This window comes from Phyllobates terribilis, unplaced genomic scaffold, assembly GCF_046119375.1.
Source record: "Phyllobates terribilis strain yellow unplaced genomic scaffold, ASM4611937v1 Scaffold_37__1_contigs__length_12642776, whole genome shotgun sequence".
NCBI classification, from domain to species: domain Eukaryota; kingdom Metazoa; phylum Chordata; class Amphibia; order Anura; family Dendrobatidae; genus Phyllobates; species Phyllobates terribilis.
The window spans coordinates 11,491,968-11,636,146 of record NW_027362797.1 but is presented as its reverse complement, the minus strand read 5'-3'; positions in this window follow the sequence as shown (position 1 = coordinate 11,636,146).

Sequence of the window (144,179 nt, the reverse complement as noted above, 5' to 3'; positions counted from 1 at the left end):
AAAGGACCTCCCACCTGCTCTCAGACGTAATATCTCTATCACTGTGGCAACCAGACCCCTGGGGTGTCACACTGGCAAACCTGATTAGGGGACCCTTCCTTGCTTCCAGGCATGGCATCACCCTCTGTGAGGGAGCCAATGCCACTGTGGCAACCGGACTCCTGGGGTGCCACACATCTATATGTGATTACAATATGGGGGGCTCTATATGTTATTATATTATGGGGGGCTCTATATGTGATTACACTGTAGGAGAGACTCTATATGTGATGTGACAAAGTCACTTGCAGAGTGCTGGAGGGGAGATATGTTTCACTGAGCCTATTAGTTTCAGTGATGTGAAACCTGGAAGTCTTCTCCTGCATGTTATGTGCTGAGAGGATTAATCAGCCATATTTAAATGGGCCATTTTTTTTGGTGAACGACTATAGAGCAGGTGGGAGGTCGTTCACCATATCTCCACCCCAGGGTGTGGTCTGGGGTTTAAATGTTCGACCTGTTGAGGCATTCAGTTCAGTAAGTCTGGGGATGCTAATGTGTCACCCTGGCCTGGATGCCACAAAATGTAATAAAGCTGTGTCTGAGAGCAAGGGGGAGGTTCTCTAGTCAAGGGAACATTAGCATGCAGTACCTCCTGTCTCAGGCCAGTAGGGGGAGCTGGCTGCCCCTATAAAAGCTGGTGCTGGGGGCAGGGTTAGGGAGAGCTGGACGACCTGTCTCAGGATTCAGGTCCCAGAGCAGAGAGGGACAGCTGTATTGCACCTAAGAGGAAGTGTGGCAGTAGGAGAGCCACAAGCCAGAGACAAGAGGCGAAGTGAGCCTGTCTTGGCAGATAACGGACTTAATTTACCAGACTTTGGTGTCTGAGGCTGGGAGGATTCCACATCCTCCAGCAGAGAACCAGTCCGCAGGGGACTGTATATTCCTTGGCCTAAGAAGCCTGGAGGCCCTGCCACAACAGAAGGGACCAGCAAAGCCGTACAAGGCTGGGAGCAGAAAGGAACCCACGTTGCAGGCCATACAGGCGAGAATACACGGAAAGCTCGGAAACGTGGGCTATTACCCTATAAGGAGGAGATAGCCAGAAGGAGCACAGAAAGCACGGTAGGCATACACCCTCACCCTGACCAGGGCCAATTTCCCTGTTGCTCTCAGACATCCAGGTCCCCTCTTAGCTGGGACTGTTTGTGGGTCAATTTACCTGTTCTAGTAAAGACCCTGGACTGCAACCTGTTGTCTGCGTGCTCCTTGCTCCTCCAGCACTATCAGCACTGGGACTCTCACTACCATCACTCCCAACATCCACTACACTGTCCTGGGGCCGCACTCTTCCCGTGGGGAGTCACACCATCTCAGCTGCATACATCATCAGCCCCAGCGGTCTGCCTTGCAGCGGCGGTTCCTAATGACCGCAAATCCACGGGTGGCGTAGTCGGACATAATCAACAGCACATAACGGACTACCACTGGCCTGACCACCCTGAGCCACGGAACCGGGTTGCCACTACTACTCCCATCGTTCCCCTACTGCCCGGATCCGAGTGCCCCACAGCCCAGGGGGCGAGTCACTAACTCCAGACATGATTGTGTCGAGCTGACCAGAACCATGTGGAGTTGCTAAACTCTGGGCAGGTGAACCCCTGCTAACACAAGGACTGTGTTTTGCATGACCACTTTTGCTTTGTTTGCTTTCCTATTTTGACCAAAGGGCCGTGATTATTTTTATGGACTCAATGTTGGTTTATGCCGCATTTTAATAAACCAACAAGAGATTTAAAGAGACAGCTTACCTGTGTCTACCTCCATGTGCAGCTAAGTGAGCGATCTACCACAGTGATGATACTACAGGAGGGGCCTCAATATAAATTTATGCAAAAAAAGTGTGATGAGCCTATAGAACGGCGGTCATGTGACCACAAGTTTTAGATATGCATACTCCTGGCCACAATCTGACTAGATGGGCTCTGCCTTGCTCAATGCAAGTGTATTGAGTGAGGACAGAAACAGTCTAGTTGGATTGTGGCTAGTGACTTTTACATACATCACAAAGTCACGGAAAATATTTATTGTAAATATGTTTTTGCCGCCTTTCCAATGACCAATTTTCCCTAATTGAATTCCTTCAAGAGTTTTATAACGCCCTGTATTTCAAGTGTTTAATGCAATTTTTAACAACCAATTTTGGTAGCAGTTTTTATTTTGTCACTTTTTGACCCCAAACCTCCCAAAAGCTGCGTATATAGACATTGTAATATTCTGCTTTGTTGTGTTTTATATAATTGTCCAGTGTTTTAAGCAGAAAACTGTGAAAATGTCAATGAAAGCACAATAGAAAAAAAACATGATAAAAATACTCTGTGTAAAATCAGACCCTCAGCGCTATAGGCACTCTGCGGGGGGAGGTTTCCATACAGAATTCATTCTAGGGGGCGATTTCTTCCTAATATGACGTGCTGCAAATTTTCTCACAGATTTTGTATAAATCTGTATTCATGTTTTTCACGTAGAGAAAAAAAAAAGACGCTTGACGCAGCCTCTCAGTATGAGCTGCTGTATTATGGATCGATACAACATAGATTCATACCACACTGGATTCACATTTTCATTGCCAGCTACTGAACTGTTATTGGTAACCCTGCCAAATGAGATCTTGCTTTATAGTGGGAAATTCTGTTTTGTGCTAATATTGTTTAACTTTCTAAAATAATGTCCCTTTTACTGAAGTAAAACAACACTGAGCTGTAGTGGAAAATATTGAGAATGCATGACCTATTCTTCCTCATTTTTCCCTTTACCCTTATGACTAGTGTTGAGCAAATTTGTTTGGCGAATGTTCGAAAGTTTCAAATTTGGCACAAATATGGCACATTCGGATTTGTGACTGCAAAGGCAAGCAATTTTTCTTAAAATCGGAAAAGTTTGATGAATTTGCGCGGGACCGCAAATACAGAGCAACCACGGCGTTTTGAACAGTTTTGTTAGCATAGTGCAAGTGTATGATGAGCAGTGACATGTGCCAGGTGAGTGTGGGGGCTGTGGAGAGCTTAGATCAGGTCAGATCAGTGGCGCAATGTTTTTTTTCTTTTTCTGTAGGCGGTAACTTTAACTGAGGAAAGCGCGGCCAGCCAATCATAGCGCAGGAAGCATCAACACTGTCCAGACATAAGGGCTTCTACAATTGGCTGCAGAAATCACATGTCCTCTCAATATAAAAAGCGTCCATGTTCCCTCAACGCCATTATGTCCATGTCACTGCTGGAGACAGACGCAGCTCAGTGTTCTCCTGTGTAATGAGAGATATTAGCTAGATAGATGGGCGCTTGTGTGGTAGTCAGATAGTGTAGATAATTCCTGGCCTGTGTACCTCTGCAACCGCTGGTGCAGCATATTTTTGGTGTTCTTGTGCAAGTACTGAGATTCTGACAGAAACAGAGGGCCCATGCCATACAATAGTGCTGTGCACCGCTGGTATAGAGCTCCATGTCTCACTATACCTTGAATGTTTTTTTGCGCTTGCTAATGTGATGAAGCAAGCGCAGTGCACCTTTTCATTTAGTGGGGTGGAAATTGTGCTCTGCACAGTCTGCAGAGCTTCTTATTGCAGAGCACTAAATCTGTTTTTTTTTCTGTTGCTATTGTGATATTGAAAGCTGTGTGCACTAAAGTTTTTTCTAGTGGCAGATACTATTTTAGTGGCGTTGAACTTCAGTTGGTTTCAGAGTAAAAAAATGCATTTTTTCTCTTGCTACGCCCAGTCCAAAAAATATTTTTTCCTGTGCCAAAAGTCATACAGTGCTATAAACCAGCTACTTCGTCAGTGGTGGTCAAATTCAGCTTGTACGCAGAGTCAAACCTATATATATTTTTGGTTGGCAGGCAGAGTCCACCAAAGGTTTTTTTATTGTGGCAAAGTTGATCCAGTCTACTAAAAGGCAGATCCTATTTCAGTGGCGTTGAACTTGTCCTGGTTTCACAGTAAAAAAATAAAAACTTCTCTTACTAGGCCCAGTCCAAAAATATTCCTGTGCCAAAAGTCATACAGAGCTATAAGCAAGCTACTACATCAGTGGCGGTCAAAGTCAGCTGGACGCAGAGCTTATGCAGAGTAACCCAAAAAGTATTTTTTGTTCCGAGTAAAGTGGTACAGCTGGCTAAATCTGAGTTTGAAATATTTTGGAGCATATATTCTATGTGATACTGGCCTCATCCACATTCCAAAAAAAATTTCTTCTGTTCCTAAAGTAATACAGCAGGGGACATCTCAGTTTGAAATTGTTTGGAAAATATCTCGTAGGTTTTTTCGGCCTCATGCACACTAACAAATCTCCTTTGTTGTTTAGTAACGTTATATGGCAGGCCATATCTTACCTTGTCATTTAGTGTCGCTGAAACTCAGATGTGTGCTGAGCTATTTCACAGAAAAAAACTTATTTTTCTTTAGTTAATTGCGTGCTCCTACCACTGTATCTGACCAACATGAGTGTGAAAAAGAGAGGGCGTGGTGGAAGGGGGAATAAGCTTAGTGTTCAACGTGTACGTGGGGTACGTGATAATGTTAGTGAAAGCACTAGTGAACCAACACAAACAGGTCCTATCCAAAGACAACTGACAACTTATGTTAGTGGGTGGCCTACTGCACTCCCTCCCTTTGGCAGCCGCACAGCGATACGCCTTGTTGATAAGGCTCAGAAAGAGCAGGTGCTCCAGTGGATGGCAAGCTCTGCTTCCAGTGCCCTCTCCTCATCTTCCTCCACCTCAACATCACACGCAGTACAGTCCATAGAGGTGGCACCCCAATTACCCATGCATCCCCCCGCGTCACAACTGGCCAACTGCCCAACTGACTGTAGCCAACCACAGATGGGCGACTCTGTAGAACTCTTCACCCATTCTATACCATGGGCATCAGAAGTGTACTCCAAACAGTCACAAAGTCAAGGGGAGGAAAGCATCTGCACCGATGCCCCAAATTTTTTTTACTTGGATTCGGGGCAGGACGAAGTAGGGTCCGAGCAGGTTTCTGACCCTCATCACCAGACGTTAACCATAGGGGAGGGAGGTGATCCCAATGAAACTCAGATACCTGTGGCTTATGCGGACTGTACTGTGCTGTCAGGGCAACAAGAAGAGAGGGGTCACTCTGAGGGCAAGGAATGGGTTAACACATTGGATGATGATGAGGTTGAAGATCCTACTTGATGTGAACCCAAAGTCGCGCAGCCGAGTAGCTCATCTGAGGAGGTGGAGGAGGAAGACGAGGAGGTTACATTTCACCGTACAGCGCAGACACGGAGTGATGCAAACTCGAGGAGAACTGCATCCTTAGCCACAATCGTGGCTGTGGCCAGCAGTCAGCAGTCACTGCAAAGGATGAGCCAACTCACGTTATCTGCAATCTTTGCAATAAAAAACTTAGTAGAGGGAAAAATGCAATAATTTGACTACTACATGCATGAACGTTCACATACTCAAACAACATTCTTTACGCTGGGAATCTTACCGCGCTGAAATGCGGGCCAGAGCACCTCAACAACCATCAGCTGCCCCATCAAACGCATACACTGCTTCTTCCTCCTCATCTGTTACCGTGCCAAATATTGTCACGCAGGTCTCCCATCGCAGAACCTCCGGTTCTTTACCCGCTCCAGTCAGGCTGAGTGACAGCCCGTCAGCTGTAACAGAAACGGACACGCCTGCTGTGTTTCTTTCACCGAGCACATTGCATGTTTCTCAATCCACCGTAACATCTGCACCTCACGCTCCACCAGTTTTTCCGGTTCACCATACTCCGCCCTCTCTCAGCACCTTAGCCAGCCCTCGGTCCCGCAATTGTGGTCATGTAAAAGATTGTTTCATCCTACGCATGACAAAGCTAAGAGGTTGAACTACACCATCTCCAAACTGTTAGCCACGGAAATGCTGCCTTTCCGCCTGGTAGATACAGACGGTTTCTGAAAACTGATGGCCATCACAGTCCCCCAGTACCAGTTGCCCAGTCACCATTACTTCTCTAAGAAAGCTGACAACATAACCCATTCCTTTTCTAAATCTACATGTGCCAGGGTGAATTTCACCACAGATACCTGAACGAGTAAGCATTGCCAAGGTGTTTACATCTCGCTGACTGGGCACTGGGTGACTCTGGAGGCTGTGGGGGCAGGCGGGAAGGGGCTGCTCCACAAATCTTGTAATCCCCTTATCTTGTAGAAGAAACCTCTGTATTTCCCACTTTCTCCGCTGCTTCTGCGTCCTCCACCTCCTCTAGGGCCTCCACCTGTGCACTCAACCTCTGCCTTAATGAGACACGCATTCCAAGGGTGCAGAGCGAATACACGCCACCTCCGTACTGCGCAATCAGGGCTCACAGTTATCAGGCAGTCTTCAAATTAATATACCTTGGAGATCGCAGTCATGCAGGTGAAGAGTTGTGGGCAGCTCACCAGGCTCAGTTTGAGCAATGGCTGTCTACACTGAACCTAGAGCCAGGGAAGGCCGTATGCGATAACGGTGCGAACCCGTTAGTGGCCCAAGGCCGAGGCAAGCTCACACAAGTGCCTTGCATGGCTCACATCCTCAACCTGGTGTTACAGCGATTTCTCCGCCACTATCCTGGCCTGGATGAGCTGCGTCACAAAGTACAGAAGCTGTGCGCTCACTTCCGCTGTTCGCACCCCTCATGTCATCGACTTGCATTGATACAGAGGTCTTTGTCCCTGCCAGTTAACAGGTTGATCTTTGATGTGCCGATGTGGTGGAATTCTACTCTGTACATGTTGCAGCGACTGTGCCTGCAGCATCGAGCTCTGACGCAGTATGTCATGACGTATAGCTTGGGGCAACGCAGTATGAACTTAGGGCATATCACGTTTACGGAGTGGGAACAGATTAAGGACCTCTGCACCTTTCTGCACGGTTTGGAAATAACTACTAAACTGGTTAGCTCTGACGATGCCATCATCAGCATCACTATTCCGGTCATATACATACTGGAGCAATCTTTGAATAACCTGCGGCAGGAGGTGGTGGCCCCAGAAGAAGAGGAAGATGCGGAAGGCATACCAATGTCTCGAATTTCCAGACTGTCATCACACAGGCGGATGCCAAGTGACGGTGGATTACAGCAATCGAGGGGGTTTGGTGATACCAGGCAAACTGTAAGTGAAGGTGCAAGAGCTGAGGAACTAATGGAGGAGGAAGAGGTGATGGGCAAGTAGCTGTCAGAGGATGAAGAGGATAATCATCCCCTCTCGCTTGAAGGTGGTTGGCAGGAGGGGACGGAGGAAACAAACATCAGTGTCACACAACCCACAATACAGCCTGGCTTTGGACCTCCAGGAAGAGCCAGACATATGAGTGCCTTCTTGATGCAACATGATCCCGAATAGTTAGGATTTGAAATAATGCTGACTACTGGGTTGCCACTCTGTTAGATCCACGTTATAAGAGTCAATTTTGCCAGATGCTTCCCACCCTGGAAAGGGCCCCGCTTATGTTGGAGTATCGAAACAAGCTTTTAAGCAACCTTAATAAAGGTTTTCCCCAAGGTAACAGTTGGGCACACAGTGTGCATCACAGCTGTAGTTTTTCAACCTCCGGCACGTCAGTTCGTCAACACCAAAACATTAGCAGCAGCAGCAGAGTAAGTGGCAGAAGCAATTTTTGGGAGTCCTTTCACACATTTTTTGCTCCAGCTCAGGCGCCAGCACAACAGAGTACAAGTCTGACACGTAGTGAACGACTGGAGAGGATGGTGCAGGAGTATCTATAGTTCAATATCAATACCATCAGGGAGGGCTTGGACCCTTTTCCATTTTGGTCTTCAAAAATGGATGAATGGCCTGAGCTCGCCTCTCATGCCTTGGAGGTCTTATCATGCCCGGCAGCCAGTGTTCTCTCTGAACATGTCTTCAGCGCTGCTGGTAGCGTCTTGATGGATAAGAGCACCCAGCTGTCCCCTGAATGTGTAGACCGCCTAACTTTCATCAAGATGAACAAGTTATGAATCTCCAAGGACTTTTGCACCCCAATTGCAGACTGTACAGAGTAGGCGATGTTGTCATTTTGAGTGTGCTACATTGATCTCTTGAAATTGCAGCCTGGGATATGGCTTCTGTGTCTGTTCTTGCTGCTGCTGCAGGTCTTAAGGCCCTAATTTTGGGCAATGTGGAGAATTCTGATTGTGTCTCCATCCATTGGGTTGGCTGTAGTAGGACAGGTTTGGGTCTGCGTTAAACTACTTGTAGTCTGATGACATTGATGCCACTTTGGTGGTGTTATGCCCTCATTTAGGGCAATGTGAACACTCCTGGTTAGGTCTCCATCTCCTGGGTTGGCTGTACTGGAACATGTGTGGGTCTTATTTACACTATTTCTACTGTAGTGAAATTGATGAGACATTGCAAGTGTCTGCCACAAATTTTTTGAAATGTGGAGAATCATGATTGGGTCTCCATCTATTGGGTTGGCTGTAGAGGAACTGATTTTGGCCTCCTTTGCAATACTTATACTCTAGTGAAATTGATGCCACTTCGGTGGTGTTTGTTACGCCTTCATTTAGGGCAATGTGAACACTCCTGGTTAAGTATCCATCTCTTGGGTTGTCTGTACAGGAAGAGTTGTGGGTCTCATTCACACTATTTCTACTATAGTGAAATTGATTACACTTTGCTGGCCTCTGCCACTAATTTTTGGAAATGTGGGGAATCCTGAATGGGTCTCCATCCATTGGGTTGACTGTAGTGGAAGAGGTTTGGTCTCCATGCATTTCTATAGTTATACTGTAGTGAAATTGAGCATTTGGTGCAGATATTATTCTCCCCAAACGGGTACGTAAATGTAATAAACTCTAAATTGATTTTCAATAAACAACCATCAGCTGCCCCATCAAACACCTCTGCTGCTTCTTCCTCCTCCTCTGTTACCATGCCAATTGGTGTCACGCAGGTGTCCAACAGAACCAGTTGTATACCCGCTGCAGCTAGGCTGAGTGACAACCCGTCAGCTGTAAGTGAAGCAGACATGCCTGCTGTGTTTGTTTCTCTGATCACACCACACGTTTCTCAATCCACCATAACATCTTCGCCTGCACCTCACTCACAGTCTATCGGTTTGTCCGTTTCACCGTACTCTGCCCTCTCTCAGCACTGCAGCCAGCCCTCAATCCCCCTGTTGTGGTCACGTAAAAGATTGTTTCATCCTACACATGAAAAAGCTAAGAGGTTGAACTCCACCATCTCCAATCTGTTGGCCACGGAAATGGTGGTCTTAGGCCCTATTTTTTAAAATGTAAACACTTCTGATTGAGTCTGCATCTCTTGGGTTGGCTGTAGTAGGACAGGTATGAGTCTGTGTTAAACTACTTGTAGTCTGATGACATTGATGACACTTCGGTGGTGTTAGGCCCTCATTTAGGGCAATGTGAACACTCCTGGTTAGGTCTCCGTCTCCTGGGTTGGCTGTACTGGAAGAGGTGTGGGTTTTATTTACACTATTTGTACAGTAGTGAAATAAGTGATCTGCCACAAATTTTTTTAAATGTGGGGAATCCTGATTGGGTCTTCATCTATTGGGTTGGCTGTAGTGGAACGTTCCTGTTCTGCAGTCTAAGTTGTGTAATGTTGCGTACCAGTCCTTGCTACACTCCTGATGCAGACTCTGCCTGCAGCACTCCTGATACAGACTCTGCCTGCTGCACTCCCAATACAGACTCTGCCTGCTGCACTCCTGATACAGACTCTGCCTGCTGTACTCTGCTACAGACTCTGCCTGCTGCACTCCTGATACAGACTCTGCCTGCTGCACTCCTGATGCAGACTCTGCCTGCTGCACTCCTGTTACAGACTCTGCCTGCTGCACTCTGATAGAGACTCTGCCTGCTGTACTCTGCTACAGACTCTGCCTGCTGCACTCCTGATACAGACTCTGCCTGCTGCACTCCTGATACAGACTCGGCCTGCTGCACTCCTGATACAGACTCTGCCTGCTGCACTCCTGATACAGACTCTGCCTGCTGCGCTCTGTTACAGACTCTGCCTGCTGCACTCCTGATACAGACTCCGCCTGCTGCATTCCTGATATAGACTCTGCCTGCTGCACTCTGATACAGACTCTACCTGTGTAAAGGACATACTCATGCTAGAGCAACTCCATTTTGTCTGCTTGCTTTAAAATCATGTTATTATCACTCCTTGCATAACATACTTCTTTCTTTCTCTTCCCATGGTACTTTCTCACACTAACTTTTTATCTCAAGAACATTTTGTCAGACTCCCGCTCCTGTTATCTAACTAGTTTAGGCCAGGATTGACCTTGTAAAATTTCCATAGTGCTTCGAACTAACGATGATAATATGATCATATATGTGTTTCCGTAATAATTATACTAACATTGGTTAGCCTATAGTACTGTAGTATGGCTGCAGAGTTGATTGGCTATTAAAATACTCAAAACAATATGAAATGCTAAGCAAAATAAACGGGATCAGAGATTCTTTGAATCCTCCCAATACAGAACATTGTTTCCGTTTGGTTATCTGTGGATTGCAATCAACATAATAATTTGACACTCACTTGGTCAACCGTGAAGGGTTATTGTCCTCCCTCAACAGCTGGAGCCCTGACTCGGATCCCTAACCAGGGACGCCCCTCCACTTCTGGACGTCCACAAAGAGAGACCTGCTTTCAGCCTCCCCCACTGGAATTGGGACTAATCATCCCCCACAAAAAGCCAGGGTAAGTGCACAAGTTCTTTACTAGTGACACTGACCGTTTGGCATGGTTTCCACGTGGTGTGTGGTTGTTTACAGTATCTTCGGATATATCTTGGTTGGATATAGTCAAAGGTGAGACTATAAGGGGTGTAGTCCCATTAGGGGTCTGATATTATTTACTTTCAAAGCAGTATCACCTCGGATTGACAAGTGAATATTGTGTGAATCTTTCTCAACTTCTGACAAAAATCCTTAGGAGACTGAACACTGTTAGGTTCGGTCGCGGCAGGTGATCGAAGATTGGGTAGGGCACGCACCCAGATATATGTATATCTAGTGTCCGGAGAGCTGCAGGCAAGAGCTCTCCTTCTTTCCCCTAAACCGTTTGGGGTAAACCTGTTCGGGGCGGGTGATCGAAGATTGGGTAGGACACTCACACAGATATACATATATCTAGTGTCTGGAGAACTGCGGACGAGAGTTCTCCTCCTTTCATCTGGCCATTCGAGACTCCCCGACGGGAAGGGGTGAAATAAAGTCAGTGAAACAGCAGCTGAGGTCTGGACTCGTGCTGTGCACAAATTAAGGATATTTTTGTCAGTTGTAGTGATTAATCAATGTTTCCGTGGAGCAGAAAGAATTTGTCTCCCCTGGAGGAGGGAGAGGGAGAGAAAGAGAGAGACAGGAGGGAAGAGAGAGAGACAGGAGGGAGAGGATGTGATGAATATCATGGTCAGTTGAGAGGGGAAAAGATCTTTTAAGAATGCACCAAAAGTGTTTAAGGTGTTAAATTTTCCTGTGGAGGGGAGGCTTCAGCCTGTGTTGTGGGATGAAGGCATCCGGCAGCAAAGGGGTAGATTAGTTGACTGTGGATTGTTGGAAGACGCTGAGAAGTTCAGGAAAGTCGCACATGAGATTTGTGATGAAGGATATGTAGAAATAGCGGAGGAGATGAAGCCTGGTTATTTCAATTACTTTTATGTCAAGAGAGTATCAACCAGTCCCTCCAATCACAAAGCTACGCTCCACACAGCAGAAAGTCTCTAAAGAAGAACGCCAGTCGTGGAAGGAGGCGGGTGCTAAATTGATAGATGGGCTATGGAAGAAGGAACAACTGTACTGTTTGCCTCGACTCCTGTATCCAGCCGTTGCGGCCTAGGCCCATGGACCGGTACATCGAGGGAAGAATCAAGCTTTGCTACTGGTACAGAAACTCTATTGGGCTCCAGGAATTTCCACCGTGTTAAGTGCACAGAACAAAGGTTGCACAATATGCCAAACCTGCAACCCATGTAGATTACAGAATGTACCGACAAAACACCTTGCCAAACCAGAGTATCCGTTCCAACGATTGCACATCACTCTCCCTAAAGCAGGATGATATGAATACTGCTTAGTGGTAGTGGATATGTTTTCCAGTTAGCCAGAAGCATTCGCCGTTCCAAACATGACTGCCAAGACTACCGCCAAGAAGCTGGTCTCTGAAGTTGTTAGCCTTTTCCTCATGTGTATATCAAGAAATACTTACCATGATCGGATCAACAGTGGCGCTGCATACTCCTTACCATCCACAGTCAAGCGGCAAGGTGGAGAGATTGAATGGCACACTGAAAAGGCAGTTAACCAAAATGATGCAGGAGACTACGGCCCAGTGGCCTGAGCTCCTTCCCATTGTACTATATCACATACGCACCACCCCCATAGGGAAACAGAAACTGTCACCCTATGAGATATTATTTAGGTCACAACCAGCTATAGCTTGATTTACCCCACAACAATTATCAGAAGAAACATATTATGTTGTGCAATATGTGATTCAGCTTGCCAAAGCCTTAACTAACACCCATGCGTTAGTATCATCTTCTATTCCAGATCCAGCTGATGCAGAAGGTTGTCATATCCTTAATCCCGGAGATTATGTGTATGTGAAGAAGCATGTTCGGAAACACGGACTAGAACCATTGTATGACAGACCATACCAAGTGCTCCTGACAACCGCAACAGCAGTAAAACATGAATTTTCTGAATATAAGTCTAGTGATCCAACATGTGGTAATCCAGAAGTTGGATATTGTAGCCCCCTGGGACAAATGCCTTCATGGTGTATGCTATCAAATAACACAGTTTTTATCGATTTGGTACATAAGTTAGTATTACAGCACTCTGCTTTATGGGATCTACCATCAGCCAAATATTGGGTCTGTGGGAATAATGCGTATAAATGGCTCCCAGTCGGAGTAGGGGGGACTTGTACGTTGGCCCGGCTAACTCCAGCCACTTATCTTATTCCCCATAGTAAAGTAGATATGAGAGCCATCCCTCTTCATACCATCTATAAACGTGCCAAAGACAACACCCCACGCCCATCAGGAAGACCTCATTTAGTACAAATGGGTATACCCAATAAGATAGTCAGTACTGTCTTCCTCTACCCTATGGTAACACAAATGTGGGACAAATTAGTGGAAGTCACTGATTACTTAGATGATCAGATTTGGAATATTTTGGAAGTAATTAATACTACTGTTGCAGTGCAGAATCAACTTATTATAGTGGCCAATCAACATACTTTAGTGCTGGACTATTAGACAGCAGCTCAAGGAGGGATGTGTCAGGTTATAGGCCCAGCCTGTTGTCACTATATTGACCCCGACTCTACCATACGGTTAAAGACTAAAATGGAAGACATTAGGAAACTCAGGGAAGAATATAACAAACATAACGAATTGACCAAAGACCATTGGTGGTCTGATACATTTTCCTTTTTAAATCCTGCTAATTGGTTTAAAGGGATTGGTGGGTGGATTTCTGGAATATTACAAGGAGTGTTGCATATTGCTGCTTGCATCTTGTTAATATATGTCTTACTAAAACTAGTCTTTTATTGTATCCCATTTTGCATGAAGAAAACCTGCCAGTCATCAGAGAGCAAGGAGGACGCTGTAAACCGACATCCAGTGCTACTGTACACGGACCTCCCAGATGTAACCAGCATTGAGGACCTGAACGACAAGGGAATGATGACCTTTAGATGACCTTTCCCCGCATGCCCCGACCAACCTCACGTCTGAAGATCAGAGCTTTATGATTATGTCAACAAACAAGGGGGGATGGACATGCCGCGACAGCCTCGATTGGTAACAAGGGCACTAAGTGAGTGAAGACCAATGTAACTCAGGCTCAAAGCATGACCCTGGGATAGCACCTCTGTTGTTGATAATAACATAATTTTTAGGGGGGAATGAAAAGGACATATTGATACTCATGCTAGAGCAACTACATTTTGTCTGCTTGCTTTAAAATCATGTTATTATCACTCATTGCATAACATACTTCTTTCTTTCTCTTCCCATGGAACTTTCCCACACTAACTTTTTCTCACAAGAACATTTTATATTTTGTCAGACACTCCGCTCCTGTTATCTAACTAGTTTAGGCCCAGATTGACCTTGTACAATTTCCATAGTGCTTCGAACTAACGATGATAATATGACCAAATATGTGTTTCCGTAATAATTGTACTAACATTGGTTAGCCTATAGTACTGTAGTAAAATATTCAAAACAATATAAAATGCTAAGCAAAATAAACGGGATCAGAGATTCTTTGAATCCTCCCAATACTGAACATTGTTTCCGTTTTGTTTTCTGGGGATTGCAATCAACATAATAATTTGACACTCACTTGGTCAACCGTGAAGGGTTATTGCCCTCCCTCAACACCTGCTGCATTTTGATACAGACTCTGCCTGCTGCACTCCTGATACAGACTCTGCCTGCTGTACATCTGATACAGACTCTGCCTGCTACACTCCTGATACAGACTCTGTATGGAGCAATATATGGGGCCCATAATACTGTACAGAGCAATATACGGGGCCCATTATTCTGTAAAGAGCATTATATGGGGTCCATTATTCTGTATGAAGCATTATGGGGGGCCAGCATTCTGTTTGGAGCATTATATGGGGGCCAGTATTCCATCTGGAGCATTATATGGGTCCATTATTCTGTATGGAGCAATATATGGGGGCCCATAATACTGTACGGAGCAATATATGGGGCCCATTATTCTGTATAGAGCATTATATAGGGTCCATTATACTATATGGAGCCTTATATGGGGTCCATAATACTGTATGGAGGACTATGTGGTGCCCATAATACTGTATGGAGGACTATACTGTCTTGGAGTAATACGTGTGAGTATGATTTTTTATTTTTATGCAGAGGATGCCTATAAAATAAAATATATACAGTGGGGAAAATAAGTATTTGATACACTGATGATTTTGCAAGTTTTCCCACCTACAGAGCATGGAGAGGTCTGTAATTTTTATCGTAGGTAAACTCATCATAAATGCTGTAATTTTAATGTTGGGGAGCAGGAAAGAATAAAAAGCTGGACTGTGGAGTTAGTATCAGAAGAAGGTACCGATTCCAGCTGCATGAAGAAAAATGTAAAAACGTCTATATTGTTAATATTGTATAATATAAATTATTTTCATGTATAAATTGCTGAATATTTACTCTTATTTGTTGCAGTACATTTTTTATTCGTAATTATTATAGATGGAAGTTTGGCTTACTGACCCCACAGCCCTAGTTTAAAGGCTTTTTCCCAGAAGTGAATTCATATGACTGGAGTACAGTATGTCTTATTAGGTGGATATGGGGAATGTGGCTGCTGCGAACCCCAGGATGTACAGCACAGGAACTGCTTTGTGGCGCCCCTGAGGGTTCGACCGCCACAGGGATGCTGCACTTCTTTAATGGAGTGTAGTGTCCCTCCTCTGAGGTAAGAACAGTGTCATGGTCGGGACCCAACCTTAGCATCCAACACCATATTTCTCCACCAGAGGGGGCTAGTATGCACTAGGTGCTGCCCTCCTGGTTACAGGGATACTGGTGAACCAAGAGTTAGGGGAACCAGTTAGTGGGTGAGGGTGGAGGACTTACAATTTAGTGACATCTTAAAATTCATATTTAATAAAAAGCCATCTTGGTTCGTGGTCTTTTCGCTGGACCTGGGAATCTAGTCTTTCGCTGGTCCTGGTAGTCCGGTCTTTGACGGTCCTGGTTAGTCATCTTGCCTGGCTGTCATGTACTGTGATCTCCTACCCTGAAAGTGGATCCTGTGTGGACCTGTAGCTCCACAGCAAATGGATCCCAGGGAGGATGCAGACGGAGCGGTATACGCCACCTGTCCTCGCCAACCTAATATATTCAGTGGGAGTCCGGCTGCAAGAGGGGTACCGGCCCCCGACACCCAACCTTGCTACTCCATGTCCTGGTCAGGATCCCACCGGGTATCGGAAGGAGCGGAGCTGCCACCCGTGCCCTTTTTCTGAGAGGAGTTCAGAGGGAGACCCGGCCTATCTACACACACAGACAGGAAAGGATACGGTCTGTAGTTCAGGAACACTCTGGTGCGGGGTCCTGATTGAATGCTGGACTTGCTCGGAGGTAGTAGGACCCCCGTCCCTGGTGACCGCAGGACTCCGCGGGGAGCAGGGAGTCACCTTCCTTCTGCCATCTCTAATGTGAGTAAAGCCTTGGAAGTTCACCCCTACGGCCTCCGGACTGTTTATTCTGCGCTACACCGCACGACGCGGCACCCGTACTCCTCTACTACTACCCCTGTCATCCTGTCTCTCTGCCCTGAGGCCTTGCTCCGCCTGTGGGGAGTAGTAATAACTTTGGGCCGCCATAACACCATGCCTCAGCGGACTGCTGGTGGCCTTCACCAGGTGCCACAGGTGGCGTAGTCGGAATCAGCCACTCAACCCGGATAAGCCCACACCATCCTTTTAATTGTGACGGCCCTGAGCATGGGTCGGGTCCGGGCCACGGCTGCACCCCATCTCTCCATCATGGGACCCAACTCTGAGTCCCCCATCTCCCAGGGTAAAGAAAAGGGCTTTCGAGTAGAGGCGTCACAGCTTCCTATGGATAACACTTAAGTAAAGCCACATTTAGGTATAAGGGTTCAAGTGTCTTGAAAATCTAGGGATCAGAACATGTTTTTCCTTGGATTGACTGTCATTCATAGATGTAACAGGATCACTCGTCCTCTCCTCCACTTTTGGCCAAGGTTTATAGGGTAAATCTAAGACATGAAACGGATATTCTCCTGTTTGTAACCCCTCGCACTAGACATATATAACGTATCGTACTGATATGCCATGAATGTCAGTAATATTCCATTAAATACAAATGAACATTATTCAATTTGATTTTTTTTTAATTAAGAATATCATGGAAGAATGATGAGATGTTTTTGGAGGGGCCTTCTTCTTCTGCAGATGTTCCTTGCTGGTCAGAAGGCCACAGGCAGATGGTACAAATCCTTCCATAGAGGTGCAGCTTTGATGGTGGACATGCTGCACCCTCTTCAGGGTGCTAGACGTGGGGTCTTTCTGCTCTCGAGATGTTTATGCTGCCCCGCTGACAGGCTGCAAATATACAGCTTTCTCTGATGGAATGAGCAGCCCTGGATAATCCTCGCCGGCAGGATGATATCAGCCGACGGAAGATAGAACCTATGAGAGGAGACATAACTAATGTAAGTAATGGCACTCCATATTAGAGGATACTACGGTGGTGTCACTGTGGCAGGACGGTAGAGGAGTCTTATCCTTACAGAGGTGCGGGGTCATTGTCAGTCATTGTGCAGGTGACAATCCCACCACTGACAGAGAACATCTGCTCCACATGACTTCTTCTCACTGACTGACATCACACAACATGGAGCTTGTGGTCACACTTACCTCTTCTACTTCTCCCCTCTTCTACTTTTTCTGCTTCTTGTTGTTTTCTCAATGCAGATTTTCTTCTCCCCTGAACTGGAAGTTCTAATCAAGAATCAAGAAAAAGATGTAGATTATAAACACCTAAAAGATTAGCTTTGTATCTTTATAGAGGTATCTTATTCTTGTATCCTGTAGTCCTCGTAATTTATTATTGCACCATAATAGAGAGAATATGTCATATATACATAACATAATCTGAGGGTCTGAGAAATAGATTGCCCTGTGAACTGATTAATATAAAACCTGATATGTGTTGTCAGTTTTTATATTAATCAGATCACAAGGCAATCTATTTCTCAGACCCTTAGATTATGTTATGTATACGATATGACATATTCTTTCTATTATGGTGCAAAAATAACAGACGCCTTATTACCATCACATTACTTGCAGGATGCCACAGTGTTGCCTTATAATCAGTGTAACATTAAGGACATAAGGAGGATCAGTATAGGCTCATATGGAGCCATGGGTACAGTATTCAATATCAGTTTGGCAGAAGACTGAATGGCTCCTTATAACTTAATGCATTATATAAAAGAGTGAGTTTTTTACACAATGAAGTGCTGGACTGTACTTTGTTTTATAGGTAGTAATTTTCTGAGCCTTTATGTGCACGTTCACATTACACTTTTTGATCTGAGGCTGTAATAGGATGGCCAATAGACCTGTACATACCTGACAATGGGGATGACTGGCTGTCTTTGGCAGTGAAACGCTGCTTGTCACCATCAGATTCAGGAGAGGAAGATTCTTTCTGCCTGTTTGGTAGAAGAGAAAAATATAAATTACAAGTGAAAACAATACAAAAGGGAAGAACATCTGTGTGCAAGGCCTGTTAGGACGTTTGGATAACATGGAGGGGATGCAATGCTCAGGACTCCCGGCAAGAATGGAGAATCACTAGTAATGTTAGCCTGTAATGATCTGGAAATGAATGGCTGGTCTCAATGATCACCTTTTATCACCAGCATTCTCACAAGCCAGAACCACGGTGATGAGCAATCAAGGGGTCATGGATCCTGGATTTAGTATTGAGTTACATTTGTCTTGCATTTGGTGTTCTGAACATACATCTGACTTGAACCCCATAATAGTAATTTACTCACATGTCTGAATGTTTTGCGTTTTCTGGGGAATACCCTGGAGGTGACTTGGGTTCTTCATTGTTCATCATTTTGGTATTGATGGAACAGAGCTAAAGCATGGAGAAAAATAAAATATATGTATAGTTCTAAACTTTATCTTAGTTATAGGTTTTATTGATCTTTTGGGTCACATACTTACTTTAGAAAGCCTATGAGAAGATGATAGAAACTTTTGGATTTCTGGCCAGTCATTGTCCTCACTTGAGTCTTCCTCATCTAAATCACTATGTTGGTATCTGCTACGTCGAGCTGCAAAGTACAAGTGTTATTAGAGATTACTAGTTACAGACAGTCACCAGGTTATAATAATTATGGAGACTGATTGTCGCATAAAATGAAAGACAAGACAAACAGCAGCTTTCTGAAGATAACGTCTCATTCTACTTACTGTCAAAGTAGCGGGTGTCCTCATCTGACTTAATATGAGGAATGAACTGTGGCTTCTTACTTAGAAGATTGTTAAAGTCCAAGTTTTCCAGAAATGGATGCATCTTGATCTCATTTGCTCCTCCTAGAAAATAAAAGACAATAGAAAGATATACAGACATTGTCAGGGAGATGGTTCCATATCTGTACATTTTATGTTAAGCTGAACTGAAGATGTAACAGAGCCAAAGTGAAGGGAATATAGTGAAAGTCATAGCATGAAGAATGGAGAATGCACAAGCTGGTAGAGTAGAGCACTTCAGTGCTGATCCTCATGGATGTAATAATTTTTCTTGTCACAGAGGTGTAATAAGTTATTATTAATACTTTTATATACATTACCTGTCCCAAGTCTATATGCTGGATCTTTTCTGAGCAGCTCAGTGATGATATCTTGAGCATCGGGTGAAGGAGCAGAATTATTAAATTTCCAAGTTATGTCATCTGTTATATAAAAAGCAAATATTACAGAAAATGAAACCTCTTCATTTACTTTATTAAAAATAAAATCTTTTGCCTTAACACAAGTAACTAATCCACAGAACCAACCTAATCAAAAAACAATGACATCACATATCATTCAGATATTTTTACTTACCCCATAAAATACGGCTCAAAGTCTCGTATTGGGAACGCCCACGAAATGGTACACGTCCTACAAGAAATTTATGTAGGATGATTCCAATTGACCACCAGTCAGCTGGCCTTCCATAGCCTTCCTGTAAAAGCACTTCTGGAGCTGTGGAACTATAGGTGCCACAAGTCTGGAAACCAACAGAGGAATGAGATGATGATCAGTGAAAATAATTGTGACCAATAGCATTAGTGGAAATGTTTTCTAAATGAGAAAATATCAGAGAAGGAGAAATATATGAGATCAGTAAAGAAAAAGTTGGTGCCTACCTCATTATCACAGAACTCTCTGGTGATGTCCTCAGTTGGAGCCTTGTAGATGTTTGATGTTGGTCTCATGAGGCAGAGTTTGGACAGCCCAAAATCGGTGACTTTAATATGACCGGTTGATGTTACCAGGAGACTGTGAAAAAAAGGATGGTATAAGCCCCAAATAATAACCCATAGACTTTATGACAATTTCTGACTTTTTCGTATTTACTGTACATCAAGGGTCACTTACTTTGAAGGCTTCAGGTCTCTGTGCATTACACCGTAGCTATGCAGGTATTCAACAGCTAAAACTGTTTCTGCGATGTACATACGGGCCAAGGGGACAGGTAAACGCCCACAGTGTTTCAAGAGAGTGTCACAGTCTCCTCCTACAGAAGAAAGAAAATATGACAGGAGAGGGTTTGTTACAATGGGTTTAATCTGCAGGTTAATAGCATTCTGAAGGTACCAGCCACCGCACTGACTGCCCGGCTGTCCCGGCTGACGACTGGTTTTTACCTTTCCCCTTTTCAATGAGATGTGTTCTTACACAGTCTGATATTGTGAGAAATAATGGGACACGGCCAGACTGCTGGTACACTCGAATTATACTGACAATTTATAACATTAAGGCTGAATTCACACATCTGTGTGTCACGGTCTGAGTCCAACCATCATCCAGGGACTGGCAGCCGGTATATTGACCCGAAATTAACAAGCGCATAAGCAAATATGTAAAGTTCAGGTCAGGAGACCAATGGCCGGTCTGTGAATAATGGTCTGTACTCAGACCGTGACACACAAACGTATGAATTCAGCCTTATTCCGACATTTCTAGGAGGGATCACAGAGGAACTTCACAATTGTTAATTGGAGTACCAGTATTTACTATATTCTGCCCATGAATTTGTCTGATCAGTGATGTATTTTTTAGCATAGTCTGCAGTGTTATAATAGTCTGCAGTGTTATAATAGTCTGCAGCCGTCTGTGTTGAAGCGGTGTCTATTCACCATATAGTGTAAGTACAACTATGCGCTTTTTTTCTTACATATAGCTATCCACTCTCCTCTCATGGTTAGATATTAACATCAACAAGATTCTATTATACCATGCTGACAGATTGCTGACACCTCTATGAATTATATATTTATTTAGCTTATTAATTGTAAGATACATAGTATAGCTTATACTTTTTGGCCGTAGTAGTGTCCCTTTGTTGTAGGAGTTACCTTCTTATTTTTAACTATGGATTCCATGTGACTAATACAGATTCATGTTTTTATATTGGACATTGTGTCATTGCACTTGTTTTGCAGCTTTTGCACATTTGTGGTTTTGCTTTATATACTGTATAATGTAGAGCGTATACTATATACTGCAGAGTGACCCTATACAGAAAGGCAGAGCCGGGCTTCATCTACAAGCCTCTTATTACTTTCTCTATGAAATGCTCATCTATACAAACTCTTATAATAGAGTCAAATCCTCCTTTTAGCCATAGTAGAGATTTCTGCCACGCTCAGTGAGGACGTACGCCGGAGACTTCACAGAGATAATAATTTTTTGGGCATCTTGGTAACAGATAGGTGCTAGAGATAAGCAGATCCGGGCTGGATATAGATATGATAGATATGACCTACCTGCTACATACTCCATGACCATACACAGATGATGGGTAGTTGGAAAGGAGCAGAACATGGAGGCCACAAAGGGACAATCAGAGAATGTTAGGATGTCCCTCTCTAGAAAGGCACGTTCCAGGCTTATTGGATCTCTCAAGTTCCGCTTGTCCAGTTTCTTCATAGCGAATGTCTGGTTTGTGTCTTTGTGGCGCACTAAGTGGATGGTCCTGGAGAGGAGGAAAATCCATGATTCATAATGAATTCTTACTAACGTTCTGTTTATAGACATCTTCAAATGATCTCCTGTACTAATGGTTAATACTAGATGTACGGCCAACACTAGAAATCCATGAAATAACATTACATAAATGATCATCTATGGGAGATCCTCATCCATGCCACATCCTGAATGACCTGAATAGTGACAATTAGACGTGGATTGTAGAGATGAGCAAATAAATTTGAGTGGAATAGAATTCTACTTAAATTTTACAAAGATCCGCATTCGCCAAAATGGCGATTTTCTTTTTGTAATTTGCTTCCTCACGCAATGAGCAAAATGGCAGGCGTTGGCCACTATTTTCTAAACCTTAAAAGACCATCAAAATGTTAAAAAATAAACAAATTCTTACACTCATCTCTCCAGTCCTTCCAACTCAACCGACTGGACTTTGCTGCATCCTCAAATCTCTTCTGTAAGTGCTGACATCCAAACGTCTCTCAGGCTGGGTTGGATCATTCAGCATCGAAGATGTCCTGGAGAATTCTGTGCAAGTGCATGAAGGATCACATCATGACGCTGTGACCCTTCATGTGCTTGTATAGAACCCTCCTGGACCTCCTCAAAGCCAGAAGTTCTGGCCTGGACTGAGCTGCGGTGTTCTGATGATGCGGTGAGAATTGGACAAGTGACGGTGAGGAGTGAAGGGATTGGAGAGTTGAGTGGTAAGGTAAGTAAGTGTATTTTTCATTTTTTACATTTATTAGGCTCTGGGGTCAGGAGAGATCCAGAGCGTAATAAGGAATAATACATTTGCATAGAATAACTTCTCCATAAATCGGATGAAAGTCTGCGTGATCAGGCGAATTTGAATTTTGCCAGATCCGCTCAATTCTAGTGGACAGTGATGTGGACTCGTATAATTTCTCTGTGGTAACATTGTACTGGCAGGGCACAGAGACTGAGGCATCGCCATAAGGAGCCCTAGGAAATGTATATTATCCCAAACTATAGGCTCACCCAAAAGCTCCACTGCTGATCAGTTTGATCGGTTTGTAGTCAGTCTTGCAAGGATTTCTCCCCACATTCAATGATCCGTTCAAGGCCTAGAAATAATAAGAAATTATGTTAAGACATAGAAGCTCCAGATGCAGGAACGTCTCCCTTCTATATTATGTCCCTGCTGATTACAGTGCAGCACATGTAGAAGACGTGATGCAAGTCTGACCCTCTGCAGACACTATTATATTATAAGGGGAAACCCTTCATGCATACATATATATATATATATATATATATATATACATATATATATATATATATGCGTATGGCAGGGGAGGATAAGGGACAACACAAAGGAGAGAGCAGGAATAATAACATCACACACAATAGGTCTGATCTGCCTAAGAGCAGAGATATCCCATTGTCATCTGGGGTGTAATATTATATGTGTAATTCATTTCCCGTTATCTGATGATATACAGACTTCTCTGATACTTACACTGGCAGATTCGTGGATCTCTGGTGTCTCACATTTTCCATCAGTAATTGCCGGCACAGTTATTTCTAAAATAATGATAAAATAATGAAGAGATGTCATTTATCAGTCTGTATCAGTACTTAATATACAACACATCCATATAATGAAGGAAATGACAAGACCTCTGTAAATGATATAAAACTAGGTATAAGGTATTCTGTACATACTGTATACATGTATGGCACATCCATAGATAGATATACTGCACCATAAATGTGCGACTGTTCAGGATCTGATTAATTCTTGAACAATTACATAATTGGGGAACTATGAGCCACCTTGTACATTTTGGAGCTGAGAAGAGCACAGAGGAGAGAAGCAGAATTCCATGAGCCCTCTCCATTATAGTCTATACAGAGGATAAAGAATAAATCTACATATTCTCTGTGGTTCTCTATAATATCTCGATATTTGAATGTAAAATATTAGATGATCGGCTTACCTTCCATCAGATCATTTTCTACCTCTAGCTGACTAATATTAAAGTCAGGCATATTCACGTTTTGCCCCTCTTCGGAGTCACCTTCTGATGTTTCCTGATGGTTAGAATATGTACAATTAGTATAACATTTCACAAATACTAAATTACTGTATACACAAAGCAGGAAGGACTAAACCTGGATTTACTGGATAATTTCAATATTGAGAGGACTATTCACAGCCGCCCCATCTAGTAAATCCACATTAATAAATAAGGGACTTGTATCTACAACTGTTCTCTAATAACTTCTATTATCAGAACAGCAGCATTTACCAGAAGAAAATTGTGATGATCGAGCAAAACAGATACAGAATACAAACTCCGTATCGCTGAGTACAGACTGTCATCACAGATGATGGAGCCACAGGAACAGGCTGTCATAATATCCTGTGCCTGGCTGGAGATGACAGGGAGGCCTCTAACATCATAAATCTGACCTTCTGCTATATGACTGGTAATCTGGAGAAGATCAGACAACAAGGACATGTGATATAGAAGACGATGGATCCTTACCAGGTGCTCCGGTGAGCGGGCCGGACTCTTCAGTATACACAGGACATTTTGGGCCAGTTGTTTAAAAAAGGCCAATTCTCCACTTTGGGATTTTTCTTCAGCCTATCAAAATGCAAATATATAGAAAAGGAAAATAATGAGGGAAAGTGCAGAATCTAGGAGGCCATTTATGTCACCATTTTGCTCCTATCTGCAGCTATAATTACTACATAGCTGGATATTTGGTATAGAAACCTATCAGATACCCCATGCCCTGTAAACCCGCCGTATTCAGCCATGTGTGATAGAACCCCCTTCCCTAACTAGCCTCATGTAACATAAATTCGGTTAAATAAATTCTTTTAAAAACATTTATAAGCTCTGCTTTCCCTATGCTAATGAGGGTTTTGACTAGTTGATGGCTTGTTAGTTCCCCAGACTAGTCACCCCTCTTCCATGCTCGTGCAAATTATGTTATCACGTCCAAAGGGATATCATAGAAGAGAGCTGACTAGACTGGGGAACTAACGCTCCATCAGCTAGTCAAAACCCTCATTAGCATAGGGAAAGTGGAGGTTATAAATACTTTTTTTAAATAATTAATTTACCCGAATTATGCTACACAGAGCTGGTTAGGGAGGGGTTTTTATCACACATGGCTGAATACTGCAGGTTTACAGGGCATGGGGGACCTGACAGGTTCCCTTTAAATAAACTTGTATTCAATTATTATTAAATACACAATTATTAAATACAATATTAGATACACGGGGTATCACTGTTACACTAGGGCTATATACACTTGTATAAGCAGTGGTGGTGAAATATGATGTCATAATAGCAGTGATGCCGTGATGGAATGTTGTGATGGAATCTTAACAGAGTATCTCAACTTAAAAGAACGTTGCCTAGCAATAGTTAAGGTGACAACTCCATATTCTAAGTATTAGAACCAGATGCTGGAATGTAAGAAAGAGCTATGGGTACTTTTCTCTTCTGATCAGTGAGGGTATTTTTATGCTCTAAGGTAAATTATTAATATCTACTATACACAGTAAAAATCATAATTACGTATTTATGATATTTCTGAGAAATCTAGATTCAGGTTCTAAAAGAAGTATCTTTTCTAAGATATCAGGGCTGGACTGGGAATGAAATCAAGCCCTGGCATTTGTATCAATCCTGTCCAAGCTACACTTTTACACCCACTGGGGATCTCTGTTACAAATATAACCCTGCCTGACATAGGAGAGAATCTAAATTGTATTACTATTAATCATACTACTATATAGGGGTGACCATCTAAGCCTCTTTATACTAATAGTAATGATAACAATAATAATAATAACAATAACATTTGATCCTGCTAATAATAATAACAACAATAATAATAATAAATTGTGCAGATTGTCTGCTATTTACCTGTTCTACTAATGTCTTGATGTTCTGCTGTAAATGCTCAAGATATTCAAATGTAATGCGACCTTGGTGATATTTGGTCAGGCAGTCCCTTACCAACTCCATAACCAGCCGGTAAGTGAAGCTGAGGACGCCATCGGGTAGTGGTAGCACAATGTCAGGGGTATAGGTGGTAAGAATCCCCTGGAGTAGTGCCAACTCCTGAAATTTGTCTGGAAGAATTCCAGACATTTCAATCAAATCCAAGCGCAATCAGTATATCACTAGTAAATAGCTAAACACTGAAAACAATGACACCGGGGTATCACTGTGACAGGGGGCCTATAAACACTTGTATAAGTAGTGGTAGTGAATTATGATGTCATAATAGCAGTGATGACATGATGGAATCTTGTGATGGAATCTTAAAGGGGCATTTCACCTTATAAGGAAGTTGCCTAGCAACAGTTAAGGCAACAGCACCATAGACTGAGCATCAGTACCAGATGCTGGAATGCAAAAGGATATTTTTATGATCTAAGATAAATTATTAATATCTGTTATACACATTAAAAAACATAATTACGTATTTAGAAGAAATCCGGATTCAAGTGCTAAGAAGTATCTTTACTTAGAGACCAGGCCTGGACTGGTAATGAAATCCCTCCCTGGCATTTGCATCACATTAGCCCATTCTACACCCGTATACCCACTTCCCAACATGAGAATTTTTATTACAAATATGACACTGCTTGAAATTGGAGAAATTTAAAATTTTATTACTACAATTTATCACGCTCACAATTGCTCGATAGTCAACTACCTGAGCATCTCACTGTTCGAGATGCTTGGCGCTCGGCGAGTATTTCCGGGACGCTCAGGAGGGAGCTCGGGTCCCCGCCCCGCATGTTTGGCGCTCTTTACACAGCAAATAAACATGTGGGGATTGCCTGCCACTCACTGTAATGCCATAGCCATGTTGGTTGTGGCATTACAGTGATTGATTGGCCACATAGCGTCATCAGGTCTATATAAGACCCGGGACCCTATGCTCGTCACAGTCTACCCCTGAAACAGGCAGATTAGGGAGAGATACTGATGAGTGAGGGAGAGAAATGGCAGATTATTAGTGAAGTATTAGGTATTCCACAGCAAGATATATATCCATCTGACCTAACAGTCCTTCTAAGGACTAATCAAGCTGCATATATTAATCCGGATGACAGCAGGAGTTAGGCAGGCAGAGTTTGTGGACAGTGTATACAGCAGAATAGGGTCCATTGCACATGCTGTCTGCTGCTGTTACAGATATCCATAGCCCTAGATATCAGGGCTAATTTTTTGTTTTGCTCACAATCTTGATTATTTGTTTTAAAAGCAATATAGTGCACCATTTTTACTGCTCCATTTGCTTGTTAGCAAAATACATCCAAAAATTGTGGAAGCAGAGAAACTTGCCCATCATCAGACATGATCCGATATTACTGCTGTAATAATCGTGAAATTTTTTAGAGTTTGCCAAATGTTACACTCCATTTCAAGTCTGCCAGCTGTGTGTTGTTGAACCTACTCACACTTGGTCGCGGACCAATACCACACTACAAGGCCACTGCCTAAAACCGTGGTCATCATGTGACGCGCCCCTGGGCCTGTGTCGCGCTGCGTTGCGCATGCGGGAGCCTACCCGGAGCCGGATCAGTAGAGGGTTGTAGTCTCGTGGCGGTGACCCGGTCCGTGCCCAGGGAGTCAAACTAGACGGCAGTCTATTAGTAGTAAATAGTTGATGACTACGCCACCCGTTGAGTGCAGCCAGGGAGCTGCTGCTGCAGGGCAGACCGCTGAGGCCGGTGGTAGGATTGTGCAGCGTGATAGTATAACCCCCAACGGGAGGGGTATGGCCTCAGGGCAGCCGACGTGGATGATGGGGGTAGCAGGAACCACTCAGAGACGGTACGGTGTAGTTCAGGGTCTTTACTGGTAACAACGATAGACCCTCCCGGAGTACTTGTAGCAAACGGGGCCTGGTCAGTCTTTGAGCAGATGGGATCTCCCCTGGCCAGGCGTAGTTATAGGCCTCACAAACTGACTGTACTCTTCTGGCTACCTTGCTAGAAGCTGATGTAAGTAGCCCACGTCCCTGAGTGTACCGTGTGGTGCTCACCCGTATGGCCGGTGACTCGGGGCCTTCTAATGGCTTCCGCTCCACGATGGCGGTGCTGGTCCCACGCGTGTGACCGTGCCTTCGGGCTTCTGGGCCAGAGGACCTGAAATCCCCTGCCTGACGGATTCTGCTGCTGGGTAGAAGTTAGTCCCCACAGCCTCGGACTCCGGGTCCGGTAAAGAATCTTCTTAGTCAGGGCGAGCGCTGCAGCTGCCAGCCCCTGACTCCTTGGAACTCTGCTGTTTCCTATGCTGCTTCTTGTCTCCACTCTCCTTGTCTGACTCACCCTGCCTCAGCCCCGGGTTTATACAGGGGAAGTTCTTCCCCTCCCAAGACTTGGCAGGAGGTGTGGCATGCACAGGATCCCTGACCAAAGGACCTCCCACCTGCTCTCAGACATAACATTACATTACTGTGGAAAACCAGACCCCTGGGGTGCCACATTCCCCCCTAGTGAAATTTAGTACTCCGGGACTAAACACATTTAGAAAAACATAACAAAGTATAACAATAACAACACAATAAGAAAAACACATAAGATGGTTGCGGCGTGTCCGCAACCGGGTGCAGTCTTTGAAGAAAAGCAAAGGTGTCCATTTCACCAACACAGGGAGACGTAACCAGGTAGGGGTCTGTCCTACCCCGAGTCCTTAACAGTCTCTAGTCCATCCTGGGTTACGCTCCAACTATATACAAGGATTCCCGGTAAATCCACCAAGGTTTCCTAAAAACAACTGGAAACACAAAATTATTCACAAGCAACAATACACAGAAAAACATAAATAAAACAATTTATACACTTTAAATTCTCCAGCGTGCGGGTAACTGGCCTCTAGTGACCCGAGTGGACCTACGGAGCTGACTGTCTGGCCCTGAACTACAGGGTGTAGGAGCTGTCAAGGGTAAACTGGGCAGCTGTCTACCGGCTCTTTGTCTCACTAGGGGTACGGCAGGCTCACTATAAGCAGAGGGTTGATTCTCCTGTTCTGCTTGTGTGGAGTCTTCTGCCTCCTGGACCGGCTGTTCTTCCAGCTCTACCCGTTGCTCCGTAGGTTCTTGGGATGATGGTTGGAGGAAGGTGAGTACGGGTACCACAACTGCACCATTGACTTGAGTCCAAGACTGAGGGAAGTCCCCGAGCACGGTACTAACCATATCTTCCCTTTCTTCCACGGGTCGATGGTCTTCTTGTTCCTCTTCAGGGTTCCTCAGTTGTTCGGGACACTTCTTCAGGTGGTCCCGGGATACAATGGCTGTGGTTTCCCCTCCGTCTTTACTGATGGTACAGACCTTCGGGTTCTCGTGGCTTGAGGGCAGTACGGTGTACGGGTCCTCCTCCCACTGGTCATCCAACTTGTGGAGCCGTCTTTTCCTCTTCAAGACCTGCTCTCCGGGTACCAGGGGAACAGCGGGAGCATACTGGTTGTAAGTCTTCTCTTGTCTTTCCCTAGCCTGACAGAGACTTCGCTCCACGCTCTCTTGTACTCTCCGGTACTGCTGCTGCCTCTCTGTGTCCCAGTCTGTTTCTGGTGAAGTGTCCTCAGGTGTCAGGACTCCCATTTCCAGGTCAACAGGTAACTTACCAGGTCTCGCCCTCATTAGGTAAGCCGGGGTACAGTTGGTGGAACCTACCGGGATGTGGTTGTATAGGTCCACCAGATCGGGCAACTTCTCAGGCCACAGACTGCGTTCTTCCAGGGGCAATGTTTTTAGCAGATCCATTACCACCTGGTTCATTTTTTCAAAGAGTCCATTAGTTTGCGGATGGTAGGGTGTCGTCCTTATCTTCCGGCAGCCATACAGATTGCAGAATTCCTGGAAGACCTCCGCTTCAAAGGCAGGTCCCTGGTCCGTCAGCACTTGGTCCGGGTACCCGTGTGGACGGCAGAAGTGCTGCTGGAAGGCTCTAGCTGCTGTTTGAGCCGTTAAGTCCTTGACGGGGACGACAACCAAGAACCGGGAGTAATGATCCACGATGGTTAACGCGTAGACGTAGCCACTTCTGCTTGGGGTCAGTTTTACATGATCCAAGGCTACCAGTTCCAACGGTTGCCGGGTGACGATGGACTGCAGGGGAGTCTTCTGGCTGGCCCGGTCCTTCCTTCTCAGATTGCACGGGCCACAGTCTCTGCACCACTTCTCGATGGTTCCCCTCATGCCTACCCAGTGGAACCGCTCGCGCAGCAGGAACTCCAGCTTTTTCCACCCGAAGTGTCCAGCTCCGTCGTGGTATGCCTCCATCACCATGGCTGCGTCTCTTCGTGGCACCACTACTTGCCAGAGTAGTTCATGCGTCCGGGAGTTGACCATTCTGCGGCACAACTTCCCCTTGTAAAGGAATAGTCGACTCTTCTCCGCCCATAGTTGTTTGGCTTCCTCCGGAGCGTCTGGTTCAAGTCGAGCCTCCGGCCGAGTCAGCATCTCCTTCACCAGTCGGACGGCAGGGTCGCTGTCTTGCGTTTCCGCCCAGTTGTAGTGGGGTAAGGGGTTCAACGTAGCAGCCTGTTTACCCCTTACCCGGTGGGAATACTGGATAGTCCCATGACGGTGGAACGCAGGGAGTTCAACTTCTTCCAGTCCCTCCGGATCTTCTCCTTCGTCCGGCAGGTTGGGCATCCTGGACAGGGCATCCGCGTTAGTATTGGAGCGTCCTGCCCGGTATTTGATTGTGAACTCGTAGTTGGACAGACGGGCCATCCACCTCTGCTCCAGGGCACCGAGTCTTGCCGTGTCCAGGTGTATCAACGGGTTGTTATCCGTGTATACGGTGAACCGGGAAGAAGCGAGGTAATGCCTAAAGCGCTCGGTGACTGCCCATACCACGGCCAGGAACTCTAGCTTAAATGAGCTGTAATTCTCGGGGTTCCTTTCGGTGGGTCGCAGTTTTCGGCTGGCATAGGAGATCACTCGTTCTCTCCCCTGCTGAATCTGGGATAGTACGGCTCCTAGCCCGATGTTACTGGCGTCGGTGTAGAGGATGAAGGGCTGGCTATAGTCTGGGTACGCCAAGATTTCATCCCCCGTGAGGGCCATCTTCAGCTGGCGGAAGGACTCTTCTTCTAGCTCTTCCCATTTGAAGGGCGGCTTCTGGTTCTTGGCCTTCCGGGACTGGCCTATCAGGAGGTCCTGCATAGGCGCTGCCTTTTTGGTGAAACCGGGAATAAACCTTCGGTAGTAGCCTACCAACCCTAGGAACTGCCGCACTTCTTTTACGCTGGAGGGGCTTGGCCATCCCTTAATTGCGGTGATCTTATCGGGGTCGGGAGCCACTCCGTCAGCGCTCACCACGTGTCCCAGGTATTGCACCTTTGGTTTCAGGAGGTGACACTTGGAAGGTTTCACCTTTAGGCCGTAACTCGCCAGAGCTTCGAACACCTCCGCCAGGTGTTTCAGGTGGTCCTCATAAGTTTTGGAGTATACGATGACATCGTCCAGGTACAACAGGACCGTCTCGAAGTTTCTGTGGCCCAGACAGCACTCCATTAATCGTTGGAAGGTTCCTGGGGCGTTGCAGAGTCCGAACGGCATGCAGGTGAACTCACTAAGTCCCATCGGGGTGGTGAATGCGGTCTTCTCCCGGTCCGCCTCTGCTACAGGAACCTGCCAGTACCCGCTAGTGAGATCCAAGGTAGAGAAGAAGTTAGCAGATCTTAAAGCAGCCAATGACTCCTCTATCCTTGGTAAGGGGTACGCATCCTTGTGTGTGATACGGTTGATTTTCCGGTAATCTACACACATCCTCATGGTGTTGTCTTTCTTTTTGACTAAAACTAGTGGGGCTGCCCAGGGGCTACAGCTATCCCGGATTACCCCAGCCTCCTTCATGTCTCTAAGCATCCCCTTGGCGTGTTGGTAATGTGCAGGGGGTACGGGTCGATACCTCTCTTTTATGGGAGGATGATCTCCCGTGGGGATGCGGTGTTCTACCCCCTTGACTCGCCCGAAGTCTAACGGGTGTTTACTAAACACTCTCTCATACTCTTGAACCACCCGATAGACTCCTTGTTTCTGATGTGAGGGAGTGGAATCAGTACCCAAATGTAGTTGCTGACACCAGTCCTCCATGTCTTTCTTAGAGCCGTTACCTTCCTCCGGGTGAGATGGAGGCAAGGGTTCCACAGATTGTATAGAATTTTGATTAGTGGTATATAATTTGGCTAGCGTGGCATACCGGGGCAGGTACACTTCCCTCTCCCCGATATTTATTATGCGAATGGGCACCTTCCCATGGCGTACATTGACCACCCCCCGTGCTGTCAAAATGGTGGGCCTACTGTCTGAGTAAACTGGTTCTACCATTGCCTGGTAATCTCTTCCTCTCAGACCAATAGCTGCCCGGCACCAAATCATCATTTCACTTTTTGGGGGCATGGCAATAGGAAAAGGGTCACACATTCTTACGCTACCAATCTCACCGCCGGAGAGTTCCACTTGTTGCCGTTGCATCAGTGCCCGGATCTCTTTCTGGAGCACCCGCTGCTCGCCGGAGCTGGCGTTCTTGGCAACCTGCTGTAAAAGGAAAATCACCTCTGCAAGACAATTTTCAATTACGTTAGTTCCTAGAGTTATTTTTGGGTGACTCTCATGTTTATCAATATCTACAATGATCAGTCCCTGTGCGGCCAGTTCGACTCTACCGATTTTGAGGGCCACCTCCTTAAATCCGATCTGTGGCACAGGCTGGCCATTGCTGGCGATGATACTCAAGTCGTCGTCAGGGTAGTGGGTAATATCCGAGTCATTCCAGTACTGCTTGAAGAGCACGTACGGGATGGTGGTGACCTGTGACCCGGTATCCAGTAGGGCACTCATGGGAATGCCATCCAGTACCACAGGCAAGACTGGACGTCCTCCCACATATCTGTCGCGCCAGTTCGATGGGCCTGGTGATCTTTTTCCTGGGGGTTGGCCCTCTACCCCAGGTTGTGCCCGTTTAAAGAACAGTACCTTTCCATATGTCCGGGTTGATTGCAGCGGCGGCAGATGGGTCGTCCGTCCTCGCTGTATCGGTCACTGGGTCTTCCTCTGGCCGGTGGGGTCCTCCTTGGTCGACGCCACGGGATGTCCTCCGGTCCGGATGCCAGCTGGATCTTCCCTGGGGTGGAAACCTGTAAAGACTGCACAGTTCGGGTTAGCGCAGCAACGCTCTTAGCTAGCTCTTGGACCTGATGGTGTAGGTCTGGAGCCGGGTCATTGTCCAAAGCCTGCGCATCAGCTCCCACAGGCCCTGCTGACAAGGGCGCCGCCTCCTGGTAGTAAGTGGTAGTGGGGCGTCTGTGGGTCACAACGCCACCTGGTGCCGGTTCTCGGAGCACCCGGATGGCTCTGTCCTTGAACTGTGCAAAGTCCAGATGGGGATCCTGTAAGGCCATTGCCCGCAACTGGGTTCGGTGGGCATTGCAATATAAACCCTCTATAAATTGTTCAGTCAACAGCCTGTCCTCGTTTCCCACCCCATCAGGGTCGGTCTGCTTTATGGCCCTCAGGGCCTCTTGTAGGTTTAGTGCATAGTCCCTTATACTCTCATGCGCTCGCTGCTTGCACCCGTAGAATCTAAGCTTAATCTCGGCTGAGGTGCGGGTATCAAAGGTGTCCTTCAGCCGGGTTAGTATCCCTGCGACAGTCTTCCTCCCAGGTGGCCAGGATTTTACTTCCCTTTTGGCTGCCCCGGTTAGTTGGGCCACCAGGATGCTCACTTTTTGCTCTTCTGTGAGGGGGTACACCTGGAAGAGGCTATCCAGCTTTTCTCTAAAGTCATGCAGGGTATGTGACTCCCCTGAATACTGGGGTAGCCAAGCTGCTCCCGGGATATAGGGCATGGTGAAGGGCATAACTGCAGCAGCGGTAGCGCTGGCGGGGGTTGGGGCAGTGAAGCTCTCCTCCGTATCCGACATCTTCCTCCCCCCTAGTGGACCGTGGCCTACCTTGCGATGATCCTCTTCCGTAGGCCGCGGCTCCGCAGTGGATCGTCAGGGTTGAGGACCTTCCGTCGCGCTCCTGTGACGTCGGCGTCTGCTGGGCTCCTTCCAGGACCTTACGCAACGTCCGGACGTGAGGCGGGGCTTCAGTTCTCGCGCGCTTTCGGAGTCCACGCCCCTCTTCTTCCCGCGCGGCGTCCCCAAGATGGCGTCCAACGGCGGGAAAACTCCACGGATGGCGGGAAGAAGGCCGAAGATGGCGCCGGATGGCGGGAAACTTCACCGATGGCGGGAAGAAGGTAGAAGATGGCGCCGGATGGCGGGAAACCTCCACGGATAGCGGGAATCTTCACCACTGGTAAGTTTGAACAGTCTTTGCTTTTCAGGCACGCAGTACCCGGTGGTTGCGGGCACGAAATCCTGCCGACTACGCCAAAGTTGACGCGCCCCTGGGCCTGTGTCGCGCTGCGTTGCGCATGCGGGATCCTACCCGGAGCCGGATCAGTAGAGGGTTGTAGTCTCGTGGCGGTGACCCGGTCCGTGCCCAGGGAGTCAAACTAGACGGCAGTCTATTAGTAGTAAATAGTTGATGACTACGCCACCCGTTGAGTGCAGCCAGGGAGCTGCTGCTGCAGGGCAGACCGCTGAGGCCGGTGGTAGGATTGTGCAGCGTGATAGTATAACCCCCAACGGGAGGGGTATGGCCTCAGGGCAGCCGACGTGGATGATGGGGGTAGCAGGAACCACTCAGAGACGGTACGGTGTAGTTCAGGGTCTTTACTGGTAACAACGATAGACCCTCCCGGAGTACTTGCTAGCAAACGGGGCCTGGTCAGTCTTTGAGCAGATGGGATCTCCCCTGGCCAGGCGTAGTTATAGGCCTCACAAACTGACTGTACTCTTCTGGCTACCTTGCTAGAAGCTGATGTAAGTAGCCCACGTCCCTGAGTGTACCGTGTGGTGCTCACCCGTATGGCCGGTGACTCGGGGCCTTCTAATGGCTTCCGCTCCACGATGGCGGTGCTGGTCCCACGCGTGTGACCGTGCCTTCGGGCTTCTGGGCCAGAGGACCTGAAATCCCCTGCCTGACGGATTCTGCTGCTGGGTAGAAGTTAGTCCCCACAGCCTCGGACTCCGGGTCCGGTAAAGAATCTTCTTAGTCAGGGCGAGCGCTGCAGCTGCCAGCCCCTGACTCCTTGGAACTCTGCTGTTTCCTATGCTGCTTCTTGTCTCCACTCTCCTTGTCTGACTCACCCTGCCTCAGCCCCGGGTTTATACAGGGGAAGTTCTTCCCCTCCCAAGACTGGGCAGGAGGTGTGGCATGCACAGGATCCCTGACCAAAGGACCTCCCACCTGCTCTCAGACATAACATTACATTACTGTGGAAAACCAGACCCCTGGGGTGCCACACATGCGTAATCCCATATTACTGCAGTAATAATACAGTCATTTTGTGGAGCGTGCCAAATATACTCCATTTAAAATTAGCAAGGTGCGTGGCAAGGGACGGGGGAGTGGACGTGATGGTGATGGTGAGGCCAAGACCATGGGCAAGATGAAACTGTGTCTGCTGAGGGAGCACAACAAACACCCACACCATGTCGAACTACCTTCCTGTCCCAATTACTAGGGGCCACAGAACACCACTCTTGAAGCCAGAGCAGTGTGAAAAGGTTGTTGGTTGGATAGCAGATAATGCTTCCAGTCAGTTTGCCACCACCACCACAACCCTGTCTTCCACATGGTGAAGTCTCAGTAGCCGTGGGGGGCGGAGCCAGGTAGGCAATGTGAGTGGACGTGTTTTCGCGCTCTCCCGGCGGTGCCTAGTCAATTAGGAGATCCGTTCCGGCCGCCACCGCCAGCCTCAGCCGACCGGAAGGTGTGGGAAGTGCTGCGGATCATCGGGAGGGCTGCGGCGTGTGGAGGTGAGCTGGTATGACATGCCGGAGACAGAAAGATGCGGTCTGGGGAGAAGGAAGCAGCTTCCAAGATGGCGCTGAGAAGAGGGAGGAGGCGGCCAAAGCTAGCGCAGCCTGCCAACGCCGCATGAGTGTAGCGGCGAAGCTGGAGAGATATGCCCGCAATGTGGAGTGCACCGATCAGCAGGAGTCGGATAGAGGGGAGGAGGTGGACGGGGAAGAAGTGATGGCGCCACTGACTGAGGGAGAAGGAGGAATGTCCCCAGGGAGTAATTATACTGTTGGGGAGATGATGTCTGCGACAACACAGGAGGAGTGTGATATACTGGAGAACCCCACTATCAAGGATGTGTTTGCTGTGGTGTCTTTCTGTAAACAGGCACTAACTACATTAACACAGCGGCGTGTGGAGGTGAGCTGGTATGACATGCCGGAGACAGAAAGATGCGGTCTGGGGAGAAGGAAGCAGCTTCCAAGATGGCGCTGAGAAGAGGGAGGAGGCGGCCAAAGCTAGCGCAGCCTGCCAACGCCGCATGAGTGTAGCGGCGAAGCTGGAGAGATATGCCCGCAATGTGGAGTGCACCGATCAGCAGGAGTCGGATAGAGGGGAGGAGGTGGACGGGGAAGAAGTGATGGCGCCACTGACTGAGGGAGAAGGAGGAATGTCCCCAGGGAGTAATTATACTGTTGGGGAGATGATGTCTGCGACAACACAGGAGGAGTGTGATATACTGGAGAACCCCACTATCAAGGATGTGTTTGCTGTGGTGTCTTTCTGTAAACAGGCACTAACTACATTAACACAGCAAGTCCTGGGTGTACAATCTGAAGTGGCTATCATTAAAAAAGATATGCAAAAGGTTAATACCAGGACTGGTGAGGTGGAAACCAGAGTGGGAGAGACTGAGGATCGGATTAATAAACTCACAAAGTCTGAAAAACAGTTTAAACAACAAATTTCTGAAGTTATGGCCAAAAATGATGATCTGGAGAACCGCTCCAGAAGAAATATTAGGATAGTTGGACTTCCAGAAAAGTCTGAAGGAAGAGAGCCCACTGATTTTGTTGAGAAATGGCTGAGAGAGAAGATTGGAGTGGACTCTCTCACTAAATTTTACGCGGTGGAGCGTGCACACAGAGTATTAATGTAGCCTCAACCCCCGGGCAAAGGACCGCGTGTTATGATTGCAAAGCTACTCCACTATAGGGACAGAGACATCATTATTCGCAAAGCAAGGGAGTGTGATGAGATTACAATAAATGGCCAACGGATTTGCATATACCCTGATTATTCGGTAGCTGTCCAGAAGCAGCGAATGCAATTTGGAGGAGTTAAAAGACGTCTAAGAGAACTGGGTGCAACGTACTCAATGTTGTTCCCTGCCAAACTGCGAGTGGTAGCTATGGATAAAGTTTTCTTTTTCGTAAAGCCAGAGGAGGCCACAGAATGGATTGATATTAATGCTAAATCTTTATGTAACATCTGCACATGGAACTGTCAGATCAGCCCGCGACCAATCACCGATATTGCCGCCAAATTTAAACACCGCTTTGCTAATTGGTCGCGGTTGCCGGCTGCGACCAATCAGCGATTTTGGCGACAAATTTAAACACCGCTCTGCTAATTGCGCCCGGTCGGCCGCATATATATTCTAGAATACCCGATGCGTTAGAATCGGGCCACCATCTAGTAAATAATAATACACCTGAAACCCAGCGTGACCTTAGGAATGCGCAGGTTAAGATAAATAAGATTTTAATAGATAAAATGGCAAAAATACAGGCGTTCCGGAAAGCCAGTTTCTATGCTGAGGGGGAGAAGGTGGGACATCTATTATCAGTTATAGCATCGGCACAAAGGAGTAGTTCATTTATCCATGAAATGGTAAATGATAAGGGGAGGGTTGTTACAGAACTGGAGGGGATACTGAAAATCTTTAGAGACTTTTATAAAAAAAACTTTACTCCTCGGAAGGGATAGTGGCATTTGAGGAGATAGATAATTTTGTTGATTTAGTGTCGCTCCCTAAGCTAAACAATGAGAGCAGAGAGAGGTTGGATTCCTCCATTACTGTGGAGGAGATGGAGATTGCTCTGCATGGCATGAGTAATGAGAAGGCCCCGGGTATGGATGGGCTACCGTCAGAAGTATATAAACAATTTGCAGAACTTTTGTTGCCTAAACTATTGAAAGTATTTGAAGAGGCCAATGAGGGAGGATTGCTGCCTGCTTCTATGAGGGAGGCGGTGATAGTGGTGATTCCTAAGGAGGGGAAGGACCCTAGAATACCTGAATCATATAGACCAATCTCTTTGCTGACAGCTGATGTTAAAATCATGGCCAAAGTCCTGGCTAATAGGTTGACTGGGATCATTTCCTCCTTGATACATCCGGATCAGTCGGGATTCAAGCCCAATAGATCTAGTGCGGTTAATATAAGAAGATTGTATCTTAATCTCCAATTACAGACTGATAACCCAGGTCGTAGAGTAATCGCCTCACTGGATGCCCAAAAGGCGTTCGATAGTGTACAATGGGAATATTTGTGGAGAGTCATGCAAAAATTCGGTTTTGGACCAAGGTTTATCGAGTGGGTTCAATTGTTGTATTCCCAACCTACTGCTAAGATTAGAGTTAACGGAGCGATATCCCCTTCGTTCCATTTGAATAGGGGAACCAGACAGGGGTGCCCACTGTCACCGCTCCTCTTTGCTATAGCAATCGAACCTTTGGCTGCAGTCATCAGGGAAACAAAGGAGGTCCAAGGGTTCAAGTATGGAATATTAGAGGAAAAAATTGCTCTGTATGCGGACAATCTTTTATTGTTTTGGGTGATCCATGTGAGTCATTGAGTTGTGCCATGCAGATAATTGAGAGGTTCAGGGCGATATCGGGGCTGAAGATTAACTGGTCCAAATCAGTTTTGTTTAAAGTGGATCGAGAGGTAGAATGGACAGATAGAGAAAAGGAAGCCAATAACTTGCAGTGTAAAAAAGTATTTAAATATTTGGGAATACAAGTATCTTTACCAGTAACAGACTACCTTAATATCGATTTATCACCATTACTTCAAAACGTGAAAACTAAAATAGATATATGGACTAAACTACATATAACAGTGATGGGGAGAATAAACATTTTTAAAATGATCTTGATGCCCAAGTTGTCGTATGTCTTACATAACGCTCCTATGTGGATATCTAAATAGAGATTTAAGTCCTTAAATGTGATGATCAGAGCTCTGGTATGGGGGAAGAAGCAGGCAAGAATAAGGCAAGAAGTTCTCCAAAGACCCAAAGATGAGGGCGGATTGGCGCCGCCAAACCTGGAAATATATTTTCTGGCAGCTCAGAGTCAGCATTTTAAAGGGTGGTCATGCTCCGGGTCTGGCGGATCTATTAAAAGAATATTGGAGTATTCCATTGGGAAAAGACAGATACTTGAGGGCCTGGAGGGAGGAGACATGAATAGGTTGGGGGAAAAAATGCCTACAATAGATCTTATACATAAAACCTGGAACACAGTAAAGAAGGTAAGGGGAGTAAGGGGACTAACCAAGTTTACACCTATATGGAATAATAATAATCTCCCAGAGATACAAAAGATTGGTAATATAAGAGAATGGACAGGTAGAGGAATTAATTATATGTATCAAATAATGGAGGGGGAAAGTCTTAAACCTTTCTCGCAGTTGCAGAAAGAATTCTTGCTGCCAAATACAGAATGGTATCACTATGGGCAGGTTAATCATGCAATTAAATCCCAAAGAACCAAACAACGACTGGTAGTGGAAGCAGATCTAGTACTGGAGTAGATTTGTTAGGAGGGGGGTACCAGGGGAGTAATCTCGAGCACGTATAGAGACTTGATGCATACATTTCTCCTGGAGTTTCCATTGAGATCTAAAAGTAAATGGGAAGAGGAAGTGGGATTCATAAGAGAAGATATTTGGGAAAACATCCTGGAGTATATACCTAAGCTTTCTATGAGCGAACCTGCAAGACTGTCACACATTTATGTAATTCACAGAGTTTATAGGTCTCCGGTAATTATGCACAAAATGGGGCTGAGGGTTAACTCAGAGTGCCCAAGATGTGGAAAAGGGGAGGCGGGCATATTTCACATGATGTGGGAATGCCCTAGGCTATTAAGGTTTTGGTCTGGGGTTGTTGCTACGATTGAAGGGGCGTATAGATGCGGTGTCTCTGGTGATCCTATTACATGCTTGTTGGGCTATGTGGAAGAAATCTTAGCTGATAAAAATATTAAAATAACCATTGCTAGACTACTTTACTGTGCTAGGAAAGTAATAGCAAGAAATTGGACTGGAGTTGACCCCCCCTCGGGGGAAGAATATTCTAAACAAGTAGAATACATTATACAGATGGAAAGAGGTATATATGAAAAAAGAGGGAAACAGAATATATTTGGAAAGATATGGGAGCCTTGGATACAATATAAGGGAATGTGAGAGCACTGATTTCAAACATGTATCATATAGTATAAACTAATATTTGTATAATGCACCTCTGGTTTTCTACCATAATTGGTTAATATGAGTTTTTTTGTCTTTGTTTCTTAAGATATAACATAGGGGAGGGGAATGCTGTCGGAATGGGTGGGAGGGGGGGGGGAATTGAAGGGATGTTTGGGTATGTTATGTTTTCTTTCACAATTTAATGCTTTGAGAAATATTGTATGATCAGAATATGTTTAATAAAAATTTATTTGATTTAAAAAAAAAAAAAGTCTCAGTAGCCGTGAGTCTGGACCACATATTCCTCATTATGATCCTCCTTCCTCCCACCATGCCGAGTGCCCAGAGACAAATGATCCCACACTTGGACACTCCGAAGAGCTGTTCACTTTTTCATTTATAGATTTGTGCCTCTCGCATGGCCCGAGGCAAGAGGAGATCGCATGTAGCGGTGCCAAAATATCTGAGCAGCCACAATCACATGAAGGCAATGGTGAGAAACTGTCGCAGGAGGTGGATGATGATGATGAGACACAATTGCAAGCAAGTCAGGAGGAGGCCCAGTGTGCGTACATGGAAGACGAGGTGGTGGACGATGAATTCACTGACCCAACCTGGCAAGGTGACATGTTTAGCGAGGACAGCAGCACAGAAAGAGTGGGAGTGTCACGTACAGTGTAGGAGAGACAAAGTGCGACACGAATGAACGAGAGGAAGGGAGCCCAGACACTAGGGAAAGGGGGAAGTGGAGACCTCCTAGGCTGGCCTGCCATCACCCTGTCTCCCCTACCTTCCCTATATTGGTTCCTCACCAATCACCACACAGGAACCTATCCCTGTATTTCCCTAGTACTAGGCCCTGGATAGGGAAGGGGGGACCCCCCATGACAGCTAAAGACAGCAAGGGGAGACAGACACAGGGAAAGTAGCTTAGATTGAGTCGACTTCAGAGAGACGGCACACACGTCCTCTTAGCACCAGAGAGGAAGTTGTAGCACCACAACAGGCAGGAACAAGTAGTGGGGTGGCCACAGATACAAGGTGGGCAACTGTTCCCCTGAACATCAACACAAGGGAAGTTGCCAGTCCAACTGTTAGCTCTTCCAGAGTCTGGCTCTTTTTTAAAGACTGTCTAGAACCCCAAAAAGGCCATTTGCAACACTGCCATGCCAGCATCAGCAGGAGCAGCAAAACTACAAGCCTGACCACCACCAGCATGCTCAGGCACATGACAGCAATGCACCCGACTAGTTAGGCCGAATGACAGGGTCCAGAAACTTTTTCTGTAGGAGACACTACTACCCGTTCCACTGTTGTGTGTGCACGCCAATCCTCTGTCCATGGCGTAGGCAAAGATGCCCCCACCCTGCACATGTTATCGCACACTTGCAACCATCACCGTCCACGTCCTTGTCCCAGTGCAGCGTTCAGTTGTCCCTTACCCCAGTCCTTTGAATGAACGTGCAAATACGCAGTCAATGCCCCATAGGCCACAATACTAAACTCCCACATTTCTCCAATGCTTTTACTTGAAATGTTGCCTTTTAAGCTTGTGGAAACAGAATCTTTCCACAACCTGATGGCGGTGTCTGTCCCTCAGTACTTGGTTCCCAGCTGCCACTATTTCTCCTGGTATACCGTCCCCACCTTACACAAGCACGTTTCACAGAACATGCCCTGCGCTGATTCGTGGGGTACTCTAACAGAGAGGGAAAAGTTTTGGAAGATGCTGAAGGAGTACCTTGCCGACTGTACCAACGTCCTCCGTGATTCCTCTGTGCCTTATAACTATTGGGTATCCAAGCTAGATACGTGGCATGAACTGACTCTCTACGCCTTGGAGATCCTGGCCTGCCCTGCTGCTAGCGTTTTGTCAGAGTAGGTTTTTAGTGCCGCCGGGGGCATTATAACTGATAGACTCATCCGCCTGTCAAAATCCTGACAGGCTGACTCTTATCAAAATAAATAAGGGCTGGATTGGGCCAGACTCCTCAACACCACCGGATAATAGCAGCGGAATATGAAGTCAAATCCAGTAGCTTTTTTTTGGGAGGGAGTCTATTCCTATGCACCTCTTCTCACCCAAACAAGCATATATGCTTCCTGATTTAGTCTATTTTCTGTTGTCCTCCTCCTTCTCCTTCTCCTCATCCTCCACCACCATATCACCAGGGTCACGGTGATGAAATACCCACATCATTTTTTTAAGGGTGTTTATGATGCCCATAGGAAATTTTTTGAAAGGCCTACCTCTAACATTCTGTATGTTATACAGTATGTTCCTGTATACTCCCCAGGGGTAAATATTTTTCATCCCATGCACTTAGTGCATGGGCATTACCAGTATAAGAGACATACTGCTTAACAATGTAACAATTTTTTTAATGAGGACCTCCTCTACGTCTCTTCAAAGAGTATTGCAGTGAGTCCAATTTTTGGCAGCCCTTGCAGTCACTGCATGGGCATTACCACTATAGGATACCCACTCCTTAATAGTGGGAACAATTTTTTTTAATGAGGCCCTCCTCTACATCTCTTCAAGGGGGTAGTGGAGTGCATTCAAAGTTTTGGCAGCCATTGCAGTCACTGCATGTGCAATCACAGTATAGGAGACCCACTCCTTTATAATGGGAACAATTTTTTTTTACTGAGGCCCTCCTCTATGTCTCTTCAAAGGGGTATTGTAATGCATACAAATATTTGGTAGCCATTGCAGTCACTGCATGTGCAATCACAGTATAGGAGACCCACAACTTTATAAAGGGAACATTTTTTTTACTGAGGCCCTCCTCTACATCTCTTCAAAGAAGTATTGTAGTGCGTCCAATTTTTTGGCAGCCCTTGCAGTAACTGCATTGGCATTACCACAATAGAAGACCCACTCCTTAATAATGGGAACATTTTTTTTAAGGATGCCCTCCTCTACATCTCTTCAAAGGGGTATTGGGGTGCATCCAAATTTTTGGCAGCCCTTGCAGTCACTGCATACGCAATAACAGTATAGGAGACCCACTGTTTAATAATGGGAACAACAAAGCATAGCCGGCTGATTGCCCTCTAATAATAGTGAGGGCCGACTGTTGGCCCTTTAACAATAGTAAGGGCTGCCTGATGGCCCTGTAAAAATAGGCTTTGTGACTTTCAAAGTCCCTTCTTTATAAATGAAACAGGATGTATCTGATCATGGGAGGAGTCCTGAGGAGTCCAGGGGAGGAGTCCTGAGGAGATAATTTGCATATTCCCACTGCATTTTGGGGTAAGTGAAGAGTCTCCGCGAGCTCAAAGAACACTGGATTTTGGCTGTTGGAGCTGAAAAGAGGACATCGGTAAACCAGGGGAGGAGTCCTGAGGAGATAATTTGCATATTCTCACTGCATTTTGGGGTAAGTGAAGAGTCTCCGCGAGCTCAAAGAACACTGGATTTTGGCTGTTGGAGCTGAAAACAGTACATCGGTAAACCGCGCGCCGGCATTTTGAAGCTTTTTTCACTGTTTTCAGAACATTAACAGTAAGAACATGGAAGAGTCCAGGAGCCATTTGGTGAGCTGCATATCCTGCTACATGTTCACAGACTTGCCAGTGGAAAAGCCAAACTTCACATGCAGAAATGCAAGCTTGTGTCCCTGTTGGAGGAAAAGTTGCGAAATCTAGAAGAGAGGTTAACTACCTTGAAAATCATTAAGGAAGGTGAAGAGTTCTTAGACAGAGCAGAATTATCTCTTCATGATTCAGAAAGAGAAGAAATTCGAACTGCACCTGATGAAACAGAGGAATGGAAGCATGTGACCCACAGAAGCAGGAGGATCGAGAGGCAGTCAGCACCCATCCTGCTCAGGAACCAGTACCCGGCTCTCACGCAGGAGAACCATGAAGAAATACAGCAAAATAAGACTTTGCCAGCAATGAATAACCTTGTAAGCCCTCAGAATCCTCCTGGATGGAGAAAGAAGAATGTTGTGAAGAAAAAACGGAGAGTGGTGGTCATGGGGGATTCCCTGCTAAGAGGAACAGAGGCCGCTATCTGCAGACCAGACATAACCTCAAGAGAAATGTGCTGTCTTCCAGGAGCAAAAATTAAAGATGTGTCTGACAGGATATCAAGACTCTTCAGACCTACAGATCACTACCCATTCCTGCTAATACATGTGGGGACAAATGACACCGCAAGAAAGGACCTGGAAACCATCTGCAGTGACTTTGAAGACTTAGGCAAGAAAGTGAAAGAATTGGGAGCGCAGGTGGTCTTCTCATCCATCCTCCCAGTGGATGGCCATGGAACAATGAGGTGGAATAAGATTCTACAGGTGAACAACTGGCTACGTCGATGGTGCCGTCAACAAGGATTTGGATTTCTGGATCACGGAATGAATTACCTATACGATGGACTACTTGCTAGAGATGGGGTGCACCTTACGAAGACTGGAAAACGTGTATTTGGAAGTCGCCTTGCTACACTCATCAGGAGAGCTTTAAACTAGAACAATGTGGGAAGGGAAGCAAAAGGCCAGAAAAAGCCATACAGCTGACAAATACTATTGAGATCTCTGCTACTGGAAGTGGGAAGGAAGAACAAAGACAAAACAATTTAAATAATAAAAATATGGGAGGAAGAGAAACCAATCACAAACTAAAATTTTTTTATACAAATGCACAAAGCATGGGCAACAAACAAGGAGAATTGGAACTACTAATGCAGGAAAAGGAATATGATGTCATTGGAATCACTGAAACTTGGTGGGATGATACACATGATTGGAATAAAAGGCTAAAAGGATACAACTTATTTGCAAGAAACAGACTTGATAAACGAGGAGGAGGTGTCGCATTGTATGTTAGAAAAGCGTATATCTGCACAGAGATTGAAGCTTCAGAGACTGGGAGTTCTGTGGAAACTGTTTGGGTAAGAATACAAGGAGAGAACAACGGAAAGGACACCATTGTAGGCATTTACTACAGGCCACCTGGGCAAGCTGAAGATATGGATGAACTCTTTATGTATCAAATGACCAAGTTCTCCAAAAAATATGACGTAGTGGTCATGGGAGATTTCAACTATCCAGACATTTGTTGGGAATCTCTCTCAAGTAAAACTAACAGGTCAAGCAAATTCTTATCCTCTCTTGCTGACAACTTTATCTTCCAAAAGGTAGGGGAGAAAACAAGGGGATCTGCTACTTTGGATCTAATCCTTATAAACAGGGAGGAAATGGTTGAGGAGGTAAAGGTGGCTGGGACCCTAGGAGGCAGCGATCATGCTATTATAGAATTTTGGATAACTACAGGAGGAAGACATGTGAAGACTCAAACTTCAAGGTTAGATTTTAGAAAGGCAGATTTTAAGAGACTCAGAAAGAGAATAGGAGGGATTCAATGGCTGGATGTCCTTAAGGACAAAAATGTCCAGGAAGGATGGGAAATTTTTAAAAATGAGATTCTCAAAGCACAATCGTTAACAATCCCGAAAAGTAGGAAGAATGGGAAGCATTTAAGGAAACCAGGATGGATGAACACAGAACTTAAACACATGCTAAAAAGAAAGAAAGAAATGTTTATTAAATGGAAAGAGGGAGGCATATCTAAAGAAGATTATAATGCAGTCTGCAGATCCTGTAGGGCACGTATCAGGTTAGCTAAAGCTGACAATGAATTAAGGCTTGCAAGAGATGTCAAAAGCAATAAAAAAGGATTTTGGGGGTATGTCAAAAGTAAAAGAAAAGTCAAAGATGCTATAGGATTTTTACAGGATGAAAATGGAGAAATGGTAAGAGAGGATGTTGAGAAGGCCGAACTTTTTAATTCCTATTTTGCATCAGTTTTCTCTCAGAAAGAAAATGTAACATCAACTGATCTTCACTGTCCTTTTAAAGGAATAGAGGAATCCAAGTTATCTGTAAACAGAAAGATTGTGAGGGAATATTTAGCTAACAAAAATGAGTTCAAGTCTCCAGGTCCAGATGAATTACACCCCAGAGAACTGAAGGAGATCGTAGAAGAAATTTTAGAACCACTCACCATAATCTTTGAAAATTCTTGGAGAACAGGAGAAGTCCCAGAAGACTGGAGAAGAGCAAATGTTGTTCCTATCTTCAAAAAGGGGAAGAAGGTGGACCCAGGGAACTATAGGCCGGTGAGTCTGACTTCTATACCAGGAAAGATCTTTGAACAAATTATTAAACAACATGTATGTAAGTACCTGGATAAGAATGAAGTGATTAACCAGAGTCAGCATGGGTTTGTAACTAACAAGTCATGTCAGACTAACTTAATTTCCTTCTATGACAGAATCACTGACTGGGTGGATCAGGGAAATGCTGTAGATATAGTATATCTTGACTTCAGCAAAGCATTTGACAAAGTATCTCACACCATCCTTATTGAAAAAATGACCAAGTATGCAATGGACCAGGCAACTGTTAGGTGGATTCATAACTGGCTTAGTGATCGGACTCAAAGGGTGGTTGTAAATGGCTTCACATCCAGCTGGATGAATGTCTCAAGTGGGGTACCACAGGGCTCCGTCCTGGGACCTGTATTGTTCAACATCTTTATCAATGATTTAGATGAAGGAATTGAGGGTAAACTGATTAAATTTGCTGATGACACAAAGCTAGGAGGGATAGCTAATACTAGAGAAGAGAGAGAGAGAGGATTCAAAAAGACCTAAATAAACTGGAGCAGTGGGTAGCAACCAACAGAATGGTTTTTAACAAGGAAAAATGCAAAGTACTACATCTGGGCAATAAAAATGAAAAAAGCATATACAGAATGGGAGGAATAGAGCTAAGCAACAGCACATGTGAAAAAGACTTAGGTATACTAATAGATCATAGACTGAACATGAGTCAACAGTGTGATGCAGCAGCAAAAAAGGCAAATACAATTCTGGGATGTATTAACAGAAGCATACAGTCTAGATCACGTGAAGTCATTATCGGTCTTTACTCCTCTTTGGTCAGACCTCATCTGGAATACTGTGTACAGTTTTGGGCACCACATTTTAAAAAAGACATAGACAAACTAACTACAAGTTCAGAGAAGAGCGACCAGAATGGTGACTGGTCTGCAAACCATGTCCTATGAGGAACGGTTGCAGGATTTGGGAATGTTTAGCTTGCAAAAAAGAAGACTGAGAGGAGACTTAATAGCTGTCTACAAATATGTCAAGGGCTGTCACATTGTAGAAGGATCATCTTTATTCTCATTTGCACAAGGAAAGACTAGAAGCAATGGGATGAAACTAAATGGGAGGAGACACAGATTAGATATTAGAAAAAACTTTTTGACAGTTAGGGTGATTAATGAGTGGAACAGGCTGCCACGAGAGGTGGTGAGTTCCCCTTCAATGGACGTCTTCAAACAGAGGCTGGACAGAAATCTGTCTGAGATGATTTAGTGAATCCTGCTTTGAGCAGGGGGTTGGACCAGATGACCCAGGAGGTCCCCTCCAACTCTACCATTCTATGATTCTATGATTCTATGTCTCATACACCACATGGGCAGATAAGGTAGTAAAATGATAAAATTACATTTACTGGTGAATGTATTTTTCACTGTTGAACGCAATGCAAAAGTGCAAAAATGCATCAAAAACTTTACGTGTGAATATAGCCCAAGGTGTGGAGGAGCATTTTTGGTTATTTATTTGCCTTATATACAAATCATTACCCAGGAAAAAATGTTCCTTAACATTTTTTCCAGGAAAATCTGTTTTTGTTTAGTTTTTGAATGTTTTATTGTGAGTCCGTAAAAGTGGCATAATAATCTGACAACATTGTTGACAGCAGTGACCTGGGAGTCAGAGATGCTTCCAGGGGTCTTCCCCATGCTGTTCCCATGTCATTTGAGCACCGTTCCCATCGATTTTGGTAATTTGTAGGCCCCCTGCAGACCTCTGAGGGGAGGGGGGTGATCTCCAGAAAAATGCTTGAGTTTCCCGTTGACTTACATTGGGCATCTATAATATAACGGGAGATGTGTCGTCTGAAGCATCTATAGACTGCACAGGCGCAATGCGCCTGCACAGTCTGGCCCCAGACAGAAGAACGCATTCAGCTGTTATAGGTGACAAGTAAGAGGAGCGTGGTGCCGGAGATCGCAGTATGCGTAGGCACTGAATGCATACCGCGATCTCCAGCGGCACATTTGCAGTGAGTCTTCAACAAAATGGCGCCAGACAGTGCGGTATGCGCAGGCGCGAACTCCGGCGCCATTTTCTATATACACTCTGTAAATGTGTCTTCACTAAAATGGCGCCAGATATCGCGCTATGCAGGTGCTGATTCTGGCGCCATTTTAATAAAATAACACATGCGACACGCTGCAGGGGAGCGATGGAAAGGTGAGTAGGAGTGTTTTTTTTAAGTGATACAGGATGGGGGCAGCACAAAACAAACAGGATAAGGGCAGCACAACACAAACAGGATGGGAGCAGCACAACACAAACAGGGTTGGGGAAACACAAGACAAACAGGAAGGGGGTAGCACAACACAAACAGGGGGGGGGGGCAGCACAAAACAATCAGGATGGGGGAGCAGGATGAAGGCGCACAAAATAGGATGGGGGAGCAGGATGAAGGCGCACAAAACAGGATGGGGGTGCACAAAATTTAATGGAGTAACAGGATAGGGGTGCACAAAACATAATGGGGAGCAGGATGGGGGCGTACAAAACAGGATGAGGGAGCCCAAAACAGGATGGGGCGCACAAAACAGGATGGGGCGCAGGATGGGGGTGCACATAACAGGATGGGGGCACACATAGCAGGATGGGGGCAGCACAAAACAAACAGCATGGGGCAGCACAAAACAGGATGAGGTTGCAGGATGGGGATGCACAAAACAGGATAGGGGATCAGGATGGGGCGCACATAGCAAGATGGGGTAGCAGGATGGGGGCAGCACATAACAGGATGGGGGAGCAGGATGGGGTAGCACATACCAGGATGGGGGTGCACACAGCAGGATGGGGGTGTACATAGCAGGATGGTGGCACACATAGCAGAATGGGTGCGAAAATAGCAAGATGGGGCGCACAAAGCAGGATAGGGGTGTGTGGCGCCCCTGAGGGTTCGACCGCCACAGGGATGCTGCACTTCTCTAATGGAGTGTAGTATTCCTCCTCTGAGGTAAGGCCAGTGTGATAGTCGTGACCTAACATTTTGCATCCAATACCACACTTCTCCACCAGAGGGAGCTGGTATGCACTAGGTGCTGCTCCCCTGGTTACAGGGAGACTGGGGAACACAAAGTGGTAGGAACCAGTTAGTGGGTGAGGGTGGAGGACTTACAAGTTAGTGACACTTTAGATTTCATATTTAATAGAAAGCCATCTTTGATCTTGGTCCTTTTAGTCCTTCTGCTAATTCTCCCTAGTGGATTAGTTGGTCGCTCTGTGCTGTCAAAATACTGTGTGTAATGTGACTTCCCTCCGGGAGCGCAGATCCTGTGTAGGCCTGCGCCGGCAGGGACACAGCCCTTGTACCCTGGCCTTGGGACGAGAGGTAGGTTGTAGACGGGGAATGTCTCAACCCGGCCAAGGACCATGATCAAGAAGGCCCGGAGCCCAGGAGTGTGGCTCCACAGCAAATGGATCCCAGGCAGGATGCAGACGGAGCGGTGTACGCCACCTGTCCTCGCCTACCTGATATATTCAGAGGGACTCCGGCTGCAAGAGGGGTACCGGCCCCCGACACCCGACCTTGTTACTCTACGTCCTGGACGGGAAAGCCCGGTTAGGCCCAGAGAATCCCACCCAGAGGGAGACCCGGCCTATTTGTACACTCACGGACAGGAAAGGTTTTGGTCAGTAGTTCAGGAACACTCTTCTGTAAGGTCGCGACTGAATGCTGGACTTACTCGGAGGTTGTCGGACCCCCGTCTCTGGTGACGCAGGACTCTGCGGGGAGCAGGGAGTCGCCTTCCTTTGCCATCTAAGTGAGTAAAGCCTTGGAAGTTCACCCCTATGGCCTCCGGACTGTCATTTCAGCGACACACAGGGGGATGCGGGATCCCTTCTCCTCAACTACTACCCCCTCCATCCTGTCCCTCTGCCCTGAGGCCTTGCTCCGCCTGTGGGGAGTAGTAAGAACTTTGGCCGTGGTAACACCATGCCTCAGCGGACTGTAGAGGCGCTGGTGACCCTTCACCAGGCACCACAGGTGGCGTAGTCGTTAAAATAAGCCACTCAACCCGGACGAGCCCACAACATCTTCCTTTTCATGTGACGGCCCTGAGCACGGGTCCAGGCCACGGCTACATCCCATCTCTTCGTCACAGGACCTGACACCGAGTCCCCCATCACCCAGGGTAAACCAAAGAGGGCTCCTTCGAGAACGAGGTGCGTCACAACCTGGAATAGTTGGCAGGATCGCGTGCCCGCAGCAAAGGAAGAAGTGCCCATTGCTACCGGGTACTGTGTGCCTTATACCTTGAACTGTCGTTTTACACTTAAAATGGCGCCCGCCCAAAAGAACAGGTGCCATAATGCTGTGAAAAGACTGCCTTTGAACACCTCCCATCGTGGGCTGGGCTCCCGCTTGGCGCCAAAAATGTGGACTGCCCCTTCCATCAGAGACTGTCCGCGGGGCAATGCCCGTCAAACCGGATGGGCTGAACGAAGGTGGGCCTGTCAGCATTCCGCCCAGGAACCGCCCCGAAAGAGGAGGAAGAAGAAAAGCAACAAGGTGCGGCCATTGCAGTCGGAGCTTGGCAGTCAACAGAGGCGGATATGGGAGCAAGACCACGCATCTACTGAACCCGGTTCAGGCCCTTCACCCGGCAGAGAGCAAGGCGGCAGCGGGTTGACCCCGGGAGATATTGCATTTCTCCAGCAGGAAGCTCCGGGACTCTTAAGAAGGCAGAGAGAGGCCCAGGAGGCGGCGACGGCTGCGTGGCGGGAGGAGATGCTGCTGCGTATCCGAGACGCGCCGCCAAGGAGTGGAGGTTCCAGGACAAGTCGACGCGGTGACGGAGGTCGAGGGCAACCCGGCGGCGGGTGAGTGTGCAACCCCTGCCCTGGCTGCAGAGCCTACCGTGACTATCCTGGACCTCATGACAGAGTATCTAATTCCCCACGCTGTCACCTGGGAGCAAGCGTTGGCTCCAGAGCTGCAATCGGCAACCATCGGTGGGGACCTGCGATGCCGCCCAAACCCTGATTCGGAGGTGCCTGAAGCTGCGGAGGAAACTACCGGCCCCAACCCGGACTGGTCCGCGTCTACAGAGGACTCGCAGCAACCCGTCCTTACCCCGCTACCGACAGCCGCAGTAACCTGGCCCAAGGCTGAGGAGTGGGCCTGGGAAAACCAGGGGGGCGACCTAATGGGCTTCCCCTGGGAGACCCGGGCTGAAGCGCGGAGGAGGAGCCAGTGGTGCAGCGACCAGATATTCCAGGTCGCATGGGAGCAGAGTCGGCGGGAGCAGCGCTGTGAGCGTCTCCAGGTCCGGACCAAAGCTGCTAAATCTCGGGCGCGTCAGGAGGAGGCTACCCGTCCCAGTCCCCAATTTGAAGGCCAAGTCGTCCGTTTCCACCATGAGGCGGGGTGGGAGTTCATTCGGTGTCCCCAGTTCCAGGACGATGTGTTCGTCAGCCGGCGGGACGTCGAGCCGCGTTTCAGGAGGGGACACCCCGGTCGGAACTGACGCGCCCCCTGGGCCAGTGCTGTTAGGGATACCCGGAGCCGGATCAGATGGGGGTTGTAGTCTCCGAGTGGCTGTGACCCGGTCCGTGCCCAGGGTGTCAAACTCCGTGTGTGGCAGTCCTTATAGATGTTACTAGATGTTCTTTTGTGTCGACTACGCCACCCGTTGATTTGCGGTCAATACGGCCGCCGCTGCAGCAGGGTCCACTGAGGCTGATGATGTGAGTGCATCTTAGGTAGTATAACCCCCAACGGGAGGGGTATAGCCTCAGGGGGTCAGTTGCAGAGGATGGGGGTTGTGGTGGTGCAGCGAGGATGGAAATGAGACTCAGAGTCGGGCTGTGCAGTTCAGGGTTTGTTTACTTACTGCAGTTGTTCTGGTCACTCCGGCCTTAAGTGACCACCCGAGCCGTGCTGCGTCCACCAGGTCCTGGACTCAGCCAACCCCCAGGTGATTCTGGAGCGTGGTCCTGAGCTCCCTTTCTGTCCTGTCCTCTTCTCTGGCCTTCCCCACCAGGGATCCACCTATGTCCGGCTCCCTCGGGCCTCTTGGTGGTAAACCCTTGTCTCTGGGTTCCCTGACCCTATTCCTGGTCTGCCTTCCGGGTGGATTTAGTGGGTGATCGTGGCAGATCCTGCCCACGACCTCCGGTTCCTGGCTAAGGTGTGCTGTAGCCTCTGCCAGCTTGGGATCCGGTACCCTGTTGCCAACTCTTCACCCTCTGGTCTAATTTGGGCTCTTGGAGTTCCTTCTTTCTCCCCCTCTGGGTCTTTCTTTCTCCTCTCTCTCTCTCTTGGCCTTGGAGCTGCTCTTCTAATCTGCTCTGCTTCTCCGACTCAACTCTGACAGACTGACCTCACTCTGCAAAAGACCCTGTCCTAAGATGGTGCCCACCTTATATACTCCCTCTATGTGTGAGCTCAGGTGACCAGCACCCAATGAGCTCCTAGCACTACCCAGACTGCTCCCCCTATCTGTCCCTACACTACTGGGATGTTCCACCCCCCTCCCACTCCAGCCAGGAACAGACACTGTCGTACCTGCACATTTCTCTAGTGGGAGTACCATCGGTCTGTTCCTCGGAAATGGGATGTGTGTAGTGCATGCAGCCTACTAGCTCAGTTCCACACTCCATCCTTACCCGGGAGTGGAATATCACACCTCTGGGTTGAGGTGCAATACCCCTGTAGCAGCCGAATCCTCAGGGTGCTACATTCCCCCCTGGTAAATCACAGCACGTCCTCGGGCTGTAAAATATAAACATCCAAAACATACAATTTTTTTTCATAAACATAAACATAGAAAACATCATATATATATATCAGCAATAAACTTTTCATATAAATAACATTCTTGTTTCTGGTTCCTCCGGTCACTGTGCAACTTGTGACCGGGTAAAGTGCGACAGTCTCTTGAAGAAAATGGTTTTCCCATAAAACCAGTAGGGGGCGCTTTAGGAAGCGCAACTATATACAAGGGAAATATGGCCGCTCTCAGTCCTCGGCCAGGTATTAGGAACTAGGGACACACGGGCATCAGTTCAATTGGCTGGTCCCCACGGGGACTATATTTTAACTAGAACAGTTCTTATACCCTGACGGGTAACTATGTACAGTCTCTTTACCGTACTTTAACGACGGCGTCCTCCTGCTCCTTCTTTAGATTCTTCAGACCCGTCCGGGTCCTCTTGCTCCTCCTCACACCGCAGCTCCTCCTCCGTCAGGCGATGCACATGGAGGGCGTAGGGTCCTTTGGCACACTTGTGCCGGGTGAAGGTGACCTCGTCCCCTACATACAGGTCACGACCTCTGTGTCCCTCTGGCAGATGGCTTTCTACGTCTCTGCGGGTGACAAAGACGTCGCCGGGGGTATGATGGTCTCTAATAAAGCCCCATCCATGCTGCATGTTGAATTTTATCACAGTCCCGGTGGAAGGGGGACCATGAGCTGCACGGGGGTTCCTCCTGGTCCGGCTCTTCTGCTCCGCGCTCCTTATCTGTGCTTGCTGTTCCCGGACCCGCCTCTCTCTCCGCTCCTTCTCGAAGACCTCGAGCTGCTGGCGGCAGCACTCTGCACGCTCCGCTGCGGCCGCCCGAGTCTCCTGAGTGAACCCCATGAGGTCTTCTCCGGTGGGGTCCCACTCAAACTGTGCCTCCTCCAGCGGGGGCGAGGTCCTCTTTACGGGCTTCGGAGCCGGAATCAGGGGCTCGCACATGGGCCTTGCTCTCTGGAGTTCCAGCTGAATGTACTCCTGGGGCCATATGAAGGGCTGCCCATCCGGGCACGTATGCTGGGCGAATAGATCTTCACCCAGGTGCGGCACTCTAGATGTTGAGGGCGCGTTGATGGTAGCGGCGCCCGGGTTAACCAGGCCTTGCGACCAGGCTTGGGGCACCCTAAAGGCAAAGGGCACCGTAAGAATGGCGGCGCCCTGGGTTACTCGGCCCTGCGACCAGGCCGGTGGCTCCGCGGAGGTAGGGGGCGCTGTTGGAATAGCGGCGCCCGGAGGTACTAGGCCTTGCGACCAGGCCGGTGGTATTTCCTGCTTTGCCACGCTCGAGGTCGAGGCGTGTGATGTCACAGGGGTCGCGGCCGCGGCTTCTGCTTGAGGCCTAGTCTGGCACGGTGACGATGCAGCGACGGGCACGGCAGGGGGAATTTCGGGCTCTGCGACGGGGAGCTGGGGCAGGCACACGGTTTCCCGGCTCGGGGTAGAGACGTCCCCTTTACCTGCCTCCGTCCGTTCAGCTCCCTTCTCGGCGCCGTCTCCTGCCTTCATTCCTCCTGCGCCATCCTCAGAGGCGGTCTGTCTCCTCGTCTCAGGTGGCGTGCTCCGCTGACGGGTGCCGGTCTGCTGGGCCATCTCTCGGCTCCACTCCGCCAACGTCTCTCGCTGCACCCGGGCCATCCTCTGTGCGAGGCCCTCCAACGCGGTCTGTGCACACTCCCGGTCTCGGGGGAGCTGTGCTAGGATCTCCAGCAGGCCTTCTGGAGTGGCGACCTGCAACAGGCTCCTGACCACTGGGTCGGTGCTGCCTGACTCTCCCTCCATCTCCGGGTAGGCTCTCTCTGGACTCTCTTCCAGACGTCTTGTCTCCGGGTGCGCTCTCTCCAGACTGCTCCAGGCGACACCCATCTTTGCTCTCTTCTTCTGTCTCCGCCCACATCGAGGGTGGTCCCGGGGCAACTTCAGTTCCAGGGGCAGTTCTCTCACGCTGATGGACACTTCCAGCATCACAGTCTCTGTTGGTGGGCGCGGTTTCCGCTTTTGGCGCCATTCTTCGACCTGGCCCACGATGGGAGGTGGCCTCTTGCCACCCTCTGGCACGCCCATAATGGCGTCCGCTCTTCCAAGGCGGGAAATCTTTGGAAATGGCGGGAATCGTCTCCCAGTGGCGGGAAACTCCATGGATGGCGGGAAAAAGCTGCAAATGGCGGACAACCGGCGGGAAACGACCTGTGATGGGGCCCGATGGCGGGGACCCTCCGGAACCGGCAGGAGACTTCTTTTTGAGGTAACGGTGTACTTTTCTTCAGGCACGCAGTACCCGGTTGTTGCGGGCACGTAATCCTGCCGACTACGCCAAAGTTGACGCGCCCCCTGGGCCAGTGCTGTTAGGGATACCCGGAGCCGGATCAGATGGGGGTTGTAGTCTCCGAGTGGCTGTGACCCGGTCCGTGCCCAGGGTGTCAAACTCCGTGTGTGGCAGTCCTTATAGATGTTACTAGATGTTCTTTTGTGTCGACTACGCCACCCGTTGATTTGCGGTCAATACGGCCGCCGCTGCAGCAGGGTCCACTGAGGCTGATGATGTGAGTGCAGCTTAGGTAGTATAACCCCCAACGGGAGGGGTATAGCCTCAGGGGGTCAGTTGCAGAGGATGGGGGTTGTGGTGGTGCAGCGAGGATGGAAATGAGACTCAGAGTCGGGCTGTGCAGTTCAGGGTTTGTTTACTTACTGCAGTTGTTCTGGTCACTCCGGCCTTAAGTGACCACCCGAGCCGTGCTGCGTCCACCAGGTCCTGGACTCAGCCAACCCCCAGGTGATTCTGGAGCGTGGTCCTGAGCTCCCTTTCTGTCCTGTCCTCTTCTCTGGCCTTCCCCACCAGGGATCCACCTATGTCCGGCTCCCTCGGGCCTCTTGGTGGTAAACCCTTGTCTCTGGGTTCCCTGACCCTATTCCTGGTCTGCCTTCCGGGTGGATTTAGTGGGTGATCGTGGCAGATCCTGCCCACGACCTCCGGTTCCTGGCTAAGGTGTGCTGTAGCCTCTGCCAGCTTGGGATCCGGTACCCTGTTGCCAACTCTTCACCCTCTGGTCTAATTTGGGCTCTTGGAGTTCCTTCTTTCTCCCCCTCTGGGTCTTTCTTTCTCCTCTCTCTCTCTCTTGGCCTTGGAGCTGCTCTTCTCCTCTGCTCTGCTTCTCCGACTCAACTCTGACAGACTGACCTCACTCTGCAAAAGACCCTGTCCTAAGATGGTGCCCACCTTATATACTCCCTCTATGTGTGAGCTCAGGTGACCAGCACCCAATGAGCTCCTAGCACTACCCAGACTGCTCCCCCTATCTGCCCCTACACTACTGGGATGTTCCACCCCCCTCCCACTCCAGCCAGGAACAGACACTGTCGTACCTGCACATTTCTCTAGTGGGAGTACCATCGGTCTGTTCCTCGGAAATGGGATGTGTGTAGTGCATGCAGCCTACTAGCTCAGTTCCACACTCCATCCTTACCCGGGAGTGGAATATCACACCTCTGGGTTGAGGTGCAATACCCCTGTAGCAGCCGAATCCTCAGGGTGCTACAGAACCTCTTCCCGGGCGACACAGTGACTTCCCGGGCGACCAGGGGGAGCGTGGGTGGTACGCCCTGGACGTGCATAAAGAGTCTGGGAGCGACGCCACCCCGCACTCAGACTCAGGGGACCGGCTAGCCTCTGTCGGGAGGAATGAGCCCTTTCCAAGGAGACAGCCCGAGGTTTAAAGCAGCCCCCGGCTGTTGCAGTTTTGTTCACAAGTTTTAATGTGTTGACTTTTTCTATTATGTTTGATTTCTTACCTGTTTTTTCTAGAGACACGTGTCCCTGCGGACTTGCAGCAGACAGACTCTTTCCCCATGTACATAGTTTGCATCTTTTTAGGTGCTCCATATTGGTTTTATGCAAAACCGCGAATATTCTCTACCTCAAAACCTCAGAAGAAAAACCTGTCAGGGTGGCTCTCCGGGAGGTCCAACTCGGGATCTTCTGCAGCCACCCCAGGGCCCACGTTGAGGGTTTAGGACAGGTCCCTCGCACTTCTGAACTGACTCTGCGTCCATGCACTTTATCTGTCTGTTTACAATAATGTCTCTGGAAAATGCTAGCACTTTTATAATTTTATACTTTTGTACTTTTATATTGTATGCCGTGTTAAGTAACGTTTAAGATATGTGCCTCCCATAAAGGGATGACAGTTTTCTTGTTATTATAAAAAGAGAATTTCCTGGGTGTTGCTTCTTTTGCAGCCTGCGGACGTGCTGTGTTTTACCAGGGGGGAATGTAGCGCCCCTGAGGGTTCGACCGCCACAGGGATGCTGCTCTTCTCTAATGGAGTGTAGTGTTCCTCCTCTGAGGTAAGGCCAGTGTGATAGTCGTAACCTAACCTTTTGCATCCAGCACCACACTTCTCCACTAGAGGGAGCTGGTATGCACTAGGTGCTGCTCCCCTCGTTACAGGGAGACTGGGGAACACAAAGTTGTAGGAACCAGTTAGTGGGTGAGGGTGGAGGACTTACAAGTCTGTCCTCGCCTACCTGATATATTCAGAGGGACTCCGGCTGCAGGAGAGGTACCGGCCCCCGACACCCGACCTTGTTACTCTACGTCCTGGACGGGAAAGCCAGGTTAGGCCCAGAGGATCCCACCGGGTATCGTATGGAGGGGAATTGCCACCCGTACCCTTGTTCTGAGAGGAGCTCAGAGGGAGACCCGGCCTATTTGTACACACACGAACAGGAAAGGTTTTGGTCAGTAGTTCAGGAACACTCTGCTGTAAGGTCGCGACTGAATGCTGGACTTACTCGGAGGTTGTCGGACCCCCCGTCTCTGGTGACCGCAGGACTCTGCGGTGAGCAGGGAGTCGCCTTCCTTTGCCATCTAAGTGAGTAAAGCCTTGGAAGTTCACCCCTATGGCCTCCGGACTGTCATTTCTGCGCCACACAGTGGGATGCGGTATCCCTTCTCCTCAACTACTACCCCCTCCATCCTGTCCCTCTGACCTGAGGCCTTGCTCCGCCTGTGGGGAGTAGTAAGAACTTTGGCCGAAGTAACACCATGTCCCCCATCACCCAGGGTAAACCAAAGAGGGCTCCTTCGAGAACGAGGTGCGTCACAGGTGCACATAACAGGATGGGTGCAGCACAAAACAAACAGGATGGGGCAGCACAAAACAAATAGGATAGGGGCGTACAAAACAGGATAGGGGAGCACGATGAGGCGCACATAACAGGATGGGGGAGCAGGATGGGGACCTATATAACAGGATGGGGGCAGCACAAAACAGGATGGGGGAGCAGGATGGGGGTGCACACAGCAGGATGGGGGTGTACATAGCAGGATGGGGGCGCATATAGCAGAATGGGGGCACAAATAGCAGGATGGGGCGCACAAAGCAGGATAGGGCCGTACAAAACAAACAGGATGGGGGCAGCACAAGACAGGATAGGGGAGCACGATGAGGCGCACATAACAGGATGGGGGAGCAGGATGGGGGCAGCACATAACAGGATGAGGGCAGTGCATAACAGGATGGGGAAGCAGGAAGGGGGAGCACATACCAGGATGGGGGAACATGGACCAGGATAGGGGACCATATACCAATAAAAATGCTCGCCACCCGGGTGTAGAACGAGTTCAATAGCTAGTAATAATAATAATAGCGCATCTGTGCTTACTTTTCTTATATTACAAATAATAGTCCCACCAGGCCTCTTTATAGTAATAATAATAATATTAATGATACCCACCTGGGCCTTCTTTTAATAATAACTCCTCATGGGCTTTCTTCTAATAATAACAGTGCCCCCTGGGCCTCCTCATAATATTAATAATATTCCTTTGGGCTTCCTCATAATAATAATAGCAATCTCCTGTGGCTCCTTTCCTTATATTGAAAATAATAGCCCCCCTCCTCGATATCTCTGTAATCGTATCGATCTGCAGAATTAATTTAACTTTACTACTATACTGCACAGTAAACTTCCCAATAAATCTAAATAAAAAAACTATTGAAGATTTATATATTTTTATTGTTATTGTCACTTATATCATACCAAAAAGTAGTCAGAAAATCCTCGTCCTGGGGTTGCAATTTTATGTAAAAAACAAACAGACTGTATGATTCGCCCCCTGGGCCTAGTGTGGACGTGTGTGGGTTACCCGGAGCCGGGTCTCTGGGGGTTGTAGTCTCCGTGGCGGCGACCCGGTCCCGTGGCCCAGGGTGGTCAGGCCGATGGCGGTATTTTGTGGGTTTTAGGTTAATTGTCCGACTATGCCACCCGTGGATTGCGGTCAGCGGGGACCGCCGCTGCAAGGCAGACCGCAGGGGCTGATGGTGTATGCAGCTGAGGTAGTGTAACTCCCCACGGGAAGAGTGCAGCCCCAGGGCAGAGAATGTGGATGATGGGAGTGATGGTGCGTGGGCGTCCCAGCACTAGTAGTGCTGGTGCGGCGATGAAGCACAGAGACGTGGGGTTGCAGTTCAAGTTCTTTACTCACAGTTCTTTATGTCCCAAGTCATTCCGCGGGCAATGACTGCCCAAGCCGTGCTGCGTCCACCAGGCAGGGGGCTCGGTCAACCCCCAGGCAATTCCAGAGTGTGTCACAGGACTCCCTTCTACTCCTTTCTCTGGCCGTACCCCACCAGTGACACTACGTCTGTCCAGCTCCCGCGGGCCTACTCTTGGGAGGGCTTCGTGCTCACCTCCCTGACCCTATGTGGTGTGCCTTTCTAGTAGGTGTAGTGAGGGGTCGCACCAAGATGTGATCACGACCTCCGGTTCTTGGCTGAGGATTAGTCGCCTCCACCAACTTGGGATCCGGTACCCTGTTCTGCCAACCCGTCACCCTCAATCTCCTGGGCCTTTGGGGTTCCTTCTGCCTTCGTGTCTCTGGGCCTCTCTTGGTGTTCTGTTCCTTTCTTCCTTTCCTTTCTGTTCCTGTCTTTTCTGCTGGCTCTGGCCTCACAGGCTAGGCCCGCCTCCGGAGCAGAGCTCCACAGAGGCCCTGCTCTGTCACTTCCTCTCTCAGACTGAACACTGTTCTAAGATGGTGCCCACCTCTTATACCTCCCTCTCTGTGTATGAGCCCAGGTGACTTGCAACCAATGGGCTCCTACCTATGCCCAGAAACCCAATCCCTATCTGCTCCTACATCACTGGGTTTTCCTCCCCCCTCCCCACTCCAGCCAGGGACAGATTCTGTCGTGCCTGCATTTCTGTCTAATGGGAGTACCGTTGAACTGTCCCCCGGAAATGGGGTGTGTGTGATGCATGCAGCCTACCGAGCCCTGGTCCACACACCATCCCTACCCGGGAGTGGAATATCACACCTCTGGCAGAGGTGCAATACCCCTGTAGCGGCTGAACCCTCGGGGCGCTACATTCCCCCCTGGTAAACCACAGCACGTCCTCGGGCTGGAAAAGAGCAAAGACAATTTAAAAACATGCAATACTTTTTCAAAACTTTTCACATAGAAAACGGACGACATTATTTAATTCCCTTTATGGGAAACACTTTCCTCTTTTTCAACATTTTTCTTTCACCAGATATGGTCATTACTACCGGAACTCTTTTGTCAAATAAAACACCTTACCAAACATTTGCATTATTACTTTAGCAGCATATAAAACTTTTCATTCTAAAACATTTTTTTTTTTTAAGTAAAACATATTCTTGGGTACTGGCCGCGGTGCAACTTGCGACCAGGTGTTCTTTCTTCTTAGGGGAATGGCTGCTCTCAGTCCCCAGCCAGATTAAGGAAAAGGGATGGCTGTTCTCAGTCCCCAGCCAGATAAGGGATATAGGGGGTAACTTCTACACAGTTCTATATCAGTCCCAACGGGGACCACACTTTCTCTGGAAACAGTCCCTTTAACAGTTCTCATACCCTGACTGGTAACTATGTACAGTTACACTTTACCGTTCACTGGTAATGGTGTCCTCTGATGCTCCTTGCTCCTCCTGGTGGTAGTCTTCAGACCCGTCCGGGTCCTCTTGGTACTCGGGGTCTGAGTGGTACTGCTCCTCCTCTCCTACCACTCTATGGACGTGGAGGGCGTACCCGTCCCTTGCGCTGCGGTGCAGTAGGCCTTGCGGCGGGGTCTGGAGAATGCCGCTGTTGATGACGCCCAGGGTCAGAGGGTGCGACTTTGGGCCTGGGCGCGGGCTGGTGGCGGCAGTGCCCAGGGCTGGAGGGCTAGGCTGCAGGGCTTGTTGCGGGGTCTGGAGCAGGTCGGTGTCTGCAGCGCCCGGGATCGGCGACTCCACCCGGGGGCCCGGGAGCAGGCTGACGCTGGCAGCGCCCGGGACAGGGAGACTCCTCTTACCTGCTCCCGCGACCGCTCCTGCGTCACGCGTTTTCTCCTGGCGCTGGTCGGGGCCCGCGACGGCTGGGGCACTGCCGATGCTGGGCAGCTTAGTCTGCTGCCGGTCCTCCATCTTGCCCTCCGTTCCTGATGTCTTTTTCCTCCCCGGTTAATCGTGGCCTACCTTCCGGCGATCCTTTTCTGTAGGCCGCAGCTCCGCTCGCGATGGTCTGCGTTGAGGACCTGGCGTCGCGCTTTGCTGACGTCAGCGTCGCTCTCTCTCCCTTCCAGGACCTTGCGCAGCGTCGGTGCGTAGGGCGGGGCTTCAAGTCTCGCACGCCCTGCACATCCACGCCCCTCTTCTTCCCGCTCGGTGCCCTGAAGATGGCGTCTGATGGTGGGAAAACGGCCGAAGATGGCGGGAAAACGACTGAAGATGGCGGGAATCGACTGAAGATAGCGGGAGACGACTCCGGATGGCGGGAAACTTCTCTCAGGTAAGTGCAAAGTCTCCTTCAGGCACGCAATACCCGTTAGTGGCGGGCTGGTAACGATCCTGCCGACTTCGCCAAAGCTGACTCGCCCCCTGGGCCTAGTGTGGACGTGTGTGGGTTACCCGGAGCCGGGTCTCTGGGGGTTGTAGTCTCCGTGGCGGCGACCCGGTCCCGTAGCCCAGGGTGGTCAGGCCGATGGCGGTATTTTGTAGGTTTTAGGTTAATTTTCCGACTACGTCACCCGTAGATTGCAGTCAGTGCGGACCGCCACTGCAAGGCAGACCGCTGGGGCTGATGGTGTATGCAGCTGAGGTAGTGTAACTCCCCACGGGAAGAGTGCAGCCCCAGGGCAGAGAATGTGGATGATGGGAGTGATGGTGCACGGGCGTCCCAGCACTAGTAGTGCTGGTGCGGCGATGAAGCACAGAGACGTGGGGTTGCAGTTCAAGTTCTTTACTCACAGTTGTTTATGTCCCAAGTCATTCCGCGGGCAATGACTGCCCAAGCCGTGCTGCGTCCACCAGGCAGGGAGCTCGGTCAACCCCCAGGCAATTCCAGAGTGTGTCACAGGACTCCCTTCTACTCCTTTCTCTGGCCGTGCCCCACCAGTGACACTACGTCTGTCCAGCTCCCACGGGCCTTCTCTTGGGAGGGCTTCGTGCTCACCTCCCTGACCCTATGTGGTGTGCCTTTCTAGTAGGTGTAGTGAGGGGTCGCACCAAGATGTGATCACGACCTCCGGTTCTTGGCTGAGGATTAGTCGCCTCCCCCAACTTGGGATCCTGTACCCTGTTCTGCCAACCCGTCACCCTCAATCTCCTGGGCCTTTGGGGTTCCTTCTGCCTTCGTGTCTCTGGGCCTCTCTTGGTGTTCTGTTCCTTTCTTCCTTTCCTTTCTGTTCCTGTCTTTTCTGCTGGCTCTGGCCTCACAGGCTAGGCCCGCCTCCGGAGCAGAGCTCCACAGAGGCCCTGCTCTGTCACTTCCTCTCTCAGACTGAACACTGTTCTAAGATGGTGCCCACCTCTTATACCTCCCTCTCTGTGTATGAGCCCAGGTGACTTGCAACCAATGGGCTCCTACCTATGCCCAGAAACCCAACCCCTATCTGCTCCTACATCACTGGGTTTTCCTCCCCCCTCCCCACTCCAGCCAGGGACAGATTCTGTCGTGCCTGCATTTCTGTCTAATGGGAGTACCGTTGAACTGTCCCCCGGAAATGGGGTGTGTGTGATGCATGCAGCCTACCGAGCCCTGGTCCACACACCATCCTTACCCGGGAGTGGAATATCACACCTCTGGCAGAGGTGCATTACCCCTGTAGCGGCCGAATCCTCGGGGCGCTACACTGTACTTTACTCACCCTCCTCGGGCCGGCACTGAGTATCCCGGCTCAATAATTGGCTGCAGCGCTGTCAGTAAAAGGCACATGGAGCAGCTATGGAGATTCTGGACCCGGGAGAGGGCGAGTAAAGCAGAGTATATATTTTTTTTAAAAACAAACTAAACCCGGGGGACAGGAGTTTTTCTAAAGTGGAAAATGTACCCAAAATAAAAAAAAACAAGACCTCATGCAGTTCTGTCTCGGAAGTTATGGGTTCCAGAAAACGGGGAGAAAAAAATCTGAATTAAAAAGTTGTACATTAGTAATGAAAAAAAAATACATACATTCTGTACTATTATGATTTTATTTAACTGTCAAATACAGACGATAATAATAATATTAATAATAACAATAATAATTTTTATTTCTATAGCACCGCAGCATGTTAACTTTTAGAGGGGACTTGTACAGACAATAAATTAATTACAAAATAACACATCACTCAGATACCAAAAGGAGTGAGGGCCCTGCTCGCAAGCTACAATCTATGAGAACGATTACATGTCAGTCATATCTAATGGTAAACTGTGTAAAAAATGAATAAATACAATCCAGAATTGCTGCTTTATTTGATCATTTTACCTCCCAAATAATATAATAAAAGGTGATATGTTCTACACTGGTACTATTAAAAATGACAGCTTTTCATTCCAAAAGTAAGTCCTCAGCTCCATTTACAGAAATTTGTAAAACTTAGGGTTCTCTGAGAGAGAGGGAGAGAAAAACACAAAAACTTTTTGACACAAAAACTTAGGACTTATTTTTCATTGTACTTTCTGTACAAAGGTAATAAAACTGGATAAAGCTACATAAATTTGATATTATCATAAATGTGCTAAGCCATAAAATAAGCTTAATATTTTATTTGTTCAGCATGTCAAAGGTATAAAAATTTTAAAAGTAAATAAAAAAAAACACAAGCAGTATCACTATTTTGTTTCTAGCCCTTCCCATAAAGAGATAATGAAAAATCTTTAATTAGCTATATGTACACTAAAATGGTGCCACTGACAAATACAGCTCATTGTGAAAAAAACATGCCCCATAAGGCTTTATGGATAAAAAATAAAAAGGGAACGCTGTGTATCTGTACTTAGACACATACTGGTTGGTGACTGGCTCATGAACCTTTATTTGAAAACCCCTATTTATTATAATGATGGCGGGACCATACAATACAAGCACTTTCTACCTATTGTGTCCCCCCTATTTCTTTATATATTGTAGCTTGTGAGCAGGACCCTCACCCCACCTGTATCTGGTGAACTATGTGTTACTCTATAATGCCTTTATTGTCTGTACATGTCCCCGCTTAATTGTAAAGTGCTGCGGATAAGGTTGGCGCTATATAATTAACAAAAATATGATGTTATTGTAAAAAGGTTTGTAAATGTGGATGAGAAAAAAAATTCTTCTAAAGACTAAAAAATACCTTGTCCTTAAAGGGTTAATTAGGCCATTATGGCGTGCCAAAAGCTGTAGTTTTCTTTAAACTTTGTGAGCCATTAGGGGTATTTTCAGACATCCCTTGTTTCTGCAGAAGGGAACATAGTTTACAGTTTAAAAATCTTGATATCAAGGAAGATGTTATATACAGTTGTAGCACCCTGAGGATTCGGCTGCTACAGGGGTATTGCACCTCAACCCAGAGGTGTGATATTCCACTCCCGGGTAAGGATGGAGTGTGGACCTGAGCTCGGTAGGCTGCATGCACTACACACATCCCATTTCCGAGGAGCAGACCAACGGTACTCCCACTTAGAAATGTGCAGGTACGACCGAGTCTGTTCCTGGCTGGAGTGGGAGGGGGGTGGTACATCCCAAGTAGTGTAGGGGCAGATAGGGGGAGCAGCCTGGGTAAAGATAGGAGCTCATTGGGTGCTGGTCGCCTGAGCTCACACATAGAGGGAGTATATAAGGTGGGCACCATCATAGATCAGGGTCAGTCAGTCAGTCTTTGCAGAGGAGTCAGTCTGTCAGAGCAAGGAGCAGAGAAGCCCCAGAGAGAGAGAGAGTGGAGCAGAGAAGGAAAGACCCAGAGGAGACAAAGAGAGGACTCTGAGAACCCAAATTCAATCCCCGGGTGAAGAGTCGGCAATAGGGTACCGGATCCCAAACTGGTGGGGGCAAAAGCACACCCTAGCCAGAGACCGGAGGCCGTGGGCAGCGTCTGCCACGGCCACCCACCACATCCACCCCGAAGGCATACCACGTGGAGGGTCAGGGAACCCAAGGCCAAGGGTGTCCCAACAGAAGGCCCGAGGGAGCTGGACCTAGGTGGATCACTAGTGGGGACGGCCAGAGGAAAGGACAGAAGGAGAGCTCAGGGTCACGCTCCGGACTTGTTTGGGGGTTTGCTGAATCCAGGACCTGGTGGACGCAGCACGGCTCGGGTGGTCACTTGAAGCTGGAGTGACCGGAACATCAGCAGTGAGTAAATACCCTAAACTGCACAACCCGACTCTGTCTTCATTTAACATCTATGCTGCACCACCACAACCCCCATCCTCTGCACCTGACCCCCTGAGGCTATACCCCACCCGTTGGGGGTTATACTACCAAAAGCTGCACCAACACCATCAGCCTCAGCGGACCCTGCTGCAGCGGCGGCCATAGTGACCGCAATACAACGGGTGGCGTAGTCGACATTAAGAACTTTATAACATCTGTAGGACTGCCACATACAACTGAGCTTGACACCCTGGGCACGGACCGGGTCACAGCCACTCGGAAGACTACAACCCCCATCTGATCCGGCTCCGGGTATTCCCCTAAAGAATATGGCCCAGGGGGCGCGTCAACTTTGGCGTAGTCGGCAGGATTACGTGCCCGCAACAACCGGGTACTGCGTGCCTGAAGAAAAGAACGAGTTTACCTCAAAAAGAAGTCTCCTGCCGGTTCCGGAGGGTCCCCGCCATCGGACCCCATCACAGATCGATTCCCGCCGGTTGTCCGCCATTAACAGCGTTTTCCCGCCATCTGCAGAGTTTCCCGCCACTGGGAGACGATTCCCGCCATTTCCAAAGGTTTCCCGCCTTGTCAGAGCGGACGCCTTTATGGGCGTGCCAGAGGATGGCAAGAGGCCGCCTCCCATCGTGGGCAAGGACCGAAAATGGCGCCAAAAGTGGAAACCGCCCCCACCAACAGAGACTGTGATGCTAGAGGTGTCTGTCAGCGTGAAAGAACTGCCCCTGGAGCTGACAATCACCAAGTGGCCCCGGGACCGCCCTCGAAGTGGGAGGACTGAGAAGAAGAGAGAAAAGATGGGTGTCGCTTGGAGCAGTCTGGAGCGAGCGCACCCGGAGGCAAGAAGCCTGGAGAAGAGTATCGGAGGAGCTTACCCGGAGATGGCGAGAAAGCAGAGCAGCACCGGCCCGTTGGCCAGGAGCCTGCTAGAAACAGAGGAGGGAGAGCAGAGCAGCACCGGCCCGCTGGCCAGGAGCCTGCTGGAGACAACAGAAGGAGAGCAGAGCAGCACCGACCCGTTGGTCAGGAGCCTGCTGGAAGCAACGACCCCACTAGGCCTAGTGGAGGTCCTAGCACAGCTCCCCCGAGACCGGGAGTGTGCGCAGACCGCTCTGGAGGGCCTCGCACGGAGGATGGCCCGGGTGCAGTGAGAGACGTTGGCGCAGTGGAGCCGAGAGATGGCCCAGCAGACCGAGACCCGTCAGCGGAGCACGCCACCCGAGACTAGGAGACAGACCGCCTCTGAGGATGGCGCAGGAGGACTGAAGGCCAGAGACGGCGCCGAGAAGGGAGCCGAACGAGTGGAGGCAGGTAAAGGGGACGTCTATACCCCAAACCGGGAAACCGTGTACCTGCCCCAGCTCCCCGTCGCAGAGCCCGAAGTCTATCCTGCCGTGCCCGTCGCTGCAACGTCACCGCCGCAGACTAGGCCTCAAACGGGAGCCGCGACCCCTGTGACGTCACACGCCTCGACCCCGAGCGTGACCAAGCAGGAAGTACCACCAGCCTGGTCGCAAGGCCTAGTACCCCCGGGCGCCGCAATACCAACAGCGCCCCCTACCTCCGCGGAGCCCCCGGCCTGGTCGCAGGGCCAAGTAGCCCAGGGCGCCGCCATCCTTACGGTGCCCTTCACCTTCCAGATACCCCAGGCCTGGCCGCAAGGCCCGGGCAACCCGGGCGCTAACACCACCGCGCCCATAAGACCAAAAGTGCCGCATCTGGGAGAGGACCTGTTTACCCAACACACGTGCCCGGATGGGCAGCCTTTCATCTGGCCCCAGGAATATCATGAACTGGAACGGCAGAGGAAGGCTGGGGCCATGTGTGCACCCCTGATCCCGGCTCCAAAGCCCGTAAAGAGGATCTCGCCCCCGCTAGAAGAGACCCAGTTTGAGTGGGACCCCACCGGAGAAGACCTCATGGGGTTCACTCAGGAGACTCGGGCAGCTGCAGCGGAGCGTGCTGAGTGCTGCCGCCAACAGCTCGAGGTCTTTGAGAGGGAGCGGAGAGAGAGGCGGGTCCGGGAACAGCAAGCTCAAATAAGGAGCGCGGAGCAGAAGAGCCGGGCCAGGAGAGACCCCCGTGCAGCGCATAGTCCCCGCACCACCGGGACTGTGATAAAGTTTAACATGCAGCATGGGTGGGGCTTCATCCGAGACCACCGCACCCCAGGCGACGTCTTTGTGACCAGGAGAGACGTTGAGTCCCACCTACCGGAGGGACACAGAGGTCGTGACCTTTACATCGGGGACGAGGTCACCTTCACCCGGCACAAGTGTGCCAAAGGACCCTACGCCCTCCATGTGCATCGCCTGACGGAGGAAGAGCTGCGGTGTGAGGAGGAAGAGCAAGAGGACCCGGACGGGTCTGAAGCTAAAGTGAATCACAAAGAAAGAGCAGGAGGACGTCGTCGTTGAGTACAGCGGAGTAGAAGCTGTATATAGTTGCCCGTCGGGGCACAGTGAACCGTTGTTGCTAATATAGTCCCCGTGGGGACCAGCAAGTGTGAACTGTTTACCCGTTTAACCCTTAAATCCCACTGACCGAGGACTGAGAGCGGTCATTCCTCCCTAATACCTGGCCGAGGACTGAGAGCGGCCACTACCCCTTTTGTATATAGTTGCGCTTCCTAAAGCGCCCCCTACCGGGTTTATAGGAAAACCATTTTTCAAGAAAAGACTGTCGCACTTTACCCGGTCACACGTTGCACAGTGACCGGAGGAGGAGCCAGAGGCGACGAGAATGTTTTATATGAAAAGTTTTATGATGCTGCTAATATATGTTGTTTTATATGTTTTATATGTTTATGCAAAAATTTGTATGTTTTGTGGTGTTTTGTTCTTACAGCCCGAGGACGTGCTGTGATTTACCAGGGGGGAATGTAGCACCCTGAGGATTCGGCTGCTACAGGGGTATTGCACCTCAACCCAGAGGTGTGATATTCCACTCCCGGGTAAGGATGGAGTGTGGACCTGAGCTCGGTAGGCTGCATGCACTACACACATCCCATTTCCGAGGAGCAGACCAACGGTACTCCCACTTAGAAATGTGCAGGTACGACCGAGTCTGTTCCTGGCTGGAGTGGGAGGGGGGTGGTACATCCCAAGTAGTGTAGGGGCAGATAGGGGGAGCAGCCTGGGTAAAGATAGGAGCTCATTGGGTGCTGGTCGCCTGAGCTCACACATAGAGGGAGTATATAAGGTGGGCACCATCATAGATCAGGGTCAGTCAGTCAGTCTTTGCAGAGGAGTCAGTCTGTCAGAGCAAGGAGCAGAGAAGCCCCAGAGAGAGAGAGAGTGGAGCAGAGAAGGAAAGACCCAGAGGAGACAAAGAGAGGACTCTGAGAACCCAAATTCAATCCCCGGGTGAAGAGTCGGCAATAGGGTACCGGATCCCAAACTGGTGGGGGCAAAAGCACACCCTAGCCAGAGACCGGAGGCCGTGGGCAGCGTCTGCCACGGCCACCCACCACATCCACCCCGAAGGCATACCACGTGGAGGGTCAGGGAACCCAAGGCCAAGGGTGTCCCAACAGAAGGCCCGAGGGAGCTGGACCTAGGTGGATCACTAGTGGGGACGGCCAGAGGAAAGGACAGAAGGAGAGCTCAGGGTCACGCTCCGGACTTGTTTGGGGGTTTGCTGAATCCAGGACCTGGTGGACGCAGCATGGCTCGGGTGGTCACTTGAAGCTGGAGTGACCGGAACATCAGCAGTGAGTAAATACCCTAAACTGCACAACCCGACTCTGTCTTCATTTAACATCTATGCTGCACCACCACAACCCCCATCCTCTGCACCTGACCCCCTGAGGCTATACCCCACCCGTTGGGGGTTATACTACCAAAAGCTGCACCAACACCATCAGCCTCAGCGGACCCTGCTGCAGCGGCGGCCATAGTGACCGCAATACAACGGGTGGCGTAGTCGACATTAAGAACTTTATAACATCTGTAGGACTGCCACATACAACTGAGCTTGACACCCTGGGCACGGACCGGGTCACAGCCACTCGGAAGACTACAACCCCCATCTGATCCGGCTCCGGGTATTCCCCTAAAGAATATGGCCCAGGGGGCGCGTCACAGTATCTGGTTTGAAATCAGGTTATCAATGCATAGCCATGGCATTCTGTTGCCTTAACCCCTTTACGACCAATGCCGGACATAGCCCGTCATGACCGGGTGTCATTTCCTACACCATAGCGGGCTATGCCCATCATGACTTTGAACAAGGGCTGGACTGGGACAAATAGCAGCCCTGCCACACACACCCCACAAGCCCACATACTATAACATCAGCCCTGATAAGTGAATTTTGCCCCTCACCACTCTCTTAAAGCGAACCAGTCAGCAGGATTTAGCCCTATAAAGTAAAGGCATGGCTATAATGGCGCTGTGATCCTGATTAATCTGATACCTACATAGTAACATAGTAACATAGTTTTAAGGTTGAAGGAAGACTAAGTCCATCTAGTTCAACCCATAGCCTAACATGTTGTTCCAGAGGAAGGCAAAAAAAAAACATGTGGCAAACACTAAGCTCCACATTGGGGAAAAAAAATTCCTTCCCGACTCCATACGACAATCAGACTAGTTCCCTGGATCAACGCACTATCAAGGAATCTAGTGTATATAACCTGTAATATTATACTTATCAAGAAAGGCATCCATGCCCTTCTTAAATGTTAGTAGTGAATCACTCATTACAACATCATGAGGCAGAGAGTTCCATAGTCTCACTGCTCTTACAGTAAAGAATCCGTGTCTGTGATTATGATTAAACCTTCTTTCCTACAGACGTAGAAGATGCTCCTTTGTCCCCGTCTCAGGCCTCAGAGTAAAAAGATCAGTAGAAAGGTCTTTGTACTGTCCCCTCATATACTTGTACATAGTAATAAGATCACCCCTCAGCCTTCGTTTTTCCACAGTAAATAACCCCAAGTGAAATAACCTGTCTTGGTATTGCAGACCCCCCAGTCCTCTAATAACCTTGGTCGCTCTTCTCTGCACCCTCTCTAGTTCAGCTATGTCTCTCTTATACACCGGAGACCAGAACTGTACACAGTATTCTAAGTGTGGTCGCACTAGTGACTTGTATAGAGGTAAAATTCTGTTCTCCTCATGAGCATCTATGCCTCTTTTAATGCATCCCATTATTTTATTTGCCTTTGCAGCAGCTGCCTGACACTGGCCACTAAACGTGAGCTTGTCGTCCACCAATACACCCAGGTCTTTTTCAGTTACAGTTTTGCCCAGTGTTTTACAATTAAGCATATAATTATACATTTTATTTCCTCTGCCCAAGTGCATTACCTTACATTTATCCCCATTAAAACTCATTTGCCATTTATCAGCCCAAGCTTCTAGTTTACATAGGTCCTCCTGTAATATAAAATTGTCCTCCTCTGTATTAATTACCCTGCAGAGTTTAGTGTCATCTGCAAATATTGAAATATTACTCTGTATGCCCACTACAATATCATTAATAAATATGTTAAAAAGAAGGGGGCCCAATACTGACCCCTGTGGTACCCCACTGTTAACTGAGACCCAGTCTGAATGTGTTCCATTAATAACCACCCTTTGTTTCCTATCACTGAGCCAGTTATTAACCCACATACATATATTTTCCCCTATCCCCATTGTTCTCATTTTATGTATCAACCTTTTGTGTGGAACCGTATCAAAAGCTTTTGAAAAGTCCATATACACAACATCCACTGCATTTCCTTGGTCCAGTCCGGAACTTGCCTCCTCATAAAAGCTGATCAAATTAGTTTGACAGGAACGGTCCCTCGTAAACCCATGTTGATATTGGGTCATGAGGTTATTTTTCTTCAGATACTCTAGCATAGCATCTCTTAGGAAACCCTCCAGGATTTTACCCACAGTAGAGGTTAAGCTTACTGGCCTATAGTTTCCAAGTTCCGTTTTTGTCCCCTTTTTGAATATTGGCACCACATTTGCTATACGCCAGTCCTGTGGTACAGACCCTGTTATTATGGAATCTTTAAAGATTAAAAATAATGGTCTATCTATGACGTTACTTAATTCCTGCAGTACTCGCGGGTGTATCCCATCCGGGCCCGGGGATTTGTCCACTTTAGTGATTTTTAGACGCCGCCGTACTTCCTGCTGGGTTAAGCAAGTGGCATTCAATGGATGATTTTTGTTATCACTAATCATGTTTTCTGTCATGCGATTTTCTTGTGTAAATACAGTTGAAAAAAAATCATTAAGCATATTGGCTTTTTCCTCATCCTAATCCACCATTTCACCCAGACTATTTTTAAGGGGTCCAACACTATCAATTTTTAGTTTTTTACTATTTATGTAGTTAAAGATATTTTGGGATTATTTTTTCTTTCTCTGGCAATGAGTCTCTCTGTCTCAATCTTTGCTGCCTTGATTTGGTTTTTACAGAATTTATTTAATTTTCTATATTTATTTAATGCCTCATCACTACCTACCTGCTTTAGTTCTCTAAATGCTTTCTTTTTGTCACTTATTGCACCCCTTACAGCTCTATTTAGCCATAGTGGTTTCCTCCTATTTCTAGCATGTTTATTCCCATAGGGTATATATTGTGCACAGGTCCTATTCAGGATGCTAATAAATGTCTCCTATTTGCTTTGTGTGGTTTTATGTCTCAGGATATCGTACAAGTTTATTGCACTAAGATCATCTCTCAGCTGTTGGAAATTTGCCTTCCTGAAGTTTAGTGTCCTTGTAACCCCTCTACTACAGTCATGGCCAAAAGTTTTGAGAATGACACCAAAATTATATTTTCACATGATCTGCTGGCCTCTGGTTTTTATTAGTGTTTGTCTGATGTTTATATCACATACAGAAATATAATTGCAATCATATTATGAGTACCAATAGGTTATATTGACAGTTAGAATGAGTTAATGCAGCAAGTCAATATTTGCAGTGTTGCCCCTTCTTCTTCAAGACCTCTGTAATTCTCCCTGGCATGCTCTCAATCAACTTTTGGACCAAATCCTGACTGATAGCAGTCCATTCTTGCATAATCAATGCTTGCATTTTGCCAGAATTTGTTGGTTTTTGTTTGTCCACCCGTCTCTTGATGATTGACCACAAGTTCTCAATGGGATTAAGATCTGGGGAGTTTCCAGGCCATGGACCCAAAATCTCTATGTTTTGTTCCATTAGCCATTTAGTTATCACCTTTGCTTTATGGCAAGGTGCTCCATCATGCTGGAAAAAGCATTGTTGGGCGCCAAACTGCTCTTGGACGGTTGGAGAAGTTGCTCTTGGAGGACATTCTGGTACCATTCTTTATTCATGGCTGTGTTTTTAGGCAAGACTGTGAGTGAGCCGATTCCCTTGGCTGAGAAGCAACCCCACACATGAATGGTTTCAGGATGCTTTACAGTTGGCATGAGACAAGACTGGTGGTAGCGTTCACCTCTTCTTCTCCGAATAAGCTGTTTTCCAGATGTCCCAAACAATCGAAAAGGGGATTCATCAGAGAAAATGACTTTGCCCCAATCCTCAGCAGTCCACTCCCTGTACCTTTTGCAGAATATCAGTCGGTCTCTGATGTTTTTTCTGGAGAGAAGTGGCTTTTTTGCTGCCCTCCTTGAAACCAGTCCTTGCTCAAAGAGTCTCCGCCTCACAGTGCGTGCAGAAGCACTTACACCAGCCTGCTGCCATTCCTGAGCAAGCTCGGCACTGCTGGTAGTCCGATCCCGCAGCTGAAACAGTTTTAAGATACGGTCCTGGCGCTTGCTGGGCTTTCTTGGGCGCCCTGAAGCCTTTTTGACAACAATGGAAGCTCTCTCCTTGAAGTTCTTGATGATGCGATAGATTGTTGACTGAGGTGCAATCTTTGTAGCTGCGATACTCTTCCCTGTTAGGCCATTTTTGTGCAGTGCAATGATGGCTGCACGTGTTTCTTTAGAGATAACCATGGTTAACTGAAGAGAAACAATGATACCAAGAACCAGCCTCCTTTTAAAGTGTCCAGTGATGTCATTCTTACTTAATCATGACTGATTGATCGCCAGCCCTGTCCTCATCAACACCCACACCTGTGTTAATGGATCAATCACTAAAACGATGTTAGCTGCTCCTTTTAAGACAGGACTGCAATGATGTTGAAATGTGTTTTGGGGGTTAAAGTTCATTTTCTGGGCAAATATTGACTTTGCAAGTACAGTAATTGCTGTTAAGCTGATCACTCTTTGACATTCAGGAGTATATGCAAATTGCCATTACAAAAAATGAAGCAGTAAACTTTGGAAAAATTACTATTTGTCTCATTCTCAATACTTTTGGCCATGACTGTACACATCTTATTAAAGGATACATGAAAACGTATTATTTTGTGATCACTATTACCCAAGTGCCCCCCAACTCGTATATTTGATATGCGGTCTGGCCTATTGGTTAATATTAGGTCTAGCAGTGCCCCCCTTCTTGTTGGGTCCTGAACCAGCTGTGAAAGGTAATTGTCTCTCATAATTGTCAAAAACCTATTACCTTTGCTGGATCTACAGGTTTCTGTCCCTCATTGTATTTCAGGGTAGTTGAAGTCCCCCATAATAATGACTTCTCCTTGAGTCGCTGCTTCATCTATTTGCTTTACGAGGATATTCTCCGCTGCTTCCATTATTTTTGGAGACTTATAACAAACCCCTATCAGCAATTTATTATTTTTTCCTCCTCCCCTTATCTCCACCCACAGGGACTCTACATTTTCATTAGATTCACATATATCCTCCCGCAAGATGGGTTTTAAGGATGATTTTACATATAAACACCCCCCCCCTCGCTTGTTTGTATGGTCATTTCTGAACAGTCTATAGCCCTGTAAATTAACTGCCCAGTCATGGCTCTCGTCCAGCCATGTCTCAGATATCCCCACCATGTCATAATTATTTTCCAACAAAATTAATTCTAATTCCTCCATTTTGTTGGTGAGGCTACTGGCATTACTGTACATGCATTTTATGTATCTCTCTGTACCTCTATTCCTTCTTACTTTATTAACTGTTCTAACCCCACCCCCAATTTCTTTATATGTGCCCAGGTCACTATCTGCGCTATCTTCCCCACCTATAAAATGAATACCCTCCCCCCCCAATCCCTAGTTTAAACACTCCTCCAATCTTCTAGCCATTTTCTCCCCCAGCACAGCTGCACCCTCCCCATTGAGGTGCAACCGGTCCCTAGTGTAGAGTCTGTAGCCAACTGAGAAGTCGGCCCAGTTCTCCAGGAACCCAAATCCATCCTTCCTACATCAGTTCTTGAGCCACTTATTTATCTCCCTAATCTCCCATTGCCTCTCTGGCGTGGCATGTGGTACAGGTAGTATTTCAGAGATTACCACCTTGGAGATCCTTGCTTTAAACTTGTAGCCTAATTCCCTGAAATCATCTTTAAGGACCTTCCACCTACCTCTAACTTTGTCATTTGTGCCAATGTGCACCATGTCCGCTGGGTCCTCACCAGCCCCTCCCAGTAATCTTTCAACCCGATCAGCAATGTGCCGGACTCGTGCGCCAGGTAGGCAGCACACTGTTCGACGATCCCTGTCTTTGTGACAGATTTCCCTATCTGTTCCCCTAATAATTGAGTCCCCCACTACCAGCACCTGCCTGGCCTGCCCTGCTCTCCTATTTCCCCTCTTACTGGAGCTGACACTCCTCCGGCTTTCAGGGGACATGTCTTGCTGCAGCAGTGCTACCCCTGTACCGACACCCCCCTCATCTGCCAACTTTGCAAACTTATTGGGGTGTGACAGATCAGGACTAGCCTCCCTGGCACTCTTCCCTCTACCCCCCCCTCCTGTCACCCAGCTAGCTGCTTCACTGTCCTGCAGCTCACTACTACCACCCTCCCCCACATCTACCCCAGTGAGCAGCTGCTCAGTGAGGAGCAGACTCCTTTCCATATTGTCAACGGATCTCAGTGTTGCCAGCTGCTCATTTAGATCCAGTACCTGGGCTTCCAAACGCACAACATGCACAGCAGTATGCATCCACGACCGGCTGTTCAAGGATTGCACACATGTGGCAAGATGTACACTGGACAGCATTGTCAATAATGGAGCTCATTTCCTAATGAGGATTGCCCTAGACAGAAACATTAAGTAAGAAGAAATGTAAAGAATTAATAATAAACAGACAGCAATTCAGTCCAAATTCCTCCCTTCCAAACTGCCTGAATCCAAGTCACTGAACAACAAGTCACACACTTACTTCCGTTTGCACTTACGCTCCGGTCACACTCAGCTCGTTCACACTCGCTATAGAAGAAGATTTAAAGAGGTTTTTTTATTTTTTTATTTTTTTCCCCTTTTGCAGCAATGCACCCTACAGCTCAATGCACTTCCAAATGCACCTGATATGAAGTTTTCAGAAAATGACGTCTTGAGTAGAGATGAGCGTTGTTCTACTCGAACTGTTCGCCAATCTCAAATTCGAGCTGTTTTGGGCGGTGTTCGAGCCGGTCGGCGAACACGAACAATTTGAGAAAAATTCGGCTGTTCGAGGTTATGTTCGATAACTGTTCGTGCACCAAAATCATAACTGTTTTTTTTCTCAGTAATGATGAAAATTAATGTTAATACGCAGTTTGAGTGTACAGCGGGGCGGGGGGAGGGGCAGGGGATGGATCTCTGCAGGAACAATGAAGATCTCCATTTTTTTTTCTCTTTCCCGCATTTGCAGTGGGGAGGTGCAATCTGTCAGCCTATCAGCAGCGCACACACGGAGCGAAGTGCTTTTTTTCACACAAGCAAGGGCATGTGTGATTGGCAGTGTATGTCACATGTCCTTGCCCTATAAGACCAAGCCATTTTCCCCGTCGCCACCATTTTCTCACTGCTGCAGCTGCGTGTTAGACGGCACCGCTGTTGCTGTGTGCGCTATACCTTGTTAATTTCAAGCCAATTTTCGCACAAATATACAGATAGCTTGGGAGTAGGGAATAGTTGTGATTGCAGTCCTTTTAAGGACTAGGTTACAGCATTTCCTACGACTTTTATCAGGCAGGTTTGTGCTCTTAAATAGATAGATTGTGGGAGTAAAGACTAATTGTAATTGGAGTCCTTTTCAGGACTAGGTTACATCAGTTCCTATCAGTTTTTGCCAGGCAGGTCTGTGCCAGTGCTGTGCAAGTTTTTTTCACAGCATTTGGCTGAATCTAGCAAAGCTAATCCTTTTTGGCCTATTGCAGAGTGTGTTAGTCAGTGGAGTAGCCTATCTGTGTTGCAAGATATACCACCTGTGTATAGAATACCAATTTTTTTACTGCACCTAGTGAAGTAAAATCTTTTGGGCATAGCATCATTCTATTAGTCCATCTATACTGACCTCCATCAGGTTGCAAACTGAATATAATTGTTTTCTGCATCTAGCTCTGAAAAAATATTTGGGCTTCTAGCAGTGTGTGGGACTTGGTCTATTAGTCCATCTATACTGACCTCCATCAGGTTGCAAATTAAAAATAATTTTTTTCTGCATCTAGCTCTGAAAAAATATTTGGGCTTCTAGCAGTGTGTGGGACTTGGTCTATTAGTCCATCTATACTGACCTCCATCAGGTTGCAAATTGAATAAAAAAATTTTCTGCATCTAGCTCTGAAAAAATATTTGGGCTTCTAGCGGTGTGTGGGACTTGGTCTATTAGTCCATCTATACTGACCTCCATCAGGTTGCAAATTAAAAATAATTTTTTTCTGCATCTAGCTCTGAAAAAATATTTGGGCTTCTAGCAGTGTGTGGGACTTGGTCTATTAGTCCATCTATACTGACCTCCATCAGGTTGCAAATTAAAAATAATTTTTTTCTTCATTTAGCTCTGAAAAAATATTTGGGCTTCTAGCAGTGTGTGGGACTTGTTCTATTAGTCCTTCTATACTGACGTCCAGCAGGTTGCAAATTGAATATAATTTTTTTCTGCATCTAGCTCTGAAAAAATATTTGGGCTTCTAGCGGTGTGTGGGACTTGGTCTATTAGTCCATCTATACTGACCTCCATCAGGTTGCAAATTAAAAATAATTTTTTTCTGCATCTAACCCAGCCAATAGTTTTGGCCTAATACCACAGTTTGGCCACTCAGCTCTGCTCGGTTACCATCCATTGTTTTTTTGTGCAAACAACTCCAGAGTTGTGAATTAGTTAACCACCAAAATGAGTGGAAAAAGGCCTGCTGCTGGTGGAAAGGGGAATAGGCGTGTTGGGAAGGGGAAAAAAGGTTGTGTCCGTGGGGTAGGTGCAGAAGAAAGACCATCTTCCAGCCAAACTAAAATGTCTACTTCTTTTAGCGGACAATGTGATAAGATCCCTTTCTTACGGCCACGCCAATCGCTACAAATTCCAGATGAGGCACAAAAACAGCAGGTGCTTCAACGGATATCAAGTGCTCCTTTAAGTGGGCTCTCCTCCACATCAACTTCAACATCACAAATACTCCAGTCCTCAAAGGTGTCACCCAAATCGCACTTGCTTCCTCACAGCTCCCAAATCTCCAGCTGCCCGTCTGAGTATGAGGTAGAACAGATGGTTGAGTCTGCAGAGCTGTTTACTCATACTATAGCCTGGGAATCAGAGGTCGACTCCAGCGCTTCTGTGAATCCAGACGAGGAAATGATCTGCACTGATGCCCAGAATCTTTATGAGTCGGATCCAGGACCAGACGCAGAAGGTTCTGACCATAATGTAGACCCTCATTCCCAAACTGTAACTCCTGTTGGTGGAGACAATGAGGAAGACGATGATAAGACTCAAATACCTGATTGGAGCGACAACTTTAGTTTTTTGTCAGGGCAGGAACAGGTTGGCTCTGAGGACGACGGGTGTGATAACGCACAGGGTGATGATGATGAGGTCGGAGATCCCACTTACTGTCAACCCACAGTCAGCCAAGAGATGAGGTCAGCAGAGGAGGTGGAGGAAGATGCTAGTGACGACGAGGTCAGGTTGCGCCTTCCTGTACAGAGACGTAGTACTGGAAGCACGTCAACAACTGCATCCTCAAACACAACTCTGCCTCTCACCACAAGTCGTGGTGGCTCTTCAGGTCGCATGGGTGCTAAGCCTTGCATAGCCTGGGCATTTTTTCAGATCGATAAAGATGACCCAACTCGTGTTATCTGTAACATTTGTCAGCAAAAGCTAAGTAGAGGCCAAAAAATACATAGTTTGAGTACTTCATGCATGAACCGGCACATGGACATGAAGCATAAGTTGCAGTGGGAAGCTCAGTGTGCTACAATGCGGTCTAGCCGGCCGGGCCAACCACCGTCTGCCATATCTTGTGCATCCGCGGCCTCTTCATCCTCTGTGACTGGGGGGACAGCAGTCACACCTGTTTTGGGGCGCAGACCTGCCACCTCTTTACCCGCAACAGCCAGCGTGATTGGCAGGTCATCATTTTCTTTGGAGGTGGTAACACCAGCTGGTCTTGAGCGCTGTCCGACATCGATAGCACCACCTTTGGATCAAGGCAACCTAACATGTCCGCCTGCATCTTCCTCACAGACCGGCAGTTTGCCGGGGACACCCTTATCAACCCCGTCTAAGCACAATAGCCAGCCCTCGGTCCCTCAGATGTGGACAAGTAAAAGACCATTTCCTCCTAGCCATGAGAAAGCTAAGAGGTTGAATTTCACCATCTGCAAGCTCTTGGCTACAGAAATGCTGCCTTTCCGCCTGGTGGACACAGAGGATTTTCGAGACCTTATGTCCGTCGCAGTGCCCCAGTACCAGATGCCCAGTCGGCACTACTTCTCAAAGAAAGGTGTGCCTGCGCTCCACCAGCATGTCGCACACAACATCACCGCTTCTTTGAGAAACTCTGTGTGTGACAGGGTGCATTTCACCACAGACACTTGGACGAGTAGGCATGGACAGGGGCGTTACATGTCGCTGACTGGGCACTGGGTAACTATGGTGACAGCAGGACAAGGGGCTGCTGTCCAAGTCTTGCCGTCCCCACGAGTTGTGCGTCAATCCTCTTTATGTCATTTTTCCTCCACTGCTTCTGCCTCCTCAACCTCCTCTCGGTCTTCCACCTGCACCCAAAGCCTGTCTGGTCATGCCACAAGCTTTCTAACTGCGCAGAAGGGATCCTGCACACCTCCTTACTATGCTGGCAGTAGGGCTCAACGTCATCAGGCGGTTTTTACATTGAAATGTCTGGGAAATGTGAGTCACACAGCTGAGGAGTTGTGGTCAGCTCTGGAGAACCAATTTCATGAATGGTTGTCTCCACTGGACCTGAAACCAGGGAAGGCCGTGTGCGACAATGCTGCAAACCTGGATGCGGCCCTTCGCCGGGGCAATGTCACACACGTGCCTTGTATGGCTCATGTGTTGAACCTGGTTGTCCAGCAATTTTTAGCCCACTATCCCAGACTAGATGGCCTTCTGCAGAGGGCACGGTCGCTGTGTGCTCACTTCCGCCGTTCGCATCCCGCAGCTCAGCGACTTACATCTCTACAGAAGTCGTTGGGCCTGCCACTTCACCGGCTAAAATGCGATGTGCCTACCCGGTGGAATTCAACTCTGCACATGTTGCAGCGACTGTGGCAGCACCGACAAGCCCTGGTGCAATACGTTCTGACGTATAGCCTGGGCCAACGAGATTCAGAGGTGGGGCAAATCACGCTGGAGGAGTGGTCTCAGATCAGGGACCTATGCACCCTTCTGCACAGTTTTGAAATGGCGACGAAGATGTTTAGTGCTGACGATGCCATTATCAGCATGACTATTCCGGTGATTTACATGCTGGAGTACATGTTAAACAGAATTCGGAGTCAGGTGGTGGCACAAGAGGAGGTGGAGGAAGTAGAGGAGGAGGAGTTGTATGCGGAAGGGCTAACATCTGCAAGGTCCAGACGGTCGGCAGCACCAGGGCGGCAGGCATGTGAGGGTGGGGGAGATGATTTTTCCAGGGCGCATGGTAGCAGCCAAACTAGTGAGGAAGGTGCAGGAGCCCAGGAAGAAGTGGAGGACGAACTGATGGAAGACTCATCAGATGAGGGAGACCTTGATCACATTTCTGTTGTGCGAGGTTGGGGGGAGAGGACAGAGGAAGGAAGCATGATTGTTACCTCGCCACCAACACAACAGGGACTTGGTGCTCCTGGATGCGCAACACACATGAGTGCCTTCTTGCTGCACTACCTGCAACATGACCCTCGAATTGTGAGAATTAGAAATAATCCTGACTACTGGGTTGCCACACTGTTAGATCCCCGGTACAAAAGTAAATTTGCAGAAATTATTCCTGCCATAGAAAGGGATGCACGCATGCAGGAGTATCAGCAGAGACTGTTGCAGAATCTTACATGTGCTTTTCCACAAAATACCAGTGGTGCACGTAGTGAATCTCACAGTTCCAACTTGCCAACCGTGGTCTGTATGGAATTGTTCAATAAAGGGCCCAAAATTAAGATAACATAGATGGGAGAGGTCTCTATGAATAGGAATTCCTAAGTATTTGATACCCTGTGAGGGCCAGGCAAAGGGAAAGTTGGACTGGATGGAATCCTATATGGATTTAGGGAGGGAGACATCGAGGGCCTCAGACTTCGCTGCATTGATTTTAAAATTTTACCATGTAACAAAGTGATCTATTTCAGCCATAACAGCAGGGATGGATATATGTGATTGAGTGATATATACTAGGACATCATCAGCAAATAGAGAGCACTTGTACTCGGTGCCTCCCACCTCAATCCACCTAATATTGGGGTTATGGCGAATTGATGAGAGCAGGTGCTCCGTCACTAGGATGTATAAGAGAGGGGACAGAGGACATCCCTGCCTTGTCCCATTGGTGATTGTGAAAGGTGATGAAAATGTTCTGACGCACCCCCTGGGCCTTGGGACACCCGGAGCCGGACCCTTTTTGGTGGATGCTGGTGGTTGTAGTCTTCGTGGCGGCGATCCGGTTCCGTGGCTCAGGGCGGTCAAACCAGTGGCGGAACTATTTATGTGGTTTTGATGTTTAAATGTCCGACTACGCCACCCGTGGATTGCGGTCAGAGTGAACCGCCTCTACAGGGCAGACCGCTAAGGCTGGTGTTGTGGGTGCAGCAGAGCGTAGCATAACTCCCCACGGGAGGAGTATAGCCTCAGGGCAGTGTATGCGGAGGATGGGGGTGATGGTGCAGGGCAGCAGCAGTAACGACACGGAGTCAGTGATGCAGTTCAGGGCCTTTACTCACAGTTCTTATTATCCAGACCACATCTGCAGGTAACGGCTGCCCACGTCGTACTGTGCTCACCAGGTGAGGGGCTCAGACAACTCCCAGATAACTTTGGAGCGCTTCACAGGACCCCCTTTGTGTGTCCTTTGTCTGGCCTTTCTTACCAACACTTCTGTCCGGCTGCCTCGGGCCTCCTCTTGGTAAACTTGGCGCCAGTTTCCCTGACCCTATGTGGTGCCTTCCTAGCGGGTGGAGCAAGGGGCTGCGCCACATAATATGTCAGAGCCTCCGGTTTCTAGCTGAGGGTCGTTTCCTGCCTCCACTAGTTCGGGGACCGGTCTCCCCCTTTGGCCTGACCCCTCCACGCAGGTGGATTCGGGCGTGCGGTGGCGACTCGCCCGTCCGCACCCCTGGGATCCCTTCATTCCTCGTTCCTGGAGCCTTCTCCGCTCCTCTTCCTTCCTTCTCCCTCTTGCAGGCCTGGGCCTCTGTTACTAGGCCCGCCTCCGGAGCAGAGCTCATGCAGAGCCCCTGCTCCCTGCCACTTCTGCTCAGACTTCTCTGCACTGAACTAAGATGGTGCCCACCTTTTATACTCCCTTCTCAATGCACCCAGGAACTGCTTCCTCCCTGCTCCTGCACTGCAGGGTTCCCCTTCCTCAGTGTTCCCTCCCCCCACTCCAGCCAGGGACAGGGACTGTCGTGCCCATCTCAGGGGCATATTGGTCGCCCTGCCCCACGGCAATGTGGTGTAATGCATGCAGGTGTCGGGTCCTGATCCACACTCCATCCTTATCTGAGAGTGAGATATCACACCTCTGGGTGAGGTGCAATACGTCTGTAGCAACCGAGCCCTCGGTGCTACAGTTCCATTTATCTTCAGCCTAGGTGACGTATTGTGATACAGGGCCGTGATTTTGGCTATAAAAGGGTCCCCTAGACCCCTACCCCAAGCTTTTTAAGAGAATCATATATGGCGTGCCAGGAGACTCTATGGAATGCTTTCTCAGCATCCAACGAGAGTATCTACTTACAAATTTTTAACTGCATCTAGCCCAGGAAATACTTTGTGCCTAGTAGCAGTGTCTGCTAGTCAGCGGATTATCCCGGCTGTTAAGCAAGCTACACCACCTGTAGTTTGGACACTTAATTTTTTCAAAGGAAATGCTTCGGGACCACGGGATACTTAGTGAAGAGCATCAGGAGGCACCCCAAGGCATAGGGGCTGGGACTGGCACTAGGATGCCTTGCGGTGGACAGCCGAGCTCGATCCTTATAAAAGCTTTTTAACTGCAGCAGCTTTAGTGGACGCTACTGGAGCTGGAATTACGCGGCTGCTGGCATGAGACTTGCCCTCCAATAGATCCTTGTAAATGGATTTAAAGTGTATTCATTCAAATTAGAGGGACAATTTAAATTAAAAAGCTTAGAGCTGCCTCCACCACAGGGGGGCTCTCTCGACCCACCAGCGGACAGGCACCAGTATTGGGAGAGGGGGGCTGGCCGTCAGGGTTCACCGCGGCTCTGGCACAAACCCGGCGACATGGAGGTGGCACGGGCAGGAGCGGACTGGCCGTCTCGGCTTCTCACTTTTTGGATTTTAGAAGGGCATGACATGCCTATATCTGTGTCTCCCCCTCCTTTTACTCCTCCACCTCTTTTCTTTTCGCATGACTATATGTACTTGTCACTTTTCCATGTGTTAGTTGTGTCTTCTGAGCAGTTTGTCAGCTTTTGGACACCTTTGAAGGTGTTTTCTATGTGTTTCTATGTGTTTTTGTTTGCCTGCCATTGGTTTTAACGGTGTTCGAAGGTGTTCGACGAACAGTTCGACGAACAGTTCGGCGAACACACGGGTGTTCGACGAACCGAACCGAACTCGAACACTACGGGGGTGGCTCAACACTAGTCTTGAGTAGTGTTGAGCCACCCCCGTAGTGTTCGAGTTCGGTTCGGTTCGTCGAACACCCGTGTGTTCGCCGAACTGTTCGTCGAACTGTTCGTCGAACACCTTCGAACACCGTTAAAACCAATGGCAGGCAAACAAAAACACATAGAAACACATAGAAAACACCTTCAAAGGTGTCCAAAAGCTGACAAACTGCTCAGAAGACACAACTAACACATGGAAAAGTGACAAGTACATATAGTCATGCGAAAAGAAAAGTGGTGGAGGAGTAAAAGGAGGGGGAGACACAGATATAGGCATGTCATGCCCTTCTAAAATCCAAAAAGTGAGAAGCCGAGACGGCCAGTCCGCTCCTGCCCGTGCCACCTCCGTGTCGCCGGGTTTGTGCCAGAGCCGCGGTGAACCCTGACGGCCAGCCCCCCTCTCCCAATACTGGTGCCTGTCCGCTGGTGGGTCGAGAGAGCCCCCCTGTGGTGGAGGCAGATCTAAGCTTTTTAATTTAAATTGTCCCTCTAATTTGAATGAATACACTTTAAATCCATTTACAAGGATCTATTGGAGGGCAAGTCTCATGCCAGCAGCCGCGTAATTCCAGCTCCAGTAGCGTCCACTAAAGCTGCTGCAGTTAAAAAGCTTTTATAAGGATCGAGCTCGGCTGTCCACCGCAAGGCATCCTAGTGCCAGTCCCAGCCCCTATGCCTTGGGGTGCCTCCTGATGCTCTTCACTAAGTATCCCGTGGTCCCGAAGCATTTCCTTTGAAAAAATTAAGTGTCCAAACTACAGGTGGTGTAGCTTGCTTAACAGCCGGGATAATCCGCTGACTAGCAGACACTGCTACTAGGCACAAAGTATTTCCTGGGCTAGATGCAGTTAAAAATTTGTAAGTAGATACTCTCGTTGGATGCTGAGAAAGCATTCCATAGAGTCTCCTGGCACGCCATATATGATTCTCTTAAAAAGCTTGGGGTAGGGGTCTAGGGGACCCTTTTATAGCCAAAATCACGGCCCTGTATCACAATACGTCACCTAGGCTGAAGATAAATGGAACTGTAGCACCGAGGGCTCGGTTGCTACAGACGTATTGCACCTCACCCAGAGGTGTGATATCTCACTCTCAGATAAGGATGGAGTGTGGATCAGGACCCGACACCTGCATGCATTACACCACATTGCCGTGGGGCAGGGCGACCAATATGCCCCTGAGATGGGCACGACAGTCCCTGTCCCTGGCTGGAGTGGGGGGAGGGAACACTGAGGAAGGGGAACCCTGCAGTGCAGGAGCAGGGAGGAAGCAGTTCCTGGGTGCATTGAGAAGGGAGTATAAAAGGTGGGCACCATCTTAGTTCAGTGCAGAGAAGTCTGAGCAGAAGTGGCAGGGAGCAGGGGCTCTGCATGAGCTCTGCTCCGGAGGCGGGCCTAGTAACAGAGGCCCAGGCCTGCAAGAGGGAGAAGGAAGGAAGAGGAGCGGAGAAGGCTCCAGGAACGAGGAATGAAGGGATCCCAGGGGTGCGGACGGGCGAGTCGCCACCGCACGCCCGAATCCACCTGCGTGGAGGGGTCAGGCCAAAGGGGGAGACCGGTCCCCGAACTAGTGGAGGCAGGAAACGACCCTCAGCTAGAAACCGGAGGCTCTGACATTTTATGTGGCGCAGCCCCTTTTCTCCACCCGCTAGGAAGGCACCACATAGGGTCAGGGAAACTGGCGCCAAGTTTACCAAGAGGAGGCCCGAGGCAGCCGGACAGAAGTGTTGGTAAGAAAGGCCAGACAAAGGACACACAAAGGGGGTCCTGTGAAGCGCTCCAAAGTTATCTGGGAGTTGTCTGAGCCCCTCACCTGGTGAGCACAGTACGACGTGGGCAGCCGTTACCTGCAGACGTGGTCTGGATAATAAGAACTGTGAGTAAAGGCCCTGAACTGCATCACTGACTCCGTGTCGTTACTGCTGCTGCCCTGCACCATCACCCCCATCCTCCGCATACACTGCCCTGAGGCTATACTCCTCCCGTGGGGAGTTATGCTACGCTCTGCTGCACCCACAACACCAGCCTTAGCGGTCTGCCCTGTAGCGGCGGTTCACTCTGACCGCAATCCACGGGTGGCGTAGTCGGACATTTAAACATCAAAACCACATAAATAGTTCCGCCACTGGTTTGACCGCCCTGAGCCACGGAACCGGATCGCCGCCACGAAGACTACAACCACCAGCATCCACCAAAAAGGGTCCGGCTCCGGGTGTCCCAAGGCCCAGGGGGTGCGTCAGAACATTTTCATCACCTTTCACAATCACCAATGGGACAAGGCAGGGATGTCCTCTGTCCCCTCTCTTATACATCCTAGTGACGGAGCACCTGCTCTCATCAATTCGCCATAACCCCAATATTAGGTGGATTGAGGTGGGAGGCACCGAGTACAAGTGCTCTCTATTTGCTGATGATGTCCTAGTATATATCACTCAATCACATATATCCATCCCTGCTGTTATGGCTGAAATAGATCACTTTGTTACATGGTAAAATTTTAAAATCAATGCAGCGAAGTCTGAGGCCCTCGATGTCTCCCTCCCTAAATCCATACAGGATTCCATCCAGTCCAACTTTCCCTTTGCCTGGCCCTCACAGGGTATCAAATACTTAGGAATTCCTATTCATAGAGACCTCTCCCATCTATGTTATCTTAATTTTGGGCCCTTTATTGAACAATTCCATACAGACCACGGTTGGCAAGTTGGAACTGTGAGATTCACTACGTGCACCACTGGTATTTTGTGGAAAAGCACATGTAAGATTCTGCAACAGTCTCTGCTGATACTCCTGCATGCGTGCATCCCTTTCTATCGCAGGAATAATTTCTGCAAATTTACTTTTGTACCGGGGATCTAACAGTGTGGCAACCCAGTAGTCAGGATTATTTCTAATTCTCACAATTCGAGGGTCATGTTGCAGGTAGTGCAGCAAGAAGGCACTCATGTGTGTTGCGCATCCAGGAGCACCAAGTCCCTGTTGTGTTGGTGGCGAGGTAACAATCATGCTTCCTTCCTCTGTCCTCTCCCCCCAACCTCGCACAACAGAAATGTGATCAAGGTCTCCCTCATCTGATGAGTCTTCCATCAGTTCGTCCTCCACTTCTTCCTGGGCTCCTGCACCTTCCTCACTAGTTTGGCTGCTACCATGCGCCCTGGTAAAATCATCTCCCCCACCATCACATGCCTGCCGCCCTGGTGCTGCCGACCGTCTGGACCTTGCAGATGTTAGCCCTTCCGCATACAACTCCTCCTCCTCTACTTCCTCCACCTCCTCTTGTGCCACCACCTGACTCCGAATTCTGTTTAACATGTGCTCCAGCATGTAAATCACCGGAATAGTCATGCTGATAATGGCATCGTCAGCACTAAACATCTTCGTCGCCATTTCAAAACTGTGCAGAAGGGTGCATAGGTCCCTGATCTGAGACCACTCCTCCAGCGTGATTTGCCCCACCTCTGAATCTCGTTGGCCCAGGCTATACGTCAGAACGTATTGCACCAGGGCTTGTCGGTGCTGCCACAGTCGCTGCAACATGTGCAGAGTTGAATTCCACCGGGTAGGCACATCGCATTTTAGCCGGTGAAGTGGCAGGCCCAACGACTTCTGTAGAGATGTAAGTCGCTGAGCTGCGGGATGCGAACGGCGGAAGTGAGCACACAGCGACCGTGCCCTCTGCAAAAGGCCATCTAGTCTGGGATAGTGGGCTAAAAATTGCTGGACAACCAGGTTCAACACGTGAGCCATACAAGGCACGTGTGTGACATTGCCCCGGCGAAGGGCCGCACCCAGGTTTGCAGCATTGTCGCACACGGCCTTCCCTGGTTTCAGGTCCAGTGGAGACAACCATTCATGAAATTGGTTCTCCAGAGCTGACCACAACTCCTCAGCTGTGTGACTCACATTTCCCAGACATTTCAATGTAAAAACCGCCTGATGACGTTGAGCCCTACTGCCAGCATAGTAAGGAGGTGTGCAGGATCCCTTCTGCGCAGTTAGAAAGCTTGTGGCATGACCAGACAGGCTTTGGGTGCAGGTGGAAGACCGAGAGGAGGTTGAGGAGGCAGAAGCAGTGGAGGAAAAATGACATAAAGAGGATTGACGCACAACTCGTGGGGACGGCAAGACTTGGACAGCAGCCCCTTGTCCTGCTGTCACCATAGTTACCCAGTGCCCAGTCAGCGACATGTAACGCCCCTGTCCATGCCTACTCGTCCAAGTGTCTGTGGTGAAATGTACCCTGTCACACACAGAGTTTCTCAAAGAAGCGGTGATGTTGTGTGCGACATGCTGGTGGAGCGCAGGCACACCTTTCTTTGAGAAGTAGTGCCGACTGGGCATCTGGTACTGGGGCACTGCGACGGACATAAGGTCTCGAAAATCCTCTGTGTCCACCAGGCGGAAAGGCAGCATTTCTGTAGCCAAGAGCTTGCAGATGGTGAAATTCAACCTCTTAGCTTTCTCATGGCTAGGAGGAAATGGTCTTTTACTTGTCCACATCTGAGGGACCGAGGGCTGGCTATTGTGCTTAGACGGGGTTGATAAGGGTGTCCCCGGCAAACTGCCGGTCTGTGAGGAAGATGCAGGCGGACATGTTAGGTTGCCTTGATCCAAAGGTGGTGCTATCGATGTCGGACAGCGCTCAAGACCAGCTGGTGTTACCACCTCCAAAGAAAATGATGACCTGCCAATCACGCTGGCTGTTGCGGGTAAAGAGGTGGCAGGTCTGCGCCCCAAAACAGGTGTGACTGCTGTCCCCCCAGTCACAGAGGATGAAGAGGCCGCGGATGCACAAGATATGGCAGACGGTGGTTGGCCCGGCCGGCTAGACCGCATTGTAGCACACGGAGCTTCCCACTGCAACTTATGCTTCATGTCCATGTGCCGGTTCATGCATGAAGTACTCAAACTATGTATTTTTTGGCCTCTACTTAGCTTTTGCTGACAAATGTTACAGATAACACGAGTTGGGTCATCTTTATCGATCTGAAAAAATGCCCAGGCTATGCAAGGCTTAGCACCCATGCGACCTGAAGAGCCACCACGACTTGTGGTGAGAGGCAGAGTTGTGTTTGAGGATGCAGTTGTTGACGTGCTTCCAGTACTACGTCTCTGTCCAGGAAGGCGCAACCTGACCTCGTCGTCACTAGCATCTTCCTCCACCTCCTCTGCTGACCTCATCTCTTGGCTGACTGTGGGTTGACAGTAAGTGGGATCTCCGACCTCATCATCATCACCCTGTGCGTTATCACACCCGTCGTCCTCAGAGCCAACCTGTTCCTGCCCTGACAAAAAACTAAAGTTGTCGCTCCAATCAGGTATTTGAGTCTTATCATCGTCTTCCTCATTGTCTCCACCAACAGGAGTTACAGTTTGGGAATGAGGGTCTACATTATGGTCAGAACCTTCTGCGTCTGGTCCTGGATCCGACTCATAAAGATTCTGGGCATCAGTGCAGATCATTTCCTCGTCTGGATTCACAGAAGCGCTGGAGTCGACCTCTGATTCCCAGGTTATAGTATGAGTAAACAGCTCTGCAGACTCAACCATCTGTTCTACTTCATACTCAGACGGGCAGCTGGAGATTTGGGAGCTGTGAGGAAGCAAGTGCGATTTGGGTGACACCTTTGAGGACTGGAGTATTTGTGATGTTGAAGTTGATGTGGAGGAGAGCCCACTTAAAGGAGCACTTGATATCCGTTGAAGCACCTGCTGTTTTTGTGCCTCATCTGGAATTTGTAGCGATTGGCGTGGCCGTAAGAAAGGGATCTTATCACATTGTCCGCTAAAAGAAGTAGACATTTTAGTTTGGCTGGAAGATGGTCTTTCTTCTGCACCTACCCCACGGACACAACCTTTTTTCCCCTTCCCAACACGCCTATTCCCCTTTCCACCAGCAGCAGGCCTTTTTCCACTCATTTTGGTGGTTAACTAATTCACAACTCTGGAGTTGTTTGCACAAAAAAACAATGGATGGTAACCGAGCAGAGCTGAGTGGCCAAACTGTGGTATTAGGCCAAAACTATTGGCTGGGTTAGATGCAGAAAAAAATTATTTTTAATTTGCAACCTGATGGAGGTCAGTATAGATGGACTAATAGACCAAGTCCCACACACCACTAGAAGCCCAAATATTTTTTCAGAGCTAGATGCAGAAATTTTTTTTATTCAATTTGCAACCTGATGGAGGTCAGTATAGATGGACTAATAGACCAAGTCCCACACACTGCTAGAAGCCCAAATATTTTTTCAGAGCTAGATGCAGAAAAAAAATATTTTTAATTTGCAACCTGATGGAGGTCAGTATAGATGGACTAATAGACCAAGTCCCACACACTGCTAGAAGCCCAAATATTTTTTCAGAGCTAGATGCAGAAAAAAATTATTTTTAATTTGCAACCTGATGGAGGTCAGTATAGATGGACTAATAGAACAAGTCCCACACGCTGCTAGAAGCCCAAATATTTTTTCAGAGATAAATGAAGAAAAAAATTATTTTTAATTTGCAACCTGATGGAGGTCAGTATAGATGGACTAATAGACCAAGTCCCACACACTGCTAGAAGCCCAAATATTTTTTCAGAGCTAGATGCAGAAAAAAATTATTTTTAATTTGCAACCTGATGGAGGTCAGTATAGATGGACTAATAGACCAAGTCCCACACACCGCTAGAAGCCCAAATATTTTTTCAGAGCTAGATGCAGAAAAAAATTATATTCAATTTGCAACCTGCTGGAGGTCAGTATAGAAGGACTAATAGAACAAGTCCCACACACTGCTAGAAGCCCAAATATTTTTTCAGAGCTAAATGAAGAAAAAAATTATTTTTAATTTGCAACCTGATGGAGGTCAGTATAGATGGACTAATAGACCAAGTCCCACACACTGCTAGAAGCCCAAATATTTTTTCAGAGCTAGATGCAGAAAAAAATTATATTCAGTTTGCAACCTGATGGAGGTCAGTATAGATGGACTAATAGAATGATGCTATGCCCAAAAGATTTTACTTCACTAGGTGCAGTAAAAAAATTGGTATTCTATACACAGGTGGTATATCTTGCAACACAGATAGGCTACTCCACTGACTAACACACTCTGCAATAGGCCAAAAAGGATTAGCTTTGCTAGATTCAGCCAAATGCTGTGAAAAAAACTTGCACAGCACTGGCACAGACCTGCCTGGCAAAAACTGATAGGAACTGATGTAACCTAGTCCTGAAAAGGACTCCAATTACAATTAGTCTTTACTCCCACAATCTATCTATTTAAGAGCACAGACCTGCCTGATAAAAGTCGTAGGAAATGCTGTAACCTAGTCCTTAAAAGGACTGCAATCACAACTATTCCCTACTCCCAAGCTATCTGTATATTTGTGCGAAAATTGGCTTGAAATTAACAAGGTATAGTGCACACAGCAACAGCGGTGCCGTCTAACACGCAGCTGCAGCAGTGAGAAAATGGTGGCGACGGGGAAAATGGCTTGGTCTTATAGGGCAAGGACATGTGACATACACTGCCAATCACACATGCCCTTGCTTGTGTGAAAAAAAGCACTTCGCTCCGTGTGTGCGCTGCTGATAGGCTGACAGATTGCACCTCCCCACTGCAAATGCGGGAAAGAGAAAAAAAAATGGAGATCTTCATTGTTCCTGCAGAGATCCATCCCCTGCCCCTCCCCCCGCCCCGCTGTACACTCAAACTGCGTATTAACATTAATTTTCATCATTACTGAGAAAAAATCCAGTTATGATTTTGGTGCACGAACAGTTATCGAACATAACCTCGAACAGCCGAATTTTTCTCAAATTGTTCGTGTTCGCCGACCGGCTCGAACACCGCCCAAAACAGCTCGAATTTGAGATTGGCGAACAGTTCGAGTAGAACAACGCTCATCTCTAGTCTTGAGTGCTTCGGGCGGGACATGGGGCAGGATCTAAATGGCGCTGGAGGCAGCGCATGCGCAGATCGAAATCTCAGTTCTGAACTAAGCAGAGATATCAATATGCGCATGCGCCGCCTCTGGCGCCATTTTCTTGAAGTCCTGCGCTGAATTTTAAAAAGGAGGCAGGTCACTGAGTAATCAATGATCAATAATAAAAAAAAACAGAGGAGGCTGGTGGGGGGTCGAAGAACGAGAAGAGGACCCTGCCTCCACGTCCCACCCCGAAGCATACTGAAGTGCACAAGACGTCATTTTCTGAAAACTTCATAAGGTGAGTATTAAACAACCACTGAGCAGATCCCTTCACATCAGGTATCAGATTAATCAGCATCGCAGCACCATTATGGCCATGCCTTTAGTTTATAGGGCTAAATCCTGCTGACAGGTTTGCTTTAAGCGGCAGTACTGCACATCCGCCTGCCAGTGAATTGTATAGGAGGCGGATGTGCAGAACCCCTCTCCGGCCGCTACAACTTGACGGCCAAGCATCGCAGGTGAGTACTTCAGGCCGGCGGCCCCCACCGCCGGCACCAATAACAGTTGAGTGTCAGGGGTGCCGGGTGCGGGACCCCAGCCGATCAAACATTGATGCCCTATTCTATGGACAGGGCATCAATGAAAACGTAGTAGACAACCCCTTTAAGCAGCGGGTGAAAAGCTTTTAGGACACATACCCATAAATCAAAGGCATTTATAAAAAGAAAATAAGCAGCACTCCGATTAATTGTGGAAATGTGGAGGACTTTTATTAGCCCATCTGGCAACATTTCTGTTCCATTATAGCAGAGAAATGTCCTGTTATGGATCCGAAACGTGGCCACATTGTCTAATAGAGTCGTCCACTTTTTCACAATTAATTGGAGTGCTGCTTATTTTTATAAAAATATATATACAGACACATTCATTATTAGAGCAGATACTGAGATTTACACCATGTATACAGGACAGGAGAAGTATACACGACGTGCACAGCTCCACAATATATACTGTGTTCAGGAACATAGAGTGGAGCTGTGTATATAGTATATACTGTAGAGCTGTGCCAGTGTATATAGTGTGGATTCCACACTTTATACACAGCACCATACTATATAAACATCTGTACACTATATACTATAGATGCACAACTCTACATTATGCACTTTATTAAAACAGCATTACACTATATACTAGACTACAATATATCTACTAATGCCAAAAATTACAATATATCTACAATTTCCCTCAGGATCAATAAAATGCATTGCATCGTATATTATGATGCATACATCACATAGGAGACACAAAGAGTAAATATCATATAGGAGACACTGCTGAATATATATCACATTGAGACTGCTATAGATACATTATATAGGTGATACTGTGACTGCTGTACTGTATATGTTATGTAGCTGATACTCGACTATAAAACAGCAGTTGTAGTATCAACTATATAATGTATGTAAACGGCTGTATATACATTATATAGGTGATACTGTGATTATACACAGCATTCTATATACATTATATAGTCGATATTGCGACTGCTGTATATACATTATATAGGCGATACTGCTTTGTATAATTGCAGTATCACCTGTATAATGTATATACAGGAGTAGCAGTATTACTTGTATAATGACTGCTGTATATACAATATATACAGTTAGGTCCATATATATTTGGACAGAGACAACATTTTTCTAATTTTGGTTATAGACATTACCACAGTGAATTTTAAACAAAACAATTCAGATGCAGTTGAAGTTCAGACTTTTAGCTTCCATTTGAGGGTATCCACATTAAAATTGGATGAAGGGTTTAGGAGTTTCAGCTCCTTAACATGTGCCACCCTGTTTTTAAAGGGACAAAAAGTAATTGGACAATTGACTCCAAGGCTATTTCATGGACAGGTGTGGGCAATCCCTTCGTTATTTCATTCTCAATTAAGCAGATAAAAGGCCTGGAGTTGATTTGAGGTGTGGTGCTTGCATTTGGAAGGTTTTGCTGTGAAGTAAACATGCGATCAAAGGAGCTCTCCATGCAGGTGAAACAAGCCATCCTTAAGCTTCAAAAACAGAAAAAACCCATCCGAGAAATTGCTACAATATTAGGAGTGGCAAAATCTATGGTTTGGTACATCCTGAGAAAGAAAGAAAGCACTGGTGAACTCATCAATGCAAAAAGACTTGGTCACCCACGGAAGACAACAGTGGTGGATGATCGCAGAATAATCTCCATGGTGAAGAGAAACCCCTTCACAACAGCCAACCAAGTGAACAACACTCTCCAGGAGGTAGGCGTATCAATATCCAAATCTACCATAAAGAGAAGACTGCATGAAAGTAAATACAGAGGGTTCACTGCACGGTGCAAGCCACTCATAAGCATCAAGAATAAAAAGGGTAGACAGGACTTTGCTAAAAAAAACAAATAAAAAAGCCAGTACAGTTCTGGAAGAACATTCTTTGGACAGATGAAACCAAGATCAACCTCTACCAGAATGATGGAAAGAGAAAAGTATGGCAAAGGCGTGGTACAGCTCATGATCCAAAGCATACCACATCATCTGTAAAACATGGTGGAGGCAGTGTGATGGCTTGGACATGCATGGCTGCGAGTGGCACTGGGTCACTAGTGTTTATTGATGATGTGACACAGGACAGAAGCAGCCGAATGAATTCTGATGTATTCAGAGCCATACTGTGTGCTCAGATCCAGCCAAATGCAGCCAAACTGATTGGTCGTCGTTTCATACAGATGGATAATGACCCAAAACATAAAGCCAAAGCAACCCAGGAGTTTATTAAAGCAAAGAAGTGGAATATTCTTGTATGGCCAAGTCAGTCACCTGATCTGAACCCAATTGAGCATGAATTTCACTTGTTAAAGACTAAACTTCAGACAGAAAGGCCCACAAACAAACAGCAACTGAAAACCATCGCAGTGAAGGCCTGGCAGAGCATCAAAAAGGAGGAAACAGTGTCTGGTGACGTCCATGAGTTCAAGACTTCAGGCAGTCATTGCCAACAAAGGGTTTTCAACCAAGTGCTAGAAATGAACATTTTATTTACAATTATTTAGTCTGTCCAATTACCTTTGGTCCCTTTTGTTATGATCTGCAACATATACTAAGGAAAGATAGGGGAAAGCTGTCCCTACAGTAAGACTAAGCTGAATGTCTACGATGTAGTGGGCTCCCTGTTCCTTGTGAACAGACCCGCCTTAGTCCTCGGCTAGTCTGAACGAAGACCTATAGAATTAAGGGGTTCCTAAATGAACTAAGGACTGGAACAAAAATGGGACACCTCCTAAACAGAAGTTGTTGCAGAGCACAAAAGACAAACTGACAAAACGTACTAGAGGTCCCAGAGGACCAAGCGAACTGACAGAGATAGTCACCGAAGCACCTGGCTAGAAAGACAGTCAAACAACACTGAAGTCCAGCAAAGTCAGAAGGGCGGAGCTGGAATATATAGGCAGATGGTCACGTGACCGCAAAACACAAGATAGAAAAAACTAACAGGAGGGTTCTAACACCTTTAAAAACAGGGTGGCACATGTTAAGGAGCTGAAACTCCTAAACCCTTCATCCAATTTTAATGTGGATACCCTCAAATGAAAGCTGAAAGTCTGAACTTCAACTGCATCTGAATTGTTTTGTTTAAAATTCATTGTGGTAATGTCTATAACCAAAATTAGAAAAATGTTGTCTCTGTCCAAATATATATGGTCCTAACTGTAGGTGATACTGCTACTGCTGTGTATAATTGCAGCATCACCTATATAATGTATATACAGCAGTAGCAGTATCACAAACAGTATACATTGTATACACAGCAGTCCATATACATTATACAGGTGATACTGTGACTGCTGTATATAAATTATATAGGTGATGCATATACAACAGTAGCACTTGTATAATGTATATAGACTGCTTTATATAAATTATATAGGTGATACATATACAACAGTAGCACCTGTATAATATATATACAGCAGTATCCCCGGTATAATGTATAGACAGCAGTAGCACTTGTATAATGTATATACAGTAGACTGCTGTATATAAATTATATAGGTGATACATATACAGCAGTAGCACCTGTATAATATATATACAGCAGTAGCACCTGTATAATGTATACACAGCAGTAGAACCTCTATAATGTATAGACATCAGTATCACCTGTATAATGTATATACAGCAGTATCACCTGTATAATGTATATACAGCAGTAGCACCCACTGCTTTCAGATCGGCGCTGGAAAAAAAGAGGAATAAAAAGCGATCAAAATTATGAATATAAAAAAAATGCTACCACTGAAAACGTCATCTTGTCACGCAAAATACAAGCCATCTTACAGCTCTATTAGCTGATAAATAAAAAAAAGTATAGCTCTCAGAATAAAGCGATGCAAAAATAATTATTTTTTCTAAAAAAGTTTTTATTGTGTAAAATCACCAACACATAAAAAAATATGAATGTGGTATCGCTGTAATCGTACTGACACAAAGAATAAAGCTGCCTTATCAATTTTACCACACCCTGAATGACATAAAAAAAATCCCACAAACAATTCCTAACTTGATGGTTTTTGTTCATTCTGCCTCCCCAACAGGCCCCGCGTCAGCACCCGGGCAAGTGCCGGGGCCCTGAGCTGATGTGGGACCACCTGCGAGCTATGGGACCTGTGAGCGGTGCGATTAGGTGCCTGTGCCAGCGCCTGCCACCCCCCCTCTTGCTCAGTGCCCCGGCAGCCGGCACAATACTTACCTCTCCCCGTGCCTCCGCAGCAGCTTCGGTGTCTTCTGCATCCTTTGACTGTGACGTCCCAGGTCAGAGGGCGCGGTGACGTCTCTCCACCGCGCCCTCTCCTGAGCCATCACAGCGCAGAGCGGCAAGACGCTGGCGCGGGTGAGGAGTCCGAAGCAGCGGCAGCAGATGAGAAGTGAGGAGAGTATTTTATTTATTTATTTTTTTCTTTATGTATGGGCGCATGGAGAATGACATCCTGCATGGGGCATTATGTGGAGGGGGAGTGACATCCCGCATGGGGCATTATATGGGGAAGGGAATGACATCCTGCATGTGGCATTATACGGGGGGGAGTGACATCCTGTATGGGGCATTATATGGGGGGTATGACATTCTGCATGAAACACTATATGGGGGGGAGTGACATCCTGCATGGGGAATTATATGGGGGGAAGTGACATCCTGCATGAGGCATTATATGGGGGGGAATGACATCCTGCATGGGGTATTATATAGGGGGGGGAATGACATACTGAATGGGCCATTATATGGGGGAGAAGTGACATCCTGCATGGGGTATTATATGGGGGGAGTGACATCCTGCATGGGGCATTATATGGGGGGAGTGACACCCTGCATGGGGCATTATATGGGGGGGTGACGTCCTGCATGGGCCATTATATGGGGGAGAAGTGATATCCTGCATGGGTATTATTTGAGGGGGGGAGTGACATCCTGCATGGGGCATTATATGGGGGGGGGTGATATCCTGCATGGGGTATTATATGAGGGAGAAGTGACATTCTGCATGGGCCATTATATGGAGGAGAAGTGACATCCTGCATGGGGTATTATATGGAGGGGAGTGACATCCTGCATGGGGAATTATATGGGGAGAGTGACATCCTGCTGGGGCCATTATATGGGGGGGAAGTGACATCCTGCATGGGGCATTATATGGGGGGGAAGTGACATCCTGAATGGGGCATTATATAGAGGGGGGAGTGACATCCTGCATGGGTCACTATATGGGGGGGAAGTAACATCCTGAATGGGGCATTATATGGGGGAGAAGTGAAATCCTGATTGGGGCATTATATGGGGGGAGTGACATCATGCATGGGGCATTATATGGGGGGAGATGTGACATCCTGCATGGCGCATTATGTGGGAGGGGGACAGCCTGAATGGGGCATTATGTGTGTGCAGGGGAACAACCTGCATGGGGCATTATGTGGGGGGGCACAGCCTGCATGGGGCATTATATGGGGGTTAGTATCCTGTATGGAGCGTTATAACGGGGCCAGTATCCTGCATGGAGCCTTATATGGGGGCCAGTATCCAGTATGGAGCATTATATGGGGCCCATAATACTTTATGGAGTACTATGTGGTGCCCATAACACTGTATGGAGGACTATACTGTCCAGTCTGCACTGTGCGCTGCAAGGATTCGCCGGTTTCTGAGCTAATGTACAATTTACAATAGATATCGTTCATGTAATGTAAGAAGTGAAATTCTTTGGCATTGTACTATATACACTGCTCAAAAAAATAAAGGGAACACTTAAACAACGAAATATAACTCCAAGTAAATCAAACTTCTGTGAAATCAAACTGTCTACTTAGAAAGCAACACTGATTGACAATCAATGTGACATGCTGTTGTGCAAATAGAATAGACAATTGATGGAAATTATTGCAATTATCAAGACCCACTCAATAAAGGAGTGGTTCTGCAGGTGGGGACCACAGACCACTTCTCAGTACCAATGCTTTCTGGCTGATGTTTTGGTCACTTTTGAATGTTGGTTGTGCTTTCACACTCGTGGTAGCATGAGATGGACTCTACAACCCACAGAAGTTGTTCAGGTAGTGCAGCTCATCCAGGATGGCACATAAATGCGAGCTGTGGCAAGAAGGTTTGCTGTGTCTGTCAGTATAGTGTCCAGAGGCTGGATGCGCTACCAGGAAACAGGCCAATACACCAGGAGACGTGGAGGGGGCTGTAGGAGGGCAACAACCCAGCAGCAGGACCGCTACTTCCGCCTTTGTGCAAGGAAGAACAGGAGGAGCACTGCCAGAGCCCTGCAAAATGACCTCCAGCAGGCCACAAATGTGCATGTGTCTGCACAAATGGTTAGAAACCGACTCCTTGAAGGTGGTATGAGGGCCGGACGTCCACAGATGGGGGTTGTGCTCACAGCCCAACACCGTGCAGGACACTGGGCATTTGCCACAGAACACCAGGATTGGCAAATTCGCCACTGGTGCCCTGTGCTCTTCACAGATGAAAGCAGGTTCACACTGAGCACATGTGACAGTCCTGACAGAGTCTATAGACGCCGTGAAGAGTGATCTGCTGCCTGCAAGATACCTCAGCATGACCGGTTTGGCAGTGGGTCAGTAATGGTGTGGGGTGGAATTTCTTTGCAGGGCCGCACAGCCCTCCATGTGCTCGCCAGAGGTAGCCTGACTGCCATTAGGTACCGAGATGAGATCCTCAGACCCCTTGTGAGACCATATGCTGGTGCGGTTGGCCCTGGGTTCCTCCTAATGCAAGACAATACCAGACCTCATGTGGCTGAAGTGTGTCAGCAGTTCCTGCAAAATGAAGGCATTGAAGCTATGGACTGGCCCGCCCGTTCCCCAGACCTGAATCCGATTGAGCACATCTGGGACATCATGTCTCGCTCCATCCACCAACGTCACATTGCACCACAGACTGTCCAGGAGTTGGCGGATGCTTTAGTCCAGGTCTGGGCGGAGATCCCACAGGAGACCATCCGCAACCTCATCAGGAGCATGCCCAGGCGTGGTAGGGAGGTCTTACAAGCACGTGGAGGCCACACACAATACTGAGCCTCATTTTAACTTGTTTTAGGGACATTACATCAAAGTTGGACCAGCCTGTAGTGGTATAAGGAAGGAAGAAAGGTGGAGCGAAAGAGGAGTAGAAAGGCTCCAGAAACAAGAAGGCAGAAGGGACCCAGAGAGAGAGCAGAAAGGACAGTAACCGTTGCAAGCCCGCGTGATATCGGTTGAAGGGTCAGGCCACAGAAGGGTACCGGATTCACAAATTGGTGGAGGTAAATCATCCCTCAGCCAAAGACCGGAGATCGTGATCATCTTATGCTACACCCACTAGGAAGGCACCACATAGGGTCAGGGAAACCGGCGACAAGTTTCACCAAGAGAAGGCCCGAGGCAGCTGGACAGAAGTGTGGCACGAGAGGCCAGAGAAAGGAGAGAGGCGCAGTTCGAACGGGAGAGGCGGGCGCGGCGACAGAGGCAGGAACAGCTACACGCCCGGAGTGCGGAGCAGAAGATGCGCGTCCGGCGAGACCCCCAGGCTGCGCAAGGTCCCAGAATCATCGGGACTGTCGTCAAGTTCCAACAGGTACAAGGATGGGGTTTCATCCAGGACCCGACCACGGACACGGATGTGTTCGTTACCCGGAGGGATGTGGAGAGCCACCTGCCAGGCCACCCGGAGCGAGATCTGTTCCCAGGAGACTTAGTGTCCTACACCCGACACCGAGGCCTAAAGGGATGGTATGCCCTTCATGTCCAGAGAATCAGAGAGGAGCAGCACCCTGAACCAGAAGCCGAATACCAAGAGGACCCGGACGGGTCTGAAGATCAATATGAGGAGGAAGAAGGAGCATCCGGAGGATACCGCTACTAGTGAGTGGCAGAGTACCTGTGTACATAGTTACCCGTCAGGGTAAAAGGAACTGTTTGTGTGATATAAAGTTGATCCTGATTGAACTGTTACCTGGCTGAGGACTGAGAGCAGCCATCCCTCTTCCCTACCTGGCTGAGGACTGAGAGCAGCCATTCCCCTTTCCAAACGGCCAAGGACTGGGAGCGGCCAATTCCCTGTAAATAGTTGCGCTTCTTAAAGCGACCCCTACTGGCTTTATAAAAGAACTGCAACGTCTACCTCGGGACAAAGTGTCCCTCATGTTTGAAAGTTTGCTGAAGTTTTACACTTAATAGGAAAATGGACACCTGGTCGCAAGTTGCACAGTGGCCAGTGAAGAAAAGAATTTACTAAAAAGAATGTTTTACCTGAAAAAGTTTATATGCTGCTAAAAGAGTTTTATGGTGTTTTATATGTGTGAAGAAAGTCTTGTAATACTTGTTAAAAGAGAAAAATGTGTCAGTAACGTTGAAAGAGAAAAGTGCCTCCCATAAAGGGATGGGATAACTGGTTATAGTCTTATATGCGAATGCATTCTAAAAAATTTGCATGTTTTTGAATTGTCTTTTGCTTTGTTCCAGCCCGAGGATGTGCTGTGGTTTACCAGGGGGGAATGTAGCGCCCCGAGGGTTCGGTTTCTACAGGGGTATTGCACCTCAACCAGAGGTGTGATATTCCACTCCCAGGTAAGGATGGAGTATGGACCAGGGCTCAGTAGCTGCATACACACACTCCTCATTTCCGGGGCACAGCTCGACGGTGCTCCCATTTATTGCAGGCACAACTGACCATGTCCCTGGCTGGAGTGGGGAGGGGGGAGAGAACCCAGTGATGTAGGAGCAGAAGGGGACGGTTTCTGGAGCATAGGAAGGAGCTCATTGGTTGCAGGTCACCTGAGCTCAGACACAGAGAAGTAGATAAAAGGTGGGGGCCATCTTAGGAGAGTGTTCAGTTCAGTGGAGAGAAGAGAAGGAGTTCAGCCAGAGAGGGCTGACAGGGAGCTGTGGCTCAGCCTGAGCTCAGCTCCACGAGGCAGGCCTAGGGTGAAGACCGGAGCCAGGAAGGAGAAGAGGAGAAGGAGAAGGAAGGAAGAAAGGTGGAGAGAAAGAGGAGTGGAAAGGCTCCAGAAACAAGAAGGCAGAAGGGACCCAGAGAGAGAACAGAACGGGCAGTAACCGTTGCAAGCCCGTGTGATATCGGGTGAATGGTCAGGCCGCAGAAGGGTACCGGATTCCCAAATTGGTGGAGGTAAATCATCCCTCAGCCAAAGACCGGAGGTCGTGAACATCTTATGGTGCGACCCCCTGCTACACCCACTAGGAAGGCACCACATAGAGTCAGGGAAACCGGCGACAGGTTTCACCAAGAGAAGGCCCGAGGCAGCGGGACAGAAGTGTGGTCACTGGTGGGGCACGAGAGGCCAGAGAAAGGATAAAAGGGGGTCCTGTGCCATACTCCTGAATTGCCTGGGGGTTGACCGAGCTCCTCACCTGGTGGACGCAGCACGGCTTGGGCATTCATTGCCGGCAGAAGTGACTCGGATAACAACTGTGAGTAAAAGACCCTGGACTGCATCACTCACTCTGTGTGATTTATGCTGCGTCTGCACCATCACCCCCAGCATCCTACTACACTGCCCTGAGGCTACACTCTTCCCGTGGGGAGTTATACTATCTCTGCTGCACACACCATCAGCCTCAGTGGACTGCCTTGCAGCGGCGGTTAATAATAGCCGCAATCCACAGGTGGCGTAGTCGGACATTAACCTAAAACACATAAAAGACTGCCACAGGTCTGACCACCCTGAGCCACAGGATCGGGTTGCCACTACTACCCCCAACATTGCACTGTACACAAGAAGGCCCGGTTCCGGGTACCCCACGGCCCAGGGGGCGAGTCATAAGTGCTGCCACTTTTCTCTCTCTGTTTCTTTCTCATAGAGCTATTGTTGATTGTAGCTAGGATCAATGTGTGTATCCTCACTGAGGGGGCAGTTAGAAGTAGGATGTCTATTTGGGTAGCACTTTCATTTTCTCTTTTTGTTTTTATCTACACCCATCTAGTCAGAGCCACCAGTTCTGAGTGTACATAGCGCGGTAGTATTTGTGGTCATCATCCCTGTCCTGGTCTGCATGGCACCCCTCATCCCTGTCCTGGTATGCATGGTCCCCCTAATCCCCATCATGCTGCACATAAAAATAAACACTCCTACTCACCTTTCTTCTCTCCTCCAGCGCTGCGTCCTGTCTGCACTGATCTCGCCATGTGAGCCGCGCATGGCGTCACTGCCATGCGCGGCTCACAAGGAGAGATCAGCTGCCGGAAGTCACTGCTCCCTTCTCCGGGACTGTGTGCGCGGGGAGCAGTGACTACATGCTCCATAATAGCCGGCACACAGGGTAGCCACGCTTTAGCAGCGGGGACAGTGTAGGCTGCAGCAGGCGGCTGCTGCCTCCTGTGCCCCGCTCCTCCGCGGCTACCGCTCCCCCCCACACCCCACACATCATATATATATATACCCCCTCCTCCCCCAACATTCGGAGTATAAGGGTATACGCCCCATAAGACGACACCCGGCGTATAAGACGACTCCTGACTTTTGAGAAGCTTTTCAGGGGTTAAAAAGTCGTCTTATAAGCCAGAAAATATGGTATATACACTGCGTTCCAAATTATTATGCAAATAATATTTTCTCAGATTTTCCCAAATTACCTATATGAATTGCAGTCATTGTAATTTTCCAGTCAAATAACTATTAGAGTACAATTGAAAGGTTTTTGTACAAACTGCCTATGATAACAGTATATTTTTAGAAAAATAAAAAACTCAAACTGCACTCAAAATGCATGTTCCAAATTATTATGCACAGCAGAGTTTTCAACCTTTTCATTTTAATAAAGAACAAAAAAATGGTCACTTTGAAATTATAAGCATTAGCAGGTTATTACAAACGGAAATCAAACAGTTTTCAACTCAAAACTTTGTTCTAGGTGATGTTACATTTGCACATAGGACCCCTTGTTCGAAAGGAGCTTCTGAACTCTCTCGTCCATTGAATTTGTCAGGTTTTGGATGGTTTCTGCTTTAATTGTTTTGCATGAGGACAGAATACCCTCCCAGAGCTGTTGCTTAGATGTGAACTGCCTCCCGCCATCATAGACACTCCTTTTGATGATGCTCCAGAGGTTCTCAACGGGGTTGAGGTCAGGGGAGCATGGGTGTGTAGCACCCTGAGGATTCGGCTGCTACAGGGGTATTGCACCTCAACCCAGAGGTGTGATATTCCACTCCCGGGTAAGGATGGAGTGTGGAACTGAGCCCAGAAAGCTGCATGCACTACACACATCCCATTTCCGAGGAACAGACCAACGGTACTCCCACTTAGAAATGTGCAGGTACGACCGAGTCTGTTCCTGGCTGGAGTGGGAGGGGGGTGGTACATCCCAGTAGTGTAGGGGCAGATAGGGGGAGCAGCCTGGGTAAAGATAGGAGCTCATTGGGTGCTGGTCACCTGAGCTCACACATAGAGGGAGTATTTAAGGTGGGCACCATCTAAGATCAGGGTCAGTCTGTCAGAGTGTAACCTGAAGTCAGAGGAAGAGGAGCAGAGCAGCCCCAGAGAGAGTGAGAGAGGAGAAAGGAAGAAAGACCCAGAGGGGGTGAAAGAAAAGGACTCTGAGAACCCAAAGTCCATCACCGGGTGAAGAGTTGGCAACTGGGTACCGGATCCCAAACTGGTGGGGGCTAAAGCACACCCTAGCCAGAGACCGGAGGCCGTGGGCAGGATCTGCCACGGCCACCCACCACATCCACCCTGAAGGCAAACCACGTGTAGGGTCAGGGAACCCAAGGCCAAGGGTCTCCCAACAGAAGGCCCGAGGGAGCTGGACCTAGGTGGATCCCTGGTGGGGACGGCCAGAAGACAGGACAGGAAGGAGGGCTCAGGGTCACGCTCCGGACTTGCTTGGGGGTTGGCTGAATCCAGGACCTGGTGGACGCAGCACGGCTCGGGTGGTCACTTGAAGCTGGAGTGACCGGAACATCAGCAGTAAGTAAATACCCTAAACTGCACAACCCGACTCTGTCTTTAATTACCATCTATGCTGCACCACCACAACCCCCATCCTCTGCACCTGACCCCCTGAGGCTATACCCCACCCGTTGGGGGTTATACTATCAAAAGCTGCACCAACACCATCAGCCTCAGCGGACCCTGCTGCAGCGGCGGCCGTAGTGACCGCAATACAACGGGTGGCGTAGTCGACATAAAGAACTTTATAACATCTGTAGGACTGCCACATACTCTGAGCTTGACACCCTGGGCACGGACCGGGTCACAGCCACTCGGAGACTACAACCCCCATCTGATCCGGCTCCGGGTATTCCCCTAAAGAATATGGCCCAGGGGGTGCGTCAACTTTGGCGTAGTCGGCAGGATTACGTGCCCGCAACATCCGGGTACTGCGTGCCTGAAGAAAAGAACAAGTTTACCTTAAAAAGAAGTCTCCTGCCGGTTCCGGAGGGTCCCCGCCATCGGACCCCATCACAGGTCGATTCCCGCCGGTTGTCCGCCATTAACAGCTTTTTCCCGCCATCTGCAGAGTTTCCCGCCACTGGGAGACGATTCCCGCCATTTCCAAAGGTTTCCCGCCTTGGAAGAGCGGACGCAATTATGGGCGTGCCAGAGGGTGGCAAGAGGCCACCTCCCATCGTGGGCCAGGACCGAAAATGGCGCCAAAAGTGGAAACCGCCCCCACCAACAGAGACTGTGATGCTAGAGGTGTCTGTCAGCGTGAAAGAACTGCCCCTGGAGCTGACAATCACCAAGTGGCCCCGGGACCGCCCTCGAAGTGGGAGGACTGAGAAGAAGAGAGCAAAGATGGGTGTCGCCTGGAGCAGTCTGGAGAGAGCGCACCCGGAGACAAGAAGCCTAGAGCTGAGTCCAGAAGAAGCTTACCCGGAGATGGGAGAAGAGCAGAGCAGCACCGGCCCGCTGGCCAGGAGCCTGCCGGGAACAGCAGAAGGAGAGCAGAGCAGCACCGACCCGTTGGTCAGGAGCCTGCTAGAAGCAACGACCCCACTAGGCCTAGTGGAGGTCCTAGCACAGCTCCCCCGAGACCGGGAGTGTGCGCAGACCGCTCTGGAGGGCCTCGCACGGAGGATGGCCCGGGTGCAGCGAGAGACGTTGGCGGAGTGGAGCCGTGAGATGGCCCAGCAGACCGAGACCCGTCAGCGGAGCACGCCACCCAAGACGAGGAGACAGACCGCCTCTGAGGATGGCGCAGGAGGACTGAAGGCCGGAGACGGCGCCGAGAAGGGAGCCGAACGAAAGGAGGCAGGTAAAGGGGACGTCTCTACCCCAAGCCGGGAAACCGCGTGCCTGCCCCAGCTCCCCGTCGCAGAGCCCGAAGTACCCCCTGCCGTGCCCGTAACCGCAACGTCACCGCCACAGACTAGGCCTCAACCGGAAGCCGCAGCCGCGACCCCTGTGACGTCACACGCCTCGACCCCGAGCGTGACCAAGCAGGAAGTACCACCAGCCTGGTCGCAAGGCCTAGTACCCCCGGGCGCCGCAATACCAACAGCGCCCCCTACCTCCGCGGAGCCACCGGCCTGGTCGCAGGGCCAAGTAGCCCAGGGCGCCGCCGTCCTTACGGTGCCCTTCACTTTCCAGGTGCCCCAGGCCTGGCCGCAAGGCCTGGGCAACCCGGGCGCCGCCACCACCACCGCGCCCATAAAACCTAAAGTGCCGCATCTGGGAGAAGATCTGTTCGCCCAACACACATGGCCGGACGGGCAGCCCTTTGTCTGGCCCAGGGAGTACTACGAACAAGAGCTCCAAAAGAGGGCAAGGCCCATGTGTGAACCCCTGATCCCGGCTCCAAAGCCCGTTAAGAGGACCTCGCCCCCGCTAGAGGAGGCACAGTTTGAGTGGGACCCCACCGGAGAAGACCTCATGGGGTTCACTCAAGAGACTCGGGCAGCCGCAGCGGAGCGTGCAGAGTGCTGCCGCCAGCAGCTCGAGGTCTTTGAGAGGGAGCGGAGAGAGAGGCGGGTCCGGGAACAACAAGCCCAGATAAGGAGCGCGGAGCAGAAGAGCCGGGCCAGGAGAGACCCCCGTGCAGCGCATAGTCCCCGCACCACCGGGACTGTGATCAAGTTTAACATGCAGCATGGGTGGGGCTTCATCCGAGACCACCGCACCCCAGGCGACGTCTTCGTGACCAGGAGAGACGTTGAGTCCCACCTACCGGAGGGACACAGAGGTCGTGACCTTTACATCGGGGACGAGGTCACCTTCACCCGGCACAAGTGTGCCAAAGGACCCTACGCCCTCCATGTGCATCGCCTGACGGAGGAAGAGCTGCGGTGTGAGGAGGAAGAACAAGAGGACCCGGACGGGTCTGAAGCTAAAGGTAACCACAAAGTAAGAGCAGGAGGACGTCGTCGTTGAGTACGGCAGAGTAGAAGCTGTATATAGTTACCCGTAGGGGTACCAAAGAAACTGTTGCTGATAATATAGTCCCCGTTGGGACCAGCAAGTGTGAACTGTTTACCCGTTTATCCCTTAAATACCTGGCCGAGGACTGAGAGCGGCCATATCCCTTGTAAATAGTTGCGCGTCCTAAAGCGCCCCCTACTGGTTTTATAGGAAAGCCACGAGTTCCAAAGACTGTCGCACTTTACCCGGTCACACGTTGCACAGTGACCGGAGGAGGAGCCAGAGGCGACGAGAATGTTATTAATATGAAAAGTTTTATGATGATGCTGATATATATATGATATTTTATATGTTTTTATTATGTTGTTTATATGAAAAAAAAAAAATGTATGTTTGTGGATGTTTATCTCTTACAGCCCGAGGACGTGCTGTGATTTACCAGGGGGGAATGTAGCACCCTGAGGATTCGGCTGCTACAGGGGTATTGCACCTCAACCCAGAGGTGTGATATTCCACTCCCGGGTAAGGATGGAGTGTGGAACTGAGCCCAGAAAGCTGCATGCACTACACACATCCCATTTCCGAGGAACAGACCAACGGTACTCCCACTTAGAAATGTGCAGGTACGACCGAGTCTGTTCCTGGCTGGAGTGGGAGGGGGGTGGTACATCCCAGTAGTGTAGGGGCAGATAGGGGGAGCAGCCTGGGTAAAGATAGGAGCTCATTGGGTGCTGGTCACCTGAGCTCACACATAGAGGGAGTATTTAAGGTGGGCACCATCTAAGATCAGGGTCAGTCTGTCAGAGTGTAACCTGAAGTCAGAGGAAGAGGAGCAGAGCAGCCCCAGAGAGAGTGAGAGAGGAGAAAGGAAGAAAGACCCAGAGGGGGTGAAAGAAAAGGACTCTGAGAACCCAAAGTCCATCACCGGGTGAAGAGTTGGCAACTGGGTACCGGATCCCAAACTGGTGGGGGCTAAAGCACACCCTAGCCAGAGACCGGAGGCCGTGGGCAGGATCTGCCACGGCCACCCACCACATCCACCCTGAAGGCAAACCACGTGTAGGGTCAGGGAACCCAAGGCCAAGGGTCTCCCAACAGAAGGCCCGAGGGAGCTGGACCTAGGTGGATCCCTGGTGGGGACGGCCAGAAGACAGGACAGGAAGGAGGGCTCAGGGTCACGCTCCGGACTTGCTTGGGGGTTGGCTGAATCCAGGACCTGGTGGACGCAGCACGGCTCGGGTGGTCACTTGAAGCTGGAGTGACCGGAACATCAGCAGTAAGTAAATACCCTAAACTGCACAACCCGACTCTGTCTTTAATTACCATCTATGCTGCACCACCACAACCCCCATCCTCTGCACCTGACCCCCTGAGGCTATACCCCACCCGTTGGGGGTTATACTATCAAAAGCTGCACCAACACCATCAGCCTCAGCGGACCCTGCTGCAGCGGCGGCCGTAGTGACCGCAATACAACGGGTGGCGTAGTCGACATAAAGAACTTTATAACATCTGTAGGACTGCCACATACTCTGAGCTTGACACCCTGGGCACAGACCGGGTCACAGCCACTCGGAGACTACAACCCCCATCTGATCCGGCTCCGGGTATTCCCCTAAAGAATATGGCCCAGGGGGTGCGTCAGGTGCACACCATAAGTTTGTCCCCTTTTATGCCCATAGCAGCCAGAGATGCAGATGTGTTATGTGCAGCATGAGACGGGGCATTATCATGCATGAAATGATCTCGATGGTCCAGATGGATGTTGTGGAGGATGGCTGGTTGATGGACACCCCATGCAAACACGGCTACGGCGCTAACAAGGAGGAGGCGGAGTATTGTTTTGGGCTGGAATCATGGGGAGAGAGATTGTCGGCCCTTTTAGGATCCCTGAAGGGGTAAAGATGAACTCCATAATGTATGTTGAGTTTCTCAAACAGCACTTCCTTCCATGGTTCAAGAAGAAGAACCGTGCATTCCGCAGCAAGATCATTTTCATGCATGATAATGCCCGGTCTCATGCTGCACATAACACATCTGCATCTCTGGCTGCTATGGGCATAAAAGGGGACAAACTTATGGTGTGGCACCCATGCTCCCCTGACCTCAACCCCATTGAGAACCTCTGGAGCATCATCAAAAGGAGTGTCTATGATGGCGGGAGGCAGTTCACATCTAAGCAACAGCTCTGGGAGGGTATTCTGTCCTCATGCAAAACAATTGGAAGCAGAAACCATCCAAAACCTGACAAATTCAATGGCCGAGAGAGTTCAGAAGCTCCTTTCGAACAAGCGGTCCTATGTGCAAATGTAACATCACCTAGAATAAAGTTTTGAGTTGAAAACTGTTTGATTTCAGTTTGTAATATCCTGCTAATGCTTATAATTTAAAAAATGACCATTTTTTTGTTCTTTATTAAAATGAAAAGGTTGAAAACTCTGCTGTGCATAATAATTTGGAACATGCATTTTGAGTGCAGTTTGAGTTTTTTATTTTTTTAAAAATATACTGTTATCATAGGCAGTTTGTACAAAAACCTTTCAATTGTACTCTAATAGTTATTTGACTGGAAAATTACAATGACTGCAATTCATATAGGTAATTTGGGAAAATCTGAGAAAATATTATTTGCATAATAATTTGGAACACAGTGTAGAGTCATTACAAACAGAGTGATCTATTTCAAGTGTTTATTTCTGTTAATGTTGATGATTGTGGCTTACAGCCAATGAAAACACAAAAGTCATTATCTCAGTAAATTAGAATACTTTATAACAACAGCTTGAAAAATGATTTTAAAATCTGAAATGTTGGCCTACTGAAATGTATGTTCAGTAAATGCACTCAATACTTGGTCGGGGCTCCTTTTGCATCAATTACTGCATCAATATGGCCTGGCATAGAGGCGATCAGCCTGTGGCACTGCTCAGGTGTTATGGAAGCCAAGGTAGACGGCTGCGCTGACTTTGGTCTTGATAAAACACAGTGGACCTACACCAGTTGATGACATGGCACCCCAAACCATCACTGGAGTGGGTGGGTGTACCTCCAGGGTGGGCCGCCGGAAAAATGCTCAAGTTTCCCATTGACTTCCGGGATCAAAAGCTCGGGATGGGCAGAGACGCCTTGCAAGTGGATGTTCATTAAAAGAAGCATTGAAAACAGATGTGAGTGCCAGGATCTTTCTTTTCCCCCATCTGACCTATCCATCAAAACAATGGCTGTCCACTTTCCCCAGTCCCACAAGCTCGCTGCCTCGGGGTAACCCTGCACTCTAAACAGAGGCATAGCTAGGGTTTTGGTTCGGGGGGGGTGAAACTTCTTAGTGGGCCCCTAACCAGGTAACCCTGATTACAGCTATGGTGGCACACCCTAATAGAGGATGTAGGAGAACCTCAGCAGATGACCACGCTGTTACTGAAAATAATCTCTATGCAAAGACCAGCACTGATATTATCGCCATATGGTGACATATATTGGTAGATACCAGTCATCCAGAACATATAAGAGATCACAGCACAGCTATATATAGTACCTTTATGTTACAGGTGATGTTTTTTCTGATTAAATTGTTCACTGTTCCCGTCTTTTCCATCTGGCCCAGACTGACATGACAACTCCTCCATCCAGGACTCAGAGTCTCAGGTCTGCAGAGATTGCAACAAAGACACATTTGACTCCTTACATTTCAGGCACCATCCCCATCTATTCCCAACCTGAACAAACTCCTCATCCTGCTGATACCAAAATTCTGAGCCTCTGTTGCTGTATGTGTCCCTATTACTGCACCTGCTGTGTGCTCTCTAGATGGTAAAACACACCTCTAGAATATACTAATGCTGTGTGCAAGTGTCCTAGAAACAGTGCCCACATTGTGCCCCCTAGAAAGTAATAATGTCCTTTGTGTGTCCCTCTGACAGTCACAATAACCTGAGTTCCCCTATAACGATATACATAGTATAATGCCCCCTCACTGTATAGTACCCTCCACACAGTATACTGACTCCTTAGTAACCTCCTATGGCTCCAACACTGTATGATGGCCCCACACTGTGCAAAGACCCCACATTATCTCCCACACTGTATGATGACACCCAAAACTATACAAAGACCCCATAATATCTCCCACACTGTATGATGGCCCGCACACTGTACAAAGACCCCACATTATGTCCTACACTGTATAAATAGCCTACATATAGTATAATGCGCCAGATAGTCCTCAATATAGTATAATGCACTCCCCATATTCCTTCATATAGTATAATGCACCCCCCTATAGGCAGAGTCTGTAGTAAAATGCACTATTTTGTCAACTTTTCTTTTTTTTTTTCTTTTTAAATAGAAACAGTCAGTTCATTTAGGGTTAAAACTGAGTTTTCTGAGCCTCTGGACTCATGTGTAATTGAGCTTCTAAACAGGTGATGTCGGTGGCCGGCTACTTTCTCCATATGCCTTTAAAAGTTTTTCCATTTCAACATTGTATTATGCTATGAATAAGGATCTACGTATCCGAAACGCGTAAGCCACTGTATGCTTTTATTTGCACTATGGTCTCATGTTTTGAATTTTTTCAAAATAAAGGCTATTTTTTAAGTCAATTTCATGAGTTGCCGGAAAACTACCCTTTCATCACTGCCTAATGTCTCCCAGACGGGGATCTTTACAATCCGAGCACCGTGTCTCATGAGAAAGTGGACCGAGCAGGCTGACCCAGGTGAGCTGAAATATTTTTTCTACATTACTCACTACTAACCATCTGAAAATCATTGATATAGGGAGGAAAAGTTCATTGCTATATACCCCTATAAATCTGAACATGCCAGCTGCTCATAAGAGATGTTAGCATTTGTTTCATTCTCTTTGGTTCTGACTAGCCCAGGGGATGGGGATGACTCGGTACCCGAGCCTTTGCCTTGGGGATGTCGCGGTGGTCGGCTCCCGGGCCCGTACCCTGGGGTCTCTCTTTAAAAGGGTGGATATTTATTAATTTTAGGAAAGAGTTCGTGACGCCACCTGTGGCTTCTGGTGAGGATCACCAGCGCTGCGCAGTCCACTGAGGCCGGTGATAAGGCAGCTCGATAGTATGGCTCCCCACAGGTGGAGCTAGGCCTCAGGGCAGTGTATGAAGGGGAATGCAGGACAGAGAGACCCAGCCGGGTCCGAGCAAGAACAGGGACAGACACGATAGTCACTTCAGTACCTTTTACTGCTGGAAATTCAGGCACGTCCTGGAGCACTGTAGGGTGAAGGGTGCATGTCAGGATCCTCCCCAATGAGCGGGTTTTGGGCTTCCTGTCTCTTGCCTCTGCGTAGTAAGTTTCTGACCTGCCTGGAGCTAGGCCTAACTTTGTCTCTGTCCTGCGCTGGCTGACCTTGTGGTAGGGCCTTTTCTTGGAGTACACGCACCTTAGCTGCGGGCCTATGTGTCTCCTGGCTCTGTTATATATCAGCACTTTAGCAACCCTGGGACTTGTAGTTCCCCAGGGATTCCGGTTATGCCTTACTGGGTCTTAGAGATCCCAGTAAACTTCGGACTCGGTGTCCAGTAAATTCTTCGGGGTGAGCTAGTTAAGCTCCTCTGCCCCCTATGTACTAACTCTCCATTCGCCTTCGGCCTACTCGGGCCATCACTAGGCTGCTCACACTAACGGCAGCTTGCCGCGCTTCACTGATCTTATGGCGCCGGCACACCTAAAGCTCACTACTCTGAGCTACAACTGAGTCTTGATTAGTGTTGAGCCACCCCCGTAGTGTTCGAGTTCGGTTCGGTTCGTCGAACACCCGTGTGTTCGCCGAACTGTTCGTCGAACTGTTCGTCGAACACCTTCGAACACCGTTAAAACCAATGGCAGGCAAACAAAAACACATAGAAACACATAGAAAACACCTTCAAAGGTGTCCAAAAGCTGACAAACTGCTCAGAAGACACAACTAACACATGGAAAAGTGACAAGTACATATAGTCATGAGAAAAGAAAAGAGGTGGAGGAGTAAAAGGAGGGGGAGACACAGATATAGGCATGTCATGCCCTTCTAAAATCCAAAAAGTGAGAAGCCGACACGTTCAGTCCGCTCCTGCCCGTGCCACCTCCGTGTCGCCGGGTTTGTGCCAGAGCCGCGGTGAACCCTGACGGCCAGCCCCCCTCTCCCAATACTGGTGCCTGTCCGCTGGTGGGTCGAGCGAGCCCCCCTGTGGTGGAGGCAGCTCTAAGCTTTTTAATTTAAATTGTCTCTCTAATTTGAATGAATACACTTTAAATCCATTTACAAGGATCTATTGGAGGGCAAGTCTCATGCCAGCAGCCGCGTAATTCCAGCTCCAGTAGCGTCCAATAAAGCTGCTGCAGTTAAAAAGCTTTTATAAGGATCGAGCTCGGCTGTCCACCGCAAGGCATCCTACTGCCAGTCCCAGCCCCTATGCCTTGGGGTGCCTCCTGATGCTCTTCACTGAGTATCCCGTGGTCCCGAAGCATTTCCTTTGAAAAAATTAAGTGTCCAAACTACAGGTGGTGTAGCTTGCTTAACAGCCGGGATAATCCGCTGACTAGCAGACACTGCTACTAGGCACAAAGTATTTCCTGGGCTAGATGCAGTTAAAAATTTGTAATTAGATACTCTCGTTGGATGCTGAGAAAGCATTCCATAGAGTCTCCTGGCACGCCATATATGATTCTCTTAAAAAGCTTGGGGTATGGGTCTAGGGGACCCTTTTATAGCCAAAATCACGGCCCTGTATCGCAATAAGTCGCCTAGGCTGAAGATAAATGGAACTGTAGCACCCTGAGGGCTCGGTTGCTACAGAGGTATTGCACCTCACCCAGAGGTGTGATATCTCACTCTCAGGTAAGGATGGAGTGTGGATCAGGACCCGACACCTGCATGCATTACACCACATTGCCGTGGGGCAGTGCGACCAATATGCCCCTGAGATGGGCACGACAGTCCCTGTCCCTGGCTGGAGTGGGGGGAGGGAACACTGAGGAAGGGGAACCCTGTAGTGCAGGAGCAGGGAGGAAGCAGTTCCTGGGTGCATTGAGAAGGGAGTATAAAAGGTGGGCACCATCTTAGTTCAGTGCAGAGAAGTCTGAGCAGAAGTGGCAGGGAGCAGGGGCTCTGCATGAGCTCTGCTCCGGAGGCGGGCCTAGTAACAGAGGCCCAGGCCTGGAAGAGGGAGAAGGAAGGAAGAGGAGCGGAGAAGGCTCCAGGAACGAGGAACGAAGGGATCCCAGGGGTGCGGACGGGCGAGTCGCCACCGCACGCCCGAATCCACCTGCATGGAGGGGTCAGGCCAAAGGGGGAGACCGGTCCCCGAAACTAGTGGAGGCAGGAAACGACCCTCAGCTAGAAACCGGAGGCTGTGACATTTTATGTGGCGCAGCCCCTCGCTACACCCGCTAGGAGGGCAGCACATAGGGTCAGGGAAACTGGCGCCAAGTTTACCAAGAGGAGGCCCGAGGCAGCCGGACAGAAGTGTTGGTAAGAAAGGCCAGACAAAGGACACACAAAGGGGGTCCTGTGAAGTGCTCCAAAGTTATCTGGGAGTTGTCTGAGCCCCTCTCCTGGTGAGCACAGTACGACGTGGGCAGCCGTTACCTGCAGACGTGGTCTGGATAATAAGAACTGTGAGTAAAGGCCTTGGACTGCATCACTGACTCCGTGTCGTTACTGCTGCTGCCCTGCACCATCACCCCCATCCTCCGCATACACTGCCCTGAGGCTATACTCCTCCCGTGGGGAGTTATGCTACGCTCTGCTGCACCCACAACACCAGACTCAGCGGTCTGCCCTGCAGCGGCGGTTCACTCTGACCGCAATCCACGGGTGGCGTAGTCGGACATTTAAACATCAAAACCACATAAATAGTTCCGCCACTGGTTTGACCACCCTGAGCCACGGAACCGGGTCGCCGCCACGAAGACTACAACCACCAGCATCCACCAAAAAGGGTCCGGCTCCGGGTGTCCCAAGGCCCAGGGGGTGCATCAGAACATTTAAATCACCTTTCACAATCACCAATGGGACAAGGCAGGGATGTCCTCTGTCCCCTCTCTTATACATCCTAGTGAGGGAGCACTTGCTCTCATCAATTCGCCATAACCCCAATATTAGATCGATTGAGGTGGAAGGCACCGAGTACAAGTGCTCTCTATTTGCTGATGATGTCCTAGTATATATCACTCAATCACATATATCCATCCATGCTGTTATGGCTGAAATAGATCACTTTGTTACATGGTCAAATTTTAAAATCAATGCAGCGAAGTCTGAGGCCCTCGATGTCTCCCTCCCCAAATCCATATAGGATTCCATCCAGTCCAACTTTCCCTTTGCCTGGCCCTCACAGGGTATCAAATACTTAGGAATTCCTATTCATAGAGACCTCTGCCATCTATGTTATCTTAATTTTGGGCCCTTTATTGAACAACTCCATACAGACCACGGTTGGCAAGTTAGAACTGTAAGATTCACTACGTGAACCACTGGTGTTTTGTGGAAAAGCACATGTACACTGTGTTCCAAATTATTATGCAAAAAGTGTTTAGGAGTGATAAGGGAAGAATTTGTTTGTTTGTCAGTTAAACTCATTGATGGTGATGTGTGTCAGGGCTCTTTATATCACTGTAAGCAATTGCAGACACCTGTGCTAATTAGTTTGGCAGGTGTGTCCAATGAAAGGCAAGACTACTTAAGAAGGCTGTCTCACATTATTAAGCAGCCTACATTTTCTGCCAAAATGGGAAAGAAAAAGGATGTGTCGGCTGCTGAGAAGCAACAAATTGTGGAGTGTTTAGGTCAAGGCATGACTACAATCAACATTGTGCGATGATCAGGATGAAGTGTCTTGGCAATCAAGAAGTATGTAGCTGATTCACAGTACACACGTGTGCGTGCTGATAAGGGCAAATTGAGGACTCTTTCCTACAGGCAATTACGTCAGGTTAAAAGAGCAGCGGCAAAAAAGCCTTGTCATAGCAGCAGACAAGTTTTTGAAGCTGCTGGTGCCTCCAACGTCCCCCGAACAACAAGATGCAGGGTCCTTCAGAGGTTTGCAGCTGTGCATATGCCATCCTGTCGACCTCCTCTATCCACTTCACACAAGCAGAAACGGCTCCAGTGGGCCAAACATTACATGAAGACTGATTTCAAAACTGTTTTGTTCACGGATGAGTGCCGTGCAGCGCTCGATGGTCCAGATGGATGGAGTGGAGGATGGCTGGTTAATGGACACCCCACGCAAACACGGCTACAGCGCCAACAAGGAGGAGTTGGAGTAATGTTTTGGGCTGGAATCATGGGGAGAGAGATTGTCGGCCCCTTTAGGATCCCTGAAGGCGCTAAAGATGAACTCCATAATGTATGTGGATTTTCTCAAACAGCACTTCCTGCCATGGTTCAAGAAGAAGAACCATGTATTTCACAGCAAGATCATTTTTTTGCATGATAATGCACCATCTCATGCTGCACATAAAATATCTGCATCTCTGGCTGATATGGGCATAAAAGGGGACAAACTTATGGTGTGACCCCCATGCTCCCCTGACCTCTACCCCATTCAGAACCTCTGGAGCATCATCAAAAGGAGTGTCTATGATGGCGGGAGGCAGTTCACATCTAAGCAACAGCTCTGGGAGGGTATTCTGTCCTCATGCAAAACAATTGAAGCAGAAACCATCCAAAACCTGATAAATTCAATGGACGAGAGAGTTCAGAAGCTCCTTTCGAACAAGGGGTCCTATGTGAAAATGTAACATCACCTAGAATAAAGTTTTGAGTTGAAAACTGTTTGATTTCAGTTTCTAATAACCTGCTAATGCTTATAATTTCAAAAATGACCATTTTTTTGGTCTTTATTAAAATGAAAAGGTTGATCGAAAAGTTTGGGGGATCTAAGAGTGTGGCAACCCAGTAGTCATGATTACTTCAAATTCTGACAATATGAGGGTCATGTTGCAGGTAGTGCAGCAAGAAGGCACTTATGTGTCTTGCGCATCTCGGAGCCCCAAAATTATTTTCCGGGCTAGATGCAGCTACAAATTATTATTAATTTTAAATCTGGTGGAGCTTAGTATAGATGGGCTAATAGAATCAGTGCTGCACACTGCTACAAAGCCCAAATTATTTTCCAGTCAAGATACAGATAAACATGATTAGTAATTTGAAAGCTTAAAACGGTTGGTAGGGTGATTTTAACCAATCATCAAGCTTTTACTCTCCCCAGGATGACACAGGGGTAGAAAAGTCGTTTCGGATGCATGATTTGTTCATCTTTATGAACGTGAGTCTGTCTACATTATCAGTGGAGAGCCGCGTGCGCTTATCTGTCAGCACACCACCAGCAGCGCTGAACACATGTTCAGACAGAACGCTGGCTGCGGGGCATAACAAGATCTCCAAGGCGTAAGTGGCTAGCTCCGGCCATTTATCCAGATTGGAAGCCCAAAAAGAGCAAGGGTCCAGTGACACAGTCATGGCTTCAATGTTTACTTGGAGATACTCCTGTACCATCGTCTCTAGGCGTTGACTATGTGTCAGACTTCTTGTCTCCTGTGGCCTTGCAAAGGATGGGCTAAAAAAGTGGTGAAATGATTCCGCAAAATTGATGTTACCAGCAGATACTGTGGTTCTGTTATGGTTTGAGTGCTGAACACTTGACGGTCCCACGGTTGGCAAGTTGGAACTGTGAGATTCACTACGTGCACCACTGGTGTTTTGTGGAAAAGCACTTGTAAGATTCTGCAACAGTCTCTGCTGATACTCCTGCATGCGTGCATCCCTTTCTATGGCAGGAATAATTTCTGCAAATTTACTTTTGTACCGGGGATCTAACAGTGTGGCAACCCAGTAGTCAGGATTATTTCTAATTCTCACAATTCGAGGGTCATGTTGCAGGTAGTGCAGCAAGAAGGCACTCATGTGTGTTGCGCATCCAGGAGCACCAAGTCCCTGTTGTGTTGGTGGCGAGGTAACAATCATGCTTCCTTCCTCTGTCCTCTCCCCCCAACCTCGCACAACAGAAATGTGATCAAGGTCTCCCTCATCTGATGAGTCTTCCATCAGTTCGTCCTCCACTTCTTCCTGGGCTCCTGCACCTTCCTCACTAGTTTGGCTGCTACCATGCGCCCTGGTAAAACCATCTCCCCCACCCTCACATGCCTGCCGCCTTGGTGCTGCCGACCGTCTGGACCTTGCAGATGTTAGCCCTTCCGCATACAACTCCTCCTCCTCTACTTCCTCCACCTCCTCTTGTGCCACCACCTGACTCCGAATTCTGTTTAACATGTGCTCCAGCATGTAAATCACCGGAATAGTCATGCTGATAATGGCATCGTCAGCACTAAACATCTTCGTCGCCATTTCAAAACTGTGCAGAAGGGTGCATAGGTCCCTGATCTGAGACCACTCCTCCAGCGTGATTTGCCCCACCTCCGGATCTCGTTGGCCCAGGCTATACGTCAGAACGTATTGCACCAGGGCTTGTCGGTGCTGCCACAGTCGCTGCAACATGTGCAGAGTTGAATTCCACCGGGTAGGCACATCGCATTTTAGCCGGTGAAGTGGCAGGCCCAACGACTTCTGTAGAGATGTAAGTCGCTGAGCTGCGGGATGCGAACAGCGGAAGTGAGCACACAGCGACCGTGCCCTCTGCAGAAGGCCATCTAGTCTGGGATAGTGGGCTAAAAATTGCTGGACAACCAGGTTCAACACGTGAGCCATACAAGGCACGTGTGTGACATTGCCCCGGCGAAGGGCCGCACCCAGGTTTGCAGCATTGTCGCACACGGCCTTCCCTGGTTTCAGGTCCAGTGGAGACAACCATTCATGAAATTGGTTCTCCAGAGCTGACCACAACTCCTCAGCTGTGTGACTCACATTTCCCAGACATTTCAAAGTAAAAACCGCCTGATGACGTTGAGCCCTACTGCCAGCATAGTAAGGAGGTGTGCAGGATCCCTTCTGCGCAGTTAGAAAGCTTGTGGCATGACCAGACAGGCTTTGGGTGCAGGTGGAAGACCGAGAGGAGGTTGAGGAGGCAGAAGCAGTGGAGGAACTTTGACATAAAGAGGATTGACGCACAACTCGTGGGGACGGCAAGACTTGGACAGCAGCCCCTTGTCCTGCTGTCACCATAGTTACCCAGTGCCTAGTCAGCGACATGTAACGCCCCTGTCCATGCCTACTTGTCCAAGTGTCTGTGGTGAAATGCACCCTGTCACACACAGAGTTTCTCAAAGAAGCGGTGATGTTGTGTGCGACATGCTGGTGGAGCGCAGGCACACCTTTCTTTGAGAAGTAGTGCCGACTGGGCATCTGGTACTGGGGCACTGCGACGGACATAAGGTCTCGAAAATCCTCTGTGTCCACCAGGCGGAAAGGCAGCATTTCTGTAGCCAAGAGCTTGCAGATGGTGAAATTCAACCTCTTAGCTTTCTCATGGCTAGGAGGAAATGGTCTTTTACTTGTCCACATCTGAGGGACCGAGGGCTGGCTATTGTGCTTAGACGGGGTTGGTAAGGGTGTCCCCGGCAAACTGCCGGTCTGTGAGGAAGATGCAGGCGGACATGTTAGGTTGCCTTGATCCAAAGGTGGTGCTATCGATGTCGGACAGCGCTCAACACCAGCTGGTGTTACCACCTCCAAAGAAAATGATGACCTGCCAATCACGCTGGCTGTTGCGGGTAAAGAGGTGGCAGGTCTGCGCCCCAAAACAGGTGTGACTGCTGTCCCCCCAGTCACAGAGGATGAAGAGGCTGCGGATGCACAAGATATGGCAGACGGTGGTTGGCCCGGCCGCCTAGGCCGCATTGTAGCACACTGAGCTTCCCACTGCAACTTATGCTTCATGTCCATGTGTCGGTTCATGCATGAAGTACTCAAACTATGTATTTTTTGGCCTCTACTTAGCTGTTGCTGACAAATGTTACAGATAACACGAGTTGGGTCATCTTTATCGATCTGAAAAAATGCCCAGGCTATGCAAGGCTTAGCACCCATGCGACCTGAAGAGCCACCACGACTTGCGGTGAGAGGCAGAGTTGTGTTTGAGGATGCAGTTGTTGACGTGCTTCCAGTACTACGTCTCTGTCCAGGAAGGCGCAACCTGACCTCGTCGTCACTAGCATCTTCCTCCACCTCCTCTGCTGACCTCATCTCTTGGCTGACTGTGGGTTGACAGTAAGTGGGATCTCCAACCTCATCATCATCACCCTGTGCGTTATCACACCCGTCGTCCTCAGAGCCAACCTGTTCCTGCCCTGACAAAAAACTAAAGTTGTCGCTCCATTCAGGTATTTGAGTCTCATCATCGTCTTCCTCATTGTCTCCACCAACAGGAGTTACAGTTTGGGAATGAGGGTCTACATTATGGTCAGAACCTTCGGAGTCTAGTCCTGGATCCGATTCATAAAGATTCTGGGCATCAGTGCAGATCATTTCCTCGTCTGGATTCACAGAAGCGCTGGAGTCGACCTCTGATTCCCAGGCTATAGTATGAGTAAACAGCTCTGCAGACTCAACCATCTGTTCTACCTCATACTCAGACGGGCAGCTGGAGATTTGGGAGCTGTGAGGAAGCAAGTGCGATTGGGGTGACACCTTTGAGGACTGGAGTATTTGTGATGTTGAAGTTGATGTGGAGGAGAGCCCACTTAAAGGAGCACTTGATATCCGTTGAAGCACCTGCTGTTTTTGTGCCTCATCTGGAATTTGTAGCGATTGGCGTGGCCGTAAGAAAGGGATCTTATCACATTGTCCGCTAAAAGAAGTAGACATTTTAGTTTGGCTGGTAGATGGTCTTTCTTCTGCAGATGTTACTGTTGCTTTAACACCTACCCCACGGACACAACCTTTTTTCCCCTTCCCAACACGCCTATTCCCCTTTCCACCAGCAGCAGGCCTTTTTCCACTCATTTTGGTGGTTAACTAATTCACAACTCTGGAGTTGTTTGCACAAAAAAACAATGGATGGGAGCCGAGCAGAGCTGAGTGGCCAAACTGTGGTATTAGGCCAAAACTATTGGCTGGGTTAGATGTAGAAAAAAATTATATTCAATTTGCAACCTGATGGAGGTCAGTATAGATGGACTAATAGAGAAAGTCCCACACACAGCTAGAAGCCCAAATATTTTTTCAGAGGTAGATGCAGAAAAAAAATATATTCAGTTTGCAACCTGATGGAGGTCAGTATAGATGGACTAATAGAGAAAGTCCCATACACTGCTAGAAGGCCAAATATTTTTTCAGAGGTAGATGCAGAAAAAAATTATATTCAGTTTGCAACCTGATGGAGGTCAGTATAGATGGACTAATAGAGAAAGTCCCACACACTGCTAGAAGGCCAAATATTTTTTCAGAGCTAGATGCAGACAAAAAATTATTTTCAGTTTGCAACCTGATGGAGGTCAGTATAGATGGACTAATAGAACAAGTCCCACACACAGCTAGAAGCCCAAATATTTTTTCAGAGGTAGATGCAGAAAAAAATTATATTCAGTTTGCAACCTGATGGAGGTCTGTATAGATGGATTAATAGAACAAGTCCTACACACAGCTAGAAGCCCAATATTTTTTCAGAGGTAGATGCAGAAAAAAATTATATTCAGTTTGCAACCTGATGGAGGTCTGTATAGATGGATTAATAGAACAAGTCCCACACACAGCTAGAAGCCCAATATTTTTTCAGAGGTAGATGCAGAAAAAAAAAATATTCAGTTTGCAACCTGATGGAGGTCAGTATAGATGGACTAATAGAGAAAGTCCCACACACTGCTAGAAGGCCAAATATTTTTTCAGAGCTAGATGCAGACAAAAAATTATTTTTAATTTGCAACCTGATGGAGGTCAGTATAGATGGACTAATAGAGAAAGTTCCACACACTGCTAGAAGGCCAAATATTTTTTCAGAGCTGGATGCAGATAAAAATTATTTTTAATTTGCAACCTGATGGAGGTCAGTATAGATGGACTAATAGAGAAAGTCCCACACACTGCTAGAAGGCCAAATATTTTTTCAGAGCTAGATGCAGAAAAAAATTATATTCAGTTTGCAACCTGATGGAGGTCAGTATAGATGGACTAATAGAGAAAGTCCCACACACTGCTAGAAGGCCAAATATTTTTTCAGAGCTAGATGCAGACAAAAAATTATTTTTAATTTGCAACCTGATGGAGGTCAGTATAGATGGACTAATAGAGAAAGTCCCACACACTGCTAGAAGGCCAAATATTTTTTCAGAGCTAGATGCAGAAAAAAATTATATTCAGTTTGCAACCTGATGGAGGTCAGTATAGATGGACTAATAGAACAAGTCCCACACACAGCTAGAAGCCCAAATATTTTTTCAGAGGTAGATGCAGATAAAAATTATTTTTAATTTGCAACCTGATGGAGGTCAGTATAGATGGACTAATAGAACAAGTCCCACACACTGCTAGAAGGCCAAATATTTTTTCAGAGCTAGATGCAGAAAAAAATTATATTCAGTTTGCAACCTGATGGAGGTCAGTATAGATGGACTAATAGAACAAGTCCCACACACTGCTAGAAGCCCAAATATTTTTTCAGAGCTAGATGCAGAAAAAAATTATATTCAATTTACAACCTGATGGAGGTCAGTATAGATGGACTAATAGAATGATGCTATGCCCAAAAGATTTTACTTCACTAGGTGCAGTAAAAAAATTGGTATTCTATACACAGGTGGTATATCTTGCAACAGAGATAGGCTACTCCACTGACTAATACACTCTGCAATAGGCCAAAAAGGATTAGCTTTGCTAGATTCAGCCAAATGCTGTGAAAAAAACTTGCACAGCACTGGCACAGACCTGCCTGGCAAAAACTGATAGGAACTGATGTAACCTAGTCCTGAAAAGGACTGCAATTACAATTAGTCTTTACTCCCACAATCTATCTATTTAAGAGCACAGACCTGCCTGATAAAAGTCGTAGGAAATGCTGTAACCTAGTCCTTAAAAGGACTGCAATCACAACTATTCCCTACTCCCAAGCTATCTGTAGATTTGTGCGAAAATTGGCTTGAAATTAACAAGGTATAGCGCACACAGCAACAGCGGTGCCGTCTAACACGCAGCTGCAGCAGTGAGAAAATGGTGGCGACGGGGGAAATGGCTTGGTCTTATAGGGCAAGGACATGTGACATACACTGCCAATGACACATGCCCTTGCTTGTGTGAAAAAAGCACTTCGCTCCGTGTGTGCGCTGCTGATAGGCTGACAGATTGCACCTCCCCACTGTAAATGCGGGAAAGAGAAAAAAAAATGGAGATCTTCATTATTCCTGCAGAGATCCATCCCCTGCCCCTCCCCCCACCCCGCTGTACACTCAAACTGCGTATTAACATTAATTTTCATCATTACTGAGAAAAAATCCAGTTATGATTTTGGTGCACGAACAGTTATCGAACATAACCTCGAACAGCCGAATTTTTCTCAAATCGTTCGTGTTCGCCGAACGGCTCGAACACCGCCCAAAACAGCTCGAATTTGAGATTGGCGAACAGTTCGAGTAGAACAACGCTCATCTCTAGTCTTGATCTTGATAAGCTCCACTGCAGGATCTGGAACAGGCTTTTGTCCTCTGAGGTAACTCTTCTCAAACTGTACTGGACTCACTGCTAAACCAGAATAGACTAGACCAACTGCTGCCTGGCTCCACCTTCCCTATTTATCTTTCCCTAATGGGCTCCCTCTGGTGGTCTGAGGTGGAAGGTGAAGATGTGTCAATGGTTATGGGGGCCTCTTGTGGAGGAATCCATCAATGCACTCTTCCGGGACCTGTGATATGATTATAAACAAACTTTGGAGAAAATGGAAACTATTTTTAAGGATACCACCTTTTTGAGCCTAAATGATAAAGCGAGACTGGATGCTTCTATCATTTCTAAGAAGAAGAGAAGAAACCAGCCACCAATAATGATGGTCATGAGGGAATAAGACAGAGCATGAACCAACTTGAGAAATATTTGTCTGCACGCCTCAAAACGTGGTGGGATTATACAATGTTTGAGAAATATGTGGAAAACCTTATGATCCCTCGTGGATTAAGGATAAAGAAACAATCAACCATCCAGTTTGATGAAAAATTCCAAAGAGAGTGGAATGATATATTAACAGGCTGTTCTTTGAATTTTATGGACTTGCTGATCCATTATGAGCAGAGAAAAGTCAAAGAATTAGATCTGAGAATAAAAGAAATTGAGAACTCTATGACCGAATATGTGGAAAATGAAGAGTATAGAAAAATAAGATCTGACGTAATGGAGAGGCTTAAAGCACTAGAGGACACCATAGCTGACAATAAACAGAAAAAATATAACCGTGATTGTAAAGATTACGAAACAGACCATGTATATGATTGGCGACCTCTGCGCAGACCGAATAGAAATTTGAAAAGTCCGAAAAAGCCTAAGTCTATCTTGAAAAACCCTGGTGGTAATAGATTTCCTGCGATTGGGGAAACACCTAGGGTTACCTTCAGCTCCTCTGAATATGAATCTACAGATGGAGAAGCAGAAGGCAGTGATGAAGTGGGCTTTATAATATCCAGTGAAAGGTCCGGCACATTAAAAAACGGGACTGTTTTAAATCAGCATCAAAATCAGAATCGAAATCCGCATCAAAATCAGGATCAAAACAGAGACCTAATAGAAGATCGGGACGCAAGCATAAACATAGGAGTGAGGAGACACAATTACGGCACCAGATTTTGGAAATAAATCAATTCCAATATCCTTACTAAGAATGATTTAGATGTTTTGGAAAAAAGGACTGAATTTTGTTCCGTAAAATAATGGGGACTTTTTTTCCACGATTTTGGATGTGAACAAATTTATAAGGAGACTCACTATTAAAAAGCATTTCTATAATTAGGATCAGGAAATAACTGACATTAATGATATTTTGCTATCGGAGAATATTTATAAAGGACTTTCCTTTCAGGAACAGTTTTCCATTATACAACTGAATACCCTGTCCGATAATGACATGAAAGAAAACCTTGTGAATGATGGCATGTTTTCTTCTAGAATATCTAATGAGGATTTCTATCCCATACAGTCGAGAGCTCCCATCATGGATGATTTTCCGTTAATGGTAGAAAATGATTTAAAACAAATCTATTCTAAAAAAAAAAACAGATAAGGATAATCTAACAAGGGGGGAAAGAAGAGCTCTAAATAATATAAAAAATAACACCAATATTATAGTGAAGAATTCTGACAAAGGAGGGTCAGTGGTAGAATTGGATAAAGAGTTTTATGCTAGAGAGGTAAATAAGATTTTGAATGATGAACAGTCATATCGTAAGATAAGTTATAATCCCACACAGATTATAGGAGAAAAGTTGGATAAGATCTTACAAGAAGGGGTGAACCTGGGTATCCTGAATTTAAAGCAAAAGGATTATTTACAACCTAGTAATCCAAGAATACCGATTTTTCATGCGTTACCAAAAACGCACAAGGACCAGTTTCCACCCCCTCTGAGACCTATAGTCTCAGGCATAGGTTCACTGCTGGAGAGATTCTAACCATCATGAATGATGTGACATGGAGTGAGGATCTAACTTGGATGACCTGTGATGTCAGAACTTTATATTCCTGCATTCCGCACAGTTTGGCCATTCAAGCATTAACGGAACAACTAAATGCAAATTCTAATTACTCTGATGAAATGAAGGAATACATTCTTGATGTTACTCTTTTCTTGCTTCAAAATAATTACTTCAAGTTTTCCCATCAGTTTTATGTACAGTGCCAGGGATGTTCCATGGGGGCCAAATTCTCACCATCTCTGGCAAATCTGTACATGAACTGGTGGGACTCTAAATACATTTATGCTATTTCTACCCCTTATTCAGACTATCTGCGGTATTACATGCGCTTCATAGATGATATTTTAATTGTTTGGAGTGGACAGGAGAGTGACATTCTCGGGTTTGAAAATGATTTAAACACTAATGAATTGAATTGATCCTTTACTATTGAAGCAAGAAAGGAAGAAATTTCCCTTTTAGATTTGAAATTAAAGGGTGATATTAATAACCATAGGGTGGAATGCAACTTTTTTCGTAAAAAATTAGCTGGCAATTCTATATTGCACGCCTCGAGCCAGCACCCTAAACATGTTATTAGCAACATACCCACAGGAGAGTTCATAAGGGCACGGAGGTGTTGCACTGATGGTGTCAAATATGAGCAGGAATGTCAAATCATTAAAGAGAGGCTAATAAATCGAGGTTATGACACTAAAACCATAGAAACATCAAAAGATAAAGCTAATGGTAAGACCAGGGATCAATATTTAGCACAGAGTTCCAAAAATGAAAATAGAATAAATAAATTCCAGAAAAAAGTGATATTCTCAACCACATATAACAAGAATTATTATAATGTTATTGGTGTTGTACGGAAATATTTGCCATTGCTTTATACTGATAATACTCTAAAGGAAATTTTGAAAAATGGATGCAAATTTGTTCCAAAGAGGTCACACACAGTGGGGAACATTATTTCTCCTAGTGAATTTAGAAAAAACGTACATAGAAAGAGGGGGAATTCTTGGCTGTCCACAAAAGGCTCATTTATGTTTGGACAAAGGCAATGTGGCTTGTGTCAGTACATGATTAATAACAACAAATCGGTAATTAATAATGAGGGACAAATATACCGTCTAGTGACATTTATGAACTGCGGCAGTAATCATTGTGTTTATGTGATTTTCTGCACACAGTGTAATAAACAGTATGTTGGGTCCACAAGCCGCACTTTGAGAAAATGTTTGTCAGAACACATACATTACAGACCAAAAGTTTGGACACACCTTCTCATTTAAAGATTTTTCTGTATTATCATGCCTTTGAAAATTCTACATTCACAATGAAGGCATCAAAACTATGAATTAACACATGTGGAATTATATACTTAACAAAAAAGTGTGAAACAACTGAAAATATGTCTTATATTCTAGGTTCTTCAATGTAGCCACCTTTTGCTTTGATGAATGCTTTGCACACTCTTGGCATTCTCTTGATGAGCTTCAAGAGGTAGTCACCGGAAATGATTTTCACTTCACAGGTGTGTCCTGTCAGGTTTAATAAGTGGGATTTCTTGCCTTATAAATAGGGTTGAGACCATCAGTTGTGTTGTAAAGAAGTCTGATGGATACACAGCTGATAGTCCTACTGAATAGACTGTTAGAATTTGTATTATGGCAAGAAAAAAGCAGCTAAGTAAAGAAAAACGAGTGGCCATCATTACTTTAAGAAATGAAGGTCGGTCAGTCAGTCCGAAAAATTGGGCAAACTTTGAAAGTGTCCCCAAGTGCAGTTGCAAAAACCATCAAGCGCTACAAAGAAACTGGCTCACATGAGGACCGCCCCAGGAAAGGAAGACCAAGAGTCACCTCTGCTTCTGAAGATAAGTTTATCCAAGTCACCAGCCTCAGAAATCGCAGGTTAACAGCAGCTCAGATTAGAGACCAGGTCAATGCCAAACAGAGTTCTAGCAGCAGACACATGTCTTCAACAACTGTTAAGAGGAGACTTTGTGCAGCAGACCTTCAAGGTAAAAAAGTTGCTAGGAAACCACTGCTAAAGACAGGCAACAAGCAGGAGAGACTTGTTTGGGCTAAAGAACACAAGGAGTGGACATTAGACCAGTGGAAATCTGTGCTTTGATCTGATGACTCCAAATTTGAGTTCTTTGGTTCCAACCACTGTGTCTTTGTGCGACGCTGAAAAGGTGAACGGATGGACTCTACATGCCTGGTTCCCACCGTGAAGCATGGAGGAGAAGGTGTTATGGTGTGGGGGTGCTTTGCTGATGACACTGTTGGGGATTTATTCAAAATTTAAGGCATACTGAACCAGCATGGCTACCACAGCATCTTGCAGCGGCATGCTATTCCATCCGGTTTGCATTTAGTTGGACCATCATTTATTTTTCAACAGGACAATGACCCCACACACACCTCCAGGCTGTGTAAGGGCTATTTGACCAAGAAGGAGAGTGATGGGGTGCTATGCCAGATGACCTGGCCTCCACAGTCACCAGACCTGAACCCAATCGAGATGGTTTGGGGTGAGCTGGACCGCAGAGTGAAGGCAAAAGGGCCAACAATTGCTAAGCATCTCTGGGAACTTCTTCATGATTGTTGGAAGACCATTTCTGGTGACTACCTCTTGAAGCTCATCAAGAGAATGCCAAGAGTGTGCAAAGCAGTCATCAAAGCAAAAGGTGGCTACTTTGAAGAACTTAGAATATAAGACATATATTTTCAGTTGTTTCATACCTTTTTTAAGTATATAATTCCACATGTGTTAATTCATAGTTTTGATGCCTTCAGTGTGAATGTACAATTTTCATAGTCATGAAAATACAGAAAAATCTTTAAATGAGAAGGTGTGTCCAAACTTTTGGGCTGTACTGTATATTCTAGGTTCTTCAAAGTAGCCACCTTTTGCTTTGATGACTGCTTTGCACACTCTTGGCATTCTCTTGATGAGCTTTAAGAGGTAGTCACCGGAAATGGTTTACACTTCACATGTGTGCCCTGTCAGGTTTAATAAGTGGGATTTCTTGCCTTATAAATGGGGTTGGGACCATCAGTTGTGTTGTGCAGAAGTCTGGTAGATACACAGCTGATAGTCCTACTGAATAGACTGTTAGAATTTGTATTATGGCAAGAAAAAAGCAGCTAAGTAAAGAAAAACGAGTGGCCATTATTACTTTAAGAAATGAAGGTCGGTCAGTCAGTCCGAAAAATTGGGCAAACTTTGAAAGTGTCCCCAAGTGCAGTTGCAAAAACCATCAAGCGCTACAAAGAAACTGGCTCACATGAGGACTGCCCCAGGAAAGGAAGACCAAGAGTCACCTCTGCTTCTGAGGATAAGTTTATCCGAGTCACCAGCCTCAGAAATCGCAGGTTAACAGCAGCTCAGATTAGAGACCAGGTCAATGCCACACAGAGTTCTAACAGCAGATACATCTCTACAACAACTGTTAAGAGGAGACTTTGTGCAGCAGGCCTTCATGGTAAAATAGCCGCTAGGAAACCACTGCTAAGGACAGGCAACAATCAGAAGAGACTTGTTTGGGCTAAAGAACACAAGGAATGGACATTAGACCAGTGGAAATCTGTGCTTTGGTCTGATGACTCCAAATTTGAGATCTTTGGTTCCAACCACCGTGTCTTTGTGTGATGCAGAAAAGGTGAACGGATGGACTCTACATGCCTGGTTCCCACCGTGAAGCCTGGAGGAGGAGGTGTGATGGTGTGGGGGGTGCTTTGCTGGTGACACTGTTGGGGATTTATTCAAAATTGAAGGCATACTGAACCAGCATGGCTACCACAGCATCTTGCAGTGGCATGCTATTCCATCCGGTTTGCGTTTAGTTGGACCATCATTTATTTTTCAACAGGACAATGACCCCAAACACACCTCCAGGCTGTGTAAGGGCTATTTGACCAAGAAGGAGAGTGATGGGGTGCTATGCCAGATGACCTGGCCTCCACAGTCAACAGACCTGAACCCAATTGAGATGGTTTGGGGTGAGCTGGACCGCAGAGTGAAGGCAAAAGGGCCAACAAGTGCTAAGCATGTCTGGGAACGCCTTCAAGATTGTTGGATGACCATTTCCGGTGATTACCTCTTGAAGCTCATCAACAGAATGCCAAGAGTGTGCAATGCAGTCATCAAAGAAAAAGGTGGCTACTTTGAAGAACCTAGAATATAAGACATATTTTCAGTTGTTTCACACTTTTTTGTAAAGTATATAATTCCACATGTGTTAATTCATAGTATTGATGCCTTCAGTGTGAATGTACAATTTTCATAGTCATGAAAATACAGAAAAATCTTTAAATGAGAAGGTGTGTCCAAACTTTTGGTCTGTACTGTGTGTGTTCTGACAAACGTTTTCTCAAAGTGCGGCTTGTGGACCCAACATACTGTTTATTACACTGTGTGCAGAAAATCACATAAACACAATGATTACTGCCACAGTTCATAAATGTCACTAGACAGTATACAGTTATATGAAAAAGTTTGGGCACCCCTATTAATCTTAAGCTTAATGTTTTATAAAAATTGGTGTTTTTACAACAGCTATTTCAGTTTGATCTATGTAATAACTGTTGGACACAGTAATGTTTCTGCCTTGAAATGAGGTTTATTGTACTAACAGAAAATGTGCAATCTGCATTCAAACAAAATTTGACAGGTGCATAAGTATGGGCACCTCACCAGAAAAGTGACATTAATATTTAGTAGATCCTCCTTTTGCAAAAATAACAGCCTCTAGTCGCTTCCTGTAGCTTTTAATGAGTTCCTGGATCCTGGATGAAGGTATTTTTGACCATTCCTCTTTACAAAACAATTCCAGTTCAGTTAAGTTTGATGGTCACCGAGCATGGACAGCCCTCTTCAAATGATCCCACAGATGTTCAATGATATTCAGGTCTGGGGACTGGGATGGCCATTCCAGAACATTGTAATTGTTCCTCTACATGAATGCCTGAATAGATTTGGAGCGGTGTTTTGGATCATTGTCTTGCTGAAAGATCCATCCCCTGCGTAACTTCAAATTTATCACTGATTCTTGAACATTATTGTCAAGAATCTGCTGATACTGAGTGGAATCCATGCGTTCCTCAACTTTAACAAGATTCCCGGTGTCGGCATTGGCCACACAGCCCCAAAGCATGATGGAACCTCCACCAAATTTTACTGTGGGTAGCAAGTGTTTTTCTTGGAATGCTGGGTTTTTTTGCCGCCATGCATAACGCCTTTTTGTATGACCAAACAACTCAATCTTGGTTTCATCAGTCCACAGGACCTTCTTCCAAAAAGAAATTGGCTTCTCCAAATGTGCTTTTGCATACCTCAGCCGACTCTGTTTGTGGCGTGCTTGCAGAAACAGGTTCTTTCGCATCACTCTCCCATACAGCTTCTCCTTGTGCAAAGTGCGTTGTATAGTTGACCGATGCACAGTGACACCATCTGCAGCAAGTTGATGCTGCAGCTCTCTGGAGGTGGTCTGAGGATTGTTCTTGACTGATCTCACCATTCTTCTTCTCTGCCTTTCTGATGTTTTTCTTGGCCTGCCACTTCTGGCCTTAACAAGAACTGTCCCTGTGTTCTTCCATTTCCTTACTATGTTCCTCACAGTGGAAACTGACAGGTTAAATCTCTGAGACAGCTTTTTGTATCCTTCCCCTGAACAACTATGTTGAATAATCTTTGTTTTCAGATCATTTGACAGTTGTTTTGAGGAGCCCATGATGCCACTCTTCAGAGGAGATTCAAACAGGAGAACAACTTGCAAGTGGCCACTTTAAGTAGCTTTTCTCATGATTGCATACACCTGGCTATGAAGTTCAAAGCTCAATGAGGTTACAAAACCAAAAAAGGTGCTTTAGTAAGTCAGTAAAAAGTAGGTAGGAGGATTTAAAACAAGAAAATGATAAGGGTGCCCATACTTATGCACCTGTCAAATTTTGTTTGAATGTAGATTGCACATTTTCTGTTAGTACAATAAACCTCATTTCAAGGCAGAAACATTACTGTGTTCAACAGTTATTACATATATCAAACTGAAATAGCTGTTGCAAAAACACCAATTTTTATAAAACATTAAGCTTAAGATTAATAGAGGTGCCCAAACTTTTTCATATAACTGTATTTGTCCCTCATTATTAATTACCGATTTGTTGTTATTAATCATGTACGGACACAAGCCACATTGCCTTTGTCCACACTTAAATGAGCCTTTTGTGGACAGCCAAGAATTCCCCCTCTTTCTATGTACGTTTTTTCTAAATTCACTACGAGAAATAATGTTCCCCACTGTGTGTGACCTCTTTGGAACAAATTTGCATCTATTTTTCAAAGTTTCCTTTAGAGTATTATCAGTATAAAGCAATGGCAAATATTTCCGTACAACACCAATAACATTATAATAATTTTTGTTATATGTTGTTGAGAATATCACTTTTTTCGGGAATTTATTTATTCTATTTACATTTTTGGAACTCTGTGCTAAATATTGATCCCTGGTCTTACCATTAGCTTTATCTTTTGATGTTTCTATGGTTTTAGTGTCATACCCTCGATTTATTAGCCTCTCTTTAATAATTTGACATTCCTGTTCATATTTGAGCCATCAGTGCAACACCTCCGTGCCCTTATGAACTCTCCTGTGGATGTAACACGGGTACTTTAGAAGCAGTGACACAGAAACACAGAGCAAACAATACAGGGTTAATAAACCGGGGGAGTTTATAAGAACAAGAACAATCTCCATGCAGGGAGCAACAAGGAAAATATGGGGGGAAAACAAGGGAAATAGCAGGTGAAAGTCTATAACTAACAGTTCACAGACTGACAAGATGTAGCAGAGCAGAACCGGTTGTAAACGTCAGCTCCGCTTTCCCGCACAAAACGTCCTCGTCTCTTCCTCTCTCTAGTCACACCAGGAGTCCCTTGATCACCTGACCTCCCAGCTCTGTCTCTGGACACACACCCCCACTTCCCAGTCACATGACTCCTGTGCTCGCAGTCTGTCTCCCCCCTGCAACAGGAGGTACGGCCCCGGCAGTTCCGAATCCCTTGCTCTGAAAGTACTTACACCTCGGTCTTCCCTCTTACACCCCCACTTTCCTTTAACTCACCATTCCACGGGCGAGAGTTCCTTCACCAAACGTTCACATTCTTTGACTTCCTGGACGATACGGTGCCATATAAATTGATCTTGTTCGCAACTTTGAGGAGGCACTCCTGCTGTTGTCCATTCTGACCGGCGTAACTCAGTTTGACCGATGGGGGGTGCAGGGTCGCTCGGATTCCCAATCTCCGCATGCCGGGTGGCTTCAACCAATGTTGTTCCCTCGCTGCCTGCACTGGGGACTGCAGGTAATCGAGTGCTGGGGCTCGGAGGTAGAGTCAACAATTCTTCTTCGTCCACATCGTGGCTTGGGGCAACTGTGACAGGACCTTCTGTAGAAGCAGGTGATTCTTCTTCATCCTTGTCATCATTAGACAGACAGGGCCACAGCATACTACGATGGACTATTCTGGTAGGGGCTCCTTTAATCCCCTCGGGTTGTACTTCATACACAGGTCCTTCAGTGCCAATCCTGCGCTTCACTCAGTGTGGGGTCCGTTCCCACCGTCTACTCAATTTGCCCCGGGGCCACCGGTCCCGAACCAACACCTGCTCCCCGGGCCTCAGAGCTGGCCCTCGAAGAAGCAATGTCTCATGATGTTTGAGTTCCTGAAACCTTTGTTGTACCAACCATCGGAGGGTCTGCAGTTGATGCCGATGTTCCGGAACCCAGGAAGACATCCCTGTCGGTGGGTAGTCCTCCTCGTGGTCCAGCTCTAATTCGGTGATCTCTCGCCCCTTTCGCCTGAACAGCAAGGTATAAGGAGTGAACCCCGTCGTACTGTTCACTTAGTTGTTGTAGACCCACACCAGCTTGGCCACAAACTCAGGCCATCGTACCTTCCGATCTTCCTCCAACGTATGGAGCATTTGGATCAGTGTCCGATTAAAGCGTTCACAGGCCCCATTTCCTTGAGGGTGGTAAGGAGTAGTCCGGTGCAGCTCTTCAATCTCCCGGCCTTGGAAGCAGGCACCTTGATCAGAATGGATCCTCTTTGGGCAGCTGTACACCCGAATGAAGTCTCGGCAGATGGCCTGCGCAGCTGACTCGGCGTTCTGGTCTCTGGTTGGGGTCACCACCGCAAACTTTGTGAAGTGGTCTGTCATCACAAGGCAATGTTCATACCCGAGATGCGCCGGTACAACAGCCAAATAGTCGATCATCAGCACCTCCAAGGGGGCAGAAGTCACAATGGTTTGTATGGGGACCCGCTGCTCCAGGGGCTTAACCAGCTCACAGCTCCGACATCTACGACAAGTGTCTTCTATTGTTACTCGCAGTTGGGGATGATACACCAGCCTCTGCAACCACTGAAATGTCTTCTCTGGTCCGAAGTGAGCCCCTCGTTCATGAGCCTCCTTGGCCACTACTCTGACCAATTTCTCTGGGATCACCACTTGCCAGGTGGCCCCGAACTCTCGCAGTAGCTGCACCCGTCGGTACAGCAGCCCGTCTCGCAAACACAGTCTCTCCCATTGTCCCAGCATTTTCAGTGCTCCCGGGGACAGGGTACTCCTCTCTTCTCGACTGGGGACTTGCCGCAAAGCCACCCATTGACGTAATTGAGCAACTTCTCTGTCAGTCTGTTGAAGTCGGATCCAGTCATCTCTTGGCCGCCCTAGCACTTGTTCTTCCGACGTCTCTCCGATCTGTCCCTGCGCCGCGGTCAGCGGTCCCACAAAACTTCGGAAGCTAGGGGTCTCATCCGCCTCCAAATCTTCAATGCGGTCATGATCAGGCCGTTCATATGTCACTCTGGAGAGGGCGTCGGCGTGAGTATTCTCTGCCTTAGGCTGGTAGGCTATCTTATACCGGTACCTGGCCATGCGGGTCCCCCACCGCTGCTCCAGGGCTCCCAATTTTGCATTCTCCAGGTGGGCCAGCGGGTTGTTATCTGTTCTCACCAGTACTTCGGACCCAGACAAATACTCTGCAAACTTCTCGGTCATTGCCCAAACAAGAGCCAGCAACTCTAATTTGAAAGAGCTATAATTATCTGGGTTCCTCTCGGAGTCGTGAAGGGAGCGACTGGTGTACGCAATCACACGCTCTTTCCCCTTCTGTGCTTGGGATAACACGGCTCCCAGACCATGTAGGCTTCCATCAGTGTTAAGTATGAATGGTTGGGAGAAATCCGCATAGGCAAGTATTGGGGCCTCGGTCAGGGCCATTTTTAGGGCACGGAAAGCCTCTTCCTGACTGCTTCCCCACCGAATCGCCTGATTCTTGGAGCCCGCCGGCACTCCCTTAAGTAGCTCCAGCAATGGGTTGGCTATGCGGGTGAAGTTTTTCACGAATCTTCAGTAGTACCCAGCAAGTCCCAGGAAGGCCCGAATGTCCTTCACTATCTTTGGGGTAGGCCACTTCTGTACGGCGGCCACCTTCTCCCGGGTGGGCCTGACTCCTTCACCGGATACAGTATGACCGAGATATTCGATCTGTTTGCGGAACAGGTGGCACTTTTGGGGCTTTACCTTTAGGCCATGACTCTATAGGCAACTCAGTACTTGCTCCAGTCGCTGGAGGTGCTCCTCGAAGGTGGCGGCATAGACAATTATGTCGTCAAGGTAAATCAATGTTGCCTCGAAGTTCAAATTGCCCAGGCACCTCTCCATCAGACGCTGGAACGTCCCGGGGGCTTTAGTCAGGCCGAAGGGCATCCGATTGAACTCGAACAGTCCCATGGGCAATATGAACGCCGTCTTCGCACGGTCATGTTCGGCCATGGCACCTGCCAGTACCCGCTGGCCAGATCCAAGGAGGAGAAGTATCTTGCCTTCCCTAAGGCCGACAGAGACTCTTCAATTCGAGGTAGTGGGTAAGAGTCCCGTACTGTACAGGCATTCAGTCGTCTATAGTCCACACAGAACCGCAGGGTCCCATCTTTCTTCCGGACCAGGACAATTGGGGCTGCCCACGGACTCTGACTCTCCCGTATCACACCATTCTGTAACATATGGGCTAGCATCTCCTTAACCTCTTTATACATCTCGGGAGGTATCTGCCGGTATCTCTCCCGCACTGGGGCAGCGCTCCCCGTGGGAATCTCATGGGTAATTGCTTCGGTGCAACCAAAATCATCCTTATGGCGAGCAAAGACTTCCTGGTACCGCTCCAGTACCTCCTCAACCTGTTGCACCTGTCGAGGTGTAAGTCCCGTCAATTCAGCCCGCATTTGTTCTAGGATTCTTCGTCCCCCCTTCGCACTAGCCCGGTGGGATTCCGGCGGCATGGTGACCGCCAGAGTCCAGGGGTCTCCTCGTACAGCAGACAGCTGTACCACATCAGGTCGCACCAACTTCTCTGGCATTCCCAGAATCTGGGCTATTTCCGCCCTGGGAGGGAGTGTGAGATCATCTTCGCCCAGATTAACACACCGCACTATAACATTGCCACCCTGGACGGTGGCCAGTGTCCGAGCCACCAAGAGTCCGGGGGGTACTTTGTCCATTGATGTTGGTTCTATCTGAACTTCGACCCCCTCAAGAGGTGTGCAGGCCCGTGCAGGTAATGTGAGTACAGTTTGTCCGGGCGGTAAGGTGAGCGCTGTAGCTGCTGGCACTATTATTTTCCCAGGATCTTCCCTTCACTTGACATTTCCTGAGCCTGGGCAGCTTGGATTAGTTGTTGAAAGACCCTCCTTTGGGGAGTTTGTGGGTCCCACTGGTCTAGAGGAATCTCCTTCGGCTCTCTAATCAGGATTTTCCCGATCTCTTTCAGCACATTCATTCCAAGGGTCACCGGGGGTCCACTTCCGGTTCCCCCTGCGACCAGGACTGCTCCTTTTTTTCCCACACACTCGAATCTTCATCCACACCACCCCTGCGACAGGGATGGGTAATTGATTAGGTGCCGTGAGTCTAATTACTGGTCTCCATTCAGGCCGCGCTATCTCTGGAAATCGCTGTTGAAAGTAGGCTTCTGTCATCGTAGTCACCTGGGATCCTGTGTCAATCAGGCAGTGAACAGCCCGACAGCTTATTTCGGCCCAGACAGTCGGGCTGCTGGAAACTAGGTCCTTGGGACTTCCTATTTTTCTTTCCCCTTCCTCAGGCTCCATGCTGTGTCCCCCAAACACGAAGCCCGCTAGTTTAACGGCTGTCGCGACAGGGGCCGCCCTCGGCTAGCACAACCCCTGGCGTAATGTCTTGCACCTCCACACTTCCAGCAGGTCGTGTCTCTGTCTGTGTAGGGCTGCCTCACTCCTCTACGGAACTCTCCTGCAGGGGGGGTCCTGAATTCAACTCCTTCCATAACTGGGGGAATCGATCTGGGTATCTCTGGTGTCGGGGCAGGGGTCTTCTTGAGACTGGACCATTCATCCTGCATCTCCTGTATCTCGTTCCGCATCTCTCGAGCCCATTCCGGTTCAGCTGCAGGCAGGGTGGGTACCTCATTACTCCGGACCATCCCTGCCAAGGCCGTCACCCCCATTTCCTGCTCTCTCACACGTGCCTCTGCCCCCACTTCTAGAAAAGTCATAAGTGGGTTGGCGCACAGGCGCTCCCGCAAGGCCTGCTTCAGCTGCACATCCCTGAGGCCTGCCACAAACTGGTCCCTTAAGATCACATCAGGGGTGGCCCATTCTCAAATTCCCCATGTCGCTTTTTCTAGTCATATAGGCATGCACCCTCTGTAATGCATTAACATACTGCGTCACAGTCTCCCCCTCCAGCTGCACTAGGTGAAACAGCCATATCCTCAGTTCTCCTACATTGGTAGGATCCCCATGCATCTCCTTCAATATCCGCACCACTTTTTCTACAGTATCCCGGTCATGGGGAGGGCGGTACATCACGGATTGTCTGGCCTCGCCGTCCAGGTCAAGTAAGGCTATTTCGGATTACATAGCTGGGGTCATCGGATGCAAACGTCACATACTCCTAACTCTCTCATTCCAGTCCCACAGCATCATATTGTCCCCGGGTGAACTTTGGGAGATTGCTGAGCATGGCCCCCAGCGGCAAGCTAGATCTAGGGGCTCCCAGGATGGACTGCTCTGCAGTGTCTGTGTCTGGACCCTCTCACACTGTTCTCCTGCGCAGGACTCAGCTCCGCTTTCCTGCGCAAAACGTCCTCGTCTCTTCCTCTCTCTAGTCACACCAGGAGTCCCTTGATCACCTGACCTCCCAGCTATGTCTCTGGACACACTCCTCACTTCCCAGTCACATGACTCCTGTGCTCGCAGTCTGTCTCCCCCCTGCAACAGAAGGTACGGCCCCGGCAGTTCCGGATCCCTTGCTCTGAAAGTACTTACACCCGGGTCTTCCCTCTTACATGGGTATGTTGCTAATAACATGTTTAGGGTGCTGGCTCGAGGCGTGCAATATAGAATTGCCAGCTATTTTATTACAAAAAAGGTTGCATTCCACCCTATGGTTATTAATATCACCCTTTAATTTCAAATCTAAAAAGGAAATTTCTTCCTTTCTTGCTTCAATAGTAAAGTAGTAATTATTTTGAAGCAAGAAAAGAGTAACATCAAGAATGTATTCCTTCATTTCATCAGAGTAATTAGAATTTGCATTTAGTTGTTCCGTTAATGCTTGAATGGCCAAACTGTGCGGAATGCAGGAATATAAAGTTCTGACATCACAGGTCATCCAAGTTAGATCCTCACTCCATGTCACATCATTCATGATGGTTAGAACGCGCTTACTGTCTCTGAAATAACTGGGTGATATCACTACCAATAGTTGTAACCTATCATCCAACCATGAACCCAATCTCTCCAGCAGTGAACCTATGCCTGAGACTATAGGTCTCAGAGGGGGTGGAAACTGGTCCTTGTGCGCTTTTGGTAACGCATGAAAAATCGGTATTCTTGGATTACTAGGTTGTAAATAATCCTTTTCCTTTAAATTCAAGATACCCAGGTCCACCCCTTCTTGTAAAATCTTATCCAACTTTTCTCCTATAATCTGTGTGGGATCATAACTTATCTTACGGTATGACTGTTCATCATTCAAAATCTTATTTACCTCTCTAGCATAAAACTCTTTATCCAATTCTACCACTGACCCTCCTTTGTCAGAATTCTTCACTATAATATTGGGGTTATTTTTTATATTATTTAGAGCTCTTCTTTCCCCCCTTGTTAGATTATCCTTATCTGATTTTTTTAGAATAGATTTGTTTAAAATCATTTTCTACCATTAACTAAAAATCATCCATGATGGGAGCTCTCGACTGTATGGGATAGAAATCCTCATTAGATATTCTAGAAGAAAGCATGCCATCATTCACAAGGTTTTCTTTCATGTCATTATCTGACAGGGTATTCAGTTGTATAATGAAAAACTGTTGCTGAAAGGAAAGTCCTTTATAAATATTCTCCGGTAGCAAAATATCATTAATGTCAGTTATTTCCTGATCCTGATTATAGAAATGTTTTTTAATAGTGAGTTTCCTTATAAATTTGATCACATCCAAAATCATGGAAAAAAAGTCCCCATTATTTTCCGGAACAAAATTCATTCCTTTCTCCAAAACATCTAAATCATTCTTAGTAAGGATATTGGAATTGATTTATTTCAGAAATCTGGTGCCGTAATTGTGTCTCCTCTTTCCTATGTTTATGCTTGCGCCCCTATTTTCTATTAGGTCTCTGTTTTGATCCTGATTTCGATGCGTATTTCGATGCTCATTTTGATGCTGATTTGCATGGATTTATATAGTGTGAACAAGTTGTCAAGCACTTTTCCAAGTAATGCTTAAATCACTTGGAGAAGTGCTTGATAACCCGCATGCGGAAATGCATGCAAAGACGCTGCAAAGACGCCTCACAAACGCTTCTACCTGGCGGGAAAACCGCATGTAAAATCCGCATGCCATTTTCCCGCCGGGGAGAAGCGTAAAAAATATGCTTCAGTTCCGCAACGTGGGCACTTAGCCTTAGTGAAGCATGCTTCACTGTAGTCCTCAGGAGCGAGATCAGAGAGGCAGAGAAGGAGGTACCAGTAATGATACAAGGGCCTGAGGGATGCGCTACCGCTCTGATAGTCTTGGAGACAGGGAGAGCTGACCAATCCAAGCAGGATTTGTATACAACAACCAGCCAATCGCTGGTAAGGTTCATCACTTTAAAATTACCATATTGAAATCAAATCTGATTTTTTTTTAAATTTTTACCGTATTTGCGTTAAAAGAGAGGTAGTCTTATATGGCGAGTATATCCCAAACTCTATATTTTAACTGGAAAAGTTGGGGGTCGTCTTATACACGCAGTCGTCTTATACTCCGGAAAATACTGTAATATATGAGTTTCGTATTGAAGAACTGAAATAAATTAACTTTTTGATGATATGCCAATTTAGTGAGATGCAACTGTATATATGTTATGGAATGTTAGAGGTAGGCATCTAAAAATTGTTCCTAAGGGCATCATAAACACCCTCATAAGAAAGTTTATGGGCTGCCAAAAATTAGGAGGCACTCCAATACCACTTTGAATAGATGTAGTGAAGGGCTTCAGAAAAATGTTATTAAAAAAAAATATGAAGGAGTATATACTAAGATCATGGGCTGCCAATAATTAGGGGGCACTTCAATACCCCTTTGAAGAGATGTAGAGGAGGGCCTCAGATTTATTTTTCTCCCATTATTAAGGAGTCAGTCTCTTAGACTGGTAATACCCATGCATGGGCTGAAAAACCTTTATACATATATAAAAAACTAAAAAACACACTGGCGCTTCACACAGGATATAAAAGCTGCTGGTAGTAAGCAGGCTCTGTGTGTATCTGCCTGCACAATGTAATAATAATAATAATAATAATAATAAAACAACCACAAATACTACCGCGCTAAGTACACTCAGAACTGGTGGCTCTGACTAGATGGGTGTAGATAAAAACAAAAAGAGAAAATAAAAGTGCTACCCAAATAGATATCCTACTTCTAACTGCCCCCTCAGTGAGGATACACACATTGATCCTAGCTACAATCAACAATAGCTCCATGAGAAAGAAACAGAGAGAGAAAAGTGGCAGCACTTACTCTGAGAAGTATGGGCTACTTCCGGAGAAAGGTGTGTTGATCAGGCAGGCTTTGCAGAATCTCAGCCATCAGCTGTTGGTTGTGGAAGTCGTCAGCCAGCCAGACCGAGCGCAATAGTTCAGCAGTTGATGCGCGCTGTTACCATACGTCCAGCTGGGTCTGTATTGATGAGCCGGCGGGGTAAAGCGGGAGCATAAAGCGCGGTAATATTTGTGGTTGTTTTATTTATACATATGACGCGCCCCTGGGCCTGTGTCGCGCTGCGTTGCGCACGCGGGAGCTTACCCGGAGCCGGATCTCTTGAGGGTTGTAGTCTCGTGGCGGTGACCCGGTCCGTGCCCAGGGAGTCAAACTGAGCGGCGATGTAACAGCGGTAGATGTAGGACGACTACGCCACCCGTTGAATGCAGCTATGGAGCTGCCGCTGCAAGACAGTCCGCTGAGGCCGGTGGATGGATGGTGCAGCGTAGATGGTATAACCCCCAACGGGAGGGGTATGGCCTCAGGGCAGCAGATGTGGATGATGGGGGTAGCAGGAACCACTCAGAGACGGTGCGGTGTAATTCAGGGTCTTTACTGGTAACAACGATAGACCCTCCCGGAGTACTTGCTAGTGAACGGGGCCTGGTCAGTCCTTGAGCAGATGGGATCTCCCCTGGCCAGGCGGAGTTGTAGGCCTCCCAAACTGACTGTACTCTTCTGGCTACCTTGCTAGAAGCGGATATAAGTAGCCCACGTCCCTGAGTGTACCGTGTGGTGCTCACCCGTATGGCCGGTGACTCGGGGCCTTCTAATGGCTTCCGCTCCACGATGGCGGTGCTGGTCCCACGCGTGTGACCGTGCCTTCGGGTTTCTGGGCCTGAGGACCTGAAATCCCCTGCCGGTCGGCTTCTGCTGCTGGGTAAGAGTTAGTCCCCACAGCCTCGGACGGCGGGTCCGGTAAGAAAGCTTCTCAGTCAGGGCGAGCTCTGCAGCTGCCAGCCCCTGACTTGTAGTAGTATTGCTCCCACTGAGCTTCTGCTGTTTCTTCCTGTGACTGTTTCTTGTCTCTACTCTCCTTGACTGACTAACCCTGCTTCAGCCCCGGGTTTATATAGGGGAAGGTCTTCCCCTCCCAAGACTGGGCAGGAGGTGTGGCATGCACAGGATCCCTGACCAAAGGACCTCCCACCTGCTCTCAGACATAACATTACATTACTGTGGGAAACCAGACCCCTGGGGTGCCACACATATATATTTTAAAGAATATTAGACGCATGCCTCTAAAAGTTGTTCATCATAAATATGCTTAAAAAAATGAATGGGGGGGGGGATGAATGATGATTAACTTGATATAGTGGTGGAGAATGAGGAGAAGGAGGAGGACGACATAAAATAGACGAAATCCTGAAGCGTATACCCAGGGCCGGCTCCAGGTTTTTGTGGGCCCTGGGCGAAATTGTCTCAGTGGGCCCCTTTAACATATACCACGATTCATGATGCACAGATACCACAGACAAATATATATACACTGCTCAAAAAAATAAAGGGAACACTCAAATAACACATCCTAGATCTGAATGAATGAAATCTTCTCATTGAATACTTTGTTGTGTAGAAAGTTGAATGTGCTGACAACAAAATCACACAAAAATCATCAATGGAAATCAAATTTATTAACCAATGGAGGCCTGGATTTGGAGTCACCCCCAAAATTAATGTGGAAAAACACACTACAGGCTGGTCCAACTTTGATGTAATGTCCTTAAAATAAGTCAAAATGAGGCTCAGTATTGTGTGTGACCTCCACGTGCCTGTATGACCTCCCTACAACGCCTGGGCATGCTCCTGATGAGGTTGCGGATGGTCTCTTGTGGGATCTCCTCCCAGACCTGGACTAAAGCATCCGCCAACTCCTGGACAGTCTGTGGTGCAACGTGACGTTGGTGGATGGATCGAGACATGATGTCCCAGATGTGCTCAATCGGATTCAGGTCTGGGGAACGGGCAGGCCAGTCCATAGCTTCAATGCCTTCATCTTGCAGGAACTGCTGACACACTCCAGCCACATGAGGTCTGGCATTGTCCTGCATTAGGAGGAACCCAGGGCCAACCACACCAGCATATTGTCTCACAAGGGGTCTGAGGATCTCATCTCGGTACCTAATGGCAGTCAGGCTACCTCTGGCGAGCACATGGAGGGCTGTGCGGCCCTCCAAAGAAATGCCATCCCACATCATTACTGACCCACTGCCAAACCGGTCATGCTGAAGGATGTTGCAGGCAGCAGATCGCTCTCCACGGCGTCTATAGACTCTGTCTCGTCTGTCACATGTGCTCAGTGTGAACCTGCTTTCATCTGTGAAGAGCACAGGGCACCCGTGGCGACTTTGCCAATCCTGGTGTTCTGTGGCAAATGCCAAGCATCCTGCACGGTGTTGGGCTGTGAGCACAACCCCCATCTGTGGACGTCGGGCCCTCATACCACCCTCTTGGAGTCGGTTTCTAACCGTTTGTGCAGACACATGCACATGCACATTTGTTTACTGCTGGAGGTAATTTTGCAGGGCTCTGGCAGTGCTCCTCGTGTTCCTCCTTGCACAAAGGCAGAAGTAGCGATCCTGCTACTGGGTTGTTGCCCTCCTACAGGGCCCTCCACGTCTCCTGGTGTACTGGCCTGTCTCCTGGTAGCGCCTCCAGCCTGTGGACACTACGCTGGCAGACATAGCAAACCTTCTTGCCACAGCTCGCATTGATGTGCCATCCTGGATGAGCTGCACTACCTGAACAACTTCTGTGGGTTGTAGAGTCCATCTCATGCTACCACGAGTGTGAAAGCACAACCAACATTCAAAAGTGACCAAAACATCAGCTAGAAAGTATTGGTACTGAGAAGTGGTCTGTGGTCCCCATCTGCAGAACCACTCCTTTATTGAGTCTTGATAATTGCCAATAATTTCCATCTATTGTCTATTCTATTTGCACAACAGCATGTGACATTGATTGTCAATCAGTGTTGCTTCCTAAGTAGACAGTTTGATTTCACAGAAGTTTGATTTACTTGGAGTTATACTTTGTTGTTTAAGTGTTCCCTTTATTTTTTTGAGCAGTGTATATAGTACAATGCCAAAGAATTTCACTTCTTACATTACATGAACGATATCTATTGTAAATTCCACAATAGTTCAGAAACCGGCGAATCCTTGCAGCGCGTAGTGCAGACTGTACAGTATAGTCCTGCATACAGTATTATGGGAACCACATAGTACTCCATACAGTATTATGGGCCCCATATAACGCTCCATACAGGATACTGGCCCCCATATAAGGCTCCATACAGGATACTGTCCCCGTTATAATGCTCCATACAGGATACTAACCCCCATATAATGCCTGATGCAGGCTGTGTCCCCCCACATAATGCCCCATGCAGGTTGTTCCCCCGCACACACACATAATGTCCCATTCAGGCTGTCCCCATCCCACATAATGCGCCATGCAGGATGTCACTTCTCCCCCCATATAATGTCCCATGCAGGATGTCACTCCCCCCCATATAATGCCCCAATCAGGATTTCACTTCCCCCCCATATAATGCCTCATTTAGGATGTTACTTCCCCCCCATATAGTGACCCATGCAGGATGTCACCCCTCCCCCCATATAATGACCCATTCAGGATGTCACTCCCCCCCCATATAATGCCCCATGCAGGATGTCAATTCTCCCCCCATATTATGGCCCATGCAGGATGTAATCCCCCCCCCATATAATACCCCATGCAGGATGTCATTCCCCCCATATAATG